This window comes from Lepidochelys kempii, chromosome 2 (assembly GCF_965140265.1).
Source record: "Lepidochelys kempii isolate rLepKem1 chromosome 2, rLepKem1.hap2, whole genome shotgun sequence".
NCBI lineage: Eukaryota > Metazoa > Chordata > Testudines > Cheloniidae > Lepidochelys > Lepidochelys kempii.
Window position 1 is genome coordinate 49,322,002 of NC_133257.1, and position 144,179 is coordinate 49,466,180.

General features: G+C 42.9%; 2 protein-coding genes across 3 annotated transcripts; both read right to left on the reverse strand.

Annotated features, from left to right (window-relative positions):
• Positions 1 to 47,190: 47,190 nt before the first annotated feature.
• CA2 (carbonic anhydrase 2) lies at positions 47,191 to 66,958 on the reverse strand. Its single transcript, XM_073330659.1, has 7 exons — positions 66,629 to 66,958; positions 65,408 to 65,605; positions 54,212 to 54,330; positions 52,356 to 52,448; positions 51,411 to 51,473; positions 50,488 to 50,643; positions 47,191 to 48,028 (listed from the first exon to the last, which is right to left on the reverse strand). Exons 1-7 carry the CDS (start codon positions 66,660 to 66,662, stop codon positions 47,909 to 47,911), a joined length of 783 nt encoding a protein of 260 aa, XP_073186760.1. The 5' UTR covers positions 66,663 to 66,958; the 3' UTR covers positions 47,191 to 47,908.
• A 19,284-nt stretch (positions 66,959 to 86,242) lies between these two features.
• LOC140906552 (carbonic anhydrase 3-like) lies at positions 86,243 to 119,885 on the reverse strand. 2 transcript variants are annotated; one of them, XM_073330663.1, is made up of 8 exons: positions 119,397 to 119,885; positions 118,625 to 118,822; positions 109,236 to 109,354; positions 105,834 to 105,926; positions 103,965 to 104,030; positions 102,182 to 102,337; positions 90,246 to 90,344; positions 86,243 to 86,359 (listed from the first exon to the last, which is right to left on the reverse strand). In XM_073330663.1, the coding sequence occupies exons 1-8, from the start codon at positions 119,437 to 119,439 to the stop codon at positions 86,258 to 86,260; spliced, it is 876 nt and encodes a 291-aa protein (XP_073186764.1). In that variant the 5' UTR covers positions 119,440 to 119,885; the 3' UTR covers positions 86,243 to 86,257. The 2 variants fall into 2 exon arrangements, with proteins under 2 accessions (XP_073186764.1, XP_073186765.1); XM_073330664.1 differs by lacking the exon at positions 102,182 to 102,337 and having other exon boundaries at positions 119,397 to 119,884.
• Between the last annotated feature and the right edge of the window lie 24,294 nt (positions 119,886 to 144,179).

Here is a 144,179-nt window from a genome sequence, read left to right on the forward strand (position 1 = left end):
ACTTATCTAATTCTTTTTTGAACCCAGTTCTACTTTTGACCTTCACAACATTCCCTGGCAACAAGTTCCACAAGTTAACTGTGTGTTGTGTAAAGTACTTCCTTATGTTTGTTTTAAACCTGCTGCCTATTAATTTCATTGGGTGATGCCTGGTTTGTGTGTTATGTGAAGGGGTAAATAACACGTGCCTATTCACTTTCTCCACACCAGTCATGATGGTACAGACCTCGGTCATATCCCCCCTTCAGCTGTCTCTTTTCCAAGCTGAACAGTCCCAGTCTTTTCTCTCTCTCCTTATGGAAGCTGTTCCATCCCCATAATCATTTTTATTGCTCTTTTCTGTACCTTTTCCATTTCTAATATATCCTTTTTGAGATGGGTCAACCAGAACTGCATGCAGTATTCAAAGTGTGGGAATACCATAGATTTATATAGTGGCATTATGATATTTACTGTCTTATTATCTATCCCTTTCCTAATGATTACTAACATTCTGTTAGCTTTTCTGACTGTCACTGCACATTGAGCAGATGTTTTCAGAGAACTGTCCACAATGACCCCAAGATCTCTTTCTTGAGTAGTAACAGCTAATTTAGACCCCATCATTTTGCATGTGTAGTTGGGATTATATTTTCCAATGCACATTTCTTTGCACTTATCAACATTGAATTTCACCTGCCATTTTGTTGCCCAGTCACCCAGTTTTGTGAGATCCCTTTGGAAGTCTTTGCAGTCTGCTTTGGCACTGTCTTGAGTAATTTTGTATCAGCTGCAAACTTTGCCACCTCACTATTTACCCCTTTTTCCAGATAATTTATGAATATGTTGAACGGCACTGGTCTCAGGACAAATCCTTGGAGGATCCTGCTCTGTGCGTCTTTTCACTGTGAATGCTGACCATTTATCCCTATCCTTTTTTACCTATCTTTTAACCAGGTACTGATCCATGAGAGGAACTTGCCTCTTATCCCATGACTGCTTTCTTTGCTTAAGGGCTTTTGTTGAGAGATCTTGTCCAAGGCTTTCTGAAAATCCAAGTACACATTATCTACTGGATCACCCTTGTCCACATGTTTGTTGAACCCCTCAAAGAATTCTAATAGATTATTAAGACATGATTTCCCTTTACAAAAGCTGTGTTGACTCTTCCCCAACATATTGTGTTCATCTATGTGTCTGATAATTCCGTTATTTACTATAATTTCAACCAATTTGCCTCTTAATGAAGTTAGGCTTACTGGCCTGTAATTGCCAGGATTTTCTCTAGACAAACTGCACAAATTTCTATTAGATGTCCCTTATTTTTGTTATAATTTTTAACAAGGGAGACAATATTTATAATTCTTGCCTTGTAAGATGTTGCATAATTCCTTTTGCTTATCCAAACCACACATTGTGTGAGACATGGGAAATGTTTGCAGTGAGTCATAATTTTGTTCAAATTGAGCCTGGATTTAAGGTTTGCAATATTTTGTGAATCTCCCAAAGGAAAGCTTGTACAGCCAGGAAACATTCTCCTTGACCTATGGCCAACTTTCCTTCTTCCTCTAGCTGGTCTGCATCTTCCACTTTAACACCAAATCACAGCACCCCTTTTTTGCTGTTAGGTGGCTCAATTGCCTCATAGAAAAGTGCTATTAGTTCACGTGCCCCATCTTCTTACTTTTGGAGAGGCAGTGGATTACTAGGCAGGGCCAATGCCTGAACTAAAATGGTCCTGAAGAGATCAGGAAGAGGCCTATTTTCCCCACAATCAGGGCAGCAGGAGGGGCAAATCTTCCCTCTCATGTTGTAGTGGGCTCTGCACTAAACCCAGGGACAGACCATAAGGCCTAGTATAGTAGCTGGGGAACCTTTGGGGCTTCCCTAACTATCATATGGAAGGGAGGGAAGCCCCATAGTTCTTAAAATGCAATTGTCAAGGAATCCGTGAGCATTCCCTAGCTATCATGACAGGCCTTATTAGGGCCATCTGCCCTAAAAGCTTAGTGCACAGCTGGCTGAAACAAGAGAGGAGTTTTCTTCTGTCTCTGGCCTGCAGGAGGTTTTGATGGCTTCCTGCCCAACTGCCAGAAAATGATGAAGTTTGCAGGGGACAGTGACTATGCTTGGCAGTCCCTCTGACGGTAGAGTGAGAAGGTACACTGAGTCCCTGAAGATTCAGCAGGTGAAGAAGGAGGATGGGGTGTTCCCTTGGAGGTTTGAGACTGTAAACTCAACAAGCAGCTAATCTCTCATGAAGTGAACCCTGCACGATTCACACAAGACTCTTTTTTTCATTAAGATTCTGCTGCATTTTTATGATGGATTAAGTTTATCAGCAAACAAGTCCTATTCATTTTGAGTTTGGCACATTAAAATTAAAGGGTTGCTCATACATGTGTACAGTGTTTATAGGGTTACACCAAGCAGCCTCAAATGGCAAATCGCACTGGCAACAGAAACACATTTTCCATTTCTGTGTTCTGATGAGGTATTGTAATAACATGGTTATAGTGCAGTGGGGAACTGCAGCAAAATTATATCAAGGTGACTTTTATCAAATCATAATACATTAGATCCACAAAGAAAACAAAATGTGGAGAGGCTGAAATCCTATTCTAAACCTACACAGTAGTATGTTGGGATAATCGCATCTAGGTGAGCTCGTGGAAGTCCTGGTACAGAATGTAAGAACAACTACGATTATAGAATCTTGCAATACCTATGGCAATGAGTCAGCTTACTGTGCTACTTTAGATCTAAATCGGAGCTTTGATTTAAAAATGCAATATGTGAACTGATTCGTCTATAAGATGGTCTCTTATCCTTTGGAATGTGGTTGCTGATGGGGGTTGCTATGCCACTCTTATTCTTTGGATTTTTATGTATAACTCTCTCAGGACTCTGCTTTCTGCGGGCACAGGCAACCATCTTATGTTGTTTCAGGGCAAAATATTAGAGGATACACACACACACTATGTACTCTCTCAAGGCGGCTTTACTTTTGTTCTCTCCCCCTCCCTTCCTTATCCTGTTCTGAAAATTGGCTACCTCATTTATTTCATATCTTTTTGTCTTCTAAATCAGAAATGAGGCCATCCATGTAACAGGAATTTTTGCATTAGATATAAATTTAGTGCTAATTTATCATTCTAATTCTCAGAATTCCTTTGTGTGTGCTGGGCGTGATTGCAAAAGCAAAACTATAACCAACACAAACAGAAGAGTGAAGGATTTGTACTAGGAACTATCACATATTGAAAATAATGTATTGAGATCAAAGGGTAATGTTACATTTTCACAGATTGACAACTTTTTCTATCACAGCAACGCACTTTAATAATATTTACCTCTTTTTGCCAGGACATGCACTTTCTTCTCTTTTGCCTGTACTCATGAGGACTAATATATATTGTCTAAATTCTAGCACCAGCGAAGATGCTTCAGAATTCCCTGCTCTTTTAGAGTAGCTTCTATCTTTTGCCACGAGCAACTTTTTCTTTGTGGGTCTGATCAAGTGCCCTTTGAGTACAATGGAAAGACTCGCACTGACTTCAACAGGAGTTGGATCAGGCCCTACAATGCTTTCCCTCAGGATGGAACAGTGAGGAAAGATTTTTCCACACTTCTGTGTTACTGTTCCGTGTTTCTAAAATAGCAATAGTCATGATGATTCTTTCTTCTCAAAACTATGTGCATAAGTAGCATAGGACACCAAGTTTTACCTCACCCAAGAGGGGTAACAAATCTTATATCTGCTTATGAGTATTATATTCCATGATTTCTAAATGCTTTACTTTTATTAGTTTATTTATTATTTTATATATAGTTTATATATTATTTTCCATGCAATCATTGTCTAGTGCATAGCTTCTCATGGTGATTCAAAGCTTGATCCTGCACCACTGAGGTTAGTGGAAATTCTGTTATGCATTTCAATGGGAGCGGGAGTGGAGCCTTAATGAACTCTTAAGCTGGTTTAAGATGATCTTCTTTCCTTAAGAAGTTTTCATTTGAGAGGGTGGCGAAAGATCTCCTGAGCATTAAAGCAATTTTCCTAAATTTATCCAAAGTATAAGGTGATGGTTGATGCCTTTGATACCAGCAAATTAAATCTCTATTTTAAATAGATTAAGGTGTATTTAAACCACAAGTATCCAAGTGTTTGATGGCCATAATAGAAATTTCATGGTTATATAACATTACTCTCTCTAATCTTGAGAACATTCTATTTTGGGTCATTTCCACCACAGTGGGGAGTTGTGGAAAGGAAAACAGAAAGGCCTTTGGAAAAAAATGATTAAAGATCTGCATAGCTAAATCAACTTCTGTTTTCCACCTTGGACAGTCTTTACTGAGAGATCCTATTGAAGTGATGTCACACACTTAAGAATGATCACAGAAAAGCTGCCCCGGTAGTAAGACTTGCTACAGTGGGAGGAGTTAGGCCCTAATCCTGCAGTTCTCACATGCACTGGAATCCCATTAGTGTAAAAGGAAGTTCTGTGTATATTAAGAATTTCAGAGACAAGCCTTTTATTTAAGAGACACTGTACAGTTCTCCAAACTCTAGGCAGCTGAGGATGCTTACATGATGGAGAATGTGAAACTCAGTGTATTGCCCGTTGGAAATAGAATGGGAAAGATTGTGGGGAGGGGTTGTGCAGGTGACCTGCATGCAGATTAAGCCCCCATATCGCAAGGAATAGGAAGAATTGTGTTTTTAAAAAAGCGAGGAGAGATGGCAGCCCAGAACAGAAGGGGAAGAGTGAAAAATCAAAGATCCTCAGGAAAATCGAAGCCCAATATCCTTATTTCCCAGTCTTGCATTCCGTTGGCTGCAATTCAGTGCGTGAGTACAGAGGCAGCTCAAGGCAGTCTGCCACCTGAGGCAAAACGTCAGTGTGCCACCCCCCCACAGAGATTCTCAACCAAGGGGAGGGATGTGGTGGTGGTGGTGGTCAGGGTATGGTGAGCCTTCTGCTGGTTTGATGGCTATGGTAGAAGTGCGGGGGGGAGAGGAAGGGGGAAGAAGCACTAGGTTGCAGTGCCACTTACTCAGTTTTGGCACAGCTGCCTCTCCATCATGACAAGGGGCAGCTGTGCTAAATTTGAGTGAGTGACATTGTGACCTGGCACACACAGTTTTTTGAAGCAGGGCCTCCTGCAAAGCCAGCCTCTGGGCAACCTAACAAGCACAGCGGGCCTGCCTGATTGACTACACTCCCTGATTGGTTGAAAGAACCAGCAGACTGGCTCTTAAACCCAGCAGCTCAGCAGTTGCTCACAGCATTTGCTCATGGGTGTGTCTGTTTCCAGCCCTGCTCCTGCCTTACTCCAGGGAACCCAGCTTTGACCCTCTGCTCCAATTTCTGACTGGCTCTGATCCTTGGCTCTGGTATCTGTCTTCTGACTCTGGCTCTGACCCTCAGCTCCAATTCCTGACTACTGACTTCCGCTTTAACAATTAGGCCTGACTCCTGCTCTAGGCATGACTGCCCACATCCTGGTCACTGACTGGAGGCTGCAGCTCCACTCAGATTTGTGCCAGTCAGTTGCGTGCTGCTGCTAAGCAGAACTTGCTGCCCTAGGTAGCTACATAGTTTTTCTATGGCTAGCAGCCCCTACATGAGTGAGAAATATGCACTCTGATGTCTAGTCTTTGGGTGCATTTTGTCTAATAAAACCTGATTATGTATTCTCTCTCTATGCATGCATATAATATCTTATATATGAATAAGAGAGAATACATAATCTGTTATATATATTTATATATATGTGTGTAATGATTTATTTATTTATTTACTTTTCTCTCTGATACTCACACCTTCTTGTCAACTGTTGGGAATGGGCCACATCCACCCTAACTGAATTGGCCTCATTAGCACTGACCCCCCACTTGGTAAGGCAACTCCCATCTTTTCATATGCTGTGTATTTATACCTGCTTACTGTATTTTTCACTCCATGCATCTGATGAAGTGGGTTATAGCCCACGAAAGCTTATGCCCAAATAAATTTGTTAGTCTCTAAGGTGCCACAAGGACTCCTCGTTGTTTCTGCTTGGTGGGTTAGTTCTATTGCATGTGTTAAACAGCAGATCAGACTAGATGATCACAGTGGTCCCTTCTGGCCTTAGAATCTATGTATCTATAATATTTGTTTAGGGATGGAAATAAAGGCTGTGTACTGTTTCTAGTTCTTTTGTGACACATAATACTGGACCTTATTTTACTTGTTAGGTACTCATGGCAATAGTGTTTGATATTAAAAAGGTAAAAGTCCAGACCCTCTGTATGTATTATATGAAAACATTTAATGTATGCTGCATTTTGAGACACTTTGAATGATAACATCCATTGGCTAAGTTGTTTTCTGGCTTTTTCCCTATTGTCACTGTAGACAAGTGATAGAGGCTGACCGTAATGGTCTATTGAGCTTCCAACCCTCTTGTGTTCATATGAGTTTGCCAGGCACACAGCTTCTGTAGCCAGGACTGGGTGACTTCTAATAAAAGATCTAAACATTCCTTTTATTGAAACCTGACTTTGTGTCCATGAACTTTCTTTTATTTTCTGCTTGCCCTTGATTGAGACTTTTGTTTCCAAATGTGCTTGACAAAACATGTCGTGAAAGATTTTGCAAATCTGTATTTGCCTTAGTATTCATCCTGGAAATGTTTGTGTGGCCATTTTGAAAGCTCTTTGTGCCTTTGTAAATTGTCCAGTCAGAGAACAGAACCAATACCATGTGACTTAGAACATAAGCGCATAAGAATGGTCATTCTGGGTCAGACCAAAGGTCCATCCAACCCAGTATCCTGTCTACCGACAGTGGCCAATGCCAGGAGCCCCAGAGTGAGTGAACCTAACAGGTAATGGTCAAGTGATCTATCTCCTGCCATCCATCTCCACCCTCTGACAAACAGAGGCTAGGGACACCATTCCTTACCCATCCTGGCTAATAGCCACTAATGGACTTAACCTCCATGAATTTATACAGTTCTCTTTTAAACCCTGTTATAGTCCTAGCCTTCAGAATCTCCTCAGGCAAGGAGTTCCACAGGTTGACTGTGCGCTGTGTGAAGAAGAACTTCCTTTTATTTGTTTTAAACCTGCTACCCATTAATTTCGTTTGGTGGCCCCTAGTTCTTATATTATGGGAACAAGTAAATAACTTTTCCTTATTCACTTTTTCCACACCACTCATGATTTTATATATCTCTATCATATTCCCCCGCTTAGTCTCCTCTTTTCCAAGCTGAAAAGTCCTAGCCTCTTTAATCTCTCCTCATATGGGACCCATTCCAGACTCCTAATCATTGTAGTTGCCCTTTTCTGAACCTTTTCTAATGCCAGTATATCTTTTTTGAGTTGAGGGGACCACATCTGTATGCAGTATTCAAGATGTGAGCATACCATGAATTTATATAAGGGCAATACGATATTCTCCATCTTATTCTCGATCCCTTTTTAATGATTCTTAACATCCCATTTGCTTTTTTGATTGCCGCTGCACACTGCGTGGATGTCTTCAGAGAACTATCCACGATGACGCCAAGATCTTTCTCCTGATTAGTTGTAGCTAAATTAGCCCCCATCATATTGTATGTGTAGTTGGGGTGGTTTTTTTCCAATGTGCATTACTTTACATTTATCCACATTAAATTTCATTTGCAATTTTTTTTGCCCAATCCTTTAGTTCTGTGAGATCTTTTTGAAGTTTTTCAATTTGCTTTGGTCTTAACTATCTTGAGCAGTTTAGTATCATCTGAAAACTTTGCCACCTCACTGTTTACTTATGAATCACTTATGAATAAGTTGAATAGGATTGGTCCTAGACTGACCCTTGGGAACACCACTAGTTACCCCTTTCCATTCTGAAAATTTACCATTTATCCCATGACAACTTAATTTACATAAGAGCCTTTGGTGAGGGACCTTGTCAAAGGCTTTCTGGAAATCTAAGTACACTATGTCCACTGGATCCCCCTTGACCACATGTTTGTTTGACCCCCTCAAAGAACTCTAATAGATTAGTAAGACATGATCTCCCTTTACAGAAGCCATGTTGACTTTTGCGCTACAATTTATGTTCTTCTATGTGTCTGACAATTTTATTCTTTACTATTGTTTCAACTAATTTGCCTGGTATGGACGTTAGATTTACTGGTCTAAAACTGCCAGGATCACCTCTAGAGCCCTTCTTAAATAATGGTGTTACATTAGTTATCTTCCAGTCATTGGGTACAGTAGCTGACTTAAAGGGCCGGTTACAAACCATAGTTAATAGTTCTGCAATTTCATATTTGAGTTCTTTCAGAACACTTGGGTAAATGCCATCTGGTCCCGGTGACTTGTTACTGTTAAGTTTCTCAATTAATTCCAAAACCTCCTCTAGTGATACTTCAATCTGTGATAAGTCCTCATATTTGTCACCTACAAAAGACTGCTCAAGTTTGGGAATCTCCCTAACATCCTCAGCCGTGAAGACTGAAGCAAAGAATTCATTTAGTTTCCCCGCAGTGTCTTTTATCATCTTTAAGTGCTCCTTTTGTATCTCGATCGTCCAGGTGACCTGTCACAGTATGAATAGCAAATTCTGAACAGAGAATTCTTGAAGCAACAGTAGCAAGCAATATCTTTCTGATTTAGTTATCCTGAGTACATGGAGTCTTGATGTCCAGTACCAGCCCTGAAGCTCAGGTGCAGCCTCTATGTTCCCTCTACTCCTGTTCTCAGAATGAGAGATTTCTGCTGCCAGACACCCTACCGCTTCCCTTGGGATCAAAAAGGGGTTCTGATTTAGGGGACTCCACTGTAACACAATCATAGGCACAAGCCATAAACTTGCCAGCTAAATTATGCCAGGCATATGGGGAGAGATTCTCAGAACATGCAGACCAGAGGGGCAAAGGTAGCTTTAGGCCACCATTGTGCTGTTGGGATTCTGGGCTGCCATTTTGGCTCCTGTTCTAAATTAGAGTAGCCCGGGGCTTTAATTTGCAGAGCCTTCTGAGTGCTGCCTATGAGCTGTTCTGCAAGTTGGGGTGTCATGGAAGATCTGCAGCACACAGCACTTCCCTGATATGCCTCTGTACCCCCAGCATGCCCACTGAATTGGAACTGCTGGTGGTGGCAGCACGGGGCCACTTATGGCAGCTGTATACAGTGCCTGCATTTGGGAAATTCTCCCTGGACAGCTGCAAGGTTTTTACAGCCATGTATGCCACTATAGCAGCAAACATGCAAAGGCCACAGTGGGGGAGCACGGGGTGGATCCCTCCCCTGGAGAAAGGCCTAAGATTCTAAAGTCCCAGCCATTTTCCATGGGAGTAGCATTGTTGTGGAAAGGGTAGGTAGAAGAATTAAGGGGTTTCTTGTGCTGAGGAGATGCTGAGGTTCCTGGACATCCTGATGTGTTCCACAAGTGAGTGCTGGTTTAGTGGATGCCAAGAAAGCTCTTCTTCCTCCACAAATGAGTTTCATTCTTGAGCTTGATAGTGTCTTTATTTCAGTGGAACATATCTGTCATGAGAGATTATGGTGAAGCAGGGTTATGCAGCCCTTCAAGTAACTCGATCCCATGGAGTACTCTGAAGATGCAGAATGAAACCTTGAATGTGAGCTGGTATTCAGTGTGGAGCCAGTTAAGAGTTAAGTGCTAGTTAAACACTGGGGTGCTGTGCTCTCAGCTGTTTGTATTGCTGACTATATGGACTGCTCTGTTCTGGACAAACCAACTATATCTTAGTATGAAAACAGAACCCTAATAAGATACAGAGAATTTCGGTAATCAAGCCTGGAACTCATGAATATGTGGTTCACCACGTTCCCATTGGAGAGGAGAGGGTAGAGCCATAGATGTAAAAGGGGATTTTTTGTGGCTCTATTAACTAGTCATTTTTACAGTTTGTTGATGTTTTCGGGGGGGGGGGGGGGAGGGGATAGGACATTTTTTCAAGAAACAGTGGAATTTCAAAGAAAAGCAAATGTTCACTTTTAAAAAAAAGACTATTTTTTTTTAAAGTTTAAACAAAAGACATCTAGCTCTAAACTGAAATTCACTGCTTAAATTCCTCATACAATGTACCAGGACTAATTTGGTTTTGAAAATGTGGTGTCTGAGGGTGATATTATTTTAAATCAGCTGTTCCATAATGACATTTTCAGACTCGTCCTTAGACTTTGTGAATTATTCAGCCTCACTAGAGTGAATCACTTGCATTATTTACAGCTCTTTTTGGCTGTAAAACAGCAAATGACTATCTCCTGGGACTCTGTCCCAAAGCAGTCACTATTCTTACCCCTATTGAGAGCCTTAGCTAAAATAAGGAACAGCATATCTGCAACATATAAATTTATTCTGCTGTCCTCCAAAATAAGACTGGATAAATATGGAAAACCTTTGGGGATGGGATGTGGGAGGTGCAGTGAATGAGGACGTGCAGGGAAGAGTCTTTAAAAAATATCAGTAACTCAACAATGTATCTGAGGCAGAAACTTTAGTCAACAGAAGATTTTATGTAGAACTTTCTTTGTGTTTCCTGGCAAGATACAGACTAAATGTGTATTATAACAAGTGTTGTAAAGACAGAGTGTAATACACTTGCAGGGGCGATATTCTGTCATTGTTTCCTTTTAAATCTAATGAATCTTCTTCAATCCTAAAAATTAACATATTAGGGCAGAGGAGTGGGCAAACTTTTTGGCCTGAGGGCCACATTGGGGTTTCAAAATGTTACGGAGGGCTGGGTAGGGAAGGCTGTGCCTCCCCAAACAGCCTGGCCCCTGCCCCCTATCTGCCCCCACACTTCCCGCCCACTGACAGCCCCCCTCAGAACCTCCTATCCATCCAACCCTCCTGCTCCTTGTCCCCTAACCGCCCCCCCAGGACCCCACCCCCTATCCAACCCCTCCCCGCTCCCTGTCTCCTGACTGTCTTGACCCCTATCCACACCCCCACCTCCTGACAGCCCCCCGGGACTCCCACGCCTATCCAACCGCTCTGCTCCCTGTCCCCTGACTGCCCCCTGCAGAACCTCCACCCCATCCAACCGCCCCTGTCTCTTGACTGTCCCCTGGAACCCGCTGCCCCTTATCCAACCCCCTCCCCGCCCCCTTACCATGCTGCTCAGAGCAGCAGGAACTCGCAGCCCTGCTGGAGCCACCCACGCCTCTTGTGCTGCCTGGCAGGAGCTGCAGGCCACACTGGCGTCGCAGTGGTGTCGCTGCAGGGGGGGTCCGGGGTCTAGCCTCCCCAGCCGGGAGCTCAGGACCGGATGTGGCCCGTGCACTGTAGTTTGCCCACTTCTCTACTAGGGGATTTGAAGTGTGAAATATACTATCTATTAAGACAAATAAACTAATTCTGGTAAAAGTGAGTCTAGCATGGATTCCTAAGAGACTTGATCGTTTTAGGGTTACATCTTGAGACACAATGAGCACATGCGTCTCTACTGAAGTCACTTCTCAGGGTTGGGCCCTATAAATTGGAAACTTGTTTTGAAAATATATTCCAGAGTGGTGGCTTGGTTTAAGTGAGCTGGTAGATCTAGAAAAGATTGCTTACCAAATTAGTGACAGACTTGGACAAGTTGGCTGCTGATATGGAGTTTGCAATATCTCTGGTTTGCTGTATTCATTTGGACTTGCTCTACAATGCATATCAGATGTTTCTGTAGAATTTGGCAAAGAATCCTGTGGCACCTTATAGACTAACAGATGTATTGGAGTATAAGCTTTCGTGGGTGGATACAGTGGGTATTCACCCACAAAAGCTTATGCTCCAATACATCTGTTAGTCTATAAGGTGCCACAGGACTCTTTGCCGCTTTTACAGATCCAGACTAACACGGCTACCCCTCTGATATCTGTAGAACTTGTAATTTTAAAGTTCTGTGTTAGTTGTATTTATCACTTTTATTTCAGAAATAAAACCCGTTGTAACTATCTCTCCTGAGAGATAATACTGAATTACCATTTTCTTTTAAATGTCTGAACATATAGGTAATCAGTACCAATCCGCCACGAGTCACCTTCCTGGCACTCCCTGAGACTCTCTGACCTTGTGAGTTGGAATGAGATTAGTTCTTTTGTTTCTCACTCTGTCCTTCATTGAATCAGTCCCTTCCTTCTATGCCTGGTGGGATGCTTTCTATGTATGATCCTCCATAAAATCATACACTGGATTTTAAGATGCCAGCTGTATCTCAAAATAAATAAACCTCTGTTGCTTGGACCCAGTTCGGTCACTAAATGGAAGCCATCTTGAAATGTGTTCAAAATATCCTTTATCTCCTCAGATCTGCCTTTGTTTCCTTAGTGACCCTAATTCAATCATGACAGGTTTCAGAGTAGCAGCTGTGTTAGTCTGTATTCGCAAAAAGAAAAGGAGTACTTGTGGCACCTTAGAGACTAACAAATTTATTTGAGAATAAGCTTTCGTGAGCTACAGCTCACTTCATCGGATGCATTCAATGGAAAATACAGTGGAGAGATAAATCTATTTTCCACTGAATGCATCCGGTGAAGTGAGCTGTAGCTCACAAAAGCTTATGCTCAAATAAATTTGTTAGTCTCTGAGGTGCCACAAGTACTCATTTTTTCTTAATTCAATCATGAAGTTCCTATGTATATGGGAGATGGGGCAGGGAGAAGGGAAAAATGCTATTTCTGGCACTTTACATTTTTCTTCAGCTGCAACATTATGTTACAAAAATTTAAGCCTGTTGCCTGCTCAACACTAAAATGAGCTTACTGAAAATAATATATATTGGGCTCAGTCCTCAGCTGAACCTAATCACAGCTCATTGCCAGAGCCAAAGTTAGCTCTAAGACATATTTTTGTCTCCCCTGCTTCTGGGGCTAGTCTAATTTATGCCAGTTTGTAATTACCTCACTGAGGCCATTTCACCAATGAGGATCACTAGAGCACACTACACTCTGGCCCACCCCCAAACCACACCCCCACTGGGAGCCAAGGAGGGGCTGTCTTAGAGCCAGCTATGCCAGCTGAGTAGACTTTTACAGCAGGGGAATACTCAGCTTTTCATTTAGGGATCTCAGACCTGCCCTGTGTGCTGCTCTGCTGGTGTGAAATGACCTTAGCCAAGGGCATGATTTGTCCCCTTGTTTTTTACTTGCTAAATCATGGAATCGCAGGACTGGAAAGGACCTCAAGATGTCGTCAAGTCCAAACCTCTGCACTCATGCCAGGACTAAGTATTATTTGACCATTGTGTTTATGATGCCCCCAGAGTTCCATTCTGCTGTTTTGACTGCCCTCCACCTGGCTGTCTCTTCTACTCAATGACCCAGTACCTGGTTTTTTCATGGAAAAGTTGGGTTTTCCACAGAACGAAATTTTCGTGAAAAGCATCTCATTTCTGTGGAAAATTTTGACGTATTGTCCAAAAAAACAAACAAACAAAACCCACCCCACCTAAAAAAGCTTTAGTTTTTTGGCCCAAATATTTGCCCAAAAAGTCTGTTTTGTTTGAGAAATTTTTGCCAGAAATGATATTTTTCACAGAAAAACACTCTTTTTCTGACCTGCTCTAGTGCTGGTTTAACAGTGACACAGACAGACAAGGGCAGGCCAGTGGCCACTAGCAGGAGATGTAGGATGGATCAACAGAGGTTTATAACAAACTTTCTTTAGGAAGCATGAAATATTGGAAATTAATGGAGAAATAGCGGGGAAAGTGGGAAGAGGAGGGGGTGCACAAGTTAACAGTAATTGTGGAAATTGGTGCATTTTATCACTGTTAGGACAATGTGAAATTGTATTAATGTGTATTAATGTGTGCCAACCTCAGGTGCATTTCTGTATGACTGGATTTAACCTTGCTGAAGCAAATGAGTCTTCAGACCAAAGGTGATATAAGGCAACAGACACTGAACATTTCTCCTCAAAGACTCTGGTAAAGGCCTGGAGTCTCTGAAACATGCTGATTTATGTACTGCTTTCCCCCCAATGACTGTATGAAATGATATATACTGCTACTTTCTGCTCAGAGCTGATGGATTTGGCTCTTCTGCATTTGTAACATAATATGGCTTTGTTAGAATGGGATGATTCCAAGGCTGGTGTCTGAATATACATTTAATACTATGTGGGAGAGTTACAGGATTCTTGTGTGCCTGGGAAAGAGCCAGCCAATAGCCTTCCTTCCTAAGTTTTACAGGAGAGTCTAGCACACCTGTTGGAAGAAGTGCAAAGGGTGTGGGCAATTGAGGTCAAATTCAGGGGTGATATAAGAAGCTGTGCATCAGCAAGTAGGTGTAAATTACACGGCAAAGGCTAGATCATGGCATTTACTGGTAGGCACAGCCGTGAGTGAAGCCAAGCCATTCCAGGTATGCTGCCTTTAGAGACACAGTCTCCCCCAGCACTGTGCTGTACATGGGTGTGGGGCACGGGGGGGAGACTACATACACACACACACACACACACACTGTATTATTGACCCACTCCCTGCAACTCACCAGCTTTACAGTCTGGTGCAGAATGGATGTAGGGCTATAACAGTGCACTGCTTCTGGGGCAGATACACATGACCCTGTATTCTGCTATGGGAGCCATCCTCTGACCTTCTCCACACCCATTCCTCTTTGTAGTGACTTGCACTCTTGGGGATGCACAGAGTTAGCAATCCTCATGCTCCCTCAAACACAGGGACAGGAAATATTCCTACTCTTGCACATGGTGCATGCATGGGGAACAGGGAAATCCCTTGAGCCTTCTCTCTTACACTGGCAGAGCTGAAGGGTGGGGTTGTTGTTCCTCTATTATCCACTTGAAAGTTTCACTCTTTACCTGTAACATTTTCAAAATGCATGTTTTCAAAGCAGTGTGAAGACATGAAATCCGCTTTTAATCCTGCTTTACCAGTGAACTATTTTTCTCCTTTGGAACATTACATGGTTTGAGAGAGGCCAAAGTTTCCGAACGTTGCTACAGATTTTCGATGTCTCCATTTTTCCGTGCCCCCTTTGAGGCACCTTAAGCTGGCCTGTTTTTATCTAGGAGTGAGGCACCCAGAGCTCCCACTGAATACGCTGGGAGGAAGGGGGTCAAGCCCAAAGTGTCTCAGAGTGAACTATCTGAACATGAAGATACCCTGACTCAGTGGCCTATTTTGAAAAATTTGGCCTAGATAAATGTACTGTTCTGTGTCTAAAACTTGAGTCTTCCAGCTGGTAATACAGTAGGCAAATCATTGTTTTTTAATTAGTGGTCTTACCCAGGGAGAGCACTGTGCCTTACTAAGTATTCTCTCAGTGATAGAGAAAAACTTCCCGGGAGGATGATAAGCATTGCCCTCGTGGCATTAAATAATCAGGCAAAATATTCCAGCGCTGTCAACAAATCATTGTCTGGGAATTCTCACCTAGGCTGGGGAGAAGACACTTTAATCTAGAAAAGTTCATTTTAATGCAGTTGTGCATTTAGCTCTTGGCACTTGCACAGAGAAGAGTCATTCAATAAATCCTCCCATTTATCAACTGCTTCCTGAAAGAGATCTACACTGGAGCTCAAGTCCACTTGGCTTTACCTTAGTTTACTGCTTGATTCCCTAGATTTTATTTTGAGAAAAACACAGATTTAAAAACTACTTTATAACACAATGAAGCTAACTAAAAGCCAAACTTTAAATATCCAAGGGCAGCTGAATAATAAAGTGCCACAAATGTTTTAAAAATGCCTCTGGAGATGTACAAAGTGGGAACAAATACATCTTTTGTGGATCACAATATAGAAAAATTACATGAAGATGTTGTCATGCTGGCTGGAGTAGCTCAGAACTGTGAGTGCCAACCACAGGGGAGACTGTCAAGAAACAGGGCATGAACCCCAAACTGATTGTGTGATCTATACTTAGATTTCACCAACCCAGTAACAAGTGTGAGCTCCTAAAACACTATAACAGCCTTAATAGGGAGTCATAGACAGGCATTCCAGTCTCCCTCACCACCCAGCAAGCTGGACTTTTTGATAGATGGTTGCTTTACGCCAAAAATCCCTACAATATTCAGGTTACTCCCAGTCCCAAAGAACCAGTCACTTACCCCAGGTCAGTTGTACTTGGATCTCAAACCAAAGACACTGCTTGTAGCCAATCCTGTAACTAAAGGCTTATTAACTAGGAAAAATAAATGAGCTATTTACATGCTTAAAGCAGATGATCATAGGCACACAAATGAGGTACAATGTTAGCTTCAAAAGGTAATAGAAGTTCTATCATAAGCAAGCTTTTATGTGCTTTAGGGCTAACCCAAGACAAGCAGCTTGGGGATCTCTTGCTTATGTTTATCTTTGCCCCTCAGAGTCCAGACAGCGCAGAGATACTAATTTGTCCTTAACAGGCATTTTTATTCCCTTCTTGTAGCATTCAAGCTATGATGGGACACAGGCTTGTGCATGTACCCTCTTCAGAGGCATGGGGGAAGCAATCAACAAAGTCTTTAATCTACAATGGCTTGTCTGATGTCTGTAGACCTTTTCTTGTTGGGGAAAAGATAACAACACCTCTTGTGGTAAACTAGCATTTCACACTTGGTAATGTTTCTCCCCTGATTGTAGGGAATTTACGAGACTTAAACATTTTTATAGTTGCAAGGCAAACATTACCTTATAATATGAGATACAGACATTAGGATTAATACATGCAGCATCCTACCAGCATTCCAGAAAGTCTAAACACAATCTTATGACTCTGATATCTAGTTTAATAGTACTAACACACAGGAAAGCCAGATAGGTTTCCAGCTATGCATTTGTTAGTGTTCAGTGAGGTCTAGGGGCTTTGGCATGAGCTGGCATCTGGTCTGCCAGCGTCACAGATGATTGCAATGCAGTGTTATTCCCATGAGAAAATCATGGTTACTAATCCTATTTCAGGGAGTAATTTTATTTTATTTCTGATTTATTTAATTTTATTTCTGATCCTGGAGGGGGCTACTGTCCAGTGATAGGGGCTTTGGCTGGCATGGCTGCACAAAGGAATAAGAAGGTATAAAGCACCCTCTTATTCCTTTGTGCTGACTATTCAGGTCACAGGTAGTACCTCGTGTAAGAAATCAGCCTCTGCAGGATTGCTATATCCCCTACCTGACCAGGAGGGTGGGGCAAGTTAGGAAGTGGAGCTCCAAAAATAGCCCCTCCAACACAGTTGTGAGCATAGTTTCTACACTTGGTCAGGTACTGACTCCCTCCTTGGAGCAGGGAAGGCTGAGGTAACATGGTTGGTGAAGCGGGGATACTGTAACCTCGGACCCAGTCTAAAAGTAGGGTGACCCCCCAGGTTCTGCCCTGAAAGGAGTGCAGCTCTAGATCTGTCACTGGGGAAAGGTGCCGATGGGAGAGACCGAGAGAGTGGCCAAAGGTGTGGTGCAGCCCTGAACCATAATGATCTAGATGGATGAATAAATCAATGTTTTTTAAAAAAACAGTAACTGAACTTTTCACTTGGAAAATGAATGTTAGCTTTGGTCTTAGAAATCTATAGTTACCACTTCTCTGCCCCTCAACTCCTCCCCCCAACTGCTCTATTGGGGTGCTTAGTGATTTCCAGGAACTGAAATTAGAAGGGGGGGTGGTGTTCTAATTTGGGGGGGAGAGGGGAAGAGGGATTGACAACACTGCATGTAACTAGTTGACCAGTGGATGGGGGAGGGGGATGTTCGGGGGGGGGTAGGGAGTTGTTTCCTTCTCTCATAGCACTCTCTGAGCTTTCTTCAACAGTGCTCCTCCCTCCCCCAGCCATAACTGCTTTCTCTGAGATGACCCATAAAGTCACTACCCTCTCTTCCTTCACACTGCCTCCTCCATGCCCACTTCTTCCGTGACACCTGTATGAAACGTGCCAACTACTATGGGACAATTTGTGCTTATTCAGATGTGCTTATTTTGATGATACTAAAGACAAGACCTGCAATGTATATAAAAACAATACAGGTTTGGGCTATATCCACTCCCCCACCTGGCCTATGCTGCTTGCCCTCCTGGGCTTAGACTGTGACTAGCTCAAATGTAGCCATATGAGGGTGTGGCAAAAGAAGTAAGACTTTTCCCCATGTGTGGCTCTGTTAAAGCTATGCACAGTCTAGGTCTGAGTGCTGAGGGGAGTGCAGGGGCTGTGCCAGATGCTTCTCCTGAGGGGCAAGTGGACAGGGAGTGGCAGGGCCTAAAGATCCATGGGCCCATCCTCTCACCCATCGCATGCACGCTGCAAATTAGGCCCCCAGTACAATACAGGAGCTCTGAGAGGAATTATACTTCTGTCAGGTGTCCCTGAGGCACAATAGCTCCCCTAGAGCAGTGTTCCAATACATTGCCCGTTACTCAGGGCTGTGTGTAAGGGTACAGCCTAGCTCCTAGACCAGGGATCGGCAACCTTTGGCACGCGGCACATCAGGGAATCCGCTGGCAGGCCGGGACAGTTTGTTTACCTGCAGCATCCACAGGTCTGGCCGATCACAGCTCCCACTGGCCACAGTTCGCCACTCCAGGCCAATGGGGGCTGCGGGAAGCAGCGGCCAGCACATCCCTGGGCCCACACCGCTTCCTGCAGCCCCCGTTGGCCTGGAACAGCGAACCGCGGCCAGTGGCAGCTGTGATTGGCTGAATCTGTGGACGCTGAAGGTAAACAAACCAATCCGGCTGACCAGTGGATTTCCCTGATGGGTCACGTGCCAAAGGTTGCCGATCCCTGCTCTAAGCTCTTTGGTGGAGGGACCGTGCCAAAATGGAACCCTATTGTAGTATAAATAATATAATGTGCCCTCTTCATTTCCTTGTTCCTAGTATAGTCTCTTATATCTCAGTGAAATCGTTGTAAAACACCCCCAGATCAGAATGGTTGAGTTTTCTGTGTACGTTACAGTCACTCTGCAAAATCCAGCCCAGTACGCTTATTTTGGCCAATGCTGAAATTCATGTCAATAGTTGCAATCAGAGTGTATTATCTTAATGTGTGTGGGTTCTAGTCTAGGTTACATTCCAGAGCAGACTTTCACTATCAAAAGAATTCTAATGGAATGTAGGTCAGCAAATACTATTAGGCCCTCCGTTAATGTTCAGTGTATGGTGCCACCAGCCTTTTATCAGTGTGTTTCCCACATCCGGCTTTTCCTTTTTCCCAGAGCTTAATTTGCAGAAAGCAAGAGATTTGATCTTTGTGCAGTGCCTGCTTGCGTTTGTTCTGCCAGCCCTGCTTCTACAGCAGTGTCATCATTACACATCTCATTAGGTAGTCAAGGTCAGCCCTACACTAAGATCTGCAATATGTGTCACCCTGTGGGTGGCATAATGAAAAGATCTAAATAATGAAGATTTCTATTAATCTTTTATGTCCTCAAAGAGATGGGAAGAAGCTTTCTTTGTCTCTTATATAAGGTATTAGGCAATCACAGATTTTTAAGGAGACAGCACACAAACTAGATGAGTTGACATGCTACTGGCTTGAATTCTAATGCTGCTTGAGCATAATATCAATACTGTTTAGCATAATATCAATTTGCTCATTCATACAGTTCATGGCTTCTGATTCATAATGAAATTTTACTTTGGCAAGAGCTTTTGAATTCTATGGTAGAGGCTTCAGTCAAGATTTGGTCTCTGGATTTCCTGTTGGTTGCCTGTTCATCAGATCCCATTAAAGTTCATGACATAGTAGATGATAAACTTGCAAAGGGCTAAATTCTGCATTCCTTTCTCAGGTAAACCTCCCAGTAAAGTTAATGAGCCAAATCCTAAGTCCTATGCATTCCCTTTGTGTTGCTGTGGTGGCCCAAAGGGACCAAAAAGCCACCCTAACCAGGCAGATGAGAGTTCCTCTGGCATGGGTAATCCCTGACTGGCGTTGAGCCAGCAAAGTCATCTATATGCCATCCAATCCCAGCCTACTTCCACACACATTGGGTCATGCCCAGGGGAGGGAGCATGGATGAAGCACTGCTGTGCTCTCCTGGTCTTTGGCATAATGGTTCCTGAGGGAGAAATCAGCTGGTGGACATTAGAGCAGCTCTGAGGCTGCTCTAACTTATGCTGTGGATGAAACATGGAGTTAGGGGATACAAAGGTGGTAGGCAGCCAACCCGAACACTCCTAGCCCTTTTGGATCTGTGTCAAATATAGTTTGGACCATGGATAAGAGCCAACGTCGGTGAGTTTTGCCTGCATAAGAACTTAGTAGTGAATAGAAAATTAGTCCAAGGTCAGGACTAGAAATTACTTTGGGTCATATTGTGTTATCAGTGTTGAAGCAGAACCACACAATGTATCCCTGATAATGTCACGGCAAACCTGGTGGCTGAACTTTGACTTTGTCCTCACCCATAACTATTTTACATTTGGGGACAACGTATACCTTCAAATCAGCGGCACTGCTATGGGTACCCGCATGGCACCACAGTATGCCGACATTTTTATGGTTGACTTAGAACAACGCTTCCTCAGCTCTCATCCCCTAATGCCCTTACTCTACTTGCGCTACATTGATGACATCATCATCATCTGGACCCATGGAAAAGAAGCCCTTGAGGAATTCCACCATGATTTCAACAATTTCCATCCCACCATCAACCTCAGCCTGGACAAGTCCACACAAGAGATCCACTTCCTGGACACTACAGTGCTAATAAGCGATGGTCACATAAACACCACCCTGTACCGGAAACCTACTGACTGCTATACTTACCTATATGCCTCCAGCTTTCATCCAGACCACACCACACGATCCATTGTCTATAGCCAAGCTCTACGATACGACCGCATTTGCTCCAACCCCTCAGACAGAGACAAACACCTACAAGATCTCTATCAAGCATTCTTACAACTACAATACCCACCTGTTGAAGTGAAGAAACAGATTGACAGAGCCAGAAGAGTACCCAGAAGTCACCAATACAAGACAGGTCCAACAAAGAAAATAACAGAATGCCACTAGCCATCACCTTCAGCCCCCAACTAAAACCTGTCCAACGCATCATCAAGGATCTACAACCTATCCTGAAGGACGACCCATCACTCTCACAGATCTTGGGAGACAGGCCAGTCCTTGCTTACAGACAGCCCCCCAACCTGAAGCAAATACTCACCAGCAACCACACAACAGAACCACTAACCCAGGAAACTATCCTTGCAACAAAGCCTGTTGCCAACTGTGTCTACATATCTATTCAGGGGACACCATCACAGGGCCTAACATCAGCCACACTATCAGAGGTTCGTTCACCTGCACATCTACCAGTGTGATATATGCTATCATGTGCCAGCAATGCCCCTCTGCCATGTACGTTGGTCAAACTGGACAGTCTCTACGTAAAAGAATAAATGGATACAAATCAGACGTCAAGAATGATAACATTCAAAAACCAGGTTTCAGAGTAGCAGCTGTGTTAGTCTGTATTCGCAAAAAGAAAAGGAGTACTTGCGGCACCTTAGAGACTAACAAATAAGTGAGCTGTAGCTCACGAAAGCTTATGCTCAAATAAATTGGTTAGTCTCTAAGGTGCCACAAGTCCTCCTTTTCTTTTTGCGAATACAGACTAACACAGCTGCTACTCTGAAACCTATGTCATTGTTTTGTGTATGTGGGGCATTCTGCTTTAAAATCCATGGCAGGATATGCCATGCCATAGTATGGACGTGGAAAGCTCAGGACAAGTCAGATAAGAAGAACTCCTCCAGAATAAAAGGGTTTCTCTCCACCCTGACACTCCCACCTTCCAAAGAAAATGGATTTACAGCGTTTACAGTCTTCCAGGTGACATCACGTTAGAGTGATATAACTCTGTCTCTTGTGCATGATTGCTCTAGATTTCAATATGTGAAAGATGTTAATTTGATTTAATGTGAAGATGACCTTTGTAAAGAAGTTGCTTAATTTTGAAAACATACTTCATAAACTGTGACAATCAACAAGTGTATTGAAGCTCCAGGGCTCTGAAAGTACAAGTCAAACTGTAAAGGGGACAGAAGACTATGTTTTAAAACATCTTGGGCCTATTTATGGGAATGCCAACATACTAGAAATTCCAGGGCAAAATAAAATGAACTACATTCTGCCACGGATTAGCCACTTGGCGAGCGGGGTCTGTGCCCAGGGGTCCCGGACAATTGGGGAACCCTGTAAAAATGGGCATCCCCACACCCCGATCCACTCCGCCCACCCGGCACTCCTGCCGGGGAGCGGGGTCAGGGCACGGGGCTTGTCCCACTTCGCCTGCTCGGTGCTCCTGCCAGGAAGCAGGGCACGCCCCCAGGCCCTGACCCCATTTCCCCAGCAGCAGCGTGTGGGAGGAAGAGGGGGAGACTGCAGGTGGAAGGGGTGAGGAGGGGCCCCCACTTGCACTGGCCCAGAGCCCCACAAAGCGGTAATCTGCCTCTGACTACATTATAAAGACTCGCAATCATTTCACCCACCCGTCATTTTTCAAAGCTGAAAGCTGCAGTGTACTTGCTTTCATTCCATGGTTATTCCATTTCTAGGAGTACATATTGCATGCTGATTTACTTAGTGTTGTAATTATATGTTAAGGTTCTTGGCAGCATGTGCATGAATAACTTTCTATTGTGTGCCAACTCACAGAAGAAGAATTGCATTGACAATATATATGAAGTAGACTTAAATAGTGGGGAAATGTAGCTGTCTAATAATTGTCAGTTTCGAAACTGATACGATTCTGTAGGCATGATTCTCCTTGAAATTACAAAAGCATCCCTATTTCATTTTAAACTCAGGTAAGAACGGTATCACTAAAAACAGGGGTCTTTTTTCTCTCTCTCCCTCTCTCTCTCTTCTAGCTGGCAGAAATTTGTTTGTTCTGATGCAGTTTTGAACAAATAATTCAGTGCCTAATCTCCAGACCCAACTCAGGCCTAGTGGCTTCAGTGACAGTTTTGCCTGAGAACATGTTGCAGGCCCCGGCTCTTTCATGGGCAAGAAGAACAAAACATTAGCATTATCTGACCAGTAATCACTGCAAGAATAGTCTCATGCTTTACAAAATTCTCTCCATAGGCAAAATGCAGCTGTGGTATAAGAAGGTTAAACTCTCATTGAAATCACTGAGGGGCAAATTTGTTTATGCCACAGATTGGTTCCATATGTCCCAATTCACTTGTTTCTAGCTCTGTCGTAATCATCTATATTGTACCCATGTCTAGGTGTCCTAATACATCTAACGGATATCTCACATTAAAGCAAAAGAGGCACAATGGGCAAATCTGGGGATGAAGCCCAGTCAAAACAGTTTCAGAGGAACAGCCGTGTTAGTCTGTATTCGCCTTTCTGTGAGCAGCCTGTCTGCAGGACACACAGCTCACACAGCTTCCACCTTCCTGGGTCTGACCTCGGAGCATTCAGCATCCTCTGCCCCTCCGTGCGCTTCCCCCCAGTGAGTCCACTCAGGTGGGGCTCCTGGGGAAGCCAGAGGGTCCTGCACCCCAACTTCGCAGTCAGACGGGACTCTCAGCCAGCCAGTAAAACAGAAGGTTTATTAGACGACAGGAACATGGTCTAAAACAGAGCTTGCAGGTGCAGAGAACGGGACCCCTCAGCTGGGTCCATTCTGGGGGGCAGTGAGGTGGCATCCACATCCCCCCGCTCCTTAACCAGGGGCAGCAATTTAGTCTCGAGGTTCCCTGCGGAACTGGCCCCCCACCTGTGCTAACCCCCAAGTTTATTTCTTTTGAAATCTGCTGGCTATAGATCAGTCAATATAGCAAGTAATCTAAAATAATTGCACTCGTACCTGTGCTAGTGGTGGTGTGAGCTTAGCCTAATGGTAGAGTATTTTGTAAAAGGTAGGAGAACTGGTTCTAGCAGGTAGTTCTCAGCATAATTACCTCATTAATGGCAAGTACAGAACTTAGGTGCCTATTTTCGTCCTTTTGCAACAAAGTGTTGCAGTTAAACCAGTCTTTTCCTACACAATAGACACTTTTGATAACCTCTGCATCAATGGTGACAGGTTTCAGAGTGGTAGCCATGTTAGTCTGTATCCGCAAAAACAACGAGGGGGACTTGTGGCACCTTAGAGACTAACCAATTTTCTGGGGCATAAGCTTTCGTGGGCTAAAACCCACTTCATCAGATGCATGGAGTGGAAAATACAATAGGAATATATATATACACACACAGCCCATGAAAAAATGGGGGTGCCTTATCAATTCTAATGAGACAATTCAATTAAAGTGGGCTATCATCAGCAGGAGGAAAAATCACATTTGTAGGGGTAATCAGGGTGTCCCATTTCAAACAGTTGACAAGAAGGTGTAAGTAACAGCAGGGGGGAAAATTAGCATTGGGAAATTAGTTTTTAGCTTGTGTAATGACCCATCCACCCCCAGTCTTTATTCAGGCCTAAACTGATGGTGTCCAGTTTGCAAATTAATTTCCATTCTGCAGTTTCTCGTTGGAGTCTGTTTTTGAAGATTTTGTTGAAGAATTGCCACTTTTAGGTCTGTAATTGAATGTCCAGGGCAGTTGAAGTGTTCTCCTACTGGTTTTTGAATGTTATAATTCTTGACATCTGATTTGTGTCCATTTATTCTTTTGCATAGAGACTGTCTGGTTTGGCCAATGTACATAGCAGAGGGGCATTGCAGGCACATGATGGCATATCAGTGTGATATGTCAGCAACGTGATATATGCCCTGCAGAATAGCCCTCTGGTTCCCTCCTGTCATTGCGCCTCCCCTTGGGCTGCTGACCCTCTGGGGCTCTGGCAAGGGATCTGGATGTCATGCTGAGTGGGAGAGGTTGGGAGGTGCAGGAGAGGTACGACTCTGCCCCAGTGCCTACTCACCCTGTCAGATTGCGGGAGACCACTTGCTACATTATCTTGGCTGTCCGGCTCTACGAGCAGATGATGGTTCCTTGTAGCACTGGCTGGAGAAGTCAAAGTGACTGCTGTGGGGTTCCCTATGATGTCCATCACTGTGTCATCCAGTTGTTAGTCACGTAGTGCAAGACCATCCCTACAGGTGGGTGATATGGTCAGAGGGGTGCTGTGGTTAAGAGGCAAGAAGCAGAGTGGGTTCTGAGTGTGAGGTCATGGATGGGAGTTTGGGGCAATGGAGGGAAAGGCAGCAGGGGCTGGGATGACAGGGGTGGGGTGTGGAGCCTGAGATGGGTGCCAAAATACAAGTTTGCCCAGGGTGTTTTCCCTAAAGCCAGCCCTGCTTGTCCAGTAGGATTAAGCTCACTACTTCATTTCACGTAGGTTCCCAAAGAACCATGAAGTGAAAAGAATTCTGGCTATTGTAGACAATTTGTATATAAATTACATTTTCCACCTGAGATGTATAGTCGGTTTTGCATAGACCTCAGCAAATAATTCAAAGGAAATAATTTATCTGATCAATGTATTCTCTTTTCTGATTTGTGAATTACTGGGGTATCTGCAAACCACTTATGATTTTCACAAATATTTTCATATGTGTGTAAGCAGGCTCTGAACTAATGCTTCCCTGACAGCTAGGTGGGAGGGGAAGAGACTATGGGTGTGTTTATGTAAATACAGTTTGCTCCTGCTCTGTTTACATATTCATAATTTACAGCTGTGTCAAAGGATCAGCTTTGGCTGCTGTTGGATACAAATGACCATAGTATTGAATGCAGGGGTAGTGAAATATGGTTACCAGTGTTGTAATTATTGTAGGATAACAGGAAAGCAGGACTGGGCTTAACCTATCCCAAATGTGGGGGCAGGGGGGGCACTCTCAGTTGAAAGAACCTCACTAAGTAAAAAAAGAAAAGGAGTACTTGTGGCACCTTAGAGACTAACCAATTTATTTGAGCATGAGCTTTCGTGAGCTACAGCTCACTTCATCGAATGCATACCGTGGAAACTGCAGCAGACTTTATATATACACAGAGAATATGAAACAATACCTCCTCCCACCCCACTGTCCTGCTGGTAATAGCTTATCTAAAGTGATCATCAGGTGGGCCATTTCCAGCACAAATCCAGGTTTTCTCACCCTCCACCCCCCCACACACAAATTCACTCTCCTGCTGGTGATAGCCCATCCAAAGTGACAACTCTTTACACAATGTGCATGATAATCAAGTTGGGCTATTTCCTGCACAAATCCAGGTTTTCTCACATCCCCCCCACCCCCCCCCCCACACACAAACTCACTCTCCTGCTGGTAATAGCTCATCCAAACTGACCACTCTCCAAGTTTAAATCCAAGTTAAACCAGAACATCTGGGGGGGGGGGGTAGGAAAAAACAAGAGGAAACAGGCTACCTCACTAAGCAGGGGCTCGAATGTCAGAGCCCTGTGAAAGTAAGAGGGGGTGAAGATGGATATTTCTAGCCAGGAGACTGCATTCTGTCTCTTTCTCTGGGGTCCTTCCCTAGACTGGTTTAACCTGTTCCTCCCCACTGTTCAAAGAATAGTGCTAAATAGGCTTTATTAGGAGCCTCTTTGTTATTTTAAAAGCCCAATCAGAGCTGAAATCGGTTGTGGTAAGACTGTGTTTCTGCCCTGCCTGATGAGAGCTGAAATCACTTGAGATGAAGTAGTGTTTCTGCACTGCCTGAAAAGAGCTGAAAATTACTAAGAGACTGATGTGCAGAAGTCACAGCAGAGAGGCAGGTAGCAACTGACAGTCAGCTGGTGAACAAGTGGCTGGTGCAGCAGAGAGGCATGATGAGCGCCCAGCAGGGCAGCTAGTGGAGAAGCGTGGTGAGCAGGCAGGCAGTGGCAGAGAGGTATAACGAGCGGCCATCAGGGCAGCTGGTGGAGTGGGGCAGTGAGTGAGTGCCCAAGCAGTGGAATGAGTAAGGTACTGGGGGCAGGGAGGTGAATTCTGCAGTGATCAAGGACAGCAACTGTGAGTGGGGGCATAGAAGGATCAGGCACGTGAAAGGGACTTTTGGGTTGCTGGGCTTAATAACCTGAGGGGGAAAGGACACTGCCCAACTTACTTGGGGGGTGGGTCTTTTACTCATGGCTTATGTTTATGAACCTTGTTTGCTGTTTTTCCCCAAATTAACAAGAGTTACTTCCCTCTTTTAATTAAAAGTTTCTTTTCTACACTCAGACTCTGTGCTTGCGAGTGGGAAAGTATTACCTCTCAGAGGTGCCCACGGGTGCTGTTAAAATTTTTCTGAGTTACTGGGTGGGGGCTCGAGCTGGTCCTGTGTTGTATCAATGGAAAGGAACCCCTAGATATTGAACATGGCCCTGGTTGCTGCTGGCTCCACCTGGTGGAAGGGTTACATGTGAAATTATCTGCAGCACAATTTCTGTAAGTAATTCTCAAGCTGTGTATTCATCATGTAAAGATTCAGAATCTGCAATTCAAAGGTTGTGGGTTAATTCTGATAGGACACACAGGGCATCAGGTGGGGCCTGAAGAAATTCATCATAGAATTAAGAAACTAGCTGAAGCAAACTTAGAACTGTTTCAGAGTAACAGCCGTGTTAGTCTGTATTCGCAAAAAGAAAAGGAGTACTTGTGGCACCTTAGAGACCAACCAATTTATTTGAGCATGAGCTTTCGTGGGCTATTACCAGCAGGAGAGTGAGATTGTGTGTGTGTGGGGGGGGGGGGGGTGAGAAAACCTGGATTTGTTCTGGAAATGGCCCAACTTGATGATCACTTTAGATAAGCTATTACCAGCAGGACAGTGGGGTGGGAGGAGGTATTGTTTCATGGTCTCTGTGTGTATATAATGTCTTCTGCAGTTTCCACGGTATGCATCCGATGAAGTGAGCTGTAGCTCACGAAAGCTCATGCTCAAATAAATTGGTTGGTCTCTAAGGTGCCACAAGTACTCCTTTTCTTTTTGCGAAACTTAGAACTGTTTCCAATTATCTTTGAGAACTCATGGAGAATGAGTGAGGCCCCAGAGAACTGCAGAACGGCAAACATAGTACCTATCTTTAAAAAATGGAACAAAGAGGATCCAGGGACTTATAGATCAGTTAGTGTTACTTCAATACCTGGAACAAGTTTTAAACAATCAGTTCGTAAGCAACTAGAGGATAACAGGGTGATACAGAATAGCCTGCATGGATTTGTTAAAAACAAATCCTGCCCAACCAACCTAATTTCCTTCTTCAATGGGGTTACTGGCCTAGTGAATGGGGGGAAACAGTAGATATGATGTGTATTGATTTTAGTAAGATTTTTGAGCTGGGGAATGTGATCTAGATGAAATTACTATAAGGTGGGTACACAACTGGTTGAAAGACTGTACTCAGAGTAGTTATCAATGGTTTGCTGTCAGACTGGAAAGGTGTATCTTGTGAGATCTGGCAGGTGTCAGTCCCAGGTCTAGCACTAATCAATAGTTTTATTAAAGATTTGAATAATGGTGTGGAGAGTATGCTTATAAAATTTTCAGATGACACCAAGCTAGGAGGGATTGCATGCACTTTGGAGGACAGTATTAGAATTCCAAATGACCTTGATCAATTCTCCAGTTTGTCTGAATTCAGCAAGATAAAGTTCAATAAAGATAAGTGCAAAGTACTACACTTAGGAAGGAAAAATCAAATGCACAACTACAAAATGAGGAATAACTGGCTAAGTGTTAGTACTGCTGAAAAGGATCAGTTATAGTAGATCACAAATTGAACATGTGTCAAAGTTTGACTCAGACTCACAATTTATCAGACCCCTCTGTTTTATTAGCAAAGCTGCTCTGCTAATACATTTAGAAGTGAGCCCCCCGAGTGGGGCTTGTGTCTCTTAATTTATACAGTTTTTGGAGAACAAGTTACAGAGAAGTTACAGACAAAAGAAGAAAAAAGATTTTAGTCACCACCCTTCGAGATCCCTGAGACCAGTCACGTATCTTCAATTACCTGCCACCCTTAACAATCTCCTTTAACAGCTTCCAGTTAACTTAACTAATTGCCCTTCACACCTTCCATTCTGATGCCTGCTTCTTAGACGTGCTGGCTCTATCTTAATTGCTTCTCCATTCAAAAGCTAACTGTCCCTACATGTGCTCCCTCAGATACTTTGTAACATGTTTTGGCATGCCCTCTCATATACAATGTATCCAGCATGTCCCCTTATACAACGCTATACTTATACAATGTTATACTTCCATACATGTCAACAATGTGATGCTGTTGCAAAAAAGGTTATCATAATTCTGGGGTGTATTAACAGCAGTGTTGTAAGACACTGGAGCTAGTTGTCCTGCTCTATTCCGCACTGGTGATGCTTCAGCTTGGATACTGTGTCCACTTCTGGGCACAACACTTTAGGAAAGATGTGAACAAACTGGAGAGACTCCAGAGGAGAGCAACAAACATGATAAAAGGTTTAGAAAACCTGACCTATGAGAAAAGGTTAAAAAGAAAACTAGACAGGCTTAGTCTTGAGAAAATAATATTTGGGGGGATCTGATAAGTCTTCAGATATGTCAAGGCCTGTTAAGAGAATGGTGATCAATTTTTCTACATGTCCATTGAAAGTAGGACAAGAAATAATGGGCTTAATGTACAGTAAAGAAGATTTAGGTTAGATATTAGGGTAAATTTTCCAATTGTAACTGCAGTTAATCCCTGGAATAGGCTTTCAGGAGAAGCTGTGGAATTCCCATCACTGGAGTTTTTTAAGAACCATGTGGACAAACACCTGTCAGAGATAGTCTAGGTTTACTTGGTCCTGCCTCAGCACAGGGGGCTGCACTTGATGACTTCTTGAGGTCCCTTCCAGCCTTACATTTCTATGATAGGTCCCATTGTGATGCCTTGTGGTGTGAACCAAAGTCAAACAGCAAGCTATGTGTAAATCCTCTATGACTACCAATGTGATGCTTTGGGGTTTTACCCAGACCAGTAAGGGGCTCTGTCACTGCCTGTTCTGTAACTTTGGGTGGTTAGGTGCTGTGCTGCTTTGGCTCAGACCCATGACACCAGCCACCTGCTCACAGCACAGTGGTCTCACCCTGGATTTCACCAGCCTGGTTTACTCCTTGCAAGGCGACAGTCCTCTCCCCAAAACCATTTCACCTGTGATGTCCAGTCCCTCTCACTGAATACTCACAAGTTATTAAGTTCACTGCCTCCAAAGAGACAGAGCACACACCAGCCTCTTAGTTTATCTGAGGACTTCACCCTTCAGTTTAATACAATGAACTGAGATGGTTCTGTAATAAAACAAAAATAAGTTTATTAACAAAGAAAAGATATTTAAGTGATAAGAAGTAAGCATAAAAGACAGATATGGTGACATGCAAAACAAAACACATTTTCTAGTGACAAACTTAACTTCAGCAAATTACAATCTTTGTCTAAGCAGGTTATCCACCTACAGTCAGTTCCAGTCCCACTTGATTTTGAGGCCAATAAAATCCACTTTTCATGATCCCAAAGGGCACTGCTCCCTCTTTGTCCCCTAGGAGATGGATGCCAAAATGGTTTTCTGTTTCTGCTTATATTTCTCAAGGTCTATTGTCTGTTTCAAAAGCCAGGTAGTCTTCCTGGGGATGTACGCTCCATCCCCTGTCATGCTCATTAAACAGTCTTCCCTCATACATTTAGCTTGATAGCTTTGTTTACCTAATATGTAAATGTACTGTTGCTGTCATCACAGGTATTACCTGGCTCGATTTACATTGGAGATACAGGAAAACAGGCAAAATAACATTCCTTTGTTTAGGATAGGCTGACCTTATGCACTGCTTGCAAAACTCCTTTTTAAAAACAGATTTCCAGCACACCTCTCTAATTCTTTATACACCACCCATACATACCTTCCACAATAATCTTAATGACCAGCTAGTTACTGGTTTGCACATGATACCTTACGTGACACAGTTTAGATAGAGTATGACCATGTTGGGACAAGTGTGTCAGGCCTGATGTGAATTATGATACAATGTTCCCTCTGCCAGTTGGCAGTGAGGGACTCCTTGGGTCACACACATGCTATTGTTTTTGTTTAGATTGGAATTCTTAGAATCAGGTTTCTGGTGTAGTTATTGGTTCAACATAACTGAAAATATTCTCTATTTATTTATTAAATATCTATTTAATATGCTATTAACATGCTAATGTTAATATGCTATTAACATGCTATTGTTTTTGTTTAGATTGGAATTCTTAGAATCAGGTTTCTGGTGTAGTTATTGGTTCAACATAACTGAAAATATTCTCTATTTATTTATTAAATATCTATTTATTTCTCTATTTATTTTTATTGATGAACCTGGCCACAGCCACAAGCAGAGACAAGTTAACGTGGTCTTACATTGCATGGCAAATCCTTTATTATAAGGTGATATTTATAACAGAAAGTGAAGTTTAAAATTAGGATACAAATACTTGACAATCTCCCCTAAAGTTTATAACATATTTTCCGCCCTGTTGTCCAAACTGCTTAAAGGAACGTTTACAATATTTTTGCATAAGGCAGATCTAGTAGAACAAAAATTTTAAAAGAATCTCATTTGTTAAAACATATTCCTGCTAAATTCATAAACCAATGTGACAATTCAGTTAGTTAGGAGTTACAGCGTTGCTGAAAAAAATGAACACTTTACTGTAGCAGCCTGTACTTAACGTTCTCAATGTACAGGGAACCATCTCTTATGTAACATACCAGTGCATGGCAATGTATAGCAACAATGTATGCACAGTGAAGAAATACTTGCCTGTCTGTGGCATAACATTTTTGTCCAGTCACCAGAGCAATGGGTATCTTTGCAAAAATGTGAATTGTTATCTAAGATAAATAAACCCCAATTTTATTTCAGCAACAAAGTCTACTTTACTTGTAACAAATGACGATAAAGTCTACTATCTTGTTCCTTGAGCTGAAGGTCTAAGTGCCATACCATGGATCAAATTCTTTTTGCATTTATACCAGTGAGAGTAAATCTGTAGTAACGAGAATAACTAAGAGCAGAAGCCTGGAGCATTCCACACACAATCATTCCATGATCTCTGCACAAAGGGGAGACTCTCTGTGAGTGGATTTCCTTGCCTCCCACTTGGGAAGAGAGGTTCAGATGTTTCTGCAGTATCACTCCAGCTCCTCCAGATGAAGAGGACTATGTTGGTCTGTGTGGGTCAGGCATCTACACTGGAGAGGGGTTGTAGACTGGGTGGGCTGAGTAGAGGAATGGAGAGGCAGGTCATATGGGGTGAATGCGGGGGAGGGATAGCTCAGTGGTTTGAGCATTGGCCTGCTAAACCCAGGGTTGTGAGTTCAATCCTTGAGGGGGCCATTTAGGGAACTGGGGCAAAAATTGGGGTTTGGTCCTGCTTTGAGCAGGGGGTTGGACTAGATGACCTCCTGAGGTCCCTTCCAACCCTGATATTCTATGAATGGGACTGTGGGAGAAGCACTTACCGTTCCACCTCTGATTCTGTGGAGATGAGGTAGAATACAGAGTAGGGGCAGTCTTGGGACATTCATAGTTAGGAATCAGCCTTGACAGCACAACTTCTACTATGACTTAGAACTGCCACAGAGGCACAGGCCTCTTGTGGATCTCTGGGTATCTGCAAGATCGGGGGTGCCTCTGAGAGCCTTTTCAAACCCTGCTCCACTGACAAGACAGTATAGGGGGAATTGTTTGTCTATTACTTCCTCAAAGCCTCCTCCTATGGTTTTGTATCCTAAGAGGGCCACAAGAGGTTTTGTGAGATATTTATGATGAGGGCCAGAATTTGGCCCTGCGCAGGGAACCCTAATGGGGTGAGGTGCTGAATGCAGAAACATTGATTGTGTGTGTGCGTATCGTTATATATGGTAGAGTGCAGTCTCTGGCCTGGGGTACAGAGTGGGGTTTGATGGGGCAGGGCATTCAGAGGAGGGATGATGTGGGGCTGATGGGTATGTATAGCAGCAAATCCATCTGCCAACTGTTTTCAGCAGATACACAGCAGAAACATCATTAAAAAAGGCATCTTTAAAGTACTGATGTAGGCCCTGATTCTACAAACATCCGTGAGTTACTTTCTGCACAGTAGTTGTCCCATTGTCACATGTGAGTAGGCGTTTGTGCTATGAAGGGCCTTAGGCTTTATTTGTTCTAAGCGCAATACTAGAAATCTCTTCTTTCATTCTTCTTTCTTTTAATATCTTTTTATTAAACTTTGAAATGAAAAAATCTCAAGGCATCGAAATCTTAGATATTTCACATTCTCAAGCTATGTCATATTTTCAGATTTGCTGAAAGGCAAAAGGAAGTAAATAAATAAAGAGAACTGCTAGCAGGCTGGGGTTTTATCTGCTTAGCTTCCCTTGGGACTAAGTATTTATGGAGCCGTTACAAACCCCTGGAATTAAGGACTGATAATGGAAACATTGGCAGACACTTAACCCTAACTCTCTGTGCTATGTCTGCATGCCCTTCTCCTGGCTGGGCTTGCTGTATCAGGTTTCACTTCCATCTTCAGCTACTCCAAGACCTTTTAAGGTGTCGAGGCTGCTGATATTTTCAGCCCCATAAGTCTGTGGAGACATTGCCTCATATACTTGATGATGTATACAGTTGCATGCACACATGGTGAAAGACTCTACACTGTAAAACTGACTGCTTAGCCGTGAGGCTGGACAAGATGTGCCACTGACTGGCTATAATCCTGACTCTCCTGACACTGTTTAAAAAGGCCAAGAGTCAGTGTTCTATCAGGAGTCTCTATTCCTCTTTCAATCAGTGGCTCATCCCTTTTGTCTGGAACTAAGGTTGGTTTTGTGGCTAACACATAGGACTTGTCCTCCAGAAATCTGGATTTTATTACTGGCTCTGCCACAGCAGTTCCTGTGTGACTTTGGGCAAGTCATTAATACGTCTCTACTTCAGTTTCCCTGTCTGCAAAATGGAGCTAATACTTACCTCCTACAAGAGTGTTGATTAGTTAAATTAATATTTATGAGGGGATCAGATACTACAGTAATACGAACTAGAGAAAAGCCTATGCATACAATAAACAAGCAGCCGTTGTGTCTCCCCTAGGGACCACAGCTCAGCTGTCCAAAGGTAACTTTCTTTGGCTATTGGTGCTGCTTGTGTGAATTTTGCTTTGTGGGGACAGGCCAGGGTATTGAGAGACCAGGATGAAGTGGGTGGCAACTGTCCATCTCACCAAACCTCCGTTCCTCCACCAAGAATCTAGACATCAGTCAGCATTAACTAGGCTGGTTCACTCACCAAATAGCAAGGAAGATACAGGAGGCTTCTTAAAGTTCAGGAATAACCCATGCGTTGGCAGCATTATTGTGGATTATGGGTTGTAGCTGTCAATGCAGCCTCTCAAATGTCGGTTCTACTGCCCTGCAAACATTCAGGAGTAAATTTCAGTTGAAAAATCGTATATTAGTAAGCCGGTAGTCGGAATGAGGTGTTTCCTGCTTTCTACTGATGAGCTGAAGAAAAAGACCTCATGAGTAGACGTTATTTGTATAAACTTTGCCAAAGTAATCAATTTTGTCTATTTTGGATTGAATTTTGCTTAAGGCTTGGATGCAGGGGTAATGAAATGTTATCTTTATTGTGGGACGAAAAGGCACTTAATATGTACTTAATATGCCCTCACTGTGGGTCACCATGACTTAAACCTCACTTGCTAAGTGGGAGGTTCTGATGCCAAACCCAAATGAAAATCAGAGGAGAGTGGACAACCTGGTGGTGAGCCCTAGATGCCGTTTGACCCATCCCCCTTGCACTGTTTAAAGCCAGAGCTAAATACTTTCAGTTGAGTGTGCTTGTCTCTTTTCAACAATCACGAGAGCTGAAATCACTGATGAGTTGGTCTAGGGGGGCCTGAGCTTTAGATCTGGTATGGTAACAGCATTGCCTTGAAGGACAGTGCAGAGAGAGCAGCAACCGTGAGGTTCCCCACTACTCAGTGAAACCACTAGAGCTGAAATAATCTGAGCTAGATGGTGGGACCCAGAACATGGCATCATAGCCAAGGGCAGCATGCTGAGAGCTGCTAAGGTGCTCCCTATACAGCAAATCTTAGAGCTGAGATTACTGCTGGCTGGGTTAGGTGGTTGTGGTGCTGTGAACCAAACTAACACAGCGGAAGAGTGGTGAAAAGCAACTGAGGTGAGATGCCACGATGCGCTGGCAGAGATGGCAGCAGTAAGAGGTGGTGGAGGCATCACTACCCCTATCCACCGGGGCTTGAGGTGAACTCACCTGAACACATCCCTGGATTATGGAATTTCACTGACCTTGAAGTACAAACCACGAGTGGGCTGAAGCAGAGTGAAATAGCCAGTGGCATATGAAAGGGTCATTAGAATTTCACTCTGCAAGGGAAATTGAGGCAGAGGACACTGTCCAAGATATTGTGGGGTGGGTATTTTATTTATTGTTTGCATACCTTTGAGTCATTGTAGTGGAGTTTTCTCAAATTAATGTTACCCCTCCTGTTAATAAAACTTTTCTTTTGGTTATAGACTCAGTGTTTGTGAGTGGGGAAGTGTTGCCTGTCAGAGGCACTGGGTGGCTAGAGCTGGATATGTTTTGTAATGCTAAGAGGAACCCCCAGGTATTGAACCCTGCCCTTGTTGCTGCTGACATCACCTGCCAGAAAGGTTATCTATCTGAGCAACTATCACACATTAAAAAGAAATTCTTACATTTCCTCATGGATGTTAGTAGTAACACCATGAATGACTAAAACTGAAAGAATTTTAAACATCTAATTAACTTTCCATTATTTGTGCTTGATTTTTATTTCATATTATTGGTGTATTACTTTTTATCCCACTTCATTCAGTTTGGACACTGTAAACAACTTAGGCCCCAATCCTGCAATGTGGTATATGTGGGCAGACCCCAGTGTCTCTCTGGAGACCCTTTGAAGTCATCTGGACTCCGTGCAGGCCTAAGGGTCTGCCTGTGTACATCACATTGTAGCACTGGAGCCTGGGTGAGTTTCACTTTGTGTCTAATCAGTTCCTAGCGGTCTTCTCTTTTGTGATCTCACGCCTTATAAAACCTTTGTTTTTATAAAATCCTAAATATATGTGCCATTTTCCACCTATGCACCGCTATCTTAAATTCAGACACAGACAGCCTGCCTCCTTCATAGACTTCAGCTGAGACTTGCTGTCTTACCTAATCAAATTTTCAGTCTGAATTTTCTGAGGGTCTCATTTCATTAGATCAGCAATCATTGGTAATGCAGTGAGTAGGAGTGATGGCTGTCAACTACAGCACTACCTCTGGCTTATCCCACTGTCTTTCCTGTGCAAACAGCTTCAGTTGAGGCCTCAGAACAAGGTTTTTGTACCACGGTAAGAAGCTATGTTTCCTGTAAAGAACCAGAGACAAGTGTATATTTTCTGAAATGCACAATATTTTGCTAGAGCACTCAGAATTGTGACTTACATTCATATTTTGTCTTTGTTATTAGAAATTAAAATTGTGGAGGGCACTTTTGGTCAAAGTGCAAAATGTCTACTACGAAGTTATAATAAGCACAACTACTGCATGATGAAAATATTACATATCTCTCGACTTCATATGGATTGTTTATGGTCTTAGAGGAAAAAGCCAATATACTTACAATATACTATACAATATACGTCTAGGCTAAATAACACAGTTACATGAAAAGAACATAAACACGTTTAATACACAATGATTGTATCGGAAAGCATAGCATGTAGAAGGACAGGGTTAAAAAACAGACAAGCTAATAAATCACATTTGAGTAAGTCAAACAAATAGGAAGTGGCAGAACAGGCCTGCTGGATCAAGGCTGACAGATATTAGTCTAGGCAGACAGGTGTGAGACAAAAATATAGTAAAACATTAATTTATTATATTTTAGTACATTAGGTGCTTTACAGGGCAGGGAGTTATTACATAGAGATGACAATTCTTAGTATAAAAATCACCCTTACATCCCACAGTCTTGGGATTTTTTCTCGCTATACTATTCCTCTTAAATGAAATATAAGGCAAAGAACTTTTCCTATACTACTTTCTTCCTGGCTGTAATGTAGATAATTACTTGGTTCTAGGACAATCCCTAGTGAAATAGGAATGAATTTTTCAAGTGGGAATGAGTTGTCCTTCCAAGTTCTCTGGGGATTTTCCATGGACTGGGTAACTGTATGGAAATAAGGGTGAAATACATGGAAATTAAGGGCTGGATCCCTCAGCTATTTAACAACCATGATTAACTTTATTCCGATATGCTCCATCAGCTCAGATCATTCCCTCTGTGATAAAAAGAAAAAGGAGGACTCATGGCACCTTAGAGACTAACCAATTTATTTGAGCATAAGCTCACAAAAGCTTATGCTCAAATAAATTGGTTAGTCTCTAAGGTGCCACGAGTCCTCCTTTTTCTTTTTGCAAATACAGACTAACACGTCTGTTACTCTGATCCCTCTGTGATGACACCCGCAGGAGCAGACTCTGGAGAGGAAATTATCTGCAGAGAGCCCTTGATACAGTTTCTCCTTGATTGTTCTATAGGAGTTAGGGCTAACCTTAACCCCTATGCCTCTGCATAGGCTGTGGGGCTGGACCCCAAACATGGAGGATCTTTGGGAGGTTGGGATCTTCCCCATGGTGGCTCTGTGCCTCTGCACTGGCTTCATGATAAAGATTGGCTGGGTGGGGCTGTGCTGGTTCAGGGAATCTGCCATAGGCAGGAGATGATCTGTCCTTCCTCTGCTTACTACCCCAGTACATCATTGTTCCTTCCCCCAGCTGAATCCGTAAACCTCTGCAGTTCCCTTAGGGATCTGTGTGTATTTAGGGGCGGTGGGGGCAGTGCTACAATGGTGATTATATCCCTATTCCACCCTGCATGGAAGTGGACAGATCCATGTGTAGATTAGAGGGAGGACCTAGGGGGTGGAAAATCCAGCCCATTTAAATTAATCAATGGGGTTACTCATGTGAGGGATTACTCACAGCTATAAATGTTTGCAGGATCAGGCCCCAATTTTATATATTCCTTCCCCCACAACCCTGTCTCCAGAGACAGACATAAGGTTTGGTTAGATTAGGAAATACAGCAAGTAGAACATGATATTTAAGAAGAAGGCACAGCGGGGGCAGTTGTAGTCATTCTGGGATTATAGCATCAGTTAGTTACATCTGTTGGTTTTATAATTTGCTGAATGATTGTCTTATTTTACTGTGTTTTTTGAAAACCATTTGAAGTGCTTTGAATTCAAATATGTAGTTTGCAATGATTTCCATTCCCAGTTGTTCAGCACTTAATGCATTATAATTCTAGAAAGAGTAGAAGGAAATGATGTGTTTCATGATCCTTAAGGTTGAACCTCAAGATGCTGTGCTTTCAAATCTGTTTCAGGATCACAAAAACCATATTTATATGTCTTCATTCCAGCCTCAATTTTCTGTTGTCTGCATAGTGCTACTCTGGTTTTCTTGTTTTCTTATTCCTCCTGTGGGCATGGTTCTGACTGGCCATGGTAAAATGAGGCATTTGCATGAGGAAAAATTCAATATCTTCCACTGTTGTGTGCAGTTTTATAGCTGTGTTTGTCCCAGGATACTAGCGACCCAAGGAGGGTGAGGTAATATCTTTTATTGGGCCAACACAGTAGCTCAAACTTGTCTCTTTCACCAACAGAAGTTGGTACAATATTAACTCACTCACCTTGTCTCTCTGATTTGCAGGAGCAGGTACCCAGCTGTTCTAAGAGGAAATCACATGTATTGTTTAAAATGTTATTTCGATTGAATACTATTACCCAGGTGGTGACGAGAAGCGTCATCCAAATAACACTCACCAGAGCATTACCAAATGCAGGCAACATTTGATTATGATCCCATCACATGCGCCAAATCCTTCCCCATGCACCAAACCCATGTGGACTTACCCTCACAGTAGATTTTTATAGTCCCTGGCTACTGGTGATACCATCAGACTCATTAAAGCCCCATCTCAAATAAGCAAAGCATGGAATCAACATGACTTTTGCCAGCCATCTGTTCTGATCACTATGTTTGTGTATTGGAGCCCTTCCTTCCCTATTTAGTTGATAAGATGACTGTCTTACTATGTGTTTGTCGATGCTTAGCACAATGGGGGTGCTACTCTAGTCCCAGTTCAAGTTTCTAGGGTGGGATTCTCAAAAGTGCCTAATTGACTCAGAAACATAAATTTCTCTCAAAGCAAATAGACCTGGTTTTCACCTAAAATTTAGGTCAACATACTACAGCACTCGGTGGGGGAGGGGGTGTGGATTTTACAAACCCCGCAGAGCCATAGCTATGCTGACCTAACTGTGATGTAGATGCCGCTTGGTCGATAGAGGAATACTTCCGTTGAACTTGCTACTGTCGCTCGGGGAGGGAGTGTTGCTACAGCAATGAAAAAACACACCCTTCTGTTGGTTTAGGCCAGGGATTGGCAACCTTTCAGAAGTGGTGTGCCAAGTCTTCATTTATTCACTCTAATTTAAAGTTTCGCATGCCAGTAATACATTTTAAGATTTTTAAAAGGTCTCTTTCTGTAAGTCTTTAATCTATAACTAAACTATTGGTGTATGTAAAGTAAGTGAGGTTTTTAAAATGTTTAAGAAGCTTCATTTAAAATTAAATTAAAATGCAGAGCCCCCCGGACCAGTGCCAGGTCCCGGGCAGTGTGAGTGCCACTGAAAATCAGCTTGCGTGCCACCTTTGGCACGTGTGCCATAGGTTGCCTACCCCTCGTTGAGGCCGTGTCTGTATTATAGAGTTATGCTGGCATTGTTTTGGCACCATAGCTAAACTGCTCTACCGCAACGTGGAGCTGGCCTTAGTTACTTAGCCCCTCCCCTGGTTTTACTGTAATACAAATAAGTAATAGTGTAATCTGGAAAACCAGGCAAGAATTTATCACCATGGAGCTCCTGACTCCCATTATGCTGCCTTTGCCCCATTTTGGTGGAACAAAGGCATCATAAAGCTTTGTTAAACTGGTATCTGGGGATTCTCCCAGCATGAGGGAGCCAGTATAACTGCACTCCCAGCCACCCTCCATGTGCTGAGGGAGGAAGGACATATGACTGGAGCATGCTGCCATCCAATTATTAAATTGCAGTACAATGGGCTAAAACTACATCAAACACTTTCCTAATGTTAGTTTTTCATTACAGCTGTTGCCAGGGAATGTTGTCTGGATGTCTGACTGGTTGTATTTTGGGAGAGAAAGTGGTCCATGCAATTGTGAGTAGATGGGAAGATAGTCCATGAAAATATCTCTGAAGATGTTGGCCACATTTTTAGTCACCAACTAGTTGCTTCTCTGCCCCTAAATTTAAAACAGCTGCTGCTTTTGAGCTGCTTTTCTTTGAAGTGACAGAAAATCCTACTCCTCTCAATTTCATGAGGGTCAATCCCCTGCTACAAAGTCTCCCATCTCTGACTTCATGTGGGACACTAATACATAATCCAGTCCGATGAGGACTATCTCTGATCACATTCTACCCATTCATAGCATTTCAATACAAATCCTGTGTTTGGAAACTAAGAAGGAATCATGAAATGTTCTAATACCCGGGGCTGAAGGGCCAGTGTGAGACAGGATATCAAGCTGTGCAAAAAGGACAGATCACAGGTGAATATTTTTCTATCATCAACAGCTAATTCATTTCACTAGTACCAAAGTTGCATACTTTGCAGTAATGATGCACACATTTTACTCTGCATGAAATGTTATCTTTTGGTCAGCCAGATATCTTTAGTCTAATACAACAGTTCTTAAGCTGTGGGTCGGGACCCCAAAGTGGACTGGTGTTAGACTTGTTGAGTCCTTGGTCCAAAGTCTGAGTCCTATTGCGTGGGGCCAAAGCCAAAGGCTGAGGGCTTCAGCCCTGGGTAGTGGGGCTCGGGTTACAGGCCCCCTGCTTGGGGCTGAATCCCTTAGGTTTTGCCCCCACTCCACCCAGAGTGGTGGGGCTCGGACAGGTTCAGGCTTTGGTCCCCCCCTCCTGGGGTTGTGTAGTAATTTTTGTTGTCAGAAGGGTGTCACGGTGCAAAGAAGTTTGAGACCCCCGGTCTAATAGATACCAGAAACCAACTGTCCTGGTCATACTGAGTCATGTTGTGATACATGTAGGCATTGCTTTTCCCCCAGTGGGAGAGACTTGTGAAATATAATTATAACCTCTTCAAATAAATCAACAAGGAAGGAGAACATAGGTCATGAAGCAGAGCCCTACCATTCCACTCACATTCATCGCCAACAAAATTACCATTGCAGATACAGCCCATGAATACCAGGAAAAACATTTACTGTATGTTTATCTTTTTCAGTTGGCCTCAGCATAAATATCTTCCTTGAAATGGCTGTGGTAGTGCAATAGTTAAGCTATATAGGACACACGTAGGGGAAACTGGCACCTTGGTTTATGCTGGGAATTCTTGTTTCTTTTTTAGTTTGTTCTCAGTTACGGGAAAGCAAGAAAGTCTGAAGAACTATGACTGTAAATAACCAACCAGTGGCAATGCTCCTGGGTGGGCTACAACAGTTCCATACTGGAAACAGTTGCCAGTCTGTTAATACCAACCATCACTGAATTCTCTCTCACTTCCAGGCTGCATAACCAATCCTCTGTATATTTGATGAGGGCACATATGTGGCATTGGCAATGTACATGCCCACACAAACAGAAATGTAAATATATGGGTGATGTTGGATTTAGAATCATAGAATCATAGAATATCAGGGTTGGAAGGGACCTCAGGAGGTCATCTAGTCCAACCCCCTGCTCAAAGCAGGACCGATCCCCAACTAAATCATCCCAGCCAGGGCTTTGTCAAGCCTGACAATGGGACATGAGATAGGGAACAGAGGAGTAACTAGAAAATAGAAAAGGGGGAAGGGAAAGAGAAGGGGCTTGATTTGAAGCCAGAGATGTGCCAGTACTCATCAGTGCTGGCACAGAGGTCTCATTGAGAATAACAAGGCTTGGTTGGTTAACATCCATTGGGATTTTTAAATACATACATTCATAGAATCATAGAATCATAGAATATCAGGGTTGGAAGGGACCTCAGGAGGTCATCTAGTCCAACCCCCTGCTCAAAAGCAGGACCCATCCCCAATTAAATCATCCCAGCCAGGGCTTTGTCAAGCCTGACCTTAAAAACTTCTAAGGAAGGAGATTCCACCACCTCCCTAGGCAACGCATTCCAGTGTTTCACCACCCTCCTAGTGAAAACGTTTTTCCTAATATCCAACCTAAACCTCCCCCACTGCAACTTGAGACCATTACTCCTTGTCCTGTCCTCTTCCACCACTGAGAATAGTCTAGAACCATCCTCTCTGGAACTACCTCTCAGGTAGTTGAAAGCAGCTATCAAATCCCCCCTCATTCTTCTCTTCTGCAGACTAAACAATCCCAGTTCCCTCAGCCTCTCCTCATAAGTCATGTGTTCCAGACCCCTAATCATTTTTGTTGCCCTTCGCTGGACTCTCTCCAATTTATCCACATCCTTCTTGCAGTGTGGGGCCCAAAACTGGACACAGTACTCCAGATGAGGCCTCACCAATGTCGAATAGAGGGGGACGATCACGTCCCTCGATCTGCTTGCTATGCTCCTACTTATACATCCCAAAATGCCATTGGCCTTCTTGGCAACAAGGGCACACTGCTGACTCATATCCAGCTTCTCGTCCACTGTCATCCCTAGGTCCTTTTCCGCAGAACTGCTGCCTAGCCATTCGGTCCCTAGTCTGTAGCTGTGCATTGGGTTCTTCCGTCCTAAGTGCAGGACCCTGCACTTATCCTCATTGAATCTCATCAGATTTCTTTTGGCCCAATCCTCCAATTTGTCTAGGTCCCTCTGTATCCTATCCCTGCCCTCCAGCGTATCTACCACTCCTCCCAGTTTAGTATCATCTGCAAATTTGCTGAGAGTGCAATCCACACCATCCTCCAGATCATTTATGAAGATATTGAACAAAACTGGCCCCAGGACCGACTCCTGGGGCACTCCACTTGACACCGGCTGCCAACTAGACATGGAACCATTGATCACTACCCGTTGAGCCCGACAATCTAGCCAACTTTCTACCCACCTTATAGTGCATTCATCCAGCCCATACTTCTTTAACTTGCTGACAAGAATACTGTGGGAGACCGTGTCAAAAGCTTTGCTAAAGTCAAGATACAATACATCCACTGCTTTCCCTTCATCCACAGAACCAGTAATCTCATCATAGAAGGCGATTAGATTAGTCAGGCATGACCTTCCCTTGGTGAATCCATGCTGACTGTTCCTGATCACTTTCCTCTTATGTAAGTGCTTCAGGATTGATTCTTTGAGGACCTGCTCCATGATTTTTCCGGGGACTGAAGTGAGGCTCACTGGCCTGTAGTTCCCAGAATCCTCCTTCTTCCCTTTTTTAAAGATTGGCACTACATTAGCCTTTTTCCAGTCATCCGGGACTTCCCCCGTTCGCCACGAGTTTTCAAAGATAATGGCCAATGGCTCTGCAATCACAGCCGCCAGTTCCTTTAGCACTCTCGGATGCAACTCGTCCGGCCCCATGGACTTGTGCACGTCCAGCTTTTCTAAATAGTCCCTAACCACCTCTTTCTCCACAGGGGGCTGGCCATCTATTCCCCAGGTTGTGATGCCCAGCACAGCAGTCTGGGAGCTGATCTTGTTTGTGAAGACAGAGGCAAAAAAAGCATTGAGTACATTAGCTTTTTCCACATCCTCTGTCACTAGGTTGCCTCCCTCATTCAGTAAGGGGCCCACACTTTCCTTGGCTTTCTTCTTGTTGCCAACATACCTGAAGAAACCCTTCTTGTTACTCTTAACATCTCTCGCTAGCTGCAACTCCAGGTGCGATTTGGCCCTCCTAATTTCATTCCTACATGCCCGAGCAATATTTTTATACTCTTCCCTGGTCATATGTCCAACCTTCCACTTCTTGTAAGCTGCTTTTTTATGCTTAAGATCCGCTAGGATTTCACCGTTAAGCCAAGCTGGTCGCCTGCCATATTTACTATTCTTTCAACACATCGGGATGGTTTGTCCCTGTAACCTCAACAGGGATTCCTTGAAATACAGCCAGCTCTCCTGGACTCCTTTCCCCTTCATGTTAGTCCCCCAGGGGATCCTACCCATCCATTCCCTGAGGGAGTCGAAGTCTGCTTTCCTGAAGTCCAGGGTCCGTATCCTGCTGCTTACCTTTCTTCCCTGTGTCAGGATCCTGAACTTTCTTTGCTAACTGGGGTTTATTATTTATTGAGCATCCAAAAATGCACTAGGTGTTCTATAGAGTAAATAGAAAGACATAGTCCCTACCCCAAGATGCTTACAATCTAATTTTAGACATGATGCAATGTGTGGGAGTAACAACCAATAGGGAAGGGTTAGGGTGAAGGTTCCAGCACTGAGGCCATGCAGTTAGTCTGTGCAAACGTGTACATCCTGATGGCTCAATGCAAATTTTTAAATGATTATTATTAACATACTCTCAGAGAATGCGTCTCCACCTCAAACCTTAGCGCCTGCATTACAATCCTTAAAGCAGGCTTTGCCTCAGCTATTCCTCATGGCATCAGCCATACCCCATTCAGGCATGTAACCTGGCTACTTTACACTGGTGGCACATTTCAGTAAGTGTCTTGTTTTTCTGGCTGTTACAGCCTCTTATATTCCCCATCACTGCATCAGAGTTTCATATGGCGCACTCCAGCCACACATGTCCTGAATATGATTAATACAGTGTGTGCTTTGCTGGATAGTTTAACCCAGAAATTTAAGCTTCTGTCTATCTTAGGACTTTATACTGCCACCCATCACTGTAGTTTCTGAGCACCCCTTCCCCACATGCACTGTGCCCTTGCTCCTCTCCCCCAGTGCCTCCTGACACCGTGAAACATCAGATCCATGGCATGCGACGGGGAGGCACTGATCAGCGGGGCTTGCCAGAGGTGCTGGGGGGAAGAGGAGGTTCTGGTAGGGGGGGCTCCTTCTCCCCCTCCCCCGCCCACCTGCCACTTGCCTCCCTGTTCACCTCCTCACCCCACTCACCTGCCCACCTCCCGCCTCATCTCCCCACCCATGGGGACCCCCAAAGCGTGGAGTCCCGATTCGCCATACCCAAGGGACATGTCTGGGTGAAAAACTGGTTGACAGACCATACTCAGAGTAGTTATCAATGGCTTTCTGTCAAACTGTGAGGGCATATCTAGTGAAATTTGGCAGGGGTCAGTCCTGGGTCCAGTACAAGTCAATATTTTCATTAATGACTTGGCTAATGGAGTGGAGAGTATGCTTTATAAAATTTACAGATGCCAACAGTCTAGGAGGGGTTGCAAGCCTTTTGGAGGATTGTTTTGAATTCTAATGCTATCTTGACAAATTAGAGAATTAGTTTGAATGTAACAAGATGAAATTTAATACAGATAACTGCAAAGTACTACACATAGGAAGGAATGATTTGGGAAGAAGAGATTGTGATTCATATGCTGGCAAGGCCTTTTTAAAAAGGAAGGTTTTGCAGGGTTTCCTAAAATGGCCATATTCTGAATTCTCCTAATCTCCTCTGAAAGTCCCTTCCATAGCTGGATCCCCTTACCTGAGGGTGTTATCCACAGTTTGCACACACTTCACCCTGCGGTTTCAGCTGTGCATTGACCCATAGGACCACAACTGTCTCAGCGATTCAGTGATCAAAATTTGGTATGTAATATAGCTGGGACTTTAAAAATTAGAACCAGAGATTTAAGCTGGTATCAGAAGCTGACTGGGAGCTGGGAGAAGGACTTGAGCACAAGGCCTGAGAAGGCAGGCAGTCACCTTCTGTACCTGATGGAGCCTGTGTGTTGTCTTCACATTCAGCGTCAGCCACAGATGCTGGAACTAGGAGTGCTGCTGCAACCCCTGGCTTGAAGTGGTTTCCATCATAGACAGGGTTTACAGTTTGGTTCAGTGGCTTTCAGCACCCCCACTAGGTTACATTGTTATAGCACCCCCAGCTTCAGCATCATTGTCTTTGAATCTGTTCCACATGTTTTAATAAAAACACCAAGGGTCAGCTGATGTAATCTCGGGGCGGTCAATGGAAGCTGCTGGGTGCTCAGCACTCACAGAATCATAGAATATCAGGGTTGGAAGGGACCTCAGGAGGTCATCTAGTCCAACCCCCTGCTCAAAGCAGGACCAATCCCCAACTAAATCATCCCAGCCAGGGCTTTGTCAAGCCTGATCTTGAAAACCTCCAAGGAAGGAGATTCCACCACCTCCCTAGGTAACCCATTCCAGTGCTTCACCACCCTCCTAGTGAAAAAGTTTTTTCTAACATCCAACCTAAACCTCCCCCACTGCAACTTGAGACCATTACTCCTTGTTCTCTCATCTGCTACCACGGAGAACAGTCTAGATCCATCATCTTTGGAACCCTGTTTCAGGTAGTTAAAAGCAGCTATCAAATCCCCCCTCATTCTTCTCTTCTGTAGACTAAACAATCCCACTTCCCTCAGCTTCTCCTCGCAAGACATGTGCCCCAGCCCCCTGATCATTTTTGTTGCCCTCCGCTGGACTCTTTCCAATTTTTCCACATCCTTCTTGTAGTGTGGGGTCCCAAACTGGACACAGTACTCCAGATGAGGCCTCACCAGTGTCAAATAGAGGGGAATGATCACATCCCTCCATCTGCTGGAAATGCCCCGACTTCTACAGCCCAAAATGACATTAGCCTGCTTGGCAACAAGGGCACACTGTTGACTCATATCCAGCTTCTCGTCCACTGTAACCCCTAGGTCCTTTTCTGCAGAACTGCTGCCTGGCCATTCGGTCCCTAGTCTGTAGCAGTGCACGGGATTCTTCCGTCCTAAGTGCAGGACTCCTGAAAATCAATCCATTTAAACAGAGGCCTACCTATGGCCTTCAGACCCTAACTTGGTCTTCAGTATGATTTTGTTCTCCTTTTTGTTAAGGAGCAGCTCCATTATGCAAGTAGTTTTGCTGATCCTCAAGGGCGGTTGCTTAAGGCTAATACTCTATGTTAAAGATAGTTGCCTTCCTTTTGCTACCAGGGACTCTGTAAGGCAATCATCCTGTTACCAAAACTGGTTCACATTTCAGCTTCTGTTTCCTTGAACTCTGCGACAAAACCTGTGAGACTGGTCCCTGTGTATTCTATGTTTCTAATTAATATTTATTATAGTACTATGTGTCTAATTATATAATATACACACATGAATGCAGAAAACTCCCTGTCCCATTTTCCTGGATTGAATAATAGTCTGGAAACAGAACTATAATTATAGAGGTTTTTTTATTAGAGAATTTATCTAAAATACATATTCATTTCTTCTTTAAATTATGACATATTTTAATGGAAAGTTACTTTGTATTATATCTATGGGAATTAGTTTTATAAATGTTTAATTTAAGACATTTTGTAATTTAAAAAAACACACTAACATTAAGACATAATTGAGGTTGATGATACCATGGCTAAAAATGTAAAATTTAAAAAATATTTACACTTCAATTTCTTAAAATCTAAGACATTTAATAATTATTAATTTGCTTTTCACTGCCTATGTTGACACAACTTAATCTCTTAAATCACATTTAAAATGTCCAAATTATTCTGTATTCCTGTGCTTCCAAAAAGCTTCACATTACTGAGTACAGTTAGTTATATGTACTGTCACCTGTAGATGAGGTTACTTAAAATGGCTTATTTTGCGGTCATTATGCGCTTTGCCAAACAGTCAAAGTGTCAGTCACAGCAATTATCAAACACCACACAGATTTCCCCTCTCCCCACACCTTAAGACCTTTTTTTCTCTTGATCTAGGGTCTTTCACATTTCATTAGCCAGAACTTCAGATGCTGAATGGAAGAAGCGAGAGATCTAGGAGAAGAAATGTTGCCAGTGCACAGCTAGCAAAGGTTTGATTTGTGCTTAGCAGAAAGGACTCCTCCCTCACAAACACAGCAATTTCTTATGAGCTCAGTGCTTAGCTCATTGGAATGATGCTCTAACTTCTCTGCCCTTCAGAGGCTGGCATGGACGCCAGTTGTCCATCATATGGCATGGGGTCTCATTCTCAGCACTGAAGCAAAGGCCACGGAGTTTGCACAGCTGGAGAAAAAAGAAAGGATCAACATTAACCTTCAGATGCATCCTCATGCCTCCGGCAACCTATTTACGGTATATACTGTGAGCCAGAGACAGTACAACTCTTAGGGTATTGGGAAAGGTGGCTTAAAGATATCTAAGTGATCACCCCCCTCTTTGTTTTGCTGGCCAAGGAACTCAGTGCAAGGTGTTTCACCCAAACCCTTTCCTGCCCCTGACACATTCTTTTTGGCCATCGACATGCCATCTGTGCTGGTAGAGCTGGGAAAGAGTGGTATAGTTTTATGGAACTTTTGAATCACAGGAACTTCACAAAGGGGCCAGAGCTGGCTCTGTGTTTGTTCCAGGTCTATAGATTAATTGAACACTTGGCTATTTTGAAAGCTGAAACTCTTTTGACAGTTTGATTTTTTAAATAACATTTACTTGATCCCTTTCTCATACTGGTGTAATTCAGCAATTACTTCAACAGAAGTCAGTGAAGCTATCCTGGGGTTAAACTGGTATGAGAAGAGAATAGATCTCAATTTCCATGGGAATGTATAGTAAGAATGTGACGGTCTATCCTAAAGCATGATCTGCAATTTCATAGCCCTCTAAAATAGAACCATCTCTGTGTATAATTGTGCCATAATACTCTTCTGTTCCAAAGGTCCCTTGGGACAGCCAGGCCCTGAAATATCTGAAGTAAATGTGCGGTTTCCCAAGCAGTAGGACATTTACCCTACACAGTGTTTATTCATGTACTTCCATTAAAAACAAGTCTTGCTCTGCCACCTTTGAGGTACCTGCTAGAATAATCAACACACAGGAGACTCTTTAGATGTGGTCCATAGGGAGCTATCTGACTATGTGTGATTTTTACACATACTTCAGCTAATTCAGAACTAACTGCAAAACCCAGCCCTCCAGGACACCATGTGGATTTGTCACAGGTACTCAGCTATTCATGCTGCTTTCTCATGTGTGACAAAGGTCAGACAAATATAATTCAATGCAAGTGACCAGCAGGTTAGAAATAGTCCTCATTTTAATTAACTGATTCGGGACACCATGTCTGAAAACACACAGCAATAGAAATTGCTGACAGAAGGATGCGAGGGGGCTGCAGCATTTGTACAGAATGGTTCTGTAGACATAAAATCATGCTACGCTCTGATTGGCAAAGAGCTGCCTTACGAGAGGCTTTTAACTTCTCTGAGAGACATGGTACATAGCTCAGAATGCTGCAACCCTACGTGTTCCAATAATCAGTAATTCAGTATAGCAATTCTTATGGATTTGCTATCCTAAACCTCCTCCTCCTGACAAATATTCAAAATCTGCCTATCTTTAGAAAAAAACAGTTGCCAATTGTGAATTGAAGTCCAGTGAAAACATTCCCAACAGATGCTAAATTTTAGGATTTCCTTTTTTCCCCAAGCTGTTTTATGGTTTCTTGATTTGTTCAGCATTTAGGAATGACAAAATACATGATATGTGCAGCTTTGGTCTTGAGTAGTTGGTTTTGAAAGGTGCAATGTGATAAATGGATTTGTGGATGGGAAGAGATGGAGGATGGCTTTCATAAGGGAAAAATACTCATTTATTTTGAGTATTTCCCCTCTCCTCTCTCCCATGTTGTAAAGCTACATTCATGTCCCCTTGATCATCAGTAATAGTTCCTGTGGCTTTAAACACAGACGTCAAGCTAAGACTCACTCCAAAGCCTCTTATTAGTAGTAATAGATACTGTAGTTTAATGAACATTTCCCATAGTTCATCCTCTTCCTTTCCCCTGCACTTTTATTAAATTATGCCCAGCACCAGATCACAGCTTCTTTTCATCTCAAGTCAATAAAGAAACACAATTATTTGATTTATTGTTAGAGCAATAGCCATTGGTAAAATTGAGGTAAGCCTGTGAGGGTAAACTAAAGCCCTTCAAATATGGCTTATATTTATAGACTCAAGGGTCCTATTTTTATCTTCTTAGCTAAACCACTGCAGCCCTGAGGATGAAACTTGAATCTACACAATTTCATTAAGGAATGGTGCACAGAACTAATGCCCAGAGACACTCAACTTGTCAGTGCTCTACTCTGAGAGCATTTGCCAGTGTCATCAGGCTGCACAATAAAAGAGTTTCTTGAGATAAAATGCAAACTTCTGGAAGCTGCAAATTTTCTGCATTCCAAGCAATGGCATTTCTTCTTGACTCCTGTCCTGAGTAGCAGCAAAGTCCACTTCAACACACATATGAACACAGTTACCAGAGAGGGAGAAAAAAAACATTTCAGATATGCATATTGAACCAATGATTCATGATGCTATCTTCTCTTTCACAAAGCTTTGCAATCGGACTCTATTCTGTTCCAGTAATGTAAACTGCAGCTTCAGCAGAAGATCCCACTGAAGTCTAAACGAAGGCGAATGAGAGTATTTTCATATAGAAAAATGACCTTTAGCTACTGAAGATTTACCTGTTCTGGACTGACACTGATGGGTTCTCTCAGAACATGCCAGATAACGCATTCAAGTAGAGGGGGAGTGGTCAGCGAACCTTGGTAAGTCCAGTAATCCAGGGATGTGGGAAGCAGATTCTTGGGATCATAGTTTGTGAAGGAAGCTTGCTTGCCCTAAGAAGATAGAACGGCCTGTTAAAACTGTGGTGTAAGACTAGTTGGAAAATACACACCTTGCTTGCATTGGTGGAGCTAGTTAAGGGAGGTTTGATATTTCTTGCCAAGTGTGACCCCTGCTTTAGAAAGAGAGAGAGAGAGAGAGAGATGGATGCTAATTCTGAACAGTACTGAGACCCTCCTACAATTTGCTGAAAACTGTTGGGGTTAAAGTTGCTTAGCACCTTCCAGGATCAAGCCCTCCATCCTTGTTTCAAATGTCTAAAGTTACTGTCTCTTCCTCTAAAAACATCCACAATCTATATCCCATGCATAGATGGCAAAAGAGACAGAGCAAATATAAAAATTTGTGGGTCTGGTTCGTTAATGGCCAAACTCATCGACTTCAGTCATTAGTGTAACTCATCTGATTTACACCAGGCATGAACCTAGTCCAGCATAACAACTATGGACTCCACTGCAACTGAAAGCCAGAAGCACACGATCATAATGGTATGAAAACATTATTTACATAAATCCTTTCCGATTGCTGATGACCTACAATGCTGTATATCTTTTATTAGCCTAATTTAAAAAAAAGCATTTGAGCTCTCGTCAGGGTAGGGATTACAAAGGTGTCAGTGCTGATGACATGGAGAGCTGTTCTACTGTAGTACTTGCATATAGCAAGCAGAAGTAAGGAACTTCAATTTTGCACTTTTCAAGAAGAAGACTATAGAAAACAGCTGTGCTTGTTGTCAGTTGGCATAGAGATCATATACTACCTTGGTTTGAATGGAGTCTAGTGCATCGATAACTTTCTGTATCTCAGGCCTGTCACTTCCCGCCTATAATGCAAACCACATGAAAAGAAAGTAAGTAGGTGCATATGTGCTTGCTTAGATTTACCACCATAGTTAACTGAAGACACCATTTTAAATTAGATCACCACAGCACCAATTAGTTTCATAGAGATTTCTCATAATGCTGAATGATGAAAGTGGCTGTGCCCTCACATTGTAAAGCATATGAAGTTTGCCAGTCAGCACAAGCCATTTGTGCTGACTAATCTGCAGAAGTCAAGGATTGTGGGACAGAATAAAATTATTTTCTTTTAAGGTATGTGGATTTATTATTGGTCTTTAAATTTGACTTCTGAGAAATGAACAGTTAAACTCCCAACAAAACCAGCATGACCAGAATAGAGGGAGCATAGTAGAGACAAATCATCATCTTTAGCTGGTTGTGTATTTCTCAACCTTTATATTAAGCCAAGGTAATTAATGTGGCACAAAACATCCTGCCATTGAGGAGTGACAAATGAAAGGGAAAATAGAGGTTATTTATGCCTGGTTTACACAGTTTTTATACCATGTGATTTTTTTTCATGGCATACTTATACCAATACCACCACCCCTAATGTGGACACAATTATATTGGTATAAAGGGCCATAGACCAATATATCTTACTGCTTTTCATACAGTAGGACTTAGTGAGTATAGGCACCTTTATACCAATATAACTCTGGGGGGAAGTACCTCTTTAACTCTACGGTATTTCTAAACCAGTACAACTTCTGGGTGTAGACAAGGCCTTAGACTGTAATCTTGTTGGGATGGGGGCATGTTTTAGTTCTGTGTTTGTATTGCAATAGTGCTAGGTGCTCCATCATGGTAGGTGCTGTACAAACAATACATTACTATAATAATAAGGTGATTGTTCAACTAACCTGCAGAAAAATGCCTACCACAGTCAAGCCATCAGGATGCTTCACAGCTTCATCAAATCTACCATATTTTGTGTTCCAGTGAACCAGGTGAAGCTAGAATCCAGGAGACAAGAGACATTTATAAACAGCACCTTCCATCTAACAGAGCATCTCAACTAATAGATGACCATTTACCAAAAACATTAACACAGATTGTGTTTTACTGCTGAAACTTGAAGAGTTTTGCATACAGCTCTGAAATTGTTGCATCATTGATTTGCTTTTATGTCTCTTGTAGAAATTTGTGCAATAGATATTTATAAGAAGAAGTGCTTCTCATACTTATTTTCAAAAACATTTTCTAAATGCCAAGTGTGGGCCATATCTTGCAGTCCTTATTCTGGTAAAACTCCAGTTGACTTCAGTGGGAATTTTGCTGAAGCAAGGACTGCAGGATTTGGCCTAATTTTAAATCAAAGTATTCTGTCCTTTTTTTTTTTTTTTTAAAGGATATAGAGTTAAACATGCTCTAAATAAACTCCATTGACTTAGGGGAGTTATACTTGTTTACACTATGGCTGAGTTTGGCCTGCAAATTTTAAGGTAATGCCTTAAAAAAGACAACTCCTGGAAAACTTTGGAGGACATTCTGTTTGGAAATAAATGTACCTCTGCATCAATCTAGTTGGTTTGCTCTTCTTTTTTGTTTTTGTTTTCTTAGTTGTTTTTAGGGCTATTAAGATGAAGACAGGATTTTGATTCTTCTAAGCTCATCTGCTCCTGCTGCTTATTCCTCATTTGAAATTATAACAATCTGTGCCATCATAACTATCTGCACAGGAAGTTCAGCAGCTAATTATGGTGCCACAAGCAGAATTTTATAATCTTTGTATAATCCTACAAGGTGCTCAGAACCTTCAGAAAGTTGAAAGATGCTCGGTACCTCGTGAAAAAGAAGCAGAAGCAGGGCAGGTGAACTCTCAGACCAGATTGTCACTGGCCCTGCATGAGTGCACAAGGGATAGGAAAAGAAAGGGTGCAAGGAGCTACTTCTCTTATACTCCAGTGCAAGAGCCAGTCACAATTCCAATCCTTGTGCTACCTTAGTGCAAGAATTGGGAAATGCCACCTCTGCTGCCACTGCTAGACTTCCAAAGCGGACAGAGAGGGGTGAGATAGTTAATCTAGGGCTTTGTCCTCCTTCCGCTCCAGGAGCAGAGTAGAGGTGAGCCTGGGTCCAGGGGAGTGTAGCAAAGGGTAGTGCAGCAACTGCTCTAGCATGCAGTCCTATAGGGGTCCCTGGCTGGGTCAACCAAAATGTCTGTTTGAGGTCCCACTGCTGTATGTCCCCTCCACAGTTCCTCTTGCTCGCTCACTACCACAGATCATGACTTGAAAACTACAATAAAGCCTTTAAGAAACCAAAAGTCTTGTCGTGTCAGAGCAAACACTTTGGTTTTTAACACTAGAGACAAGAAAATGGGGAACCTATGATATACAGATGCACAGGGAATAGAATTTTTTCCAATGCTTCCCATGAGCCGTCTGTTTGTTTTGTTTCTGTCACATCTGTGAAATGAAGTGGCTGCAATGGAAATCTTTTACAGTGAATACCACATCTCGCTTGATACCATCCAGCACTTTTAGGCTGTATCTACACAAGATTTTGCTTAACATTTCCCACCATTCTATAGTATGGTGCTGCTTCTGTGTTGGGAGCACTAATGTAGACCAGCAGCCGACATCTGAACCATCATGTTGTCTTACCCTGCTAGAACTCACAGCACTGCTGCCACTGGGGGAGTAGCGCTGATGGGAAATTTTAAGGAAAAATGCTTAGTGTGAACAGTCCCCTATAAGAAAAAATCCAGTCTTACCTCGGCTTCATATTGCACTCCATCCACAATGTGCTCAGAACCTTGGCCTTCACAGGAGCCCCAGTGAATGTGAAACTGAATCAGTCTGTAGGTTCCCTCAAGCGCTCCGCCCCTCAGCACTGCAAACCAAACAGCCTCCATTAGTATTTGCCTCACCTCCTTTGTTATGGAGCCTTACTCTAAAACAGAACACTGAACCCTGGGCTTCTAGGGGCAGGTCTACACTACAAACTTGTATTGGCACAGCTGCACCTAGTCTATACCAGACATCTAAAAACTTAAATGGCTTTAATATATGAGATTCATCAGCAATTTACCAGCCATGCTAATAATACAAGGTGACTGGATTTAGGAAAGGTTTGTGAGAAACTTTTCTGTCACAATATAATAAAAAATTCTAAAAAGATGAATAACCAGAATTCTAGGGCCATATAGAAAATGTTCCACCAAAGCACTCTTAAGGGCCTAAAAGTGTTTGCCTTACTCATGCAAATTGCCCTTTCATTTTATGCCATCTATTTAGGCCTTAATCCTGCAAACGTCATGGTGCACAGCAAGGAGCCCAATGTTGCTGTGCTCTAGTGTAAGTATGAGTAAAGGCCAGCAACAGGCACATATGAGGTTAAACACTAGGCATAGCCTTCCTCACTAAAGTGAGGTAAATCTCAAGCCTCTTGTGTTCCCTTCTCCATTAGTCCCTCCCAAAATATTGGTAAAATAAGGACTGGCACATGAGTCAGGTCTGAAGAGAGACGGGTTTGGAAATGAGGCCCCTATTTGGTATTACTCTTGCTACTACAGTAACTAAGTCCTAGTGTAACCAGAGCACTCAGTAGCACTCTCAATTATGCAGGATTGGGCTCCCTGAATTCCCTTTCCTGCTCATTAATTTTCACCTTGTGTTTAGACTCCGAACAGCCCACCCTTGTGAGATGCAGGATCAAGCCCTAAGCCTGGAAAATGCTCAGGGCAGGGAAACTGTCTTCATGTGCAGCACCAAGCCCGAACAGGTAATAAGTAATCCTATTGAAGTTAATGGAGCAAATCGTGTGGGTAAACACAGAAAGGTTTAGGCCAAATTGTTCTTCTGCAGAGCATTTAGGCCTCACAATCTAATTCTTTGTTTAAGCTGGTATTATCTGAAAAGCAAAGGTATTTTAGGAATAAAATTTAAGATGATATAGACCCTAAAATCCAATTTTGTACTTGCAAAGTGACAGAAATGTGCTATATGTTACCATAAAAGTGCCTGGATTATGCATCACAAACAAAATAGGTCAATGGAATAAAAATGCTTTTCTCTGTTTGCAAACAGTCCATACCCAGGACTGTGCCAGTGTGTGCATGCGTGAGAGTATGTAAATTGATTACAGTAGGCCACTATCTGTTCAGTTTTGGCTAACTTTGACTATATGCAAGCACAGACTAAAATAGCCATTGACAACTGGGGCAGGGGTAATTACAATGATGTGAAGGGAATGACTCAAGACTTTAGCCACAAGAAAATGCAATTTAAGATATACACAACAACCTTTGCATCCATTGTCAAGGCTACAGCTTTGTAGGTATAATATTAGATTTGAAAAACTTAGGTACAATGGGCAAAATATACCCTTTGGGCTAGAGTCACAAAAGGAATTAGGTACCCACAGTAGCAGTTAGGTGCCTACATCCCAAATCAGAACCCATTGGCAATCACAAAAGCTCCACTCCACTGCCACTGAACCTGTAGGTGTTTAAACATGGGCACACAACACAAGCGCAAGTAAATGTGATCAGGAGAAAATTGCTAGCTGGGTGTGGGGTGAAAAAGGGAACAGCCAATCTTTGTCACATGTTCCTGTCTCAAAGCAGCATGTTCTATACAGCAGTAACTCCTGTTCTGTGGCTAAGGCTCATGTGACTACATGATGATGGGCTACAAATGTGATTTTTTTTCTATTCAATGACAACATGAAAGATGTTAAGGTACAATACATTTTGGGGCACTTCATTTCAATTTAGAAGTGGGCACTGTATTTTTTCTGTATTGAGACAATGTTGAGCAGATTTGAGATTTATTATCAGTAATGATGATGATGATGATGAATACCCTGAGCAGTTACATAGATCCCAAAGCACTTTACAAAGGAGGTAAAAGTGCTTTGACTCGTAGGAAAGTTTAATGATCAAATTCTATTCACGTGGGTAAGGCGAGAAGTCCCATTGATGTCACTGGGATTCCTTGCATGAATACATTAAACTGGATTTGGCCCTAACACATTTCCTGGTGAGATCGTAGAGTGTGTAGAACTAAAAGGACATTTTGTTGATTAAGAGAAATCTACACAGTCAAAGGCATCTAGTTACATGGGCCAGGCTATTCTACTGTAAAAGAAGTTTTACTGAGCAGTTACCACTCCCATATTTACTTCAGAGCATTAGCAACTTTGGCCTAAACTGTGTGGGTAGCATTGATGTTATTTAGAGAAGAGTCAGGTCCTTTATGTGAAGCTTTGCAGGAATACTGTGGCTTTACTGCTGGGATTCCGAACACTGATGGGATGTATTCACTATAAAGAGCAAGCCCTAATTTATCTTATTCAGGGAAACGCTTTTCTTGGAAAGAATCCAAATGGCTAAACTGCAAGATTCCTTCAAAAAATAATTCAGACATTGAATGAAATCCTCCACTTACACAAATCAAATTGGTAGGAAATAAACTATTCTAAGGCTTGTTAATCTGAATAAATGCAGAAAAAGGGAATACTCCTCAAATGGAAATGAGTAAAAATGGAACATTTTCCTATAGCTGAAAAAATAGTCATCCAAGCAAGATGGAAGTCCACTGCTCAAAATCTATGGAATTTAGTGCTAATTCAGAGTCCTCTCAAATGAAAACCCTAGCAGTCACAGAACACCAATTTGGCTGAGGAGATATAATAAATAAAATATTACTAAAAACATGCTATGTTTGAACACACTGTACTGTTAATGGATGGGGAATACACTAAAGAGCATGCTCAGGGATTCTGAGTACTTATGTAGGGGGTGGGTTTCCCCAGCTGATATACTGAAGAGTTCAGCCAGGGTGAATCATACTTTCTGTAAGGCTGCAAATACAGAGGACAGAATGTCACATTTGGGGAGATGTTCCCTTTTTATTTTATCTCTCCCAAGCATCCCTCCTAGGAGAATATATCACAATAAGCAGAGAGTAAAGCAGGACCAATGGTTCTGAATGGATGGGTTCACCTTGTGATGCAAGGCTGTTGTGGGAAACCTCCGCAATAAATTTCACCAAAAGAAAACCGTGTGACAATTACTGCTGATAAACAACCTCATCTGACTCTCATAGAAGCCATTTGGGAAGCCCCAGAGGGCAGAAGGTGTTTTGAGGAGATAACGTAAAAGAAATTAAACACTCCCAATATGTGCCATATTTGCACAAACTGTATATTGGCAGTGTGACAGTGACGGTGACACACCCTAACTGAACTTTTAGATATGGCCTGAGTGTCAGCTAAGGATAGCTTGCCCTGTCCAGGATATAAGGCTACCCCCTGAGCATGCTGACCAGAGTACTCCTCATGCCATTAGTAGTTAATGCAATTAAGAGTGTGTGTGTGTGTGTAGACAGGCATACATACATACACCCATGTGTATACATGTACACACACACCTCCCTACAGATGCACAATGGACTCATGGCATAAGGAAAAATCTGAAGAACATTTTCACCTGATAATCTTGAGTCCTTAAGTAGGGGTGGGCTGTCCCTAGTTGACACACAGGCCATACTGAAAAGTTCAGCCCAGGTGAGTCACAGTCACTGTCAAGCTGCCTATATATATATATATATATATATATATATATATAGTATGTGCAAATATGGCACATAATGAGAGGTGTTTCATTTCTTTTATCTTATCTCTCAAAAACACACCTTCTCTATCAGGCTCTCCAAATGGCTTCTAACTATGGTTGCCAACCCTCCAGGATTGCCCTGGAGTTGCCAGGAATTAAAATTTAAAATTTAATTAAAAATTATATCATGTGATGAAACCTCCAGGAATGTGTCCAACCAAAATTGGCAACCCTACTTCTAACAGAGTCAGAAAAGGTTGTTTTCAATGGGTACAGTTAAACAAATTTCCCTATAGTGAAACCATTTGCAGATACAACTTATGCATATTAAACATAATATATGTCAGAAATCCCTATGAATCATTAATAAAAAAGTGAGTAAAGTGCATTGCTGTTAACATCAGAGGGGAACAGATCAGGAACACCAAGCCTCTAAGGGTGAAATTCATCAGGGCACAAGGCTCAGTGCAGCACTTAAGTCCTACATTATCCCTTAGCAAGCGATTTATATGGGTTTTAAATGGTCATACCCTGTGTGCACCCTCTGCAATGGGGTGAATTTCAACCTGTATGAGCTGTCCTTGAATTGATAATTGCCATATTATAAGCATGAAGATGATTTGTAACAATATGTCGTCTTGTCTCCTGGCAGCTGGATGTATGGAACAGTCCTAGCAACTGTTACTAAAAAAGTGTATTGTGTATTGCAAAATATTACAATAGTACCAACAGGTGCTTATTTTCCTTGACATCTGATGGATGATGAACTGAGACATAGGAAGGCAGGGTCCCTTGCCCCAAAGAGCTTACAAGTCTTTTACAACTTCCAGTAAATGAACAAATGAAAGAGGGTGAGGAAAGTGATATCAGACAAACAGAACAGACGGAGATGACTGTATGCAGTGTTGTTGTAGCCGCGTTGGTCCCAGGATATTAGAGAGACAAGGTGGGTGAGGTAATATCTTTTACTGGACCAACTTCTGCTGGTGAGAGAGACAAGCTTTCAAGCTTACACGAAGAAGAAGAAGAGCTCTGTGTAAGTTCAAAAGCTTGTCTCTCTCACCAACAGAATATGGGGATGATTGGCACACATCTCGTTAGCTGTATATTTTAAAAACAAGTGCTGCCCAACTTAGCTATTATTAGTTGACTAACTTCTTCCGTTGACACAGTAGAAGCAACTCTTAAGGAGGGAGTTGAATGAAGTGAGGAGAGTTTCCTCGCACCCTATGTGCCCATTCCAAAACTGATTTCTGGCCAGATTTATAGTTTAAAACAGGGATCGGCAACCTTTGGCACGTGGCCCACCAGGGTAAGCCCCCGGCGGGCTGGGCCAGTTTGTTTACCTGCTGCATCCTCAGGTTCGGCCGATCATAGCTCCCACTGGCTGCGGTTCGCCGCTCCAAGCCAATGGGGGCTGTGGGAAGCGGCAGCCAGCACATCCCTCGGCCTGCACCGCTTCCCGCAGCCTCCCAGTGGGAGCTGCCATCGGCTGAACCTGCGGATGCGGCAGGTAAGCAAACCGGCCTGGCCCACCAGGGGGCTTACCCTTGCAGGCCGCATGCCAAAAGTTACTGATCCCTGGTTTAAAACATAACTGAAAGAAATAACACAACAGCTGCCTTGGACTATGATAACAGAGAAAGTTCTGTCTCGCACAGGTGTGTCCTGAAGCACAGAGGTTAGCCTCTCCATTTCTTTAGCCACAGGAGTTCTTTTCAGTCAGTTCCCCTTATGATTCAAAATATTGGTTTAGACATACAGTAATGTAAATATTCAGTATTCTGGACATATAATGGTGACATGTAACATTGGGCAATAGCTAATGTTATACCGTCAGTGTTTGTGGGCCTAAAAATAGACCTCCTGTGCCAAAGGCTGTATTCAGAACATCTTATCTTGAAGACTGCAGACCTGCATGTTTCCTCCCTAAACTGATCCTTGCTGCAGTGGGAAATGGAAAAATCCAACAGCGACGCAGTTTGCAGTGTAACTCACTGCAATCCAAGGAGTGCCCACACACTCTCTCTTAGGATAACAAATATTCCTTGGTCTGTTTACACTGAGTCATAACTAAAGAAATGTATCTGAGTGGTCCCCCAGGTACCTCCATTCTTTTCCATTATAGAAAGAATCACCTGAAAAAAATATACTTGCGTAAAATTATTGAGGAGAGTCTTCCATGCAGTACTAGTGTCAAAGTTGCCCCTATATGTTGACCTCCCAGGGATGGCAGAGTAACTTTAAGGTTTTATATTGATTGTATTTCCATAAAAATGTCAAATGTACATGAATTTGTAGCTTGACTTAGAATATTTTCTCTATCTTAAAAGCAATTATAAAAAAAAGAAAAGAAACAACTAACAAAGCGTTAGCCATAAGGAGAAATTACCAGTCTATTTACTATTAGCTGTAGAACTTGAAATCAGATTTTCCAATTATATTGTATCATCTTTATAGCTAAAAAATAGATCAGTTTATATTATGATTATAAAACAAATTCATTACTGACAGGATTCTTTGCTTCATATAAGCTCAATAAGCATGAGAGGTGCTATAGAGCATTGTGCTCACTACTGTGAGCAGTGCCATTGAAATTAAGGCCCTATGCATATTGTGAAAACATTTCTGAGAAACGTTTATATAAATCAGGTTATAACCAGGTTACAGGTTTTCTTGACACTTTTAGCTGTCCTGAGGCAAGTCAGTTGTCAACTTTGGTTAGTCGCTGTTTCTTGCGGTCATTTAGCAATAGTGAAAGTGTAACTATTTCCTCACAACAGGATTTAAAGTGCCTGTAACTTTAACTAGGTGCAGATATCATCTTTGCTACAAATGCAGTAGGGACAAATCCCAAGAATAAGGTGCATTTATTATGATATTTTCGGGCCTGATCCTGCAAACACTAAATACTGCATGTAATGCTTACTACCTTGAGGTGTTCCATTGATGTAGTTGCATTTCTGAGATATCAGAATGGATACACTGTAGTCTTTGATTTAGTCCCTATGGCAGTGATTCCCAAACTTGTTCTGCTGCTTGCAGGGAAAGCCCCTGGCGGGCCGGGCCAGTTTGTTTACTTGCTGCGTTCGCAGGTTTGCCCGATCACGGCTCCCAGTGTCTGGGGTTCGCTGCTCCAGGCCAAGGGGAACTGCTGGAAGCGGTGTGAGCCGAGGGACATACTGGCCGCTGCTTCCAACAGCTCCCATTGGCCTGGAGCAGAGAACCCAGTAGCCGCGATGGGCCGAACCTGCAGATGAGGCAGGTAAACAAACCGGCCCGGCCTGCTAGGGGCTTTCCCTGTACAAGCAGCGGAACAAGTGTGGGAACCACTGCCCTATGGTATTTGTAGCAAAGAGACTATTTGCCCTTATTTAAAGTGTCAGACATTTTAAATGCCACTGCTAGGAAATACTCACACTTTCACTATTACTAAAAGACCACATAGTATGTCTATACAGGATTTTGGAGCAAGTGAGAGCAAGCCTCCCATCCTGGGTCGACGTACTCGGGTTAGCAGGGCTCACATTAGCACTTTCTATATAGCTGTATGGACAGCGCTTTGAAGTTGCAGCCTGGGCTATGAAGCCTGAGGAGGGGTGGGGTGAACTTCAGAGCCTGAGCTCCTACGTCAAGCCGCAACTTCAAACAGTGTCTACAAACCTATTTTTAGAGTGCTAACATGAGCCCCGCTGGCAGAAGTCTGTTGACCCAGGCTGGGAAGCTCACTCCTGCTTCCTCCAAAATGATGTGTAGACATGGAGAAGCCAAATAAAATATTCAGCCACAAGAATTAAAGTGGATGAAGAGAAGATAAAAATAATTGGAGTAGTTTGTATCCTGCTTGGTACAGTCTCAGAAAGCTTTCCGTAAAATTGCAAACAAAACAAAATACATAAAATGTCCATACTAAGGAAAAATCGTGGCCTTTCAAAGTAGAAAAACGCTTGAGTAAAATAAATGTCACTATTGATTTGTGGGCATTTCACTACTTACAGGATTTCTAAGGCTGAACTAGTAACCGTAAAATATTAAGGGCACACTTTAAAAAGCCCAGGGTCTAATCCTGCCCATCTAATTCTTACCAGTAGTTCCAAGAACTTCAGAAGAACTACACTTGTAAGCAAGAGCTGCAGGATTGGGCCGAGAGCTTTTATAAAACATTTTTTAAAAAAAGATTACTCTCAATACTTAGTGGTTTCTAAAAATTTAAATTTTCTGAATCTATCACATACCTTTTTCTATTATGATTTAGTTTAGAAATCTTAAACCATTACTATACAAAGGAGTTTTTTAGAATACTGAACATGCTTGGGATACTGGAATAATGAAAATAGAAATTGAATCAAGAATTATGCACATATAAGCTTCTGTTATTACTAAAGAGCAAATTTTCTAAAAGAGCAGACTAAAGACTTTTTTCCCCTATGACAATAGAGTATTCGTAAAAGACACATGGAATTGTTTTTATTTTGAAGAGATTTAAACATTTATTTTGGACTTTTATTACACTGCACAATACCTTGGTGCCTCAGCAAGGGAGAAGGATGATTTTTAAATACATTTTTTTTGCATTAGTGTTTAGGCACTCGACAAGTTATGCAGGAGACACATGCAATGCATTATATAACAAATATATATGGAACCTTTTCTTTTCTAGGGGCTATGTTTTATATCAGGTATCTGGATATTCTGATCTCTAATTTCTGTTTATTTTAATGATTTTATTAATAATGACCACATGAAATATTGTCTGAATCAGAGAAATGCATAATGGTCACAATGATGCTATTCCAAAAGATTTTATCCAAAAACGTTTTTTGCTCTTGCACCTATTTTTACTAAGACATTAGAACCTTTGCCTGTAATTTCAGGGACATGCCCTGATTCTGTAAACAATAAGGCCCTGATCCTGCAAACACTTAAGTATATGCATAACCTTAGTCACAAGAGTAGTGCTGTTGACTTCAATGGGATTAGTCACACAAGCCAAACTATGCACATGTTTAAGTGCTTGTAGGATCTAGGCCAATGGGACTACTTCTTTGCATAAAATTACTTGTGCGTAAAATTAGTCACAAATCAGGACCTTACTTACTACTTCATGGTGTGCTTACTACATTAAGTAGTCCCACAGACATAAATGGGACTTCTCATCGGCGTGAGAACTACACCTTTTAATAAGTATTTGCAGGATTAGGTCCTTAATTTTTAATGTAAAAAGGGACGTCACATAAAATAAATTCTTATAATTTCTCCTTGTGCTTGCTACATTATGTTTAACCAGGAACTTGGTAAAGAAATAATCAAGCTCAGCATCAGAATGTTGTATATAGGAAGTGCATGAAATGTAAGCAAGTCATAAGCAGCTTTTGTTGTGTTGTAAAATTAGGCTAACTAGTTAAATGCATACAAATTAATCAATTAAGTGTGCAGCCAGCTAGATTTTATGTACCGTGATTTTCAAAAGACTATCAGAGAGTACAGAATCTACCCTTAGGTGAATGTATACAGATATCTGTATAATGTTTTTTTTTTTCCAGTCCAGTGTTTGATGAGTTGTAGAGCTACTGTATTTTCACTCTCATCCCCTCCTCCTCCCACTCTCTGCAAGCTGTAGCTGTGTGTGAATCATTCTCGCAGAATAGAGATATTCAATTTCTGTGCTATTTTTTTTTCTCATTAGGAGCTGTTCTTCCAAAGGATATTTATGAAAACTTTTATATACCCTGGCAGTTTTCTGTTTCTGAGTTACTGAATTTAAATTAAGTTTCACAACATCCTTCACACACACACACACAAACACACACACACACACAGAGAAGGATGTGGCCCTGAAAAGCAAATCTGCTTTTTGCAATTTCATCATGTTTCCCACTTCTCATGACATAGTTAAAATTCACTAAAGGTTTGAACCTGCATGGTGCTGAGCACTGTCAATTCCAACCAACTTCAACAGGACTTAAGAGTTCTCAGCACAGAATTGGGCACTACAAAACTGTGTGAGTCAGAGTACTCCTTTTCTTGAAGCAAAACAGATATTCATGCTACAATGGATGTTCTGACTGAATTGTATATCCTTGTCTATACATTTGTGAAACATTTAGCTATCCATTTAGTCCCATTTACTCTAAAGGCAGGTTGGAAAATATGTTGTTGGGTTTTCATTACAGTTTTGAACAACTACAATACTGCCTAGGTTCATACACACACAAAATATTGTAGGCACTGATAATTTGTTTTCAGCACCATCCCCTAAATGACATTGCCAAGGAACTGCTTAGGAAAAACAGGGCACTTGCTCAAGCAAGTTAAATAAGGCAGTGTCTAGAGAAGGCAGCTACTGTCTCTACAGAGGGATTGTTTTCCCCTTTCTAAATTAAATATAGAGGCACATTCATTGCAGAAGGGTGGTGATTTCTGCAAATCCCGCCAGCTGAGAAATTACAATTAGGGAGCAAGCCTGCAAAACCCTTGCTTATACAAGTAGCCCTGACTCATGCAAATACTCTCATCCACTTCAATGGGACTACTTCTGTGAGTAAGGACAGATCATGTGTATAGAGGTTTTCAGGATCAGGCCCTTGTCAGTACAGTACAATGAACAGGCTCCTGAAATACCGCAGAATAGCTAGCTCTCAGTGAACTGTGTGGGAACATGCTACATGTATTGCTATCTTTATCTAGAAAGCACAGAGTCAGGGAATGCCAGGGCTGATGTGGATTTAAATTAGAGAATATCAAACTCATTTCCTGGCTGTTCCACTACTGACCTGGAGAGATGCCCCCTTTTTCTGCACTGCAATTGTTGGCAGCAAAAATATAAAACTGAAGAGGCTATTTCCAAATCATTTCAAGTTGCTAATTTTAGTTGTTTTGCTATTCTGTTGTCCTTTTCTTCCTGCAGTGCATCCTGCCTTTTTACTGTAACCATTTAGCAGGTATTACTCAAAGCTAGTATTTTTCAGGTGGAGAAATACACTTTGTCATCCCTGATAAATTACCTTACTTCTGTCTATTGTGCATTTGAGGCATGATGCAAATCCTACTGAATTCACTGAAAAGATTCCCTTTGACTTCAGTGGCCTTTGGATCAGGACAGGTCAAGACAGTACATAAAACATCAACTTTCTTGTAATTAGAGCAAAGGATGCCTAAATGAACTGAATGAATCTTTATGGGTTGAATCCTGACCCGATGAGGTAAAAACTCCCATTGACTTCAGCGGGAGCCGGATTTCACCACATTGTTTTAGTAGAAGATAAGGAGGAAAGTGTTAAAATCCTCTCCCCCCTTCCCAATCTGTCCAATTTCAATCCCTTACAGGAACACCTGAAAGCGAGGACTCACCTGATTTGTCAGCAGAGTCGTCAAACTCCACATTGAAAGAGTGCCCATTGTTGACGATGTTTTTAGCTGTGGAGGGGTCATAATGGACATGCAAAGGCTTCAGAGAAGCGTCATACTGGGCGGACTGGGTGTTGATATTAATAGGGGACTGATGCTCTCCATTGGCAATGGGGAAATTCTCATGCCAATGAGCAGGTCCTACAAGAGAAAGCACACACAAATCCAACGTGAAAAAGATGTAGGCAAGACACAGAGGGTGGAAATAATTTATAACAAATGCAATAGAGGAGTTGATGCTATAAGTGCATTTGCTGCTTTAACTCTTGCATCAATATTTAACGATGCACCCGTCTTCGCCACCTCCGGCCCTTGCCACATAAACCCGGAGATCCTGAGAACTGACCATCCACGTTAGGGAGGCGCTGGTCTCAAGCGCCTTAAATGAGAGAACTCAGGAGACGCGGATGCGGTGTGGACGCAGGAGGGCCCGATCCTGCGCTGATTGCCCGCCCAGCCCCTCACTGCATTTAGCAGGGGTTGGGATGTGCAGGGGACACAGGTCTGACCTCTCCCCCGCTCCCCATCTGATTTGAAGAGCTCCGCTACGGTACTGCTGTCAGGAGAAACCAGAAGATGCTCCAGCCTCCCCCACGAGTCCAGATCTATGAGAGAAACTTCATCGCAAAGGACAGAGCCACCCTCGGCTGAACTGTCCAGCGGTTGGGGAAAGAGCTCGTGGGGCTGGAAGAAGGAGGAACGCCCTGGAACCGGGCACCTGCGTGGCAATGCCTCTGCCAGGAACCGCACTTCCAGGGGGGCAGTGACCGCACGTCACCAGACCCCCCCCCAACTAGAGCAATCGGGGCTCCTAGGGCCGGCTTCCGATCTCAGCTCAGTAAATCCGGAGGCGCTGCCATGGGCTTCAGTGGGGTAGATCGCGCTGGGGCCGGTCCCTCCACCTCCACAGCGCCCCAAGCCGGCTCCCGGTGCCAGAGGCAATGCGGTCCCCGTGCCGGCCGCAGCACCGCCCGGCTCCGCGGCAGGGCATGCCCCGCACCGCCCCGCGCTCAGCGGAGCCGGCGCTGCCAAGGGGCAAAGAGCAGCGGCGCAGGCTGAGCCGCGCGGTGGCTGCGGCAGGTGCCGGCGGAGCAGCCGGGAGCCGGCCGGGGAAGCCCAGCGGGGACCCCCGGGGGATGGAGCCCGGCGCGCCGGCTCGCTCACCGTTGTGGCTGGCGTAACCCCAGTGATGGGACATGGTCTCGTTCTCCTGGCCTGGCCGGCTCCTGCAGGACGGTGGCCCCGGCTCGCCGTCAGGGGCTTTTATAGGCTCCCGCCAACTCCATGCCCCCGTCTGAGGCCGGCGGGGGGAGGAGGGCGACTCCGGCTCCGGCTCAGCCCGCGCAGGGGGCGGGGAGAGGCAGCGAGCCCTTTATAACCTGCCGTCGCCATCCTCCCTCCGGCCGCCGCCGCCGGAGCGCAGCCCGGGACCGGCAGAGCGGCAGCCGGGCTGGCCCGCAGCCCATCCCCCGGCTGGCCGGGACCCCGGCAGGGCGCCCGGGATGCGCGAGCGAGCGCTGTCCTCCCGCGCCCTGGGGATGCGAACCGGAGCGACTCCCACCGCGCCCGCCCTCCCCGAGAGCGGCGGGCCGGCCCCACACCTGCAGCGCGGGTGCGCACGCGGCCCTGCCGGCGGCCCTCGCCTCAGCGCCGGGCAGCGCGGTGACCTTGGGACGTGAGCGCGGGGCTAGCTCCGCTGCGGCAGGGCGGGCGTGGAGCTGGAGCTGCTGCCTGGGCTGGGGGGGGGGGGGGGGGGGGATAGTTAAGTTGCTGCTGCTCCCTGTTGGGAGCTGAAGGAAAAGGTGCTGCAATCAGGGCATTTATTTCTGGAAAGAAACATTTAATCCTCTCAGGCTCAGAGTTTTCCAGAGGTGCCAACATTTGAAAGCAATTACTGGGGATTTGGAGGGGGGATTTATAATAGTCTCAACCAATTTATTAGAAGGAAACAACTGTAACATTGAAGAAGGGAGGGGGGAGGGGCCCTCCTGAGTAGGGACATTATTACTCCCTGTTATTTCATAGTGTGTTTCTATGATCACATCCCGAGAATGGTGGACTGTGTGGCTTCCCCTGAAGTGGGTCTACACTGCTTACATTTACAACGCCTCCTATGTCTAGGTACACGTTTGACAGTTAAAATTCGGTATATACTCGGGGTGAGTAAATTACCAGCCTAAAATAACAGCACAGGACTGGTAAACTAATCCAATGAGCCTGTGAAAATAAACCTAAAGCAGTAGACAATAATACATGTCTTGGGTTTTTCTACATTGCCCAGCACCACAGTAGTTAATTGCTGGGCACGAAGGACCCAATCCTGCAAACCTTACAGAAGTGAAGCAGTTTACTTCACATGAGCAGTCCCATTGCACTCGAAGGCGGTGAAACTACTTGTGTGTGTAAAGTAACTATTTTCATATGGGTTTGCAAAACAGGGCCCAAGAGGAACATTTTTAATGTCCTGTTGGTTTGGTCAGTTTTGCATCAGAAGGGCACTGCTATCCTATTTTCATCATCAAACAAGTTATAGACCAACATGCAATGAAGAGTATTAGTTTTGTTCTTAGGCTGATTTAGCAGTATGGGGCCAAATTCATTAATAACTCCAGTGGTTCTCAGACTTTTGTATTGGTGACCCCTTTCACACAGCAAGCCTCTGAGTGCGACCCCCTTATAAATTAAAACACTTTTTTATATTTAGCCCTATCATAAATGCTGGAGGTGAAGCAGGGTTTGGGGTGGAGGCTGACAGCTTGCAACCTCCCTCCCCCCACGTAATAACCTTGCGACCCCCTGTGGGGTCGCAACACCCAGTTTGAGAACCCCAGAGTTACTCAGTTGTAACAATATTACATTATTCCACCGTGGAATAACAACAACACAAGAATGAAATGATTTACAGTATATTGAACCGAATAAAATTTGTCCCATGAAGTCTTTCTGTGTAAAAGAGGATGAGTGTGTGCATATAATGTATTTACTGTTAATAACAGCAAAATGAACCAGCTAGGAAATTGCTTGGAAGAAATAAAGACATTTCTTAGGCTTCTTGGAGGATTATCAGAAAATACTTGAAAGATTATTACTGATTAACAAAGTATGCATGTTCTTTCACACTTGTCTGATTCCATTTAAGTAGAAGTAGAGACCCCCAAAGCAGAAATGGGAAAGCAAAGCAATACACATAGTGGTAATTTGGAAGTGGCTGTAATGTATGTTATGTACACTACAAATGGAAATTTGGAGGGCAGAAATCCACTGGGAAATCCCACACTTCTTCATTATAGCCCTTTTTATTTTTTAGAAATCACTTTTTGTGATCTAGTATTTTTTCTCTCCATTAATATTGACACTCTCTCAAACAAACATACATATTTAGACATGGACACCAGATATACAGACACACACAAACAAACGTGCACCAACCATTCAAAAAAACCCAGAAAGGCATTCACTTTATGTTGTGGGCTTGCTGCACAAGGCAGGACTAGGATGTCTAGATATTTCATATGGCTGCTTTCATTACTCAGAGTTGAAAAAGATACTGGCACCTGATCCTGCCATCTTTTCACATGAAAGCTTCCATTGATTTCAAAGGGAGTTCCACATCCAGAACAAGTACCAGCTCAGGCACTATAATGTTGGGCATGGCAGGCAGGCTTCCTCAAGGATCTGCTTGGCAGTCCTACCAGGGCAAATGAAATGAGTCAGTCAGTAGCAGTACCAGGGGACTAGGATTTATTATTTCCTTTATCATCTGGTTCTGCAATTTATCAGATGGTTATTGCTACCTTATATCATGTATGTGCACACACACACACACAGGATCCACATTCCTTACAAATTTCAGAGTAGCAGCCGTGTTAGTTTGTATCTGCAAAAAGAAAAGGAGTACTTGTGGCACCTTAGAGACTAACCAATTTATTTGAGCATAAGCTTTCATGAGCTACAGCTCACTTCATCGGATGCATGTAGTGGAAAATACAGTGGGGAGATCTTATATACAGAGAGAACATGAATCAATGGGTGTTACCATACACACTGTAACAAGAGTGATCAGGTAAGGTGAGCTATTACCAGCAGGAGAGTGGGGAATGGTGAGGGGGAACCTTTTGTAGTGATAATCAAGGTGGGCTATTTCCAGCAGTTGACAAGAAAGTGTGAGGAACAGTGGGGGGTTGGGGGAATAAACATGGGGAAATAGTTTTACTTTGTGTAATGACACATCCACTCCCAGTCTTTATTCAAGCCTAAGTTAATTGTATCCAGTTTGCAAATTAATTCCAATTCAGCAGTCTCTTTGGAGTCTGTTTTTGAAGTTTTTTTGTTGAAGAATTGCCACTTTTAGGTCTGTAATCAAGTGACCAAAGAGATTGAAGTGTTCTCCGACTGGTTTTTGAATGTTATAATTCTTGATGTCTGATTTGTGTCCCTTTATTTTTTTACGTAGAGACTGTCCAGTTTGGCCAATGTACATGGCAGAGGGGCATTGCTGGCACAAGATGGCATATATCACATTGGTAGAGGTGCAGGTGAACGAGCCTCTGATAGTGTGGCTGATGTGATTAGGCACTATGATGGTGTCCTCTGAATAGATATGTGGACACAGTTGGCAACGGGCTTTGTTGCAAGGATAGGTTCCTGGGTTAGTGTTTTTGCTGTGTGGTGTGTGGTTGCTGGTGAGTATTTGCTTCAGGTTGGGGGGCTGTCTGTAAGCAAGGACTGGCCTGTCTCCCAAGATCTGTGAGAGTGATGGGTCGTCCTTCAGGATAGGTTGTAGATCCTTGATGATGTGTTGGACAGGTTTTAGTTGGGGGCTAAAGGTGATGGCTAGTGGCTTTCTGTTTTTTTCTTTGTTGGGCCTGTCCTGTAGTAGGTAACTTCTGGGTACTCTTCTGGCTTTGTCAATCTGTTTCTTCACTTCAGCAGGTGGGTATTGTAGTTGTAAGAATTCTTGATAGAGATCGTGTAGGTGTTTGTCTCTGTCTGAGGGGTTGGAGCAAATGCGGTTGTATCGTAGAGTTTGGCTGTAGACAATGGATCGTGTGGTGTGGTTTGGATGAAAGCTGGAGGCATGTAGGTAAGCATAGCGGTCATTAGGTTTCCGGTATAGGATGGTGTTTATGTGACCATCGCTTATTAGCACTGTAGCATCCAGGAAGTGGATCTCTAGTGTGGACTGGACCAGGCTGAAGTTGATGTTGGGATGGAAATTGTTGAAATCATGGTGGAATTCCTCAAGGGCTTCTTTTCCATGGGTCCAGATGATGAAGATGTCATCAATATAGCGCAAGTAGAGTAGGGGCGTTAGGGGACGAGAGCTGAGGAAGCGTTGTTCTAAATCAGCCATAAAAATGTTGGCATACTGTGGGGCCATGCGGGTACCCATAGTAGTGCTGCTGATCTGAAGGTATACATTGTCCCCAAATGTAAAATAGTTATGGGTAAGGACAAAGTCACACCAGGTTAGCCGTGACATTATCGGGGATAGTGTTCTTGACGGCTTGTAGTCCATTTTTGTGTGGAATGTTGGTGTAGAGGGCTTCTACATCCATAGTGGCCAGGATGGTGTTATCAGGAAGATCACCGATGGATTGAAGTTTCCTCAGGAAGTCAGTGGTGTCTCGCAGGTAGCTGGGAGTGCTGGTAGCGTAGGGCCTGAGGAGGGAGTCTACATAGCCAGACAATCCTGCTGTCAGGGTGCCAATGCCTGAGATGATGGGGCGTCCAGGATTTTCAGGTTTATGGATCTTGGGTAGCCGACAGAGTACCCCTGGTAGGGATTCTAGGGGTGTGTCTGTCCGGATTTGTTCTTGTGCTTTTTCAGGGAGTTTCTTGAGAGTTTCTTGAGTTTCTTTACACCTTACAAAGTAAAGCATCAGAGTGCCTCTACATCATCTTGCACGATTGTGACCCCCCTCGTGTAGTGGCTACTCCAGATCATGAATAGCCCACTGGCTCTGCTTTGAGGGGTCTGGGTGTGGGTTCTGTATCCCCAATTGACCTGTACTCCAGCTGCATAAAGCTTGAATTCTTAGGCTCTATGTGGGTCCAGTGAATTTCACTCATCAGTAATTCTATTGAAGTCAGTAGAGAGATGCACATGCATAAGGCCTACTTGCATCTGTAGAGTGTGCATTAGGTTCTCAAATACTATGCGGAATGGAGGCAATATAAGTCAGTAGATTAGATAGGAAAGGAATGTAGCCATGTGATTACTCACAGCTCCTACCTTAATGTTTCCAGTAGAAATTGCAATAGGCTTTGGAATTAAAATAGCATCGGTGTGAGCAGATTTCTCCATTTTTGTCATTGCTGGCAAAAGTGTGCAAAAATTATAACATACATTTGTTCTTTTTAGTAGAACAGCCCCCAGCTATTGTAATGAAGGTTGTAGGTAAGTTATGTAACTAGATGTGTTTGTCTATGCATGTTTTTCCCTCCATTTCTTTGGATTATATTGGGCCTAAGGATTTTGCCAGTAAGTGTTGTTGAGTTTGATTGCATCAATACAAATACAAGCCTCATCAACCTCACATGGCTATAGTAGGAGCAAACTGTTCTCCCACAGCAGGTGAAATTCACTCCTGTGTCAAGAGCCAGCACAAGGCTTCTGCATCCCTTACTTCTCATTTAAGCCCTATTTTGAAGATGTATGGGCTGCATAGGCCTTGCTGCTGGTCCTCTGCACCGGGATGAATTTTACTTTGCATGTCTGTAGTTTCACAAGTGTCCAGTTCTTCAAAGCTTTATTTTTAAACTTCTGAATCCTTCTGTCACATCTGGGCATGAAATCTGAGGAAATACTCAGCTCCCTTTGGAGTTGGAGACAGATAGTGAGAAAATAGCTAGACTTTTTAAAAGGCCTGGGTTGTCAGCTTTCTGTCCAGTGGGGAATTTTCCTGACATAGGCTGTATGCCACTCCACCTTCTCCCCTACACCACATCATAAAGGAGATGTTTGGGGCATTGCTAATGGCAGGAGTAATTATAGCCAGAATGGATCAATCCTGCTGGTATAATTTAGAGCAGCCATTAGGCAGCTCTAACTTGCTCCAGGGTTGGTCCCAGGATCAGAGGAGCAGTAAGGTGACACAGAGCACAGCTGGCCTGGACTATATTGCAAATCAGGCTTCTGCACTTTGAGTCAGATCCACAAGTCTGCCTGGGGATCTGGTCCAGATTCAGAAGCTTGATCTGCACCATTATATTAATTATAGTGTCTTCATTTGTTGTACCTTTGTTCACCTGGGTTTGTGTTTGTGTTTGTCTCCTGTAAGGCACTATTTGTACTCCCAGTGAAGTCAGTGGAAATTTTGAAATTGACTACAATGGGAGCTGGATGGGGGTCCTAGACTGAAAGTACTTCTGTAAACCACCAGGCATGATTATGGTACTACTGGAGTGTTCAACATTTATAATAAAGCAAAAGCAATTTGGGGAGTTCAGTTAGATATGCTTTCATTTATTGGGTGTATTTATAATGATTGCATCTGAGCCAGGCTGGTTCTGAGTGTATTTCCACCAATCCAATCTGATAACATCCAGTGTTTTTCCCTCTGCATTTAGTGTTTGCTCCTATCCCTATCGAAGTCAAGAGAATTTTTGCCATTGGTTTTAGTGGGAGCAGGCTTGAGACCTGGACTGTAAAAAGAACAACAAAAAACACGCAGTACTAGAGTACTTACAATCATTGACAAACTAAGTGAGGTGGGAAAGGAATAAGTATGGATCATTTCCATCCTGGCTGTGTTTTGGCTGTCTCTTGGATATTTTTAGGACAAAAATGAAGCAAAGTATTATTTAAGTAATCTATTATGTTAAAAATAAATTAATGACATCACCTGGACATTATGTACTGAATGCAATCAATAATAGTAACACTGTCTCTTTTCCTAGCTAAAATTGCAGGGGGAATTTAGGTAGGTAGAATATAATTATCTGAGCTGAAATTTGATTAGGAAAATAGGGTTAATGCCCATACTCTTATAAGAAACATTATAAGATCTTTAATGCCATAAATGATCTGGACCTAGGAGTTACATCCCAGCTGAAAACTGTCCCTTCCTAAGACATTGGTTCAGCCCTGGTTCAGAAGATAGAGAACCATTGTCTTCACCAACCAGTAACATTTCAAGAAGTGGCTAAATGTTCCTTTGAGGTTTGCAATCCAGCTATGGACCCCACCCATCCTTCTTAATTTAAGAGCTCTGAAATGATAACAGCACAGGTAAGAATAACAGCAAGACATACACAAAAATCCAAAGAAGGTTTGAATCTTATCCTTAAAAAATAACATGCTAGAATCAATTCATTCAACCAACATCATGCAAGAAACACAACAGCCAAAAAAGAGACCAATACATTTTTAAAAAGTGTTCAGAATAAAAAAAGTGGGGAAAATGGGGAGAGCTAATCTGAATGCTATGGTACAGAACAGCAGAATGGAAGTCTTAAAAAGACAACTTGACAAGTGAGAGCATATTCCTTATTATTAATCCTAATCAAGCAAATGGTTCTTCCACATGAGTAAATTTATGCAGGTGAATATTTCCATTGAGTTCAAAGAACAATTTATTCATGCCATCTGCTGTGCTTGGAGTAGATTAACTACATCACCTCCAGTTCAGTAAAACAAAGTTTATTCTTTTCCTTAGGGCCATTTACAACTAACAACACTTCGTTTTGCCACTAGCTAGCTATGATTGAGTTTCGCTAAAGAGACTGGAAGTACCAAAGTAGTAAGGTTGTTTATCCTTCCAGTTTATCAAAATGCACCTTGAGGTACATGTCCATGAATTACAAAATTCAATATGATCAGATATTGCTAATAAGAAGAATAGTGGCAAACTCTGCTTTGTTTCCTGAATGCTTCAAATACAGGCATTGAGGGTGAAATTAAATATATAGGTTCAACATTATATGAGATATTAAATCCCAGAGGTGAGGCTTTAAGGGGAGGGAGTGCAGATAGAGAGGGTGCACAGGGGGAGCTACACCCCTTATTTGCCATGTAGAGGGAATCTATAACAGCTTTGAATAGACTGGCATAGCAGAGACCACTGGGGTAGGTCAAGACCAGGAACATGAGTTCTAGAACGCAGAGCAGAGCCTCCAGGTTCAGAGGGGCTTGCAATGAGTACATGCTGACATAGTGCCATGGAGCCATTGCAGCTCCAGGACTTGCCCATAGGTTAGGAGTTGATTTCTATTCCCAACTACTCCTGTGCAGTTCCATGCATAAAACCTCATGCAGTGGAGGGGGTGAATTTCACTCTTAAGGAGCACTAATGATTGGGTGTGCAAACCTTGATGGTGTCACTTCATGAGACTATAAATCTTTAATTCACTGTTTGTTTCCCACCTAAGTTTCACTCTGAGTTGTGAGTTCAAAATCTCAAGGCAAAACTCAGTCCAAATGGCCAAGCTTCATTTGGCTTTGTATCAAGCCCATGGGAAACCAACCACACTTATCACATAATTTTCATTCAGACCACAATGCCTGGTCTGAACCATAAACTTTGGGGAACCTTGGAGACAGATATGGGTCCAAGCTTTACAACTCGGTGCCACCAGACTTCAGCAGGCCACAGCCGAGGATGCCAAATTCAAGACAGACTGTGAGAAATAGGGAAGACTCATCCCAAACTGGTGATTATTCTATCATTAGATTATACCAAGCCAGTAACAAAAGTGAACTGTATCACCACACTGGTTAACAAGAAGTTAAGGCATTTCAGCCCTTGGTTCTCCACCCAGACACTGGACTTTATGATGAGTGGTTACTGAAAACCAGTTTAATCAGTTATAGGGTCCTTCTAATCCCAAGGGACCAGCCACTTAACCAGGTCAATATATAAAACGGATCTTACCCAGTAATCATGCTGATACCAATCCTTTAGTAACCAAAAACTAAAGGTTTAATAATAAAAGAAAAGAAGAAGAGATTTATAAATGGTTAATAGATCATGGACATACAAGTGATTGCAAAGTCCTTATATTAGGTTTGAAGCAGTGATGGAATAAACTACTAGCTTGCAAAAGTCTCTCTGGAATTACCCAAAGAGATTGGGGGCCATCAGTCCTTGTTCAGAGCTTCCTTGTTAGAAATCCAGCCCAGAGAAATGAAGCAGAAAATGAAGCAAAAACAGAAATGTCTCAAGTGCCTTTTTATATCCTCTGCCATGTGCATGGAATGTTACTGTCTAAGACAAAGCCCACAGCCCAGGTGCATGGAAAATTAGTGGCCCAAGATGGAGTCTAGGGTCCCATGAGCATATCACATGTCCTTACATGGTTTGCTGACTCACAGAGGCAGTCTATGCCCATATTCTTTCTGAGGTGTCCACAGGAAAGGTTTATTGAGTGTGATGAATTTCTTCAATGCCCCATTGTGAGCTGAATGTCCTCAATAGGCCATCAGTACACAGCTCTCTGGCCCTAATGTAAATTCTATTGTGGGGGCGGGTGTTAGGACTAAAACACGTGGTAACACAATAGAATTTACATACCAGTACATAGCCAATATTCATAACTTCAGATACAAAGATGATACATGCATGTAAACAGACTAATCATACTTAGCAATTCATAACTTTTCTATTGATACCGTACATGATATGCTTTGTACAAGATTTGTTGCAATTATGTAACAGTGGTAATATCAATGATATAAATGGTCATATTCAATCATACAGCAGCACACTCAGGCTTATCTATAAATCAGTCCAGGTTCACGTGAAAGGGTTGTGAACTTTTTACTAAACCTGGGCTGGGTTTTGAGTCTGTAAGGAGGCCCAAACTCAGGTGATTTTTACCAACGTTGTATAAAGCTCTACTCACATCCCTACATAGATTGGCAAAAGAATTGCAGTCTCCACTCATGCAAACTGTTCTTCATTTCATGTCCCCCCAGGCAAGTAATCTAAGCTGCCTTCTCATAGAACCCCTATTGATTAGTCTGTTTAGCCTCCTGCCTAGTAGTATAATTATTATAGGAATTGTGAGGTCTATTTTCTCATATCTACTGTTGGATTGCTACTGCGTGACAGCTTCCTCATTCCCAACAAATCCTTGAAGAGACTGAATTATTGGACTAGTCACCTCAGCTTTTCAAGAAAAATAATAGAGGCACAGGCCATAACAATAAAGTGATCGTCAGTCACTTTTTAGGGACTAATCTGCCACTGTCACTGTCTCTGTCTCTCTCCTCTTTTTGCTGTTTGCTGTCTCTCATTCCTAGGCAACATTGTATCTTTATTATTTGCCTAGTGTCAGCATTGTGTTTGGTGCATTATACACAGAACAGAAGACAAGGTGTCTGCCCCAAAGAGAATACAATCCATATAAGGGGATGGAAGGCAACAATAATCAGCATGCTTGGATGGTGGAGTTAAGCATGTCAGGGTTACTTTCCTGTTTTTGTTTAGATTCCCCACCACCACCTTTGCCTCCTCCCCACCGGTCACTTTTTAATTTGCCAAGTGAATTTAATTTTCCATGTTACACTGTTGGTTTCCCTTTTTGTGCTGCATTCAGCCTGGACAGTGAAAATAGGCTCATCCGTGTCACTTTCTCAGTCTCCTGCTGAGCAGGATGTTTCAGTTTCAGTATTTGCACGGACGTGTTGGTTAAAAAATAAATTGAGTCGACCGACGTTTTTAAAAGGAAGCTTGTCTACTGATGTTTGATTTGGTTAACACTTTATATTTACACAGCCAAAGTTTTAAACCTAAATTTGTGATGCCTCTTTAAAGTAATTGCACAAAAGACTCAGAACACAAACACTTTCAAATAGTTTAGCTCCACAATTGCTATCCAGTCCACAAACTTTTTCCTCACTATCTGGATTCTAAGAAAACTATAGAACCAGATCTTTAGGTCTGGCCAAATACTTAGTGGAGACCCTGATAGATGGAGACAAAGATGATTTATGCCACTTTTGTGATTCCCTAACCTTGGGGGCAGCTGATTTCTTGTTCAACTCCTGACATAAATTAGAGCAGTCTCGGGGTTGCTCTAACCTATGCCATCTGCAATGGCTCCCTAGGGGCCATTCTGTCAGCCCAGGATTTCTGGAGCAAAAGTTGCTCCAGCAACTCCCATTTGTGCCTTAATATATCTCCAGAATGTCCTCTACACTGGGAGGCTGCTGGTGGGGTAGCAGGAGACAAGGTTTAGAGCTATCAGTGTCAGCTTTCTGCCTTGCCTATGCCAGTTTTTCCAATACTTTTGAAAGCTGAGTCCCCTTTAAGGAAAATTAAACCAATTAAATGCTGCCTCCTTTACAGTCTCATCAGGTGATATTAAAGGCCTACTGCTCCACTCCACTCCTCTCTACCCCAGTCCTTCACATCCTCTTCCACTGCAGAAAACTGCTGCAGATCTTCATAATATACGTTCTACTTGCTCATATGGTATGATGAACACTGAAACAACTAAACATCAACATTATTAAAATAGCATCATTGGTACCTAAGTCAATATCACACATTTAAATGAATGGGATAGTTCGCTATTGTTTCAGGCTCTCTGCAAACTCAGGCAGACATCACACAGCATTTGTTATACTTTTTCTATGTTTTCAAGGTTTTCTTTACAACAATAACAGATAAAGACTTACTTTTAAAAAATGAAAGCTTGAACTCTGAAGAACAAGTGAGAAATCTATCTGTGATCCTCCCACCATGGGGGTATTCCCCACTGTTTGGAAAACACAATCCTATGCAATATGACCAAAGTGGGGCTGAGGATTTGGCACTTCATAGATAGTGCTAGAGCTGGGTTGATCTGATTTGATCTAATTGAATCTAATCTAAATCTAAGTTTGAATCTAAAGATAACCTGATCTAATCTGTATACTTCTAATACATCCATCACTGTAGTATCTAGATACCAGATTTTGGCATTCCCCCAATATCATCCAGAGCTTTTTTGATCCAGATTTTTGGTTCAGACACATCTATTATTTTCATCTATTATGTGGTGTTCTATGACATTTCTCACATGTGGAGCTCAAAGAATGGCTATTTAGTAAGTATTAATAGCCCTCAATCCTCTTAAGGATTCTGAAAGGATTACTATTATCTCAGGATTTATAAATGTAACTGATCTGAGAACACAGATCATTGCAAGAAGTCCTGCAAAATGGAGAAATAGCTGTACATTATGCACCAAATTGTTTGCAATACCAGATAACAAACGTAGCTAAATCATGTACAGCTGCCACCCATTCTGGATCAGAGCATTCAGAAAATTACTTTGTTCTTTACGTTCTTAACTTTCTTCTATAATGGACAGTTCAGGAAACAAACTGCTTCCCACAGCAGATCTTGAGACCTGCACTGCTTATGTGAATGGAACTCATATTGAATTCAGAATGTCAGATAACTGCGGTCCTCTGTGGAGATTGAGTCACTATAATATTAGTACGCGACTTAAACAGGTGGGTTCACTACAGTCTTTTCACCTCAGCTTCCTTCTGTACCTCTCCCTGTTACTTTCTTTCCCCCTGCCCTGTCTCCCTTCTCTTTCCATTTAGCTTACCCCCACCTAAGTAGACCAACCAACCCAACAATAAATAAATAAACTATTACAGCAGTAACATTATGTTTGCCACCAGGACTTTGTTCATGCTGCTTATATGTTCTGCCCTTTCTCCCATCCTCAGTCTGTTTTGTCTATTAAGACTGTAAACTCTTCTGGGTAGGGACTGTCTGCTACCCTATGTTTGTACCATAACTAGCACACATTGTTAGCTGACCTTTAGGCACTACCATAATAAACATCATTATTGTTAGTAATTATTATTATTAATAATAATAACAATAGCATCAACAAGGAAATGTAACTGACACTATTCTTGGGAATAAGTTGTATGTCATCCAGGGCTCACTGTACAATTCCAAGACTTACTTCCGAACTACTTCTTTCTAGGTTACTACTGAAATCCCAAGCTGCTCTAGCTAGAGATTATATTCACTTTGGTTCAACAATGAACACATTACCAGTGTTTAACAAATAAAAATAAATAATAATTAATCTACAACATGTTGAGTTCATAAGTTTAATATTATGCAAGAGAAAAGATGCATTAAGATTGCCGCATTCCAAGACCTGAATAGTGCTGTATACATTTTAAATCAAGATCTAAAACTGTAAAGTTGTAGATCTAAATTTAAAATGAGATTCAAGACTAAAACTTTGAACTTTCTGTTAGATCACCATGTAACTTTAATTATTTCTCTGTGCTTTTTACTAACAAACTCTTTGAGAAATGGTCTTCTCTGCTTACCTTAGCAAAAGCTTCTCTTAAAGTATCATCTGTCTCCACTTTTAGGACAACATCAGGTAGCATCTTCTTTAATCCCCTTTATACCACAGGACTATAGCTGTGTCTTGGAGGAGCTAAAGCAGTGAGCTCAGTTAGCTCAGTAATGAGATATTTTCCCCAACCCCTCTAGGGCACTGGTTAAAAATCTAGCTCAGACGAGTAGAGACTGAAATATGTTATCATTTGATGAGTTGATCTTAGTCCTGTTCTTAGTGATCACATGTTCAACTAAGCACAACTGGCATCTTAGCTAGCAGGAGAGCCAATCACTGAACTGTGCATGGAGCCTAATTTACCACCTCAGCATTGTGCTTGGTCAAGACTGAGACAGCAGACTGCAGGGACACTTGCCTCATCACTGCCTAGGTGCTAGACCTGTTCTAAATACAGCATTTGACTGGTTCTGTGATAGCATTATGGCATCCAGGGTACAATCCAGACCAGTGAGTGGCTGTGTCACCACTTGCCAAGCAATCTGGGGAGTCTCACAGTGCTTTGCTGCTGTAACGCCCAACCTGGGCTCCTCACAAGCAGCCAGGTATAGCATGCAGGTCACACCCGGAGTATCTGTGTATAGTTACAGCCCTGGTCCTGCAGCTCTGACCCCAGCTGCCTGTCACCAAACACTTGCCACGTTCTGGCTTCCACCAGCCTCGGTTACTGGTGGTTACAGTTACACCAGTTACAGCCTCGGTGACCCCAACACACTCTGAGTCCTAGATTCTCCCCACCCCCGAGAATGTGTGTTCTTCATTGTCCAGCCCTCTCCTGGGCAGCCCAGATAAATCAAGTCTGTTGCCCCTCTAAGGGGATCAATATACAACAGGCTGCTACTTTAAATGGAGTTACCCAAAAAATTTACAACACTGGGTTAGTTTTAATTAAAGAATAAAACAAGTTGATTTAACTACAAGGAGATATGTTTTAAGTGAGTACAAATATAAGGCACTAAAGTCAGAAATGGTTACAAGAGAGATAAGGATAAAAAGCTTTCTAAATTTAACAAAGTGGACTTGGTTCAAGGTGAAGTCATTTACCACAGGTTCCCAGTATCATTGCTGACCAAGTTTTAGGACAGGATCTGTTCTCAAAGTCAATAGGCTTTCTTTTGTCTTCTTAGGTGGAAAAGAGAGAGATGGATAGGGGGAGATAACTTGGGATGTTTTTGCCCCTCACTTTTATAGTTCAGTTCCCCTTTGAAATGCATTTTACTAGGGTCACTATTAGCAAAAGTTCATTCAAAAAGTAAACAAGGTGACATGGTGTCTGGGGGTGAAAGAGGATGCACGTTTTCTTCTCACCTCTGTTTGCTGAAATGTAGGTTTTCCCTGTCACCTGTCCTCTCCATCTGAGAACTCTGTTTACAATTTATATGTAAATTGAAGTAAACACACATTGCTTTGTTTAGAACCTGTTTGACCAATCCTACCTAATCAGGCTCTTTGGGTTTGAACATGTGCTATCAGCATCATTGAGAAGGAACTCGTAACTTTATATAATGTTGCTACACACATTTCATCATATTACTAATCAGTGAGTTATTAGTTTCAAATGCTACCTCACAAGGCATATTTTCTACAAAGATTATTACAATGGTGTGTAGGGTGTGAATACAGGGGTGCATTATCTCACAAGCATCAATCCTACATAAATACTAAATTGTCTTTTATCTAAGCTTCAGCATTATATGAAGAAGAGTTTATATTGCACAAGTAGAACATGATTTCACTAACCTAATTAAGGAGGGATCAACAGTTCTTAATGAAAGCAAACACAAGAAGACAAAGTATCTTTTACTGTTAATCCTTTTATAAATAAACTTTATTGGGTGTGTAGGATTTGGCTCTGTAACAAACGAAACATTGGTTATAATACTTCTAATAGCAGAGACAGATTTAACATCTGAGGTTGGAACATCACGGTGTTGACAGAGTATCTATCTGTCAACACTTTTTTTATATTACTATTTGTATAGAGGTGTTATTATTTCTATTCCGTTGGACTCAACTAGGTCAGTTAGATATAATCATTAACAAAATAGGTACAGATGATTAAGGTAGCAACATTCACACATTAGATTTTACATCTTATTTCTAGCTCCAAACTATAATCCTGTTCATTTCTGAGTGACCAGCACTTTCTAGGATTTATCCTACTAACCATAAACTAGCTTCAAATTCTCTCACAGTTCCTAATCACATGCTCTCCCAAATCATGTCTCTCTCTGTAGGTCTCCTGCTCCTATGCTTTGGATACCCGAAGGCAAGTCTTTCTGAAGCTCAGTTTCCTCAAAGTAACAAAGACTTTCCTGCAGCCTGTTGGTTTCTGTCTAGATCTCATTGTCATTTCCAGGTCCATCAGTTTATCAGCCCAGGCTTTCTGGATTTCATGCCCTATGTTCTCTCTTCACACTACAATCTAGCAGACATAGCTCTTCCTGCAGGAATCAAGTCACTTCTCTGAATTCTCCCTGAAGGCAATTATTGTCTTCCTCCCTTAGGAAATACCCCCACCCCAAGGAGTGGATAATACCTACAGCCCCTTTGTCTCAATATTCAGAGGGGTAGCTGTGTTTATCTGGATCTGTAAAAGTGGCAAAGAGTCCTGTGGCACCTTACAGACTAACAGATGTATTGGAGCATGAGCTTTCGTGGGTGAATACCCACTTCGTCAGATGCATCTGACAAAGTGGGTGTTCACCCACGAAAGCTTATGCTCCAATACATCTGTTAGTCTGTAAGGTGCCACAGGACTCTGCCACTTTGTCTCAATATTCTCCCTCTAATCACAAACTTTTTCTATTTAAGATTTCTCAGATGCTCTGTCCTAGGATCTGATTAACATCAGCTTGTGCTTTTTTCTTTTAACACTCTTGGCTTTGCTTCTCATCATAACTTCCCAGCTGTTTTACATTGTCATTAATAGAAGCGTTTTTGAAGCTGGGAAGGGATTTTTAAAATGTAAAGGGAGAAATGAGGCACAAACACCTGCTGGCTTCTAAACTCCCTCCTTTAAAGTGAGATGCTCTTTCAATAAGGCAGGAAAAGCAAATAAATTCACTCTTCCCAAGAGCCAATCATGCTTTCAATTCCATTATGCCCAAGTTTAGCTCCCCAGTCAGGTAAACAAACCCTTTAAAATTATAGTTTTTAAAGACTGCACCTTATTCTTTTCTCCTTTATGTCAGTGTAAATCAGGAGTAACTGACAAAATCAGTGAACTTACACTGGTGTAAAACTAGTGTAAGGAAGATGGACTCAAACCCAATGGAAACACTCTGGTGTAAATCCAGTGTAAGTGAGAGCTGTGGTGGATTAAAACTAAATGGGCCTTGGATCTAATCCAGTCAGTTGTCTCCTCAGCAAACCAAAGAACTCCATCCCCCTTCTTAAAATGCTCCTGGCACTCCTGACTCATTGCTCTGACAATGCTACCGCCTGCTCCCCTCTCTGATGTACACTGACCCCACCATTTATCCTTGGACCTAATCATCATGGTCCATGTGCCTCTTCCCAGGTCAGGGCCTGAATCCACGGCTTAATCCATTACTAGGGAGAGCACAATCAAATCAATTGTGTTGCTCTAAATTAAACTGGGTCACCCTGGATTTACAATGTTCTGATCAGAATCTGGCCCAAAGAAGTGACTGGTATAAATCAGTGGAGAGTTTGGCTCCTGCTTAGACAAGGACAGGAAAAATCAACGTTAGAGGACGATCACCCCATCATAGTGAAGCAGAAAGAATGTATGCATGGTGGGGAGGGTAAAAGAGAGTGGGGCTGCAAAACTGATCAAATAAATCATCATATTATACAAAAATATACATTAAATACAATGAAGGAGAATATGTACACAGCCCCCACCCTGAAGTTTTACAGCCATGCAGCAGTATTTTTCTCATGACATGAAAACAACAGCCACTCAAACAACCTTAGGCTGCAATATAACCTTCTCTCAGATTCTTTCTGCCTGAGAGACACTATTGAGTGAAACAGGCAGTGGAACATTTTCCCACTGGCTGCACTGAGGTAACACGAGGACAAGCTCTCTGATTATTTTGAATATTAGTGAAGCGGTTCCCAGTGAGCAACTGTGGGGTGAATATACTTCTCACCTCGTTAGCAGGGACTTCCTTCAGTTTAGACCAAATTTAGGTTAATCCATTACGTGCAAATTGGGTGTTGATTCACTTTTATTACTGAGAGCTGATAAACTGAGTCAGGACACCAAGGTTATAGTAAATATTGTTTGTCTTAAAGAAGTGATTCCTACACCATTTCAGGCTTCATCTTGATTCCTTATGCCACATTGGGGCCTAAGCAGGTTCAGAGGAATGCAGGTTATTATGACACAGGTGGACCCAATTCCTTTGCATTTTTTAAAGCATCAAAATACAGCAAAATGTACTGTGTACCATATAGCCACCAAGCTGTGGAAGCTCAGCATAGCTCGGTGTGCAAAGCCCTTCTATAGACCACTGAATGGTTATTTTTATTTGGCTTTTCAGCCTTTGCAGCAGAAAATATACTGGCCTCGTACAGGTCTGGGTTAACTCTTTCTGTTGACCAGGGTTGAGACATCAAAGTTAAATCTCCAGCTGCCCCACATCCCTCATCTCACAGAATTTCATTGTTCAGTTCTACCAATGCAATTTAGATTTTCGTTTCTCTAAACTATGGAGCTGATTCCAACTTCATTTACAGAAGTTTTATGGCTCCTGGGTGACATCCTGGCCCCACGTAATGAGGTTAGTGACAAAACTCCCATTAACTTCAATGGGTCCAGGATTTCACCTTCTGATGTCAGTGGAATCACTCCTGATTTACACTGGGGTAACTGATATCAAACTCAGGAGCTATGAGTTTTGTTCAGCACTATGCACATCTGACAGGATGGTACTGTTTGGGTAATATAATAAATAATAAAAACACCAAACAAACTGTAGAATATACAATATATTTCTACATGAAACTTCCACATTTCCTATTTGCAAGCATCATTGCTAAGAATAACAGTGTATCTTAAATTTAAATGCATTATAGTAACCAACATGTGCTACTATGCAGATAATGGAAGGAAAATACTATTGTCAATGTCAAATTAACTATTTGATTTTCTAAAGTCAGGTCCTTACCGCCCTTTGTGGATTCCAATGCAATGTCTATCCTGCCTTTTTAAGATGGAAACCCAATGACAGGCTGAAATAAAATATCACTGCTGTTAAACAAGGAGTTCTGTCTGCCGCCAGGATAATGTAGTGATTGATCCTGCATCACTTACGTCAATGAGAGTTTGCCTATAGAGTTCAGTGAAGGCAGGTTCAGTGCATTAGCTCTTGTTCTTGTACTTTTGCTGCCATCTACAGGCCAATCTGGGAAAACATCACGGGTGGGGACACAGTTTTATAATTTCTCTCTCTCCCCCTGTGCAACCACTTTGGCACCAGCCATCAGACTTTGGGCTCTATCCTATTTGATTCTATTACATACGTGTTTTGCATATATATTAAACTGCACAGCTGAACAACACTGAAAAGGGTGCTCTTTTAAAACTTGTTCTAAGTCAAACAATTCTCACATGTACAGGTATAGAATCGAGTGTTGTTGTAGCTGCGTTGGTCTCAGGACATTAGAGAGACAAGGTGGGTGAGGTAATATCTTTTACTGGACCAACTTCTGCTGGTGAGAGAGACAAGCTTTCGAGCTTACACAGAGCTCGTCTTCAGGTCCGGGAAACGTACTGAGAGTGTCACAGCTAAATACAAGGTGGAACAGATTGTTTAATATCAGTAGTTAACACATATTTCAAGGGAAAGCCAAACAAGATTTGGTGAAAGGGCATTTGTAGATTTGAAGCCTCACTTTTTGATGCATGGGGCAAGTTGCCAGATTTGACTGGAGATAGGAGCCACCTTTTGAGGGAGATGGGGAAATGGGCTAAACTGAGGGGGTGGGGACAGGCTGAACTGGAGGGGTTGGTGACAGGCTGAACGGAGGGGGGCTTACTGCAATGGGATGAACTGATGGGGGTTCAGGGACAAGCTGAACTGGGTCGGGTGGGGGGGCTTTGAACTGGAAGGCAGCAAAATGACCTTACCTAAAAAATGTGGGAGTGAGCAACAGAAATTGCTGCTGACACTCACCGGGGATGGGCAGGGGGAGTACAAAAATCAAAAGACAAGCCAACCCTCACCCCCAATATAATCTTTTAAAACAATTCTTGTGATTTTGGGGGGTCTGACTCATAGTTTTTGAGTTGGCAGTACCACAAAACGCACAGAGAGACTTGATTTGTGATGGCAAATGATTCATGTTTGGGACCAGATCCATGACTACAACGGTATTGGGGGTCTCATCTCTGTTCTGCCATCATCTTGCAATTGAGGGGAGGATGGGAGGAACAGACACTGCACTCAACCTCATGGTAAATAACAAGGAAGATTCCCTCTTTTACTGACTTTAATAAGGAAAGAAGTGATCTGGTCCTGGGACATTAAACTTGGAAACATGCATACTCTGTATGCATAGTACACATTTCATAACCTTCGTAAGCATTACTTCCTGAAAGAAAAGAATGATATTTATCACATTTAAAATATACTATTAAGGTTGTCGTACAAGCTACTAGGAAATTCAGAGTTAAAGAACTGGGCTTTCCCCCCCCGCCAATATCACGAATGAAGTAAGAACAGACTCATGTTATTCTTAAAATACTTTCTTGTGTCCCACCCAACATTGTTAAATGCTTGCTTTTATATTGAATCGGTCACATACACAGATGTATTCTGGGCTAATAATGTGACAAAATATCCTGCATTAATCTATTACCTCTCCAGATGTGTGTGTAAGGACAGAAAAATTAATTTTGCATTAGAACTGAAGAGGGAAGTTCCAGACCCATTGGCTCCTATTGGGGAATTATTTGGAACTGGCCCAGCTGGCTTTTCTCCAGGCTTACAGGAATCAGTTACGTGACTTTACTTTTGCCTCCTTATAATTTATTACCTGATATTTTTTAGACCTCAACAGGACTCGTTGTGACTTACTGAATATCTATTCTATGTCTTCAGGGAAAAGAAGCTACTAATGCCATTCTTAAACAGTCAGGCTTGTGGGCTGTGACGTGTGGAGGTGAAGCAGAGGTTAAAAGTTAAATTCAGAGTGACCCAACAGCTCATCTAGTTCGATCATGCGTTTCGTTGTAGGAAACTAGAGTTCATGTGCAATTGAGAGTGAAATGTCATCATTAGACACGAGCCAGATCAGTTCAGAAAATTTCAAGCAGAATACTTCTGAATATATGGGTTTTGGCAGGATCAAGGATGGTATATGATCAAACGAGAAGTAAATGCTATTAGGAATGAGGATTTTCTTGAAGCAGAGACACACAAGTGACATCATAGTGGGGGAAAGTGCCAATTAGCAGTTGTTGTGATGAAATACCATATTTTACAGATGACAGGTTTCAGAGCAACAGCCGTGTTAGTCTGTATTTGCAAAAAGAAAAGGAGTACTTGTGGCACCTTAGAGACTAACCAATTTATTTGAGCATAAGCTTTCGTGAGGTACAGCTCACTTCATCAGATGCATATTGTGGAAAGTACAGAAGACGTTTTTATACACACAAACCACGAAAAAATGGGTGATTATCACTACAGAAGGTTTTCTCTCCCCCCACCCCACTCTCCTGCTGGTAATAGCTTATGTAAAGTGATCACTCTCCTTACAATGTGTATGATAATCAAGGTGGGCCTTACCAGCACAAATCCAGGTTTTCTCCCCCTCCAACACTCCCCCCCCCCCAAAAAAAAACCACTCTCCGGTTGGTAATAATTTATCTAATTGATAGAGCCAGAAGAGTTCCCAGAAGTCACCTACTACAGGACAGGCCTAACAAAGAAAATAACAGAACGCCACTAGCCGTCACCTTCAGACCCCAACTAAAACCCCTTCAACGCATTATCAAGGATCTACAACCTATCCTGAAGGATGACCCAACACTCTCACAAATCTTGGGAGACAGGCCAGTCCTTGCCTACAGACAGCCCCCCAACCTGAAGCAAATACTCACCAGCAACTACATACCACACAACAGAACCACTAACCCAGGAACCTATCCTTGAACAAAGCCCGTTGCCAACTGTGCCCACATATCTATTCAGGGGACACCATCACAGGACCTAATAACATCAGCCACACTATCAGAGGCTCGTTCACCTGCACATCTACCAATGTGATATATGCCATCATGTGCCAGCAATGCCCCTCTGCCATGTACATTGGTCAAACTGGACAGTCTCTACGTAAAAGAATAAATGGACACAAATCAGATGTCAAGAATTATAACATTCATAAACCAGTCAGAGAACACTTCAATCTCTCTGGTCACGCGATTACAGACATGAAAGTTCCGATATTACAACAGAAAAACTTCAAATCCAGACTCCAGCGAGAGACTGCTGAATTGGAATTCATTTGCAAATTGGATACAATTAACTTAGGCTTGAATAGAGACTGGGAGTGGCTAAGTCATTATGCAAGGTAACCTATTTCCCCTTGTTTTTTCCTACCCCTCCCCCTTCCTCAGACGTTCTTGTTAAACCCTGGATTTGTGCTGGAAATGGCCCACCTTGATCATCATACACATTGTAAGGAGAGTCATCACTTTAGATAAGCTATTACGAACAGGAGAGTGGGTTTGTGTGTGTGTTGGGGGAGTGGGGTGGGGAGAAAACCTGCATTTGTGCTGGAAATGGCCCACCTTGATTATCATACACATTGTAAGGAGAGTGATCGCTTTAGATAAGCTATTACCAACAGGAGAGTGGTTTTTTTGGGGAGAGGGTGTTGGGGGAGGGGGAGAAAACCTGGATTTGTGCTGGTCATGGCCCACCTTGATTATCATACACATTGTAAGGAGAGTGATCACTTTACATAAGCCATTACCAGCAGGAGAGTGGGGTGGGGGGAGAGAAAACCTTTTGTAGTGATAATCACCCAGTTTTTCATGGTTTGTGTGTATAAAAACGTCTTCTGTACTTTCCACAGTATGCATCCAATGAAGCGAGCTGTAGCTCACGAAAGCTTAGGTTCAAATAAATTGGTTAGTCTCTAAGGTGCCACAAGTACTCCTTTTCATTTTAGAGATGCTATTTCCTTGAAGTCACACACACACAAAAAACATGCCAGTACCTTGCAGTACAAACAGCCAGGGTTAGGTACTACAATCTTATCCATCCCTAATGTATACAGAGATGTATTAGGAGGACATTGACAAGTATTTTTGTCTGTTGCGTTTTCCTGTTACCCAAAATTAGAAATAAAACCCCAAACACCATTTCTTACAAAAGAGCTTTCATTAGTGTTGGTTCGCGTAATGCAGAAATGCTATTACTTCAAGTGCAGTCATACAATACTCTTTTATTGCTTTTGCTACCACAAGTCCAACAGAGATTCCTGCAAGCAAATCTCACCGACATCAGGCTCAATTGCATAGGTATACGAGGGCAGAATTTGGCCTTCAGATATGTAAGGACAATGGTACAGTAGAAAAAATGGGGACTAAGTAACTCTTAGGATGCTAAAGGGTTTTCTACAGAATCTATTCACTTTCATCCACTGATAAGACCTACAAATGCAGGAAATTAAAGAAAATCCTGGGATTTCTTGAAATTCATTTCATTTCAGTTGCTTTAACATTAAAATGAATATTGACACTCTAACAAGAATAAGTCCGTTGTTACAATAATTAAAGTAGGAACTCTCTCCTCCCCCCCATTTAATAACCTGAATATGACAACTTGATTTCAGTTTTCAACATAAAATTGTACAATATTAATCTCTCAGTTCATTAAAATCTTAACTTGCTTAATTATCAATGGAAATTTAATGAGTCTTTGTACTCTCCGTATTTCTATATGAATACAAAGTAGAAAACTCTGCCCTCAGTTACACCTGGTATTCCCTACTGGATTGCTAGTACAATTGACAGCAGAATTTGACACATGTCGCCCATTTTAAATTCAAATGACTCTGTTTCTGTTAATTGGAAACCTCTTTGGTCTGGAAAAAGGCAAGCGCTGAAGACCATAAGGTTAATGGAGAAATGCCTTTTCTAGCCATTAGTAACTATTCCATTTTTCTTCCTTAGAAATAGCCATATAAATGCTACTATTAAAGTCAACACAGTTGTTATTGAGATCCAAACACAGATTCCACATTTTCATGTCAAGATTCAAATTTGCCTCGAGTAATTTTTGACATCTCAAAATTAGAGTCGGGGACCCATCACATTTCATTATGCAGAGTTTTGGACTGTGAAATGCAGCGCTGCATCCAGAGGAAGAGCAGGAGAGGGCACAAAGCTAACTAGGCTTTGGGATGCAGGCATTGCCTCACGCAAAGACACCCAGTTTCAGCATAGATTTTATTGGAACGAGGCTCTCACCATCCTGAAATGCCGAGGCTGAGGAGGGCGCCAGTTATCCACCAGGGGGCGAGCAGGTTCCGTCTCAGCATTGATGGAAAGGCTACGGAGCTTTGCCATCTGCAAAGAAGCAAAATAACAATGTCAATATGGAATTCACTTGGGGCAAATCCAGGTCTAGACCAACCACTGTGGCTGGGTCAAGCATTGGGGGTTGGAGAGGAATCTTCCTACAAAGTCACAGGAGCCACTGCATGGAGTCTACTACAGCCTAATAGCTGGAATAGACTCTGGGGATCCTTACATAGTAGACCTGTGTAACAGTGGATTCTCCATCTCTGCCTGGCTTCTTCTCTGGCCTACTCATGACCTGTCCCCACAAACCCTCAACCTAGGGAGCTCTGTCATGTGCAAGTGGTAGCAGCTGTTGCCTGCCTCTTGCACTGTGGAACTTCAATAAAATTTCTTTGCTGTGATATTACTTTCCATGATCAAGGAGGCAAGGGAAAGAGTATATAGGGTGACATGAGCCATGATGACACCTTGTCTTCAGAATAGTTAGCTTATATCTTCAAAGGGCAATGAAAAGTGCATCAACTGTATTATGAATCTGAAACACAATAACAAATCCATCATGAACTTGAAAGCTCGCTGTATATTGCATTCACAGTTTCATAGAGTTTAAGGCCAGAAGAGAGCACTAGATCATCTTGTCTCACCTCCTGTACACACAGGCCATTAAATTTTACCCAGATCCCACTATAAAAACCCAAAGACTCTAGTTAGACTAAAGCATTTCAGTCTTCTAGACACTAAACTGTGTGCCACCAGCAGACAACAGGAGAGATCAAGATGTCACCAGTGCTGCTGCAATGGCAAGGAGTTGATAAGGCGAGATAGGCACAGATGATCCCTTCAGGAAAATCATATTCTGTGCTTCAAAAGAAGGCAAACTCTTCCCCCCATTCCCCAAAGTCCCTGCCAATATGATGTGGGGGGAAATTCTTTCCCAGCCACAAATGTGGTGTTCAGTATGACCCTGGGCATGTGAGCTAGGCACACAAGCCAGACATCTAGAAAAAGGACTCCCTGTACCATCTCAGATCACTGGTCCACCATGTTTACAGCTTCAATAAGCTGAATAATTTCAGCTCCGTAAGCCTCACAACCTAAGGCTTTTTTTCCAGCCCCAGGATCAATCAGAATGTAAGAATAGCTTATGTGGCTGGAGAGGAAGTAAGAGTGGTTTACCAAGGTTTTGTTGCTAGAACTTGTAGTAAAGGAATGTAAAAACCGATTACCTACCTTTCCTAACTGTTGTTCTTCAAGAGGTGTTGCTCATGTCCATTCCAAGTAGGTGTCCGCGTGCCACATGCACAGTCGTTGGAAGGTTTTTTCCTTTAGTGGTACCCATCAGATCGGCTGTGGAGCTCCCAGAATGGCACTTTCATGGCCATGTATATAGGTCCCTGATGACCTGATGCCTCTTCAGTTCCTTCTTGCTGGATATTCTGACAGAAGGGAAGGCGGGTCGGTCTTGGAATGGACATGAGCAACATGTCTCAAAGAACAACAGATAGGAAAGCTGGGTAACCGTTTTTTCTTCTTCGAGTGATTGCTCATGTTGATTCCAAGTAGGTGACTCCCAAGCAGTCCCCTGGAGAAGGGGTCGGAGTTCACAGATTTGCAGACTGCAGGACCACTCTGCCAAACATGGCATTGTCTCTATCCTGAGGTGTAATGGCATAGTGCAATGTAAAAGTGTGAATAGACAACCACGTCGCCGCCCTGCAGATGTCCTGAATAGGGACCTGCACCAGGAATGCTGCAGATGAAGCTTGTGCTCTTGTGGAGTATGCTGTTAACGCTGGGGCTGGTATCTTTCATAGGTGGTAGCACACCTTGATATAGGTTGTAATCCATGAAGAGATCCTTTGGGAAACTGGAAGACCTTTCATTCACTCAGCAATGGCGACGAAGAGCTGTGTCGACTTTCTAAATGGCTTTGTCCGCTCAACGTAAAAAGTTAATGCCCGTCTGACATCCAGGGAATGGAGCATGCGTTCCCTGCCATTAGCATGCAGCTTAGGGCTGAACACTGGAAGAAAGATGTCCTGATTTGTGTGAAATTGCGAAACCACCTTCTGGAGGAACGCTGGGTGCAGCCACAACTGTAACTTATCCTTATAAAACACAGTGTAAGGGGGCTTGGACGTCAGGGTCTTGCGCTCAGACACCTTCCTGGACGATGTTATAGCCACTAGAAATGCCACCTTCCAAGAAAGGTAAAGTAGAGAGCACAATGCTACGGGCTTGAAGGGCGGGCCCATCCGCCTTGAGAGCACCAGGTTAAGTTCCCATGGGGGAATCGGCTGCCGTACCTGATGGTACAGACTGTCTAGCCCCTTGAGGAAGCGGCCAACCATAGCGTTAGCAAATACTGACCACCCAGCTGAGCCCGGATGGAAAAATGAAATAGTGGCCAGGTGCACCTTGATTGAAGACACTGCCAGACCTTGCTGTTGCAGGTAAAGTCGATAGTCTAGGATGAAGGGAACCAATGACTGTAATGGAGGAGTGCCCTTTTGTAGGGACCAAACAGAGAATCTCTTCCACTTAGCCAGATAAGTGGCACGAGTGCAGGGTTTCCTACTGCCAAGGAGGACCTTCCTAATCGGGACGGAACACATGAGCTCTAACGAGTTCAGCCATGGAGTTTCCATGCTGTGAGGTGGAGAGACTTCAGGTTGGGATGCTGAAGGTGGCCGTGGTCCTGTGTGATCAAGTCCAGAACCATAGTCATGGCTACAGGCATGTCCACCAATAGGTCTAACAGCATGGTGAACCAGTGCTGATGGGGCCACATTGGCACTATGAGGATCAAGGATGCTTTCTCCCATTGAACCTTGAGGAGGACCTTATGTGCCAGCAGAAAAGGCAGAAACGAGTACAGCAGGCTCCCCTTCCATGAGAGGAGCCCATCTGTGAGCAAGTCCAGGCCATGATTCAGGAAAAAGCACAATTGCTGACACTTCCTGTTGCTTTGTGTCACAAACAGGTCTATCTGGGGAGATCCCAACCTTTGGAAGATGTTGATCGCCATGTCCGGGAGGAGAGACCACTCGTGGCTGTGAAAAGACCTGTTGAGGTGATCGGCCAGTTCGTTTTGTGAGCCTGAAAGATACAATGCCTCCAAATATATCAAATGGGCAATTAAGAAGGCTTCTTCCACTACCCTGTTTGTTTATATAGAACATCGCGGTGGTATTGTCTGTCAGTATTGTCTGTGAGTACATCTGCTCCGGAGATGGGTTTGAAATGTCTGGCAAGTGAGGCGCACCGCACGCAGCTCCCTCATGTTGATGTCCAGTGAAATTTCTGCCTGGGACTATAGACCTTGAGTCCTGAGTCCACCTAGGTGCGCTTCCTATCCCATTGCCAATGCATCTGTGACTAGTGATAGCGAGGGCTGAGGGTTGGAAAAAGGTATTCCCACACAGACTGTCCGTGGATTGAGCCACCGCCGGAGGGCCTCAAGGACCTAAGGAGTGATCGTGACCAGTCTAAGTGGTCTTGGTTTGGCCTGTACACTCGGGCTAGCCACGCCTGAAGGGGACGGAGCCATCATGTGCCCTAGCAGTTTTAGGCAATTTCTCGCGGTCGTCATAGGGAACCTTTTGAGATCCTCTATGATGGCGCTCATGGCAAGGAAATGAGATTCTGGAAGAAAGGCCCTGGCCTGAGTGGAGTCAAAGGATAAAATTCATTGGTACCTTCTTGGAGTGGGAATTATGGTTGACTTCGCCATGTTCAGGATGAGGCCATGCTGGAGAAATGTTGTGTGCAGCAGGCTCATGTGGTCCTCCACTTGGGTCAGAGAGTGGCCCTTGATTAGCCAGCCATCCAGGTATGGGAATACCTGCACCTGCTGCTTCTGTAGGAAGGCTGCCACAACTGCCATGCACTTGGTGAACACCCGAGGGGCTACCGAGAGGCCAAAGGGAAGGACCATGAACTGATAGTGAGTACTGTTGACCAGGAATCGTAGGAACCGTCTGTGGGACAACATTAAGGACACGTGGAAGTACACATCCTTCAAGTCAAGGGCAACGTACCAGTCCCCTGGATGCAGAGAGGGAATGATGGAAGCCAGGGAGACCATGTGGAATTTCAACTTCTTCATGAATTTGTTGAGGTTTTGCAGGTCTAAAATAGGCCTTAGCCCACCCTTGGCCTTGGGGATTAGGAAATAACAGGAGTAGAGCCCCCTACCCCTGAACTCCAGAGGAACCTCCTCTACTGCCCTGAGTTGCAGGAGCACTTGCACCTCCTGCACTAGAAGTTGCTCATGAGAAGGGTCCCTGAAGAGGAACAGGTATGGTGGGTCGGAAGACAGGAGGGAACAGAACTGGAGAGAACATCCCAATTCTACTGTGCTCAAGACCCATCAGTCTGCGATTATTTGAGACCAGGCATGGTAGAAATTGGATAGATGATCTGCAAAAGGAGGGGAAGGATCCGGGGTTTGAACTGGTGCTCCGTCCTCAGGCGTACCTTCAAAAGTTCAGTTTTGAGGCTGAGTGCTATTTTGCTGCCCCCTGGCCCTGACCTGAGGAGTACTGAGATGGGCGCCTCCTGTTACTCCTGCCCCATTTCCTATTATAGTCCTGCCTGGGAGGAGCAGAGTAGAAGCGAGAAATGGGCTGAGGTTTGAACAGCTTCCTTTGCGGGGCCAGCATGTGAATCTCCAGGGATTTAAGGGTTGCCCGCGAGTCTTTAAGGCTATGGAGCCTTGAGTCTGTCTGCTCTGAAAAGCGTCCCGAAGAGTCAAAGGGTAGGTCCTGGATACTATTCTGGACCCCATGAGGGAGCCCCAAGACCTGAAGCCATGAGCTGCGTCTCACAGCTATAGCAGTAGCCATCTTGTGAGTGGCCAGATCTGCTGAGTCCAAGGCAACCTGTAGGGAGGTTCCTGAGACCACCTTGCCCTCCTCCAGGACTGTCCCAAACTCAGAGTGGGAGTCCTCTGGAAGCAATCCCTGGAACTTGGAGAAGGTGTTCCAGGAATTGTAGCAATAATGGCTGAGAACCGCCTGCTGGTTTGATATGCGAAGCTGGAGCCCTCTTGGTGGAGAATACCTTCCGACCAAAGAGATCCAGCTTTTTTGCTTCCTTGGACTTGGGGGTGGGCCCTGGCTGTCCCTGCCATTCCTTGTGGTTGGCTGCCTCCACCACCAAACTGTTCAGCTATGGGTGAGTATATAGGTGTTCATACCCTTTAGATGGCACAAAGTATTTGCATTCTACCCCTTTAGCTGTGTGGGGAATAGACACAGGTGTATGCCACAACACCTTTTGGATGTCTTAATGAGGGGCAGAGCCACCCTCGAAGGCTCTTCAGGAGCCAGAATATCCATCATAGGATCAATCTCCTCTGAGACCTCCTCCGCCTGCATATTCAGGTTCTGAGTCACCCTCCTGAGCAGGTCCTGATGCGTCCTCGTGTCCATGGCAGGCAGTGTGGTGGAGGTACCCACCCACAGCCTCATTCAGGAAGGATGAGGATGATGACCACAGGGACACTGGGTCTTCTTGACCCTCTGGCTTGCAGGAATCCCCCTGCATGGTGACCCCTTGGGTGGTGCTGGGGACAGTGCTGGTTCCTGGTACCACACCAGTCTTGGTACCAGTGCTGATGCTGGGCCCTGCACTGGTGTTGGCGCCGACCTGGGCGTCAGTTTCTTGTTCATGAGGAGGCTCCCGGGACACTGAGGTGGCAGAGGGAGGGATCTGCACCTCTGAAGCCCACTGACAGGGATCTGAAGCCCATGTCCTGGACTTGGCGGTAGGCCCACGGTGTCCAAAAGGGTCACTGGGTCAGCCCCTGCCACTGTGGAGGCCAGGATATCATGAGCAATGGTTGCCCTTCATTGTGCCTCGAGCGGTGCTGGGAACAGTACTGGCTTCACCTAGAGGCATAGGAGTCCACCTCTGACTCCAAAGAGTAGTCTGATCCCAGTGACCAGGGCAGAGTGGACTGAGACGGTGCCAGGGAACGGTGCCATGGTGATGGTGAATGGCACTGCATCATCATAAGCTTGCCCCGGGAGGCCACAGTGCCTCTTTGTAGAACTGTCACCGGTGTGTGAACTGGTGCTGGATGGGGGGGGACTGCGCTGTCATCACGATCAGGTCCCTGGCTGCTTCAAACGTGTGCAGCGTGGATGGGAGGTCTATATCATCCTCCTGCACTGGGGAGTCCACCAGGACCGGACTTGATGGACTTCCCAGAGAGGCCGGAGTCAACAGTGCTGGTATAGGTGGGGCTGAGGCCAGGTGTCCCGACGTGGAATGCACCCCATTGGTGCCTGCCCACTCCACTACTTTAGTGGGGGAGCACCTCCTGTCTGCTCTCTTTTTCTTGTGAGGCACTGGCGAATGGGAGGTGTTTGGTGCTTGCACTAGGGGCGATCTTCAGCACCGGGGAATGGCAGTGCTGAGAGTCCTTAGCCAAGTCTTTTCTCAGCACTGAAGCTTCCTGCACCAAGGCTGGCGTGCTGCGCACCGAAGCATTGGGCTTAGGGTCGGACTCCACCTGGGTCGGCAGGGGGTGAAGGACTGACTCTATTGGGAGGAGTTTTAGCCAAAAGTTCCATTCCTTTTTTGTTCTGGGCTTGAAGCTGCTGCAGATTTTACACTTGTCTGACTGGTGTGCCTCTCCAGGGCACTTCAGGCAGGAGTCGTGTGGGTCTCCCTTAAGCACAGGCTTCAGGCAGGACCTGCACAGCTTGAAACCCTGAGACCAATGCATGCCCCACTCCTCAGGGGGGAAACAAGATGGGGGGGACCCCCAACTGATACTTAACTAACTACTAATACTAATTACAAATCATTTTTTGAACTATTTACGGAAAACAATGGAGAACAGTCCACTAGGGGATTACATGCTAAACATAAGAGAGAGAGAGAGAGAAGCTGCTCCAATGACCTGCGGTAAGAAGGAACCGAAGAGGCAGCGGGTCGGCAGGGACCTATATACACCACCATTAAGGCACCATTCCAGGGTACCGCTAGGGGGAAAACCTTCCAACAATCGTGCACATGGCACGCACATGCCTACTTGGAATTGACATGAGCAATCACTCGAAGAAGAATTCTATTTTGTAGAACAGAGGCATGTGTTTTCCGTTCCATGAGAAATCTGGCCAGTGCAGTATAAAAGGAAAATACACAGTGAGTAATTGCACCAAAATGAAAATTCTCAGACTTGAGAATTCTGACCTTTGAGCCCAGTGCTTTAACCAGAACATCATCAGAGTGACTGGGCTATAAACTGGAGCTGCCAGTTTGAAGAAATTTTCCCCCGAAGGCCATAGAGTTGCATTGGCTGCAGTAACCCTCATGGCCAGCATGCTACCCTCAGAGGATTAGAATAGCCAGGGGACCCATTACCTAGATACTACAGTGGCATTACATAAATATTTACAGTAGATAGATCCACATAGTCAGAGATCCACTGGTTCCACCCCTGCTTTCTCCAGCTCAGTCTTGCCCCCAAGCTCAATGTGATGGGGTGCAGGGAGCACTGGTTTGCAGGGTTCTGTGACATGCAAGGGGTGTGCACCACCTATGCAGGGGCCCCAAATCCTATCCCCTCCCTTTCAGCACAAGAACTGCACCATTTGGTCATAGGAATAGAGTCCTCCAGGGTTGTGGGGGAGGAGTCAGGATTTGGTCCTTTCTGAGAAGGCCTTAGGGCTGGATTTTCCAACAAATCCTTTGCTTCAGTAATGAGCTGAGGCACAAGACTGTATTCTGCTGTGGAACAGTAGGAAGACTCAATACTAGTGTCAGCAAAATTAAGATAGCAAGATGCTGCCCCCTGCAATGCTTTAGATGGATTAGAAGCTGGGCCTTCGGTTTGTTTCTTTTTTGGTGAAAACATTAAAAATCCAGGGTTATCTTCTCTTTGTGTGATGCCACAAACAACATTTTCCAGGTACTTCTCAAGCCTTGATAATGTTCTTCCCTGTTTTTGCACCCAGTGATACCTATTTCCATGCAACCCACTCCTGCTGGACCCATGCCCCCACACTGGGGTGCACCTAGGAGGGTTAGTATATACATTTGCTGAAAAGTGCCAGGCATGCCAAGGATATTATAGAAATAAAATAGTAATAGTATGTGGATTGGGTAACGATGTACATATCTACCTGTTTGCATGGCTTAACGCATATGGGATGAGCACATCTTTCCAGGTGCACACCGGAAAATTTGCCCTCAGTATCTCAGCCATACAAGAACACTATCTTGGTCTCTGTGGCAAAGGGATTAGCACTTAAAACAATTATCGCCAGCAAGCCTGCAATGTTAGCACACTTCGAGGATTAGAGATCTTTAAGGGCCTGAGCCTGTGAACCTCTCTCAGGTGAAGACTACTTAAACCTGGTCTATATTTAAAATGTAGGTAGACATAGCTACAGAGCTCAGGGGTGCTGACTTAATGCCAGGTGTCAACGCAGTGCATTGACCTAGCTACTGCTGCTTGGGGAGGTGGAGTTCCTACAGTGATAGAAAAAAACCCTCCCATCACTTTAGGCTGTGTTTCCACTTTGGGGTTACTGCCGGCATCAGTACTGGGCCATAGTTGCGCTGCTCTAGTGCCCGCAGTGTAGACATGGCCTTAGACTGCAACTCTTTGGGGCAGGAACTGTTGATTTGTTCTGTGTTTATACAGTGCCAAGCACAGTGGGGCCCTTGTCCTTGCCTGTGGCTCTTTGGCATTATTGCAATAAAAATATTACTAATAATAATTCTGTCTGTAAAGCAGAATGACAAAGCACCATCTACAGGTACTAATTATCCACTTTGTAGAAATGATCAATGTCTTCTGATGCGCAGATCAAGGTGCTTCCCTGCAGATTACACACAGGACCTGATGGCTGCCTGGAGAACAATTAATTACCCAAACTTGTTACTAGCCGTATTTAGAAAGAAGAGCAGTCTGAGTATAGATCAGAAACACATCAGATGAAGTTGGATCAATGATTCGGCACATAGCTGTTGCAATCTAAAAGAATTTCACACTAAGATCAACCCATTAAAGTAGGGGAGGAGAGGAAGCTGACATTTTTATTGTTGATGCAACACAGAGCTGTTCACTGATAGCTATACCTACACTGGAGTTTCATATAAACCCGTACATGATCCCCTGTGATGTAAACAGCTGAGTCAGTAATAAGGCTCTAACCAGATCTGTCGTTGTGCCAGGAAAACTGACCAGAGCCAATCTGCATTTTGCATACAAGGAGAACCTTCCAAATATCTAATGCCTTTATATTTTGGTACAAACAAAGAAAAATAAGGAAGTGACCTCCAGACTGGCTCTGTATTTGAATGAGCTATGTAAAACGCAGTCATACAGGTGCTTGTGTTAGCTTTCCTCTTAAGGTTCAAGTCAGATCTGAGTTCTGGTGATTTCACTGTACTCCACTCATTCAGTTTTTTTTTAAACTAAGCAGCCACAAATGTATCAGGACATAATAATTTGGAAATAAAGTGCTGTGTGATTCACTGATGCCTGCCAGGATCCGTATGGAGTGTCAGAGATGCCTGCATTGGCTTATGTGTACTGTAGTCATAAAACACCTTGAGATCCTAGGATAAGAACATATGTCTACATGTATCTATTACGTGCATGTGTAACATGTCACTCACTCACTGTCTGACTCAAAGAATTTTCATGTTCCCATTGACTCTTGAACTTCGGGACTCGTTCATTGTGGACTGCTGAGCATGGGAACAATCCTACATTAAAAAGAAAAGGAGGACTTGTGGCACCTTAGAGACTAACAAATTTATTTGAGCATAAGCTTTCGTGAGCTACAGCTCACTTCATCAGATGCATTTAGTGGAAAATACAGTGGGGAGATTTATATACACAGAGAACGTTACACACATGTTATACTCATGTTCTCTGTGTATATAAATCTCCCCACTGTATTTTCCACTAAATGCATCCGATGAAGTAAGCTGTAGCTCACGAAAGCTTATGCTCAGATAAATTTGTTAGTCTCTAAGGTGCCACAAGTCCTCCATTTCTTTTTGTGGATACAGCCTAACACGGCTGCTACTCTGAATCCTAGATTAGAAAACTGACCTTTACATCTGAGATCACCAAGGAGGTCATTGGTCATTTTCATCCAATTTCAATCATTTAAGCACCTTTATGAGTATACTAGGGTGTGTGGAAATTTACAAAAAATATTTATTTCTGCTATGAGACTGTTATGTTTAACATGAGGCCTTCAGATTGGAGAAATGAAGGTTCTCTGAAGTTGTTGGTTTTGTTTATTCAAATTTGGCCATGAACATTTCCATAAATGTATTTAAAAGGATTACAAAATTTGCATTAATTTATTTGTTACATGCTGCCACTTAGAATGTGGGGCAAGTTATTTTATAAGTACCATTTGTTAAAAAAATATTATTTCACCTGTTAAAATGTGATTCCTATGGATTTTAGGAAGGAACCTTTTGAAATATTAAATAAGACTATATTGAAAGAACATTGTGGCTGCAAAATGAATCCCTCAGAAATTTGGAAATGCCAAAACTGAGGTTGCATTACAAACAGTTTTTAATTAGATGAGCACATGTAATGGATAATGAATGAGATAGCTGACTATTTATTATTTGCCTCAATCACTACACTCCATGAAAAAAAGTGTACTGTTTCACTCTCTTTTCATTCAAAAATGTCTGAAGTCGTTTTGCTCAAACTTTCAAAAGGCAAAAAAGAAAAACAAAAAAAATCAACTTGAACAGACCTGGGACATTTTGCTTGAAAAATGAAAGTTTCAGAAAGTTATAAATTGAAAAACCTCTTTGGAATTGAAATGGTTTAAGCAAATATAACTATAGCTTTTTCTACATGCACTAAATGTTCTGCTGATTTATCACGCCACATAAGTATCTAGGTTAGTGGCTTAAAATTTAATTTGCTTGGTGTTTGGACAGTGCAGGCTTCGGTTTTGCAAGGCTCTATGGCAAATAACATGTGTGAGCCACATCCAGCTCCATCATCTACAATCCGGAGTTTAAGTAAAGGGGAGAGTAGACAAAGAGGAAAGCAGAGGGAAAGCTGCCACTCCTCTTTGGCTGATGTATGAGAAAGACTGTTCCTGTTTCAATCTACAATAGTCCTGATTACAGTCAGCCCCCTCCACATTGGTAGCCACAAAACCCACACAAACACTCTCTGATCACCTCCTGCTTCCTTGTGACCCCTCCTATTCTCCCCCAGTCTGTTACAATCTCACTGATTTGTGAAGCTCTGTGGCCTCTGACCTGACCCTTCCCAGCAACATGGTCTAGGAATTTAGGAGCTGGAACCAACAATTTTCCAAATGTGGAGAGACAGACAAGGAACTGGGGTGGGTGGATAGGCTCATAGGGTATGTCTGCATTGCAGCTTGGAGTGTGCCTCCCAGCCTGGATAGGTAGACTCATAGCTGTGTGGCACTGGCGGAGGCTTGAGCTAGCCACCCACCCTCACCCCTGGGTCCCTCCTCCAGTGCCCCAGCATCTGCACAGCTATTGCTAGCACGCTAGCGTGAGCCCCATTAGCCCAAGTCTATCTATCGGGGCTGGGAGACTCACTCCCCGCTGCAGTGTAGACATACCTTTAGCAGCCTGGAGTCCTGTGCAGCTCTTTTAGGGGTCTCAATGGTGCTTCTACTAAAGTCAGCTGAGGAGGTGACTAACAGAAGGGCCCAATCCTGAAGTTCAGTTTTTACTCTATTTTAACCCAGTCTTTACTCATGCAATTTCCCATTAACTCCAAGGGGAGTTTTTCTTATTGAAAGAGTAGGGCTGGGATATGGCATATAAATAAATAAGCCGAAACTGTGAGAGAACCACGACAGTAGGGAGGTTAATGTCCAGCTGAAGTTTACCTGGTCTGGGCTGACAATAATAGGTTCCCTCAAAAGAATCCAGGTAACACACTCATCACAAGGAGGTTCAGTCAAGGAGCCATGGTATGTCCAATAGTCCCAAGATTTAGGAAAAAGAATTGATGGATCAAAGTTTGAAAAAGGAGCCTCTTTTCCCTTCAAATAAATAAAACAGAAATCTCTTTAATAACACTAATGGAGACACTGAGCTTGCTTAAAAAGAGAGAGTCAAGTTTCCATGGAAGAATTAATGAAATGTCCAATATTATGTAAGAGGCTGACCACCTCCTTTCAAACATTTGCTCTGTAACTTACTTTTCTAGAAATGACCACTAGTCCAAGGCTGAGATTTCCCAAAGAAATAAAATAAGATGCACTTTATCAAAGTGTCCACTGATGTAATTAAGTACAGTAACTTCTTAGAACTTGTCACCATAATGTACTGTTACCTAACAATTGTGACTGTGCATGAAATATTTATGTCCAGGATATATTTTCACTAACCCGTCCTATAAATACATAAATATGTAGCCTTGTTCAGATTTATACTTTGCCAAGAAAAAAAAGTATAACAAATAAAATTCAAGATGCTGTGCATTGATTTTAATTCCTTAGCTCATGCTCTTATCTTTCTCTGCTTTTCTTGAACTGTTTCTTTTTCAGAATAGCTACAGCCCAGTTTTGGATTTCTGTGATATATATGCATCATGACTGGATTCCACTATCCAAAACTGAACAGCTAGGTTTCCATTGTTACTAAAACATGGTGTAAAATCTGACAGGCAGTCTCAGTTGCCATGTAATGGGGCTGGTATCACTGTTGTCTTTTTAACATAGTATCTGACAGTGTTTGATCTCTTCACTTATTCAGGAACTTTTGATTACAGTGGTGAGGCTGTTCCACATGTAGATAATGGCATGAAAAAAGGCATTAAGAAAAAAGAGAGAAATGGTGGCTCTGGCATTATGGGCAGAGCAAAGAGGGCAAGGGACAGAGTAATAAATGATTCACGGTTGGTTAAGCAGGGAGAGGTGGAGTTATTTAGGGACTGAAGATAAGGCAAAGAAGTTTAAAGCTGAGGTGATGGAGAGTGGGGAGCTGGTGGAGAGGTTCAGGACTTGACCCTGCAAATCAATGGTACTACTTACGTGCTTAAAGTTAAGCACAGGCTTAAGTGATTTGCTGGATTGGATACACAGTACTCAGCACCTTGCAGAAGCAAACTCTTAAAAAGGTGAGTGACATAATCAATGTCAGATGTATTCTGAAGAGTGAATTTTATTTTAGTAGAATTAGAATGAACCCCACCAATGTTGGTCATAGACTAATATTTTTAGGAAACACCCAGTGGTTGCATTTATTTCCGGTGTTAAACGTAGTCCTGATACTATAATTCGTATGCAAACTGAGCTCCCTTCTGTGGGAGTTCTGCCTATATAATGGGACAAGTATGGGACAAGGCCCTTAGATCATTAATTAATTTAAAAAGCAGTTTAGGATAGAGTTTGCAATGATAGTTGTACTAATTATCAACGAGAGCTGCCTGGCAACTGATCCAAAGCCCACTGAAGTCAATGCGGGACCTTAGAGAAATGAGAGGAGGAATTACATTTCTCCTTAAAGAAAAAAAGATATTCCGGGCCATAGCCACCAGAATGTGCTGGCTGCTATGTGTTGCTGGAATAGTGCAAAGCAGCCAGAGCAGACTAGTGAATCTGGCTTTCTGATTTTCCCTACTGCAGCTACTCAGTTAACCTAATATAATAAAAACTGTTCTGTTACCTTTGTTTTAATACCATTTATTTCTTCAAGAATTCTCTTCATCTCTGGTTTGGGAGTTTTTCCTACCTGTAATGCAGGAAGCAAGAGTTGAAAAGTAGATATGACAGCTGCTTTTTTCCCCTTCATCATTATAGGTCACGACTACATGAAAAACTGAACTTGACCCATCCCATCTGTCAGTTTAATTAGCAACATTCTCAGAACATCTTGTATGGAACAATAACAAAATGTTACACCTGATAGGGGGAAAAACACCCTGAATAATATAAAAATCATTGCTTGATTTTTCATTATAGTAGTATTTGCTAAAACAACATACCAGGCTCAATCATGCTCCAGTTGAAGTGACTAGTATGACTACCACTGACTTAAGTGAGAGCACGGTGGGCTCCCAGTATTGAATATAAACTTGATGCAAAAGAAGAATTTCGGAGGATTAGTAGCAAATTAGTTTCACAGTTCACACAATTTTGGACTTATAACAAATAGAAAATGTATAGTTTCTTTAGCATGCATATGTACCATTTGATGGTAATTCTCCTACCAAATGCATGCTTTAGCCCTTATGCAGAAGCCTGACTTTATTAAAAATACAACTATATGCCAAGCTGAGGATCCAGGGAAAATATGAGCAGAAAGCTGATATCTCTGCAAAGGATCTGATCTCACGTAAAGAAAAGAAGAGAAGAGCAAAGAAATACTATAATAGGACTCTCTGTATTTCAGAATAGGATTACAGTTTATGGGAAGGCCCTGGGTAGCACAATCTAAAAGTAATGTAACTTCTCATCACTGAAAGAATGGCTTAAAACATGGTTCATGTCACCAGTAACACAAATTTGTCCTTATTCTCTTGGGCCTCGTTGTGAGTCCCATGTAAACCAAACACCCACTGAAGTTTGGCATCAGAGAAAACTTCAGAAATCGGTCTCTTCTCACAAGACCACCACATAATTTGACTGGTAAATATTAAAATTTACCTAATTTACTCTAATATACTAAAAAGGCTCAGGGTATATTTGCAGAGATGTGTGGAGAAGCTCACTCAGCACCGGCTCCTATTACATCTGCTAATAGCCAGTGCTCTCATTCCTCATTCTCATAACAGACACAGAAATCATAATGTGAAAGAAAAATCACTACAGACTTTCAACATCTGAGGGTCTTTCATTAAACAACTACTACTGGACCCACTGAGTTTTGCCTGAATAGAGCTAAAGAACTCAGGAAGGACCTCAGATTTTTGTCTATTGATATTAGAAATGAGCCCAAACAAAAATCTTGGAACAAATTCCACAATTAGGAGGAAGTTTGAATCTGGACCAAATCTAAACTTCCTGGCTGGAACCCATTTCTGCAATGGGCTGAACCAGAACCTTGGATTTGAAGACTGAGAAGATTTTGATCAGGATCCCAATTCAGAGTTTGAACTTGGGTCTATCTCTAATTAACATTGATGAGAAATGAGTGGCTAAAACCCACCATTTGAAACTAAAACTATACACCCACCAGGTAAATCTGGTACAAGTGATACATGCTGTTTTTTGGCATGTTTTTCTCACGGGAAGATTAAAGCGGAATCTTTTGGAGAGATCCCGGATATAGAAATCAGTCAGCGAGTAATACAGTGCACCCCTGATTGCTATTGGACAGCCACCCGCTATTGACACTGCACCCCCTGAGCAGGAGGAGTACACCCTGTGGTTAGGATGTCTTCCTCAGTCCCTCTATTCACATCAGAACATAATCCACCATTCTGAACATGTCCTCTAATGTGATACAATACTGAAAAGCAGAGCAGGAACCTTTCTCCTGCAAAGAACAAATGTATGCAATATTACAAAGAAAGAATGAGCTCTTTCTACTTACTTGCAGAAAAATACCCAAAATAGCCACACCATCATAGTTTCTCAAAGCTTCAGCGTAATTACTGTATTTTGAATACCAGTGTATCAAATGAAGCTGTAACCAAATACAATTAAACATTAATAAATATTATTCTGCAATAACAAGCCACCAAGAGCCCAATCTTGCATTCACTGTGCACCCAAACCTCTTTCAATAGGGTGAACAGGGAATACAGGATTGGGCCTCAAATGTATCACTCCACAAAAAGAAAATATGTATAAATATGCCCTATACCTTCTACAGCTCTTCCATGTGTTTGTGCTTTTGTAGCAATCACTTGTCAGCTATTTTACTTTTAAACAAAGTGTAAAAATTAGAATAGGGAGACTGCACAAAATATTGGAAAACTTGCTTAAAATTAATCAGATCATGTAATAGAGGAGATGCTTACCCATGCATGTAATTGCATATGTGCAATATATAAGTTATCCATTGATGTGTTGAATCTCAACTGGATTTTCAGGTTAATGAAATTCTAAAAGAAAAATCCTAATTCATGTGTGCTTTATAAATTATTACTCTGTAGTTGTCTGCTCTACTAGGGAATGGACAAGGTGGCCCTTTCCCACTTCTACTTTCTGTAATACTATGTTTTCAGGAAAATTTTCAACATTTATTTATCCTTCCAGAGGACTTATATAGCTTCTAATACCACTTGGTATGTGAACACATATTTTCAGGAGAGCTGAACAAACAACTGATTTTGAAGTTCAGTAGCAGTTCCAAATACTATTTTTAAAAAATTGGTTTGATTTAAATCAAATATGAATTTTAGGTGAAATGGGGAGGTCTGTTTTAGGTCTTTTCCAGAGCAGGTCTTCCCAGGTCTTCCACAACCCAAGAAAGTACCCTAACTGCTGAGCTAAAGGTTATAAAGGGGGAGTAAACCCACAGGAGCACCTCCTTCCTGCACATTTAATTCTTGCCAAAACGCATGGCATTTTTGTAGCTGGCATTCCAAGGTATTTACGTGCTAGATATGCTAAACATTTGTACGCTCCTTCATGCTTTGGCCACAATTCCTGAGGACATGCTTCCATGCTGATGACGCTCGTTAAAAAAATAATGTGTTAATTAAATTTGTGACTGAACTCCTTGGGGGAGAATTGTATGTCTCCTGCTCTGTGTTTTACCCACATTCTGCCACATATTTGATGTTATAGTGGTCTCGGATGATGACCCAGCATGTTGTTCCTTTTAAGAACACTTTCATTGCAGATTTGACAAAACGCAAAGAAGGTACCAATGTGAGATTTCTAAAGATAGCTACAGCACTGGGCCCAAGATTTAAGAATCTGAAGTGCCTTCCAAAATCTGATCGGGACAGTGTGTGGAGCATGCTTTCAGAAATCTTAAAAGAGCAACACTCCAATGGATAAACTACAGAACCCAAACCACCAAAAAAAGAAAATCAACCTTCTGCTGGTGACATCTGACTCAGATGATGAAAATGAACATGCATTGGTCTGCACTGCTTTGGATCGTTATCAAGCAGAACCCATCATCAGCATGGATGCATGTCCTCTGGAATGGTGGTTGAAGCATGAAGGGACATATGAATCTTTAGCTCATCTGGCACGTAAATATCTTGCAATGCTGGCTACAACAGTGCCATGAGAACTTTCAGGTGACATTGTAAACAAGAAGCAGGCAGCATCATCTTCTGCAAATGTAAACAAATTTGTTTGTCTGAGAGAATGGCTGAACGAGAAGTAGGACTGAGTGGACTTGTAGGCTCTAAAGTTTTACATTGTTTTGTTTTTGAATGAAGTTATTTTTTGTACATAATTCTACATTTGTAAGTTTAATTTTCATGCTAAACAGATTGCACTACAGTACTTGTATTAAGTGAATTGAACATATGATTTCTTTTATTTTTACAGTGCAAATATTTGTAATCAAAAATAATATAAAGTGAGCACTGTACACTTTGTATTCTGTGTTGTAATTAAAATCAGTCTTTGAAAATGTGGAAAACATCCAAAATATTTATATAAATAGTATTCTACTATTGTTTAACAGTGTGATTAACTGCAATTAATGTTTTAATCGCACGATTAATCGCATTTAATTTTAATCACTTGACAGCCCTACTTAATTTATTTTTCTGTTGATGCAACATCTTATTACAAAGGATAAAAGCAGCATAGCCCGAGGCCTCCAATTACACTCTAGTGAAGCCCAAATCACTCCATAAAATTCATTCTCCTCTATACACAGACCTAGAGGTCAAATCTTAGTCCTGAAAACTAAAGGCCAAGTAAAAGCCCTTTGTTTGATGGAACCAAGCAGGAGTTTGGAGAGACAGAGTCCTCCTATTCAGCCTGCAACTAGGAACTAGCATAGCCATGCAGTTTGACCATGGCTGACGCTAGTAGCAATAGAGATGATAGAAAAAAATCATCCATGGCCCCTACCACAAGGTTTTGGGCCAGTGGAGCTATGCTATGCATCTGGTCTGCCAACATTTCTCCTTATGGCAAGCTGTTCAGAACCACCATAAAATTCGGCACCATGGCATGTACGTGGGTTTCAGGGTGGGAACACTAAGAGGCTGCAGCATGGGTTCTCATATAGAGAAACCATGGTATTTCCATGGTAGTTTGGGCCTTGAACTCCCATGTGCGAGGGGGATAGAAACTGGAATTTGTTATTAATTAATTGGTCTTTGAGTATTAGGGAGAATTTAGGCCCACAGTGAGTACATACTGGGTCAAATCCACCCATTAACTTCAGTGAATTCAGTACATAGTAGTTTGGTGCTTTTACAACAAAATAGAAGCAAATATTTGTTTAAAACAATTCTTAACAATAGAGTGATGATTTAAAAGCACAGATATTTAGAATGTGGAGGATATTCTCTGCCACCCTGCATCGGTTTTAAGGTACATCCAATTTTGGACCTCAGACCATTTAAATATCCCTTTAACAAGCCATTTCCCTCATCTGTGAAAATACCAAGATGCATTAATGCTAATAAACAAGTAAAACTAGCAAAACATGATATTTTCACAAGTTTGAGAAAAACAAAACACTTTGCCACAAAAGCTGTGTTTGTTACAAAAACAGCAAAAGATCTTACTGAAAATGGTGAATATCAGGTTGGGGCATATTTACAAAAATTTACACATTTTGCCAAGGGCGAGGGGTTTGTATTTTAGTTGTGAAAAAGCTATGTTTGTTGGCAGAAATGATTCACCCTGGTTCACATTTTTGAATATTCACTGAAATAACAGGTTTCATACACAAACCAATAAATACAAATAAATACTTGAAAGTGAAAATTGTTCATGTTGCCCAGCTGCACAATAATTCCAAATTTCAGTTTGCACCATATAAATATATATAAAAAATGGGTCCTACCTCTCCCGCATATTTCACTCCATCCACAATGTGCTCAGAGCCATGGTCATTAGAAGAACCCCAATGAAAGTGAAGTTGACGCAGTCTGTAGATACCTGGGAGTGGCCCATTTCTCAGCACTGCAATTGATAACCTACATCAATATTTGGCTCAGAACTTTTTCAGGAAGCTTTGCTTCACAAGAGAGGTTCATATATTTACCAGAGAGGAGTCCAAACCTTGAAAGTGTTGAGCACCTACTGCAAATTCAAATTATTTCAGTGGGAGTTGAGGAAATTCAGCACCTTGCAGGATTGGGCCTATATCCTCCTATAACTAGGGTACATAGCACTATTTGATTACATAGCTATAGAAACTGCCATGAATCAGGGTCAAACCACAGAATGTGATGCCAGTTACCGAACAGGTCCCCTTCCTCTAACAGCAGCATGTATTGCAGTTTGGGGATGAAGCATGCTAAGGATGGCCCACTATCCTCGAGCAAATGTCCTGCTGTGGAATGAACAAATCTATGCTGAGCATTTGATGGGAATCTCTCTCGTGAAACTTGCCCTAGAGAGACCATGCAGCATTACAGGTATTGTAGAGGTGCCATGAAGTACTAAAGCCCTACCAAAGCTTTTAAAACTAATTTGTTGCAAGCAATGTTTATTTACAGCATAGTCTGTTGCCTCTACGGGAAGTCTATTTCTTGAAGAAAGGGCAGAAGAAAAAGGTAAAAATAGATGAGTTAGAGAAGTGGCAACTGAGCCCGCAGACAAACTTTTTTCCCTGCAGAAGTTCCATAGGCGTAATTCCCATTGCAATATGTTCACCAAAGAGGCCATAATGCATTAAAGAGCCATTATTCCAAACACTGGGAAGGTTTTATTTATAGACCACAAAGAACAAGGTAAGTGCATTTTGACAATATCATCATGGTGTGTGGATTCTTGACTACTCACACTTTCCAGCTAGTAGGTTAGGGTCTGATCCTGTCAAGTTCTGAGCATCCTCAATACCCATTTACTTTCTTGGAAGTTAAAGGTGCTCAACAACTTCTACAAGGGGTCCAGCACCTCACAGGATTCAGTTCATATACATTAGGTAAGGACAATTACATCCCTGGATCTGAAAAGACTGGGAGTAAGTCCATGTTCAGCTCCTTTCTGAAATGTCCTAGAACTAAAGCATCTAAAGGAGGCCTTTCATGTGTTCTCTCAGAAATGTAATACTGTAGGCAGTTTGTCAGCAGGATCAGTAGCAGCTGTCAGGGGCATCAATTGTCCATTAAAACAGACTTGTAAAACCTAGTAATCCTGTTTGAGGGGAAATAATGACATAGTATTTTCACTTGTGGACTATCACCAGTCATTTTAAGTCTGGCACCAGGTGAAGCTGTAAGACATCATGCCAAAAATAAATAAATAAATAAAAGAGCTTTTCTCTTCTATAAACAGGGCTTAATTTGTGCCTAACTGATTTTGATCCAGACATAATGACAAAAGACTATGGCTTAACTTTAATTCATAGATTCCAAGGCCAAAAGGGACCACTGTGATCATCTAGTGTGACTCTATGGTATAACACAGGCCATAGAACTTCACAAAAAAATTTAATGGAGACTATCTTTTAGAAATATGTCGCAGCAGGTAAACAAACCGGTCCGGCGCGCCAGGGGCTATTTGGGTTGTAGCTCTCCTAGACAAAAGAAATTCACATCCTTTGGGGTATTTTTTCTTCCATTGTTCCTTCATTTTCAGGAAATCCAATTTTAACACTCTGATGGACAAACATAACACTAGGAGATATGCCAGTTTTGAAGGTGAGTTTCTGATATTCCAGGAGTAGATTAGCAGTAGATGCTAAGGGATTGCGTAAAAGATTCACATCCCCAAAATATTTATTTTATGAACTGTATTGATTTGGGTAGGTAGGTTTGCATGTCCAATTCCTCTGTAACCTCGGAAAAAAAGAGAGGTAAGGACACAAGTACATAATTCGACAATGGATGTAGAGTTCTCATATGACATTTTATAGACAAAGAGTATCTAAAAAGGGTGTTTTTATATTCTGTGTTTGATTTTTCCCACAGAACAAAATTCCTATTGTAGGATGTGTCAGCTGCATTCTTCCAACCTGAAAGCAAAAGTGTACCTGAAATCCTGCGAGATTCCCTGACAACTGTTATCTGTCCATGATAATCCTTAACTGCAGAATTATCTTGCTGCTTTCTTTACAGTAGGTGGAGAAGATGTGGTCCTGTCCAAGGAATGGAGAATGCATCCTTCCTGCAGCTTTGCTTGGGAACCTTCAGAATCTCAATTACTGGCATTTTTGGTTGGCAAAATCCCATCACTAGAGTCTCCCATAGATGAGAAATGTTTCAGGGTCCAGGGATGCTTCCTCCCAAAGGGTGGATTTGCCACCAAATTCTCTGTCCCTGGGATATGTTGAGCAGTTTAAGTTTCCAGATGTTATGGACAGTGGTCATCTATGCTGACCTGGTTTCCACTAGTTCTAAGGAATAGAACAATCATAATATTTCCTGTATTATTTTCCATCCCATTCCTTTTTGCAATCTAACTTTTTGCTTGCTGTTTTTGAATGCTGCTGCATATTGAGCAGAGGTGTTTACGATAAGATGACTAACTTATCCTGTACCCAGGATAAAAACGCATCCCACAGGACAAACACAATTACCTTTCAATGATACACAATTGCCAGGAGAGCCTGAAAATTTCCCCATAGTTTGGATGCATAGGAATGAAGAAAATGGCTGAGTGTAAATCTGTTTTTCATTGAACTTCCCCTTTTTAAACCTTGAGTTTAAAGGTTGACCCTTTAGAAAATGAGTGGACACTCATAAAAAGCTGCATGGACTTTGCATGTAAGATTGGATTATATCCCATAATGGACGTAGGCATCACGAAAATAGAGTTTATTCAGCCACAGGAGAGTTTTCCTTTGGCAGTACTTCTAGGTCCTGAGACTCTGAATTTTCTATGATCTTTTCCTCTAAGTCTAGGGTGAGAAAGCTGTCTATATTAATTTACAAAGTGAGGACCCCTTGTACTGGTTTGGTGCTAAGGTGTAATTTTAGCCTGTCTGATTCCTATCACAGGGCTGATAAGATGATATTGGACCTTTTACAGAGCCTAAAGCATTCCTGCCTTTGCTGATTGGATTGGAAAAGAATCTCTGCACATGAATATAGAATGCTGCACATAAAAGACTGATCATCTGAATGTCTTGTCTTGTAAGTCAGTAAGAAAACTCTGCTTCCATATCCCAGAACCTGCATCTCCCAGTTGGTGAGGTGGTCTGCCTTGAGATGCAGCACACAAGTGAAGGTTGAAAATTCTCTTACAGGCTGGATAGTGCAGCCTCTTGATCTCCTTCCTTCTTGGCTTGAGGATAACTATACAAGCCACAGCACTGGAGATGCCCTCCTTCTTCCTTATCTTCATCAATATAACTATGCCTCTGGAGAACTGAACTGTTTGGATTAGGGACCCCAAATGGTTTAAGCAAAACTTTTCCTATCCATGATATCTGCAATACTGCGTCCACCCTGGCATTGGTAACCCAGCATGAGTCTGGTGTGCAGGATAAGCATTTCTGAAGCCTTTTCAAAGAGAATGTCCCACATTCCCTTCTTCTGTTCTAGCTCTAGGACATACACAGCAAGAACACCTGAGAATTTACAGTGTTCCAATGCACATAATGTTTATCATGTCTTACTCCCTCAGCTATTTCTATCCTATTTGGAAACACGTTTCTGAAAAATTAAAAGTGGAGAAAAGCTTCCTCTACATTGAGAGTGTCTGGACAGCCTACACTGAAATCCCAATCACAGCCTACACTGAAATCCCTCTCAGCTTCTTTTCATGGTGTCCAAGCATGGGATTGCAGAAGAGGGCAGACAAGAGCCTCCTAGTGGAGCTCACAGGCTCTCTCTAATGATGTTTGTGTACGCAGCATTTCTGGCAGGTGGGAGGTGGCCCCGTCAAAATGGTGTTGACCTTCTTTAGGCATTTAGTTGAGTGTTTGGCTTTATGTGTGGGCTTTGGGAACTAGGAATTTCCCACAGTTTATTTCTGAAGGAGAAATATCATGGCCACAGTAGGGAATACAGATGTGACTCCGTTAAGATTGCTGTTGTTGGACTCAAGTAACTTGGCTTAAGCCATTAGGATGCACCTCTCCCGAGGTGGAATAGCCCAGGAGAGTGGTATTAGGAAAGTACTCACAATATTTTCGTTCCCAGAGGGCTCTTGGTCAGTGACTGATTCTTACTATGCGTGTTTGTACACTGGTTTTGAATGGGGCCCTTCTCTCCTATTTATGGAACATTTATTATAGTGACGACAGTCTAAAGTACTTGCTGAAATGTAGAATTCACAGCAGCTATTTAAAAGAGGCCCCTGTCACAATGTGGGGCCTGTAACTGGGTGTGCAGAGACAGAGGTCTGGTGGAGTGGGGCCTTTCCATTTCCTGCAGCGCCCCATGGTTATCCATCATGGAACTGTTTTATGACCAGCAAGAGACTGCATTTGCATCAAAACAGTACAGTTTTTTAGTGAGGCTGGCATAGCCAGTGCGGGTCAATGCTGTACAGGAGGATGCAGCTGAGGGGAGCAGAGACTCTTCCATGTAGCTCGTCTGAGGTCAAGTGACAAAAATCAGTTTGGCACAGAAGGTCAGCCCTGTTTATAGACATGAGGAGTTCTTGTCCTTGCAAACGAGTCTTAAAACCCTTACCTGTGGCCAGATCTACAAGGCCAAATGGTAACCCACAAGGGAAAATAATGAGGCATTATTCCCCAAGATAGAAAATGTTGCTTTACAAGGAAACAAAGGAACAATATCATCAAGCAATGTTACAGTTCATTATGTCAACAGTGCATTAGGAAAAAATCCATACATAAATAAACATGTACTGAGCAGAAACTATCAGTACCACCATGATCATTATGACTAATAAAGTCAGTTAAGCAGGTTTCCAAAAGGCCTTCAGTCACAGAGTAAAAGGTTTAGCTTTGTTGTTTGTCTTTAGTTGGCATATGTGCAATCCAATGGGAATACATAAGCAAAGCTTTATGTTAGGTTTTAGCTGTGCAAATTCTTCTAACTCTTACTGACTTTAGTAATACTTAAATAAATCATCATAAATAATTTGCAGTTATATAAAGTCTTTCACCTAAGGATCTCAAAGTGCCATTCAAAAGTAGACAAGCATGGTTATCTTCATTTCCCTTTTACATATGTGGAAACTGAGCGACAGAGGCTAAGTAACTTACCCAAAGTCACAGAGCAAATCAGTGGCAGAGTTGGAAAGTCTGTTAGCAGAGTTTCCTGGCTAATGACCAGACAATACTTACTCCCTGCAGTGTGAACTGTGGGACTAGAAGAGATAGCAGCACCTTAAAAAGGTTATTCTTTAATAGTTTTTGGAGCTCTCTACATTACAAATGGCTTTCTTTTAACACTCAAAACCTTATGACAAGGCAAGGAGCTGGTACCATGAATAAGGAACTGGGAATAAGGAAGCAACTTCAACCTCATAACTTTTTGTAAGATTAGACCAAAACACAAGTCCAAGCTCAGTTAGATTTCTCCCAACTAAAGAGTTATTACTGTTATTTATCTTCAGTATTTCTATGATTGTGGAAGCCAAAAAATGAACATATATTCACTGAAAGTTGATAAATATAATATCATTTATGAAATGCTAGCATATACAATTCTTCACATTAAAATTTCTGTTGGTAAAAGTTTTATGAATGAGCTACGTCCAAAGAGAAACATTTCTATGAAAGGCTGTAATGAGGCAGTGGAAGATCTGGCAGGAAGACAAGAGGGAGACTTGCAGGAAAGCATGTCTGAACGCTGTATCTCCAGCCTCTGTCCTGCAGCCACCAGGAAAATCAGTGGGGTGGGGTGGGAGGGGGTACAGATGGCCAGAGAATTTGTGCATGGAGTATCAGGGGAGATGCCAGAGGTATCTGGTGGAGTGACAGAGCTGGAAGAAAGAGCCTAACCTGGTCAAGCTCTCCATGCTGGACGCTCATCAAGGTGCTGTGGTTGGATTCCAACACTGGATTTACGTGCCTTTAAACTTCCCTGGGCCTCAGCAGGCCTCTCCGGCTCCAGCCTCCCTCGCACATTTTCTGAGTACAGTTGCTCAGTCTGTTACCCCCTTCACAGAAGTGGGACCTCATGATCCAGTTGCCTTAGACCCCCAGGACCCGTCCTAACTCCCTTCAACACAATACCTTAGGCACTCCCTTTTGCAGAGCTCCACACTTTGGGGACTCTGGTTTACAGTTTAACACTTCAGGGACACATGATAGTTGAAGCAAACAGACATAGATTTTGCAGATAGATTTCTAAAAAAAACCAAACCACCACTATCATTCTTGGTCACCTTTTCTCTCAGAATCAAACACCTAATGAGAATACCTAGCCTGAAATAAATTTACACAAGCACAAACTTTTCTGCACTTTGTGACAGCAGTGTTGCTTATGTGTAAGCATTTCATAATTTACCTAAGATTATTTATGATTATTATTTATTTGCTTGACAGTAGTCCCTAGGGGCTGCAGTCATGATCAGGGCCCCATTACGTAAGGCTCTGGGTACCTTTAGTACTGTGCTGCCCTAAAGAGTTTACAATCTAAGTATACGATGAGAGACAACGGTGGATGCAACAAACAGATGGGAGCACAAGGAAACAATGAGACAGCCCTAGTGCGCATAATCAGCAGTGATTATGGAGGTCTTTAGTATACTGCAGCTACCTTTCGTTAATGATGTAGCTCATCAATGATAGAATTCCAAAGCAAACGCCATGAAAATGAATCTAATAAAAAAAAAACACATTAGGAAGAAATGCTAAGTGATTTCCATTAAGGAGATGTGGTTTTGTCTTTGCTAGAGAACTAATCAAAATCCCATAACTATTCCCAGTCTGTTGTGTGCTTCCGTTTTTCATTTTATTGAATAATTCATCTTGTATTCATTTTGACTATAGATTTGTTTTCATGAACCCATCAAAGTAATAAAAAAAAAGTTGATGTATACACACTTAAATATTTAAGAGCATTGAATCTTTTAGCAAATTCTCTCATACTAATTATTGTCACTACTAGCAATAGTAGTTGAAGCTTACAATGCAGTTTAAAAACAACATCATATTTTGTGCCAAAAGAGGCTGGTCTTTCACCCTACAATATAAAGGGACAGCCATTTGTTTTCCCTTTTTTTAAGATTGGTACTTCACATATTACAAATAAATGGCACAATCCTGCAGACCTTACACTCAAGCATAAGGGCTGCTGCATGGGGTCCAAATTGGAGCTGCCCGAAAATCAGATTTGCAGGAAATTTCAACATTTTAAAATGTGTTTTCCTTTTGGAATGTTGTTGTTTTCTTCCCAAATTGAAGGAAATGATTACCTAGGCTACATCTTTATTACGAGTTAGGGGTGTGATTCCCCTCCTCAGGTACACATACTTGTGCTAACTCTCACTGAGCAAGCATGAGTATAAGTAGCAATGAAGCCACGGTAGCGTGGATAGCAGTAGTACAGGCATGACCTAGCCATGACAAATACAAACCCACCTGAAACCACAGGGCCCTTACTTGGCATGGCTAAGCCTTGCCTCTGCTGCTACCCATGGTACTGCAGCTATACTGGTATTTACGCTTGTGCTAGCTCGATCAGAGCTAGTGTGAGTATGTGTACACCAGCAGGGAAATCACACCCCTAGCTCCCAGTGTGGACGTAATCTTAGAAAAAAAAATCAGTTTTGAAAATTTGTCATTTCAGAATATCAATATTGTGTTGGAATTGTGTAGCTTTCTTTCAAGTTTTAATTTATGGAGTTTTTCATTTTAATATTATTTTTACATTTATTTCATGATATGTCAGATGCTATTTCATAAAAAAAAAGTTTTTCAACAAAACAGCCTTTTCTGACAACAAACTCATTTGACAACAATTTTCCTATCCGCTCTACTCCAGGTAGTACATGTATTTTCTGAAGCTTCTTGAGATGTGTTCACAAGGGCAAGGTACTTTGTGATCAGAAATTATGGCTGTTGTTGCTAATCTGCATTCAGAAATATTCACTGAAAAGCTCTGCAAAGATGAGAGCAAGTTTTGATTTCTAGAGCCATAAGAATTAGAGCTGCAGTACTACTCACTTGATTTCCTTTTTAACTCAATAGTGAAGCAACTTCATAGCTTATTGACAGCAACTTTTCTATGAAGTATAGCCAATGGTAATAGTATGAAATTCCATTTGTACAGAGATGCTACATGCTGCTGGCACTTGCTAAAAGGTATTGGCATGTCTCTTCGATATGTATGGATGCTCTAAGCCTGAAGAGCCACATCTGATATGTGCAGCACTTTGCATGTGGATGTAAAGAATTGGTGGGTAAACAGGTTAATAAGAATGGTGATACTTTTAGAGCAGTGGTTCCCAAACTTGTTCCGTCGCTTGTGCGGGGAAAGCCCCTGGCGGGCTGGGCCAGTTTGTTTACCTGCCCTGTCCGCAGGTTCGGCCGACCGTGGCTCCCAGTGGCCGCGGTTCTCTGCTCCAGGCCAATGGGAGCTTCTGGAAGCAGCGGCCAGTATGTCCCTCTGCCTGCGCCGCTTCCAGTGGCTCCCATTGGCCTGGAGCAGCGAACTGCGGCCAGCGGGAGCCGCAATCGGCCGAACCTGCGGACACAGCAGGTAAACAAACCAGCCTGGCCCGCCAGGGGCTTTCCCTGCACAAGCGGCGGAACAAATTTGGGAACCACTGTTTTAGAGAGTGTTAATGTTTGCTTTAAGGAGTTCATTTTAAACTGAAGTTTCTAAGCCCTTTCCTTTTGTATCTGGGGACTCATTTAGCAGAAATACTACAGGCTTAATCCTGCAGTCCTTAGGCAAAAAACTCACTGACTTTAATGGGATTCTTGCCAGAGTAAACAAAGCAGGATTTAGAGTCGATTGTTAGCTATTTTTCTTTGTCAAAATAGTATGATCACACTTTTCAAAAATGATATTTTGCATTTACACGGGCATTCCAGCTGGGGACCTCAAAGCGTTTCTGGTGAAATTCACTCCTCTCACAGAAATCCTGAGGATTTGGGCTCCATGTAGGTGGAGTACAGTGTGGCTGGTGAGGGGAAATCCACCCTACAGCCAAGGGGAACAAGAGTATTGGGGGCACTGAATCCACAAAAATGCAGATATTGGACCACCCCCAAAGTGGCCATCTGTGTTGATATGCATAGGGCCAGTACAAAGACCCTTTTGCATATAGCATATTAGCATATAGAGCAGATGTTGTTTTCCAAGAACTTTGCAAACATTCATTTCTATAATTTCTTCAGGTAAAACCCAGACTAACCTGATCTATTGAAAGTGTCATCAAACACAACTTTGCAGGTTCTCCCATTGTTCACTATGGTCCTAGCTCCAACAGGATCATATCCAACACACCAAGGCAGAAGAGAGGACTCATAATGGACCTCTTTGGAATTGATTTCAATAGGTGACTGATTGTCTCCTTTGGCAATAGGGTAATATTTGTGCCAGTGCTCAGGTCCTAGGAAGAAATGCAAAGGAATGACATGAAAATCGCTTCCATTTAGGCATAAAGTTGACATCTGTTTAATACAAATACAATCAATGTTACACTTTATTCATACATCGCCTCACAGCTGTGCCATTCACTGTGGATTTTCCCCCTCCTTTTGGTTTTCAGACAGAGGCATTTGAACCATTGGGCGGGACTCCTTTTAAGAAACTGTTTTTGCAGGTGAATATGCGGCTGAGCCACAGGCCCGCCCCGCCCGCCCAGCCGGGGAGCTGGAGTCAGCCGCCTGGATCGCCGCGCTCCAGGAGCTGTCCAAGATCCACTTTCCGGGTGAGGGTGGAGATCGGACGGGGAACGCGGGTTGACCTGGCGGTAAAGTGGTGCCCAGACTTATTATCATGGCAGCAGAAGTTGCAGGAGCCGGGAGCCAGCCCCCACCCAGCCCGCCCCAGTCTCAGCCCTTACAGCGTCTGCCAGAGCGGCGGTGCCGGACAGATGCGCGGACAGCGGAGCCCGGGCCGGCCGCGAGCGCTGCAGGCTCCCGCCCGGGGAGGCTGCGGGGCTCGCCCTGCCCCTCACTCACCGTTGTCACTGTCGTAGCCCCACTGACAGGATTGCTGGGCCATGCTCTCGGCGCGGCGTCTCCGCACTCTGGGCCCGGGCTGCTCCGGCCGGCTCCTGCAGGACGGTGGCGCCGGCTCCGCCAGGGGCTTTTATAGGCTCCCGCCAACTCCGAGCCCCCGTTGAGGCCGGTCGGGGGGGCGGGGGGGAGAGGGACAGAGGGGGCGGGGGCGCCTGGCCGGCGCGCAGGGGGCGGAGAGAGCGATCCCCTGGACTCCCCTGCTGCCCCCCCCCGCGCCCTCCGCCGCCTCTGCCCCGCTCCCCTGCCCGTCTGCTTCGCGCCTGGCAGGCTCGCCCCCCGCAGAGCTAGTCCCCTGCCTGCGCCGCTTCCCGCTGCGTCCGCCCCGGCTCGGGGCTGCAGCCCCCCGGGATCGTTAGTGTGTATTTGTAATTGAACGAGGAGCTGCTGTGATCCTGTCCCCACTCGGGTGCGGGGGGAGGGGGTGCTGGCGGTACCGCGCCTCGCACCCCTTGCTAGGTCCCTGCCTGGGACCAAGATTTCTCTTCACGGCGTGTTAAACTTGTGACTTCGGGGCGTGACACAAATCATTGCACAGGGCTGGGTGTGGGAAGAGAGACTAACTTATATTGAACCATGCATCTCTCCCTTGCAGTAGAAGGTGGTCACAAAAATGCCTGTTTGCACCGTAGGATTAAAAACAAATATATGCGAGGTGCATTACAAACAGGAACAATAAATAGCTGACCCTGGGGTTAGGCTGGGGCTTATATTTCAAACTCAAAGAATAACTCTTCTCCTTTGCACTTCAGTGATTCCAATAAATTTAAACACATAGTGCAAATAAAATGAGTAAATGCATCTGTGGCAATACAGAGCCCACATAATTCTTTAGATGAGTTGTACCACTAAGGTGCTGTCCTAAGTTCTTAGACCTGTTCCAGCTGATGCTCTCTCTCACAGGGCTCTTACTAAACACTATTTAGTATTACTGAATATTACATGGGGCATCACTAATTGTTAAAGGATGTAGTAATTTTTTTAAAATCAATTTCCAACAGGAGGCTTTACAAATGCATCAAATGGGAACGGAGAGACAAGGTTAGTGGGGTAATATCTTTTATTGGACCAACTTCCCTTGGTGAGAAGGACAAGCTTTGGCTCAGACACAGAGCTCTTCTTCAATAACACTGCATACACCAAATGGGACTAGTTAGTGGGGATCTAAATTTGTCCTGGCTAGTGACTTTGAGGGAGGAAATGCTGGAGGGAATTTGAGAGAGGAAACGGACATTTTACCAGGCTAGTGCCTCCTTCTGCCCCTGTTTCTGAGTGCATAAAGCCAGGAATTACCAGCAAGAGAGTGCAGACACCTCAAAGCTTTTGCACTAAAATGACGATATGGTTGAAATCTTTCAGTACTAAAGGATTTGTTTTTAATTTCATGTTCTGGGAAGCGTAAGGTGACGGGTTTCCACTCGTAAATAAAATAATAAATTCTTTGGCCAGCCTGAACCAACACACTGCATCTGAATTCATCATATTATGCTGACCCTGTCATCCAACTGCAGCTGGCTGACTCTGTCTGTTGAGCTTATGCTGAAGGTGCAGTTACTTCACAGAAGCTGCTGTATGTTAGTATAACACCAACAGACCCTGCTCAGCGGTGGGCGGGATCAAACCTGGGACCTCTGGAGTTTAGTGCATGAGCTAAAAGCCAACTGCCTGTTAGCTGGGTATAGAACAGACTCATTAAACTCATTCTGTAAGTGATCTCAGTGCTACTAGAGGGGACAGAACATTGCACCTAGAAGGCGTTATCTCAAGGAGACATGGATTCAGCAATACCTTTTCCCACCTTATGTTCAGTATAACTTCGAGTTTGGAGTTCTGTCAAGGATAAGTTTGGCTCATCGACTTTAGTTATGTAATTGTACATCATAAATTCACATTGTTCCCTATCACATCAAATTCCCATTTGTGCAGCTTAATTTCAGCCTGTGCACTCCCACTGGCTTCACAAAGAGCCTGATTGCACAAAGTCAGCAGAGGGTGGTGAATTTCCAAATTCTTGGATCTTTTTAAAGATGCTACTTACTGTTCAGGACATTCTTATTAAACTGCAAAATCATTATAGAATATAGACGGCTAGTCTCCGACAGCTCCCAGTAAGAAAACCCTTGCTTCAGCCAGGCTGGATTGATTTAAATCATCAAGTAGAAAGCCTCAACTGAAACTGTGGATTTTAACCAGCTTTTCCATTTGTACTTCAGTTATTTTCTAAAGAAAGATGCATGCACATTAGTGGATAGAACCATTATAACATGTTGATTTACAACTATAGAGAGCCTTTACAATAGATATGGTACATCTTTTTGCTACCTGGCAGGGCACACTATAATTATATACATTTATTTGAGCAATTATATAGTTTAATAATTTAAATTCTTATTACTTGTACATTTTAGTATGTTAGAAAAAGGGGAATGATATATTGTTATTTACTAGATAATTAAACGTTTTACTCGTGATTAGTATCAAGTTTCATTAGGATGGTAAGTGGAATTCAATTAAACACATAAAACAGCCTACAATATTTTTTATTAAACAAAACACCCTTAATCTTTTCAAAAATATTGATTTTTATCCCACACTCAAGTGCAGGTTTTGTTTTGCTAATTCTAAGTTAATAAGTAGGGAGTCATGCACCAAATTGCATGTAAACTCAAGGCATACTTGTTAGCTTGCATCATTCTGCAGGTGACTCAGAGGGGCAGTGGTGCTGGAACAATTTGTATAGGGGGGTGGAAAGCCACTGAACAAAACTGCAAACCCTGGATATAATGGAAACCACTTAGTTCAAACCATGTGTGACAAAGCTCTGCCCTTGTCTCCATGGGTCCCACGTTTCCTGGCAGATTTCGCTAGCCTCAGAGGCTCACTGTGACCCTCCACATAACCTTCTCTCTCTAGAGACAAGGGTCACAGAGTCTACTGAGCCATTTTCATCATAAGCCAGCAAGGGAGGTGAGGAGAAGCTATCCTCCCTTGCACAGTCTCTGTTGTCTCACAGTCTCAGTGATTAATCGGGGGAGGAGGGGCAAAAAGGGGAGCCCAGGCCCACCCTCTACTCCAGGCTCCAGCCCAGGGACCCTAATAGTATCAGCTATGGTAGCTGACCTTTTAGAAACATGACATGTACAATTCCCTGGGCTAGTTCCCCCACAGCAGCCCTCACTTCCTCAAGCTCCACTTCACCCTTACCTCAGGGCCTCCTTCCTTGTGCCTGATATGGTGTGTATTGCTCAGTCTCTCCAACAGCACAACTTCCTCCCACAGCTCCTGACCTCTACACCCACCTGACTAACTGGGAGGCTTTTAACTAGTTTCAGCCAGTCCTGATTGGCTTCAGGTGTCCCAATCAATATAGCATTCTCCCTGCCTTCTGGAAACTTCTTAATTGGCCCCAGGTGTCTTAATTGACCTGGAGCAGCTGCCATTTAACTTTAACAGAAGTTTGAGAGCTGGGGCGTGCCTGCTGGGGCTCGGGACTTCAGCTCCACTCCTGCTGAAGCCCCAAGCCCCAACAGGTGCATCCTGCTGGGCTGAAGCCCCAAGACCTCCCTCCCCACTGGACAGACCAGAGGTAATACATGGTGGGGCAGTTAGAGTCATGTGCCCCACCCAGATTTTTGCCAGGGTTTGCTGGCCATGCTGTTACACAGTACTGCTGGGCCCCGTTCCTGTACAGCAGCTGCTGGAGCCAGCAAGCTGGGAGCTGAAGCCCTGGGGAGAGGCAGCGGCAAACAGCTGGGAGCTACAGGGAGAGCCGCGGCTTTTGTTGCTGCCTCTCCCCATGGAGCTAAAGCAGCGGCCCCTCCCTGCAGCTCCCAGCTGTTTGCTGCTATTTCTCCATGCAGAGCTAATGCCTGGGAGCTTCAGGGAGTGGCCACTGTGGGTAACGGGAAGGGGTGTGGGGAGGGGGGGGCGTGACTCAAGCTGTTGCGGCGGGGGGAGGTGGACCTTTAAATTGTGCCCACTCACTCTCAGCAGGCACCAGTTGACCACCCTGCCGCAGGGTGGAAGCCCAGAACTACCGCTCCCCGATCTGGTAGAGAATTGGGGAGGGGGGCCTCTGTGAGCCGCACTTTAACTGTAAGAGAGCCACAGTTTAGCCACCCCTGACCTAAAGGCTCCAAATAAAACCAGACCCTGGTATGATAGACACAAACACTAACTAAGAGACAGTCCCTTCCTCAAGGACTTCACATTCTAAATAGGCAAGATTGACAAAGAATGGGAAGAGAAACAAAGGCACAAGACTAGCCCAAGGTTAGATAGTTATGGACACAGCTGGGAACACAATCCTGGTCTCCTGTTTAACACCCTGGTACCATTGGACCACACTGCCTCTCCAAAGAGCATTACAAAGCAGGTAAGTATTATTATCTCAATTTCCTGATGGGATAGACAGGTTAAGAGACTTCTTCCAGGCTTGTTTGGTGGTTCCTAACCCTTTGCTATAAACACTCCCCTCTGCTCTGTCTTTCTATTATAGGTAGTAGCAAAAGTTGAGGGGTGGGAGACAAATACGGAACATTGGGTTAGGTATTTGAAGTTTAAATTAAAGTATTTCTCTTAGCAGAATTAAGGTATAAAGTTCAAGCAATCATAGGAGCAATTAAAAAAACATTACAGACCAATTTCTGTCCTTAAAAACAACAACACGGAAATTTAACACAGAGAACTCCCTAATCTGACTAACTAGATGACTGTTACAGTTTTGTCACTGGGATTCACTCACGTGGCACGCACTCTGAAATCCAAGTCTCAATTCAAGAATGAAAATCTGAGCTATCTGCTTTTATACACTTTGGCACAAACTGGTTTAGCATAATCCAAGAATGACAATCTGACCTAAGCTGTTTGCTTTTATAAACTCCGGACATGTCTGCTCTGAAATTCCAACAGATTGGCGCCTCTTCTCTACGAAGGTACAGCTTTAAGTCTCATGCTGACCTTGAATTGTACAGTTTAAGGTGAATATTCAGTCATTTGGGAACAGAAAAGTACAGGGGACCTGAGCAGTTTGGAAAAAACTTTCAGATTATGTAGTAAAAAACAATATTCTTTACTACTCATTAGCGCTAATGGACTTGCAAAAGTAATAAAGCTGAATACCAAAACACACACATGCAAAAGCTGAAACTAATGAAAAAAATCTCGCTTCATAAATCTTAATAAGGGTCCCAACTCACAATCTATTCTGATCTCTCTTAAAATACTCATGTTTTTTTGTCATGGTAAGTGCGCCTGATCATCCTAGGTATGGCACCTCTTTATTAGAATGGATTGTGGGAATAGATGTTTATATGCAAATATATTTTTAATCCATGTACTTTTGATTCTATGGACCAAATCCTGCTCCCTCCCTATCTTTTTCAGGTGCACAGTGACCAAAAAGTATGAGAACTGCCATAGTTCTGCTGAATAGGGAGCGAAGGGACAAGCTGTGAAGAAGCTACTCAGAGGGAATCCACATCCAGGAGAGTGGAACTGAAACTATGAGGATCCACTGGCCAGAACTTCTGTGTTGTTGTTATTGGTGATGGTCAGTGGGTCTGGGGACTGCTATAATCCATACAGTCTCTAGTGGGTGTGCTCATGTTTCACAGCCCACAACCAGACACCGGAGGAGGATTCCATTCCTATCAACCCTTACATAGCTCCTCTGGATAAATCCCTTAACTCAGACTTCATTCTGGGGACCAGGAATTAGCATTAAGTCATTGACTGATTAGTAGACCATCATTTCTATATTTTCTCTCTCTTTTATAATGTAAATATCCTAACATCATTACCATAAACACCCCGCTTTACAACACATGAAAGACAAGGTCCATAACCCAAGAGCCAACAGTCTAATTTGGACAAGTACAATAACAGTTACAATGCAAGAGGGCAAGGCATATTGTCAGCTAGGAAATAAACGTTGGAAGGGTGTATTTCCTTCTCACACATACACTGTTTAGATTCTACAGTTTTGGACAGATCTCTCTCTCATGTAATGCTAATTACTGTTAGTCTGAGGACTATGCTAGAACCAGTGAAGAAAAGAGCCAGGAAGCTCATCCTGAATTTGCCAGCCAGAGCAAGATACAGGGTACACATAAAAATGCCTAATTAGAAACCCATGTATGTTCACAGGTATGGGTTTAACAATGATTGTATTTGGCAGTAGCACAGACATGGAAGCCCTATTCATAGTCAGATCTGTGCACACATCTGCCAAAAGCAAACAAAGGACTATATGTAAGTTATGTTGAACTTATAGAGCACAAAGATCCATTTAATAGTCCAAGTTACTCACTCTTCATGGGGATCAGAAATGAGCCCTAGCAGAACAGTTGCTCAAACCCTTTCATCTCTGGCCTGAGAAGCTTCCCACACCAAATGTTTGACTGAGAACATGATTAAGAGGCTATAAAAACAATTGTTCAGCCAGGTTTGAGGGTCAAATTGCAGCCTGTAAAGATTTTTACCATGAGATAGTATGGCTGAATACGTTCATCCCAATATCTCACTCAGAATATGCACAAGAAAAACATTGGCGTCCTCAGATCATCTTTTATTGAAAAGTAAGGGATAGGTGTCTTTCTAATATAAATGAATTATTACCATGGCTTCGTACATTTCACATTGCTGGGGTTTGGTTGTTTGCTGAGAATTTATATTGCTTTGGTGATTCCTGTTATGAAAATTTCTTATGATTTAGGAACATTAGGAAGCCTCAGCTCCTGGCACCACTGAGCTAGAAAGATCCATTCACAGTCCAAATGTCTTCTAAAGAATCTCAGTTCCTCTGTTTTCCCTCAGCAGAATAAGATTAAAAAAAAATTAGACAATGATTTAGAAAACTCAGCACTAAAACAGAGAAATACACCTTTTCGGTTTCTGTACAAAGAGGAACCACTGGTATCATCTTACTTTATTACACCCCATCATTTTATGTATTCTCACTTTTGTTTTTTAGCCCTTGAATATAAAATTGACCCATTGCCATTTTAATTCATAAATCTTAGCACAGACATTAATCTCTCAGAAATGGTTTCTTCCTCATGTACTGAGAGCCAGCAATGTTTATGAGATCATCAAATTCCATTTGGAGCAGCTCACAGTATTTTAGTCATTACAAACAGACGGCTCTAGCAGTCTTGCTTAGCAGAAGCTCAAAGATACATATAATTTACTTCATACAGAAAAAGAACACTTACTAAAGCCATTTATGGAAAAACAACACTTTTTACTACAAGGAAAAAAAATCTTTTATTGATTTGTTTTCTTTCATTACATTTTTTTAAATGAAGGTTTGAGCAATCTATTCCATTAAGAATTCCTACAAACTGCAGAAAAACCTTTGAAATTTTAGCTTTCCAGTAAACTCTACCTGATCTATTGCACAAACAAAATAGCTTCACAGCTAAGTGACAGATGTTGGATCAGTAAAATTATGTGGAATCAGTCACAATCAGCAAGTTGTCTTGCACTGTACGGCTCTTCTTTTTATTAGCCTTGTTGCCTTTCCTTTTCATCGGGAAATTACATGGGCAAAGTAAAGGATTCGATACCTTTAACTGGACTGACAAATAGTCATAGAATATTTTTGGCTGTGTTCCAAAAAATCCCTTCTTCAAATGTCAGTAAAAGACCTTTTCAACCCAGAAAACTTGTTAATGATGATGATTTGTTGATCCAAAACCTAACATGTCTACTTCCACTTTTTCTTGGGGCAAACATTTGCTGCAAGTCATAAAATTAAGTTACTCCAGCCACCTATTACTGATTGTTTAAGAAATGGCCAAACTTGAAAGCTTAAGCAGAAGATAAATACCTAACAATTTACAGCTGTGTTGCAGCTATTTATTTATTGTGTTAAACCTCTCCAATGTTTAATTCAATGCACTATCCAACAAGGCAGTTCCCAGAAAAGAGAAAATTGCAAAAACCAGAACATAACAAGCTCAGTTTGGTTCATTGTCCAGTGACTTAACAGCTTCTAAGTATATGCATATATGAACCTCTCTCCCCACACTATATTGCAATATCTGAGTCCATCCCAACCATCAATATCTATCTCTTCCCATTCACTGTACAGGGAGCCTAAGTGCCTAACTTTGGTTTTGTGAATCCCAGTGATGTTGTTATCGGCACTAAAAAGTTAGGCATGACAACACTGAGCATCACCGCACCTGAGGTCTTTGGGAATCTACCCCAGAAAGTTTAAGGGTGGGATTTTAAGAAGTGCATAATGGGATTTACATGCTTTCAAAAATCCCACTCTCCATGATTTGCCCATGGTTACGCAGGAAGTCTGTGTGAGAATGGGAACCAGTCCCTATGGGTGCTGGAACTAGGAGTGTGGGGGGTGCTGCTGCACCCCCTGGCTTGAAGTGGTTCCCATTATATACAGGGTTTACAGTTTGGTTCAATGGCTTTCAGCACCGCCACTATACAAATTGTTCTAGCACCCCAGCCAATCCCAGATCTCCTGAGTCAAGGGCCAGTGCCTGAATCAGAAAGCTATGCTCACTCCCCTTGGAGCATATCTGCATGCATAAGAACAGCCATACCGGGTCAGACCAAAGGTCCATCCAACCCAGTATCCTGTCTGCCAACAGTGGTCAATGCCAGGTGCCCCAGAAGGAGTGAACCTAACAGGTAATGATCAAACGATCTCTCTCCTATCATCCATCTCCACCCGCTGACAAACAGAGGCTAGGGACACCATTTCTTACCCATCCTCGCTAATAGCCATTAATGGACTTAACCTCCATGAATTTATCTAGTTCTCTTTTAAACCCTATTATAGTCCTAGCCTTCACAGCCTCCTCAGACAAGGTGTTCCACAGGTTGACTATGCACTGTGTGAAGAAGAACTTCCTTTTATTTGTTTTAAACCTGCTACCCATTAATTTCGTTTGGTGGCCCCTAGTTCTTGTGTTATGAGAAGGAGTAAATAACACTTCCTTATTTACTTTCTTCACACCAGTCATGATTTTATATATCTCTATCATATCCCCGCTTAGTCTCTTTTCCAAACTGAAAAGGCCTAGTCTCTTTCATCTCTCCTCATATGGGACCCGTTCCAAACCCCTAATCATTTTAGTTGCCCTTCTCTGAACCTTTTTTTATGCCGGTATATCTTTTTTGCTATGAGGAGACCACATCTGTGCACACAGTATTCAAGATGTGGGCATACCATGGATTTATATAAGGGCAATAAGATATTCTCTGTCTTATTCTCTATCCCTTTTTTAATGATTCCTAACATCCTGTGTGCTTTTTAGACTGCTGCTTCACACTGCATGGATGTCTTCAGAGACCTATCCAGGAGGACTCCAAGATCTCTTTGCGGATTAGTTGTAGCTAAATTAGCCCCCCATCATATTTTATGTATAGTTGGGGTTATTTTTTCCAATGTGCATTACTTTACATTTATCCACATTAAATTTCATTTGCCATTTTGTTGCCCAATCATTTAGTTTTGTGAGATCTTTTTGAAGTTCTTCACAGTCTACTTTGGTCTTAACTATCTTGAGCAGTTTAGTATTGTCTGCAAACTTTGTCACCTCACTGTTTACCCCTTTCTCCAGATCATTTATAAATAAGTTGAATAGGATTGGTCCTAGGACTGACCCTTGGGGAACACCACTAGTTACCCCTCTCCAGTTCATTTATTCCTGCCCTTTGTTCCCTGTCTTTTAACCAGTTCTCAGACCATGAAAGGATCTTCCCTCTTATCTCATGACAACTTAATTTACATAAGTAAATTAGCCTTTGGTGAGGGACCTTGTCAAAGGCTTTCTGGAAATCTAAGTACACTATGTCCCCTGGATCCCCTTTGTCCACATGTTTGTTGACCCCTTCAAAGAACTCTAATAGATGAGTGAGACACGATTTCCCTTTACAGAAACCATGTTGACTTTTGCCCAACAATTTATGTAGTAACACTGACTGATAGCACTGTAAGTGATGGACTTTGATAACAGATACTATTCCTACCTACATGCCTCTAGCTTTCACCCAGACCACACCACATGGTCCATTGTCCACAGCCAAGCTCTACAATACAAACGCATTTGCTCCAACCCCTCAGACAGAGACAAACGCCTACAAGATCTCTATCAAGCATTATTACAACTTACAATACCCACCTGCTGAAGTGAAGAAACAGATTGACAGAGCCAGAAGAGTACCCAGAAGACACCTACTACAGGACAGCCTAACAAAGAAAATAACAGAACGCCACTAGCCGTCACCTTCAGACCCCAACTAAAACCTCTCCAACACATTATCAAGGATCTACAACCTGAAGGACGACCCATCACTCTCACAAATCTTGGGAGACAGGCCAGTCCTTGCCTACAGACAGCCCCCCAACCTGAAGCAAATACTCACCAGCAGCTACATACCACACAACAGAACCACTAACCCACGAACCTATCCTTGCAACAAAGCCCATTGCCAACTGTGCCCACATATCTATTCAGGGGACACCATCACAGGACCTAATAACATCAGCCACACTATCAGAGGCTCGTTCACCTGCACATCTACCAATGTGATATATGCCGTCATGTACAAGCAATGCCCCTCTGCCATGTACATTGGTCAAACTGGACAATCTACGTAAAAGAATAAATGGACACAAATCAGATGTCAAGAATTATAACATTCATAAACCAGTCGGAGAACACTTCAATCTCTCTGGTCACGCAATTACAGACATGAAAGTTCCGATATTACAACAGAAAAACTTCAAAACCAGACTCCAGCGAGAGACTGCTGAATTGGAATTCATTTGCAAATTGGATACAATTAACTTAGGCTTGAATAGAGACTGGGAGTGGCTAAGTCATTATGCAAGGTAACCTATTTCCCCTTGTTTTTTCCTACCCCTCCCCCCCGTTCCTCAGACATTCTTGTTAAATCCTGGATTTGTGCTGGAAATGGCCCACCTTGATTATCATACACATTGTAAGGAGAGTGATAGCTTTAGATAAGCTATTACCAGCAGGAGAGTGGGGGGGGGGGGGGAGAGAAAACCTTTTGAAGTGATAAACACCCATTTTTTCATGATCTCTGTGTATAAAAACATCCTCACTGCATTTTCCACTTTTATGCATCCGATGAAGTGAGCTGTAGCTCACGAAAGCTTATGCTCAAATAAACTGGTTAGTCTCTAAGGGTGCCACAAGTACTCCTTTTCTTTTTAAACATCGGTTTCATCAGAAAGATCAAATTTGCTAAGATGACAAAATTGGACACGAAGCAGGAAAGTGGAACTAGAAGAGGAAATGCTCGAAGTAATCAAATAGAGCAACGAACAAATTTCAGAAGGATTGTTACTGATTATGTCTAAAGAAACAAACAAAAACAGTGTCAGCTGATCACAGCCAGATAAAGTGTATGCTGAATAAATGGAATATTAAGTTTCTTATAACCCATCTCTGCATAATTACAGCAGAATAGTCAGTATATTGATGATAAAATGAAAACGTGAGTTAACAAGTCAATACATTTGCACCCCATTTTCTAGTTAAAAGTCTTAATTCAATAAAATATTCCAAATTAGGTGACATGACATAGGGAAAAAGCAGCTGCTTACCTTATAGTAACTGTTCAAGAAGTTCTCTGCATGTGGATCCCACTCGTGGTGCGCTCACCCCCCCATACAGGAATTTGAAAGTTTTATCAGTAGAGTCCTGTAGAGGTTACACATGGGCCTTTCAGGCCCTCTCACTTCCTTCCAAAGGTATGAACAGCAGAGTGACTCTACCCACTGCTCAGTTCCTTCATCGCCCAGAGTCCCATGAAGAGTTTCTGAGCTGTGGGGATAGAGGGTGGGTCGTGGAATCTGTCACCATCTTGGGGTTCATTAAACAACAAACCAGTTAATGAGAAAGGAATAAAACTTTAATACAACAAACTGGAGAGCTTCTGTAGTGCGTTGCTGCACACAATGTTCCCAAACCCTGCCTGGAGAGCACATTCCTATGTTCATAATACTGTCCCTTATGAGGGAGTGATTCTAAATTATAATCTTTTACAAATATAGTTCTACATCGTCCCTCTTAAAGAAAAACAAATTAACTCTTTACATACATACATATATAAACAGCTAACAACCAACGACAACACACATTAAATTCTCAACCCATGTAGTACATTTCCATAAACCCAATGTGTCAGCTACCTTGAGAGGAGAATTTATCAGCACATCACTCTCGAAGTGAGTCTTTACCACTCACTTTCCTATAATACCCCTTCTCCAGGAAGGTTAGCAAGTCTCTAAGAGTCTTTCAGGACATTTAATTTCCCTTTCTGATCTTCTTGGTATCAAGTCTTTCATTAGAGTCTGAGTTGTTCTCTTGTTCCTTGACAGTTACTGTACCTTTAAGGACAGTATTGGGAAGGAGTTGGGAGAAGGGGAACAGCCTAAAAGCTGCATTATCCCTCACAGTCAAACAGGCCTGGTCTGCTGAACCCTCCAGACTGGAAGGTAACTGGGAACAGTGTTCAGCTGAAGGGAGATGGCAAAAGTCTTACAGCTGACTAACCTAAAACAGGCCTGAGACAAAAATCCCAATACCAGAAAGAGGGCTGAAGGGGAGCTCCTGTTCCAAGGAGAGAGAACTGATTGTCTTAAGGCAAGGGGCTGAGAAAACTGCTAGCAATACAATCCAGCTGCTGCACAGAAGAGCTGAAACTGGCTTTTAGGAAATGCATCTGTTTCTGGCCCCAGAAGAAGCTTTGAGGAACCATGAAGTCTAGTGAGAACTTCAGGGGCTGATTTTGGAAGAAGCACCATAAACCTGCACTTATAGGAAAAGATCTTCAAGAGACTCATAGTGCTGGAGATCAGTCAGATACTGTGCTGTGCGTCCCACCTCCAGTCTGCCTACTGCAAGGCAAAGGTTGGGACTGGCTAGTCTGGCAACTCCCCACTATATGGCTGTACTATGAAGAATTCAGGGGGGCACTCACCACTACCCCCAAAACAAAGTCCACAGTTCTCCATAACCATCTCTTGAGCGGGGTCAGTATATTTTTCAGACAGGAGGCTGAGGGGATGGGGGCAGTGACAGTGGACAGCCTGGAGGCAGAGGGGACAGAGTTGGAAGACTAGAAGCTGGAATAGAGCATGGTGCTGGAATTGGCCTCACACCAAGCCATGTGACTGGATCAGCTAGGGGATCCAAATATCTGTTTAGGGATGGGCACTTGGGGCACCCAGAAAAGGAAGCAGTATCACAGTGGAACTTAGAGCCTGGTAAATGGCATCTGCCATCTTTATTATTATATTGGAAATTGCAGCATAAGTAGGAGGGATTTCCAAGCTATGACCAATACAATTATTGTTATGAAGGATATTATAGGCAGGGGGTTGGATTTAGCTTTGGTTGAGGACAGAAGCCCTGCCACCACCACATGGGATCCAACATGGGTGTGGTTGTAGGTGTGGGGTGCGTGCATAGAGGGGGATTTAAAGAAACTAGTGATTTTTACTAATTGTACTCTTACTGGTAGAAAAAATGAACCAGAATTATAAGATTAGCAAGCATGAGTGCATCTTTCATCTTATTCTCCTCCCAGTGTGCTGGTATAGAGTTAGGTCACTGTTAGCATTGCAGCAGTGTCCAAGACAGTCTGGATTATAAGTGCCAATGGCTGTAACAGAATGGAAAAGCTTCTTAGGGACAGCAGTGTCCTGGCCCCCTATCTATTCACATGGTATCCAGTCTGGAGGGGAGGAAGGTGATGGTGGGGGAGGGTCTCAGTTCCATTTCTAGCAAGCCTCTGAATCCTAGCTCAGCATCCTGTTAATGTTCCCTCAAATTTTCCCCTCCTGGGTGGTGATGCTTTAAAACTTTTCATGAAAGAGAAACTCTAAACCGTTGGTCAGATTCCTGGGCAGGGCAAACTTACGATACTGCCTCTGTAGCTCACTAATCATCTCCACTCATTGATATACTGTTCAGTGTGCAAATGCTGAAAAATCTCCTTTGCACAGATAGAGGGAATTCCTCAACTGGCCTGGAGAAGAAACTGCTCTTTCCACTCTGAAAACCCCCAAAGGCTAACATCCTCCAAGGCTTCCCCAGTCTTAAATAATGTTAAAACCAGTACTTGTAACAGGAACCTTATGAGGTGCCATCCCCCACTCTTGGTCAGGGCCAAAATGTTGTTTATTCATTACTTTTTTTAATTCATTCAATATATAATTCTTAACATAGTGTGTCTGTGGGCTGGCAATGTTAGCAGGAGCTTCTGAACAGGATGGTGAAGAAAGATGTAATAAAGCATACCAAGAGGATAAAAGTATCAACCGGTAGCTTGCCATGATGTAGAATATAAAAGGGGGAATTTTCTTCTTTTTTTCTATGTTGTAAAATAGTATGCTTTTTTTTTTGCTTGTTTAAGCAGGGTCTGAGTGAACTCCCCTGACAGCTAGCCAGGAGATGGAGAGACTTCAGGAGCAAACTGTATTTACATGAACACATCTACTCTGCTTAGATATCCAGCAGATAGAGCCGTGTTGCTCAAAGTGATCAACTTTGGCTGGTGTTGGGTTACAAGTCACTTTAGTATTGAATGCAGAGGTAGTCAAATGCTGTTATCAATGTTGTCATCTTTATTGTATGAATAAAGGGGAGCAGAACTGCGCTTAACCTGTCCCAAATGGTGATGGGGGGGTGTCACCCTCAGCTGAATGGACCTTGTTAAGCCAGGGGATCGAATGCCAGACCTCTGTGAAAGTAAGAGGGGTGGGACAGGTGTCCCAGCCAGGAGATGTGGACTCTCCCTAAGGGTTCCCACTCTGATTTAACCTGTTCCTCCCCACTGTTAAAAGATAGAGCTAAATAGGCTTTATTAGAAGCCTTTTGTTTTGTTAAGTACTCAATGAAAGCTGAAATCACTTGTGATGAGGCAGTGTTTCTGCCCAGCCTGCTGAGAGCTAAAAAAAAAAAAATCACTAAGAGACTGACCTACAGGGGTCACAGCAGAGAGGCAGGTGGCAGCCGGAGCTGACTGATGGGTGGCTGGCGGGAGCGGTCAGCAAAAGTGGCTAGTAGTTGGCTGGCAGGAGGCAGCAAGGAACAGCGGCTGGCAAGGCAACCAGGAACAGCAGCTTGCAGGGCGGCCAGGCAGCGAGGAGCAAATAATATGCTGTGTATACCACAGGAATATACAGCATTACACCACTCTTCAAAACTAGGCTGCGAGCACACAAGGCATCTCTGATTTCCCTTGTCTGCCTGGACTGAACCCCAGCGATAACAGATGGACTTTCTGGTTGCCTATACCAGCCTGCAAACCAGCAGTGTCTTGAGACCACTCCATGCAAAATTACTTGTCTTTAGCCTCACAGACATTGTACAGGGCACACAATAATATGGACAGCATATGGCCTCACTGGCATACAATGGTTCTGTAGGCTTCATCATCTTGCCTTAAGCATGCCAAATGCATCCCACTGCCATCCTGTAACTGCTAAGCATGTAATAAACCTTCTTTTGCTAGACCCTCTGAGGTCATGGTATGGTTTCATGAGCCAGAGCAGGAGAGGGTAAGGAGGGTTCTTTAAAATAGCAGTGGGCTCTGATATCCTATTGATAACCATGTCATTTGGAGGGAAAGTGTTTGTCCAAAAAGGTAAGTGCCAGATCTCCTCAGAACCCTGGTATTGTGCACCTTTCCTCTGTATCCCATGTTAGTATTTATGACCTGGCTTCAGCAGTTGACCTAGGCCTGCATAATGATATAGTAGTACCCTCTGTGGTTGATATACTCACGTGCTCTTCATGGTGGGCAGACTATTTACAGGAATGCCATCAGTGGCCCTAGTGTAGTTTAGGAAGCCCATCCTCCCAAAGCCAGCTATTATTTCAGATAGCCACCACCCAGGGTAACCCATGCTTCAAATCTTTCCTACCACAACTCTGACAGTTGACTTGCTAACACCAAACTGGTCAGCCACAGACCTGTAGCAGTCTGCAGTAGCCATCTTCCACATGGCAACAGCAACCTGCTTCTGGACCTGTTTGGCATCTCTTATGTGCGTGTCCTGGGACTGGAGGGTTGGGGCAAGCTCCTCACACAGCTCCACCTCACAGATCCTGTTTACACAGATCAATGCAGCTGCAAGCTAGAAAAGCTCTTCCCCTGGTGCTAAATACATGGCTTGGATCTAGCTGGAACAGACTCTGATAGGTGTGTTTGTGGGCTAAGAATGCTGCTGCACAAGGACTTGGGAATTAAACACATTCTCCCACAATGCACCACGAACCCAGCCCTAAAGCAGCTTCAGTAAGTGAGGTGCTATGAACCTTGAGATATGCCCCCAGAAATTCTCACATTAAATGTGTCAACATAGTGCCACTGTGGATGCAGCTACACAGGTGTGGGACATATGTAGCCCTATTGTATGGACATTCTCAGGTAGGATAACAAACACAGATTCACATGCATGGAAGCTGAACATGGGTACATTCTGCACTGTAGACATACCCTAAGAGGCAAAATAAAACAATTTTCCCTGTGGAAACCTGACAAGATGAACATAATAAAAAAATCTGTATCAATGCATATATTGAATCAATTAATACATGAGACATCGACAGTAAAAACTCTCTCTCCATTTAAAGCACAGCTTCCAGATTTGATGCATTGAACTGCATAATCATTAGTATGTTACTGTAGTTTTTGCATAGGAATTTGTGTGAACGATATGCATGCTAAAATCCAAATCTCGATTCAAGAATGAAAATCCAAGATGAGCTATCTACTTATGCACTCTGGCACAGCCCGATTCCAAATAATCCAAGAATGAAAATCTGACTTAAGCTGTTTGCTTTAATAAACTCCTAATGTGTCTGTTCTGAAATTTCAGCACATTGGCATCTCTTTTCTACTAAAGAAAAACTTTGTCATGTAATGACCTTGAATATTACAATGTGACATGAATATACTAATATCTGAGAACAGTTCAAACCAAACAATAGAAACATTAGGTAAGGCCCGAAAGACTAATAAGATATGGAACCAGAGCTTCTATCAACACACACCAGGGATGACATTATCCATGTGGAAATATGGAAAAAGTCTCACTTTGCAGCATATCTACTGATATGGGAGTTTGGAAGAGGTAAAAGTTTCTAAACACTTTAGTAAATGGAAGGTAAATGAACTCCAAGTAGGTCAGACAGTATCACAACAAAAATCAAACAAGATACATGTAAAGTGATGCAAACCACCAGGTTCTGCTCTACCTATTTAGGGGGAGGCTGCTCGTGGTTGGCTCTTCCCACTCTCTCTAGAGACAAGTCAGTGATGATCCCCTAAACTCTCCTTCTAGGAGACACACTCCCTGTACATTCTCCCTCTGAGGCGAGTGCCCCTCAGTGAGCACCCTATAAGAGTCCCTCATGCCATACATTCCTCTAGTTCATAAGACACCCTTCCCCCACGTAACATCTGACACCTCAGGCATGCACATGAGATATTTGCCCTTAACTGATCTCCAGAAATCCTCCTCCTTTGAGTTATCCAGACAGCTCTTAACTCTCGCTTTGAGAAAGCCATCCCCTATAAACATGCCACCTTTGAGACATGCCATCATGAGTTAATGATGTGAAAAATTAAGCCCCTTCCCAAGAACATTACATTTTGGGACATCTAGCCCTTCCATGTGCTCCCACTGAATCACCTGCCTTCATCTCTCAATTCTCTACTGTTTATTTCATAGGGAACCAGAGACCTCCCCTAGGTTTCCTCCACTGTAAAATGGGCATTTGTTCCCTCAAAAGGAAGGTAAAACTGAACTGAAATAATGTAAATACAAGGAGGGGGACCCTAAATTAGGTGGGAATAGTAAGAACATGCTAGTTCTGCTTCCTTTTTCAACATTCAGGATAGAGAGTGTGACCAGACACTTCTTTTTTTAAAAGGCAGACTACTTGAGAATGGCTGGAAGATCACCCAGAGAGTACTAAGAGTCAGAGGGTAAAATCTTGGTTCCATTGAAGTCTCTGGAAGTTTTGCCATTGACTTTAATGAGGCTAGGATAACACCCAGTATGAAACTGTAGCTGAGAAAATAATTGTCTCTGGTACCAAAAAGATAACCTGAAGTTTGGTAGCAAATGTCAGCAGTATAAGGAAATTGGCTGCACAGCCCATGCCTTCTCAAAAGCACAACCATCAGCAGTGCATAATATACCAAGAATTAGTATGAGGAGAGAAGAAATTAAATGAATTAAATGAAAAAAAAATCTTTAAATCCTCATGTCATAGAACCTAGCAAGCGCCCTGTCCTGGCCTCCCACTATGACTGCTGGGAGGGGAAGCCAGGCCTCTGGATGCCTGGGCTGTGCCACATTTCTGCATCCTCAGCAGTTGCAGCACACGTTCCCCTTGGTCTTTCTAGCACATTTCTTGGGCATTGGTTCTCAATCTGTTACCCCTTTTCATAAATATAAAGGGAAGGGTAAACACCTTTAAAATCCCTCCTGGCCAGAGGAAAAACCCTTTCACCTGTAAAGGGTTAAGAAGCTAGGATAACCTCGCTGGCACCTGACCAAAATGACCAATGAGAAGACAAGATACTTTCAAAGCTGTGGGGGTGGGGGGGACAAAGGTTCTCTTGGTCTGTGTGTTTTTGCCAGGAACAGAAAAGGAATGACAGGTTTCAGAGTAGAAGCCGTGTTAGTCTGTATTCACAAAAAGAAAAGGAGTACTTATTTGTTAGTCTCTAAGGTGCCACAAGTACTCCTTTTCTTTTTGAGAAAAGGAATGGAGTCTTAGAACTTAGTAAGTAATCTAGCTAGATATGCGTTAGATTCTGTTTTGTTTAAATGGCTGATAAAATAAGCTGTGCTGAATGGAATGGATATTCCTGTTTTTGTGTCTTTTTGTAACTTAAGGTTTTGCCTAGAGGGATTCTCTGTGTTTTGAATCTGATTACCCTGTAAGGTATTTACCATCCGGATTTTACAGAGGTTATTCTTTTACTTTTTCTTCAATTAAAATTCTTCTTTTAAGAACCTGATTGCTTTTTCATTGTTCTTAAGATCCAAGGGTTTGGGTCTGTGTTCGCCTATGCAAATTGGTGAGGATATTTATCAAGCCTTCCCCAGGAAAGGGGGTGTAGGGTTTGGGAGGATTTTGTGGGGACGTTTCCAAGACGTTTCCAAGCAGGCTGTTTCCCTATTATATATTTGTTAGATGCTTGGTGGTGGCAGCAATAAAGTTCAAGGGCAAAAGGTAAAATAGTTTTTACCTTGGGGAAGTTTTAACCTAAGCTGGTAAAAATAAGCTTAGGGGGTTTTCATGCAGGTCCCTACATCTGGACCCTAGAGTTCAGTGTGGGGAAGGAACCTTGACACCTCTTCTTGGAAATGGGGCTCCTGAGCCTACTACCCTCGGTCCCAGGACCGGTGCTGACCCCAGAGATTATCCCAGTTGTTTAACTCCAGCCCCCTTTCCCAGAACATCACCCAAAAGGTCTGAAGCTTCTGGTTTACAGTTTAACCCTCTCAGGGGCATACACTAGTTGTAAAGCAGTCAACACAAACACTTTGGACAATCTAATACCTTTATGATCTTTTCGATTTAGTCATGGAAAGCACAGGAGATTACAGATCATATAAAACAATAAACACTACATGCATATTTCTGTCTCAGTTTCCTCACCACTCCAGGGCATTCAATGGGATGGGGTTTGATTCCCTTGGGTTGTCCACAATCCTTGAGGTCACCTGCGCTCAGGAAAGGGGGCTATATGCTGGGTGACCAATCCCTTCTGGAGCCTATGATGGGGTGTTCATCCCACACTAACCTAATGAGGTTGAGAAGGGGACAATTAACCTGATAGGTCACAGCTGAGGGGAATTAGGTGGCCTAAATAACCCCCAAGTGATGATGGAGCCCTGCTGAGAAGGAACAGATGGGGCTAGTATAAACCCAGGAAGCTAGCAGCAGAAGGGGTCTGGAATGAGGGACCCTGAAGCCACTTTCTGGATGTTAGAAAGGAAATCCAGAGGGAGAGTAGAAACCTCAGAAAATCCAGGCTCTGAAGGAAGGGTTTATTCAGAAGGGAGGGGTGGAGTGAAAGCCTGAGAAAGACACAATAGGAAAAGGCACAGGGAAATTGCAGCAAGGTGGGACATTACAGACCTTGGCTGCTGATCAGAGGGTCCCAGAACTAGAACCTGGAGTAGAGGGCCGGCCTGGAGTCCCCTACCAGCCACTGGGGAAGTGGTACGATCTGGGCAGTGAATGGAAAGACTTGCAGAGAGAGAGAGAGAGAGAGAGAAATGGGAGGGTGCAAGAATGATCAACAGAAGGGCATAGGACCTGGGAGGAGCTAATCTCCAGAGCAACCAGGAGGAGGTGCCCTAGTGGTGAGTGTACCCCATGGCAGAGCCCTTTTCCCAGCTTCTGTGACTTTACTGTCTTTTCTCATGCTGGTTCTTCCTATGGGTTTCCTTATTTAAGCTCTTCCTGGTTACCTGGCCTCCTTTGTTCTCCTGGTAACTTTGCACTGTTCCTACCTTCCCCCCTCTCTTCAGAGGAAAAAGCTAAACTGTTTTTTCTAAGAATATAGCTGGTTGTTTTGCATAACTTTGTGAGGTTTAAGTGTCATCGCTAACCTTAAGTATTTCCCACTGTCCCTGTTTTGTGTGCATCTCCTACAGGACTGGTCAGCAATGGTGGATCCACATACATATAGGCACTAATGATACAGCAAGTGTTCATAATCCAACTTCACAATGTCAGTCAGAATTCATAAATCGTACTGATATAACCCCAATTCATTATACCTCACTATATACGAGCGTAGTAGAGAGAGAGCCTAGAACACTGTGCCTCGTGCAAGACCTGAGGCCTGAACCAATAGCTATGAACCAGAGTAAGCCTGGCCTTGGCAAAATAATAGCACACTAGATATTTACTTAAATACATTCCAGAAGGCTGGAACAGGTACACCCCTATCTAGTCCAAGATAAAATGGTTTGACAGAAGCATGAATAGGAATGTTGTGTCTGAGGTATCAGGAACAAGGGGAAGTAACAAACAGATATGATGAAATACATAAGGCGATATACAAGTTGTGTGTTTCAGTCTATAAATGTCAGAATACTTCCCCTTATTCCTTTGTGTGGCCAACGGACATCAGAAACTCCCATTGCTGATGGAGCCATTCCTTGCCCCTGGGAACTCATGTGTTAGTATACTTATAGCTCCTATGGGATTCTAGTACTGTGCCTTGAGGACAATAAACCTGGCCGAGTGCCTTTGTCACTGAACCATGCGTGTGGTCTCTCTTTATGAGAAACATCAAGGTCTGCTGAATTAGCAGACTGCATTATCTGCTAGTACTGATAGCACTGGAGCTCCAAGGACAGAAGCACTGAGCAGCCTGACCAGTGTTACCAAGGCAATGACATTCCAGCCTTCAGCACTTCACACTGAGTAACTGTATAACCTCATCAAGCAGCTTGGAACACTGGATGAAAATAAAGCTAAATGGCAAAAGTGCTATTATCCTGGAGAACGTGGATGCTGTAATAATAATCACTTTTCCTTCTATACTATTCAGTAGAAAACTTTGCATTGCCTAAGTAGAAATGAGGCATATGTAGTTCAAAAGCCTGTACAACAAATATTACTGAGGGTTTCCTATGCTCATATTAAGCATATTTTCTCACTATGTCTAGCTTGCAAACAGGCATCATTTGGATGTGTCATTAATGAAGCACTGTTAGATATTGTAAAATGTTGGGCTATTAGGCCTTCAAGCAAAAACTACTAAGTGTTCTTCTCAGAGTGTGATTTAGGAAAATAACCATAAACCAAAATGTATTTCTTTGCAAACCCCAAAACAAATGAATAAAAAGTATATTGTACAAGTTACCCCTAAGATGTAGCTTGTAAGTGTCTATTTCCAGATTCAGCAGGAGACCAATGCATCTCTAATTGCTCTTTCAGCATGTCCTTTAGACCAGTGGTTCTCAAAGCTGGTCCGCCGCTTGTTCAGGGAAAGCTCCTGGTGCACCCGACCGGTTTGTTTACCTGCCACATCCACAGGTTTGGCCGATCGCGGCTCCCACTGGCCACTGTTTGCTGTTCCAGGCCCATGGGGGCTGCAGGAAGTGGCACAGGTCAAGGGACATGCTGGCCGCCCTTCCCGCAGCCCCCATTAGCCTGAAGTGGCGAACCGCAGCCAGTGGGAGCCCCGATCGGCCAATCCTGAGGATGTGGCAGGTAAACAAACTAGTCCGGCGCGCCAGGGGCTTTCCCTGAACAAGCGGCGGACCAGCTTTGAGAACCACTGCATTCGACCAGTGTTTCACAACCTTTTTGATACCAGAGACCAGCTTGCTGCCTTCCTAAACTGTGTAAGGGAGATCTCAGAGATCAGCACCAGTCCACGGACCAATTGTTGAAAAACGCTGCTTTAGAGGCTCCTCATCCCCGCTCCAACTTTCTATGAGGGTTCCACAGGGCTCTGTCCTTGTTCCCCTTCTCGTTTCCTTCTATATTTTATCTCTGGGTAATCTTAGCTGCAAATACAAATTCAACTACTATCTCTGTGCTGATGACTTGAATATGCATCTTTCTACTCCAGACCTGTCTCCTGCTGTCCAAACTAAAATCTCAGCCTGTCTTGCTGACATTTCATGGATGTCTAGCAGTCAACTTAAGCTTAACACAACTAAAACAGAGCTCTTAATCTTCCCACACAAACCCTCCAGCCACATCTTTTCTTGCTGACTGTGGACAACACCACCATCCTGCCAGTCACTCAGGACCCTAGGCATCCTCTTTGACTCAGACTGCTCTTTAGGTCCTCACAGCCAGGATGTGTCTAAACTTGTTGATTCTTTTGTATACTATCTCTGCCATATGGCATTTCCTATCCATCCACACAGCTCAAACTCTTGTTCAAGCTCTTTTAATCTCCTGTCTCAATTTCTGCAAAGTCCTCTCCATCTTTTTCCCCACTGATATCCATTCAGAATGCTGTTGCAAAAAAAAAAAAACATTCTCCTAATCTGTTGCATGGCCTTTTGTTCCCCCTCTTCAAATCCCTCCACTGGCTTCTCCTTGTCTATCATATTAAACATAAGCTGCACGTCTTCACCTTCAAGGCCCTTCATGGCCTATTCCCACCCTACCTACCACCTTTCATTCATTACTGAGCTTTCAGCTCCCACCTCCAATCAGCCAAAAATGCCAGCCTCCATTGCACCCTTGTTAAATTTTCAAAACAGCACCATTTTGCTTTTTCCTGTGTTGCTCCTCATTGTTGGGAGGAGCTCACTGTAAACCCGCAAAGCTCCTTAAACTCTTCTTTGCTGTGATGTCTCCAAAAAAAAACTTGACAACGTTTACTGGTATGTTGATACCACTGGCTATATCATACTGACCAATATTATCTTGTTTCCCTGTACTCCCCCATCTATCTGTATCCATCTGTTGTCTCTTGTCTTATACTTAGATTGTGAGCTTTTGGGGAGGTACCATCTTTTTGTTCTGTGTTTGTTCAGCACCCAGTACGATGGGATCTGGATCCAGGACTGGGGATCCTAGGCACTATAGTAATACAAATAAATACTAAGTAATAATTGTACATATGGAAAATTAACTCTACAGTCATAAGGGGTAAATATTTAGGGCCAATTCCCCTCTCATTTACACTGACTTTTTACTGATGTACATGTACTGATGTCAGTGGAGTTACTGTAGGCTTCCCAAAAATGTAATCAAGAGCAGGATTAGGGGAATTTTAGGACATATCTGCACTAGAGATGAAAATGGAAAAAAAGTTACTTATCTTTAGTAACTGGAGTTCAAGATGTGTGGTCCCTGTGAGTATTCATTGTCCATGTGCATGTGCACCTCAGACTTCAAAGCCAGAAGGGACCATCATAATCTAGCCTGACCTCCTGCACCTTGCAAGTCACAGAACTTCACCCACTCCTTTCTGTAATAAACCCCTAACCTTTGGCTGATGTCCTCAAGTCATGATTTAAAGACTTCAAGTTTCAGAGAATCCACCATTTACTCTAGTTTAAACCCATGTTCCATGCTGCCGAGAAAGGTGAAACCCCCCAGAGTTTCTGCTAATATGGCCTGGGGGGAAATTCCTTCTGGACCCAAAAGACGGTGATCAGTTAAACCCTGAGCATGTGGGCAAGACCCACCAGCCAGACATCTGGGAAATAATTCTCTGTAGTAACTCAGTCTTCCCTGTCTAGTGTCCCATCACCGGCCATGGGAGATTGGCTGAAAGCCGTTGTTGGCAGTCTCATCATGCTATCCCCTCCATAAACTCATCAAGCTCAGTCTTGAAGCGAGTTATGTTTATTGGCCTCACTGCGCCCCTGGGATGACTTCTCAGTACCTGTGTCCATTGGTCTGTGCCTGAGCTATGCCTTCTTGTGCTCTGAATGAAGGGTATATGTGACAATGTGAATAACTGCCTCTCCAGTTCCCTCTCAACCATGAATCAAATGAGGATTTGAGCAGAGGGGAAGGAGGATGGGGTCGTGGGATACCCATAGGGATGACACATCTGGAAGAACTCCAGTTACTAAAGGTAAGTAATCTCCATTTCTTCTCTGAGCACTGGTCCCTATGGGTATTCGCTTTGGGTGAAGCAAACTCATTAAGGAGAAGGATGCAAGGAAGCATGCTGCACCACAGATCTCTTCCACAG

What these genes read in the sequence shown, in the direction of transcription:
- CA2 (XM_073330659.1), bottom strand. Translation starts at nt 66,662, where the DNA reads ATGTCCCATCACTGGGGTTACGCCAGCCACAACG. An exon ending in GAGTGCAATATGAAGCCGAG is followed by an intron (nt 52,449 to 54,211) that starts GTAAGACTGGAT and finishes CCTGGATTCTAG; the next exon opens with CTTCACCTGGTTCACTGGAA. An exon ending in TCAGTGTCAGTCCAGAACAG is followed by an intron (nt 48,029 to 50,487) that starts GTAAATCTTCAG and finishes TTTTTTCTCCAG; the next exon opens with CTGTGCAAACTCCGTGGCCT.
- LOC140906552 (XM_073330663.1), bottom strand. Translation starts at nt 119,439, where the DNA reads ATGGCCCAGCAATCCTGTCAGTGGGGCTACGACAGTGACAACG. An exon ending in TGACACTTTCAATAGATCAG is followed by an intron (nt 109,355 to 118,624) that starts GTTAGTCTGGGT and finishes TATCAATTGCAG; the next exon opens with TGCTGAGAAATGGGCCACTC. An exon ending in TTATTGTCAGCCCAGACCAG is followed by an intron (nt 90,345 to 102,181) that starts GTAAACTTCAGC and finishes GCTTCTTTGCAG; the next exon opens with ATGGCAAAGCTCCGTAGCCT.